The 139,117-nt window shown below is 49.6% G+C and overlaps 7 protein-coding genes across 10 annotated transcripts; 4 read left to right on the top strand and 3 right to left on the bottom strand.

The window, feature by feature from the left end:
- Positions 1-4,540: 4,540 nt before the first annotated feature.
- TOMM5 (translocase of outer mitochondrial membrane 5) lies at positions 4,541-5,855 on the bottom strand. Its single transcript, XM_075726970.1, has 2 exons — positions 5,727-5,855; positions 4,541-5,032 (listed from the first exon to the last, which is right to left on the bottom strand). Exons 1-2 carry the CDS (start codon positions 5,845-5,847, stop codon positions 4,998-5,000), a joined length of 156 nt encoding a protein of 51 aa, XP_075583085.1. The 5' UTR covers positions 5,848-5,855; the 3' UTR covers positions 4,541-4,997.
- Positions 5,856-36,391: 30,536 nt separating this feature from the next.
- On the top strand, positions 36,392-60,107 carry FRMPD1 (FERM and PDZ domain containing 1). Its single transcript, XM_075726890.1, has 15 exons — positions 36,392-36,492; positions 37,295-37,452; positions 39,553-39,655; positions 40,056-40,101; positions 42,636-42,743; positions 46,885-46,980; positions 49,275-49,400; positions 50,540-50,659; positions 50,970-51,106; positions 52,336-52,462; positions 52,859-52,954; positions 54,199-54,381; positions 54,832-54,979; positions 55,677-56,492; positions 57,766-60,107. The coding sequence occupies exons 1-15, from the start codon at positions 36,392-36,394 to the stop codon at positions 60,105-60,107; spliced, it is 4,707 nt and encodes a 1,568-aa protein (XP_075583005.1).
- A 2,255-nt stretch (positions 60,108-62,362) lies between these two features.
- On the bottom strand, positions 62,363-68,334 carry TRMT10B (tRNA methyltransferase 10B). Of its 2 annotated transcripts, none has more exons than XM_075726158.1 (8): positions 68,185-68,334; positions 67,966-68,074; positions 67,727-67,851; positions 66,977-67,129; positions 66,114-66,192; positions 65,204-65,271; positions 64,795-64,918; positions 62,363-63,088 (listed from the first exon to the last, which is right to left on the bottom strand). In XM_075726158.1, exons 1-8 carry the CDS (start codon positions 68,332-68,334, stop codon positions 62,859-62,861), a joined length of 1,038 nt encoding a protein of 345 aa, XP_075582273.1. In that variant the 3' UTR covers positions 62,363-62,858. The 2 variants fall into 2 exon arrangements, with proteins under 2 accessions (XP_075582273.1, XP_075582274.1); XM_075726159.1 differs by having other exon boundaries at positions 68,197-68,334.
- An 824-nt stretch (positions 68,335-69,158) lies between these two features.
- Positions 69,159-76,765, top strand: LOC104025297 (uncharacterized). The gene is made up of 6 exons (XM_075727120.1): positions 69,159-69,213; positions 69,486-69,640; positions 71,126-71,287; positions 73,022-73,121; positions 75,650-75,780; positions 76,432-76,765. Exons 1-6 carry the CDS (start codon positions 69,159-69,161, stop codon positions 76,708-76,710), a joined length of 882 nt encoding a protein of 293 aa, XP_075583235.1. The 3' UTR covers positions 76,711-76,765.
- Positions 76,766-77,267: 502 nt separating this feature from the next.
- DCAF10 (DDB1 and CUL4 associated factor 10) lies at positions 77,268-93,907 on the top strand. Its single transcript, XM_075726301.1, has 7 exons — positions 77,268-77,572; positions 81,900-82,013; positions 87,347-87,544; positions 87,982-88,184; positions 88,997-89,107; positions 90,285-90,430; positions 92,661-93,907. The coding sequence occupies exons 1-7, from the start codon at positions 77,268-77,270 to the stop codon at positions 93,027-93,029; spliced, it is 1,446 nt and encodes a 481-aa protein (XP_075582416.1). The 3' UTR covers positions 93,030-93,907.
- A 7,628-nt stretch (positions 93,908-101,535) lies between these two features.
- On the bottom strand, positions 101,536-106,989 carry SLC25A51 (solute carrier family 25 member 51). 3 transcript variants are annotated; one of them, XM_075726763.1, is made up of 2 exons: positions 106,938-106,989; positions 101,536-103,700 (listed from the first exon to the last, which is right to left on the bottom strand). In XM_075726763.1, exon 2 carries the CDS (start codon positions 103,659-103,661, stop codon positions 102,786-102,788), a length of 876 nt encoding a protein of 291 aa, XP_075582878.1. In that variant the 5' UTR covers positions 103,662-103,700; positions 106,938-106,989; the 3' UTR covers positions 101,536-102,785. The 3 variants fall into 3 exon arrangements, with proteins under 3 accessions (XP_075582878.1, XP_075582877.1, XP_075582876.1); XM_075726762.1 differs by lacking the exon at positions 106,938-106,989 and adding an exon at positions 106,819-106,925; XM_075726761.1 differs by lacking the exon at positions 106,938-106,989 and adding an exon at positions 104,012-106,680.
- A 4,721-nt stretch (positions 106,990-111,710) lies between these two features.
- FBXO10 (F-box protein 10) lies at positions 111,711-135,360 on the top strand. The gene is made up of 10 exons (XM_009486281.1): positions 111,711-112,295; positions 119,218-120,063; positions 122,527-122,676; positions 124,115-124,251; positions 127,881-127,951; positions 128,550-128,702; positions 130,109-130,384; positions 130,691-131,001; positions 133,566-133,747; positions 135,195-135,360. The coding sequence occupies exons 1-10, from the start codon at positions 111,711-111,713 to the stop codon at positions 135,358-135,360; spliced, it is 2,877 nt and encodes a 958-aa protein (XP_009484556.1).
- Positions 135,361-139,117: the final 3,757 nt, after the last annotated feature.

Genomic DNA, 139,117 nt, shown 5'->3' with positions numbered 1-139,117 from the left:
CTAGTGCGATGTCAAGGCTGTGAACAAAAAGGCTGCGTGTATTTAATGCTGATCTAGAGAAAAGCTGCGCTGCTTTTCAGTGCTTACACATCACAGAAGTTTTGCAGATGTGCTTTTATACACTTTCCAGTCCCGTATTTTTATGTAAAACGAGCTGCATGCTAAACACTCTTCTGTGCTAATTCTCCATGCTAAGTGCTTCACAATTTCCTCATTATGTTTTTAGTGTCTTTGACATGCTGCTCAACCATGGAATCATAGAATCATAGAATGGTTTGAGTTGGAAGGGACCTTAAAGATCATCTAGTTCCAACCCCCCTGCCATGTGCAGGGTACCTTCCACTAGATCACGTTTCAGTACACTGTGCTTCCTGTCTATAGATGGCTCTTTGCCAGTTGAGTGCTTGTCTTCCCTCACTAAATGCAGAGATGATTAATCTTTCCCAGAGTCATGCTTATTCTTACTGTCTGAACTCATGTACCTGCAGTCACGGGCATACAGTTTCGGCAAATAGTATTTTTTCCATTTCCTCACTGATGATCATTTCCAGTCTCAAGAGTCAGTTTGGAAGGCATCTTCATCAAACGAGTCACTGAAATCAGCTCCACAGTTGAAGGGATAGGCTGCTCTCCTTCACAAGTCCTTGGTGTGTAGCTGCCCATACAACCCAAGGGAAGGAAATCACTGCTTGTTGGTCAGATAACAGTTCTATGTCATGGAGATGACAGAACTCTGCTTCATTTTCATAGAATAGGATAATTCAGGCTGGAAGAGACCTTCAGAAGTCTGTAGTCCACCCTCCTGCTCCAGGCAGGGTCAGCTAAGAGTCAGACCACGTTATTCAGGGTTTTATGCAGCCTCGTCTTGAAAACCGACAAGGATGGGGACTGCCCCGCCTCTGTGGACAACCTCTTCCACTGCTTGACTGTCCTCATGTGGAAGAAGTTGTCCTTGCAGTTGTCCTTAAGTTGTTTCCTTACACCCAGTCAAAATCTCTCTTTTCAATTTATGCTTGCTGTCTCCCATCCTCCTGCCATGCACCACTGTGAGAAGCCCGATTCCATCTTCTTGATAATCTCCTTGTAGTTACTAGAAGGCTGCTATTAGGTGCGCCAAGCATGATAGCAGGGACAGGAGGCTGGTGCAGGGGAGTAGCAGCCCTTCCCATCTGGAGACACCCCAGAACATGCAGACATTCATCCCAGGATTTCATCCCAGGATTTCACACGGTCTGTACTGCAGAAGCTACCAGTTTTAAACAGCACTACCATGTGCTGCTCTTGCTCTTCCTGGTAGCTGTGAGCCAAGCCCAGCTGAGGAGGCTGCCTGATTCAACCATGTCTTCCTCGGGATACTGCATACTAATGGCATTAAGAGGTTTTCCTTGCCCCTATGCATGACCTTTTCCCTAAAGTTTTAGCAAGGCACACACTCCTCAACTTTGAGCTCTAGTGCTGTTGAGCATCTGAGCATGGTGTTGTCACAGAGCTGCTGAGCAGGACAATGTGAAAGAGGGCCTCTGGAAAATGGAAGACAGATCCCACACTGGGAAGAGCACCCCATTAGCAAAACAAATACCCTGTAAGATGAGGAGTAGGAGACCCAAACTTGAGATAAGCCTGGGAGGAATTTGTGAGTAGAAGCCTGGTTAGTGCTGGCAAACCATACAGAGCTTCTGTATTTTAGGTCCAAAAATATTATGATGGTAAGGTTATTTTAGAAAATGCCAAGATATTGAAATAGCTGCTCTGAGGAGCATGAGTGCATGGAAATATCATGTTGATACGGTCACATGCTGGACTTAGGAACATCTTTGTTTTCAGTCTTATGTCCTTTGCCTAAGGTAAGCCTGCAACCTGCTTGCATCAAGTTAACTGTAGTCAAACAGATGAGGACTCCACACTGAGAGTTTTGACACAGGCCTGGACTGTCCCCAACACTAGGACTTGCATTGTGGGCGGATGATGGAGGTCCCTGAGACAGAGCAGAAAGAAAATTCTGTTACTAAGAGCCTAGAATGTGAGGGGGGAAAGAATGTCTTCCTCCTCCTCCCAATAGTCATAAAGTCACCTGAGAAAAGGTACCTACAGGATAACCTGAGCTTCACAAGGATTTATGCTCTACTTGTCTTGCTGTCCTGACCCTACACTTGACATAGGCACTCTGGTTCTGCTTGGAAGATGAGTAGCTGTTTCTCTGGGACCACACAGCAGCACATCTTGTACTTTAGCAGGACAGGCCATAGAAGTGAAGAGGCAACAGATGGGGGTCATCGGCCAGACTGCAGTCTGACGTCCCCCTCGCCCTCCTGCTGCATATCTCTCTCCTCCTTGGAGGAGGAATATGCAATTGCCCAGTATATCAGAGACTGCAGAAAACCACAGTCACAAGAAAAACACCAACCATTTATTTCCTTCTATTTTAATACAGAGAAGGCTTCATCTCTCAGTGTGCCTGAAAGCAGCTTCTGGGAAGAGTCTTTAACAGCTCCTAACAGCCAGTTTGAACCCACTCTCGAGCAAGCACATTTCTTCAGTACACAGAACCGCTGACAGGTTAGCTGTGTTAAGCCTTGAAACGTGCTTCCAAGTGGACAAAAATGGCTGCCTTATACATGATTGTAAAGATACAGTAAAGTGAAATTGGCTTGCTAGAAACCTTCACATCCCTGTACTTCCTGAGGACTCTACTGCTCTAACTCTGACCCTGCACAAAGGCCCAAGACCAAAAGGGATACCAGTGTCCCATTCTCCATAGCCGGGCAGACGGTAGGATGGATGAGGATGCTGGCTGGCACAGGCAGAGCCAAACTCTTTATCGTATCTCATTACTCCCACCAGCAACATTGTAACTTCAGTGCAGTTACCTGCTGCATTAATTTGTCAACTGGATAATATAATCGCACAATTTATTCAACTGCACTTGTTCCATTTTGCAAAGATATCAGAGTACATGAGCTCAGGAACATCCTCATGTTCATTTCTTAGTAAAATCCAGAGAATTAAATAGGACTGGGTTATTTCATTTGACTGCAGTGGGCATCCAAGGCTCCAGGGCCACGCGTCAGCTCTCGTAAGAAGTCTCCCAATTACTTGGTTATGCTTCCAAATTAATACCCAGTTTCCAAGCTTGCCATTCATGAACTGCACTTTCAACCCTTGCCTGTCTTGGGGATGGGTACTCGGGGGACCTTTTTACAATACATCAGGCCTGAATGATGAAGCTAAGAGGCAATATACAGTCCTCCGTGTTTGTCCCCTCTCCTCCTGTATCTGTCCCTCTTCCAGCATTCAAACCTACATATGCTCCAAGAACAGCTTTCTGCAGGTGAGCTCAAGCTCTGGCCAAAATGGAAGGGTTGAAATTTCCAAGGGTCGGTTTCTCCATTGTTCCTAATTCCTCTCTTCTCTGATGCCAGCCGACAGTCTGCCCTTCTGTCTGACCTGACCTAACAATCTTTTCCCCCGTGCTTTTCATAGAAGGCTTTGCAATCACAAGATTTGGGCAAGCACAACAAATACTCCACCATGCTTCCTACCCGTTCTGTGCTCTCAGCCAAGGCCATAGTGAACTGGAGGAACAGATTTTTCCTTCAGCCGAGCAAGCAAGCAATAGAAAAGAGCAAGCAGTGCCTTTGCTGCAAGTGGCTCTGCAGGCACTCCCCTAACACCAGGGGGAAATGATTTCAAGGAGTTTAGTACAAGTCTGAGAAACATTTAAGTCCCTCTGGAGATCTGGTGTGCAGCTGATCTAACAATATCAAGTCAAATCCTAAATACATTTTTTAAGGCCTAGGCAAACAGAGTAATAACACAAAATGGCTGAAAATCCAGCTCCTGCTTTGGCAACTCAGTTCAGGGTCATCTTAAACCCATACATACTAGTAAGCATCAGCCCCAGAGCTTATGAAATCCCTTTCAGAGAGGACAGTCACAAGCCTCTTCACAAAGCAAGCTGCTTCTCTAAGGAAATACCCCCTATTTTGACATCAGCATAAGCAGTACAAGGTAAGAACATTGCAGGCGGCCTCTGAGTAAAGTAATGCTCCTGAACTACTAGAATACAGCAATTTGTGATGGTAAAAAGAGGTCAATTCAAGATATGACAAAACACTGCAAGTGCTGGCACGAGGCAGTCAGTCATTGTAAAAAGTCTGCTGTGACTAAAATTTAGTTACTGGCTCACAGAAGAAATATGGCCTTGTTCCTGCTTTACTTTGCGTAAATTCAAGATCCACGAGGTTCTAATTGAAGGGGAAACTGGCATAGGTGTGCTGGATAAAGCTGAGCTGCCCTCCCCCTTTTCTTTCTCTGAGTCTTGACTACATGTTCATGTTTCACAGCCAAGTTGGTACACGTTTAGCAACCTGAAAAACACATCATTGCCTTGTCTTTTTCACTCTCCTTCGCTTTTCCTCAATACAAGTTGATTTTAAAGGTGGAGGAGAGAGTGAACTTAAGACAAGAGCCAGCAAAGTAATAGCAGATGACCTCTTTAAGTGGTGATTATTAAAAATTAATCACTACCAGAATGAAGTGACACAACTGTTCTTCCATTTATTTAAAATCAAACTGTTTGTGAACTGGATTCATTAAAGACTTGATTTTTCATACAGACAGGTTCAGTACGGTTGATAGCCATAGCATGTGGCAGTTCAGAGGTAGCTGCATAACAAAGCAACTTGCTAGCGCTTAACACTTTGAACAAAATGGAGATGGACTTTTTTTTTTTAAACAGTACAAGAAATGTTCCATCGCAAGTCATTGCTTGATGGTAGTAGGGAGTATTCTGCGACCCGAATTCACCTGCAGGGACAACAGACATCTTCCCCATACTCCCAACTAGGCTATCATTCTCAAGTCAGATACACTGAAGTGAAACATTTTGGAAGCATTTACTATTGGATGTCTGCCTCTGGCACAATGTTTAATTAACAAACAGGCAAAAGCAGCTACAGTCCATTTTATGTTTTCAGATACTCAGTCTTCTTAAGTCTTCATATACTGTCCAGCTTCTTCAGGATGAAAGGAGCTGAAAGGAGAAAATAAAGCAGCATGAACTTAACTCAGCTGAAGAAAAGAAGAAGTCTGCAGCGAGTCTGTGATGAAACTGCAGCACATTTATGTGGCATCTAAAATATTCAGATGCTGGGTGAGACACCACCGTCCGCCCCCCAGGTAGTCCCTTCTCTCCCTGCGTGATTGCCTTAACAGGTGAGGCAGCACGGTTCAAGGGGGGGAGTGGGGTATGCCTGCTCATGCTGCAGGTCACAGCCTTGGGCCTGTCCTCGACACCACCGGGGGCGGGGGGGAAGAATCGCCCTAACGCGGCTTTTTGTTTGCTAAACGGAAGGGCACCCCGAAAGTTGGAAGCCTCTGATGCAACACACTAAATCACTGCCTGCAGGACAGATGTCACAGCCCTGTTCTTCCACGCTCTAGAAGAGCACAGCGGCACTGTTGTTTGCCCAGGCCCAGCACTTCAGGCGCCTCAGGCCCCCGCCGGTGCTCTGGACACGCCGCTGAGACACCCGAGCCTCTCCCGGCCACCGGGACACGAGCGGAGGCTCCCCCCACGGCGCAGCGGCGGTCGCAAGGCTGCCAGAAGCAAAGGTGCCCCTGCGGGAGGCGCACAGGCGGCCAGGCCGCGCCGATCGCCCGCTCCCGGGGCGCAGGCCCCGGTCCTGCCCCGGCCGCCGCCCCGCCGGCCCCCGCCGCACGCTTACTGATCCGCAGCAGCGCCACGTAGATGAGGAAGTTGCGGACGGAGGTGAGGACGTCGCGGCGCATCTTCCTCTTCAGCTCCTCCGGGTCCATCTTAGGCCCCAGGCCCTCGATGCGGAACATGCCGCCGGCCCCCGCGCGCCCCCGCCGCTACGGCTCGCCAGGAGGGACACGCGCGGCGGCGGGGAGGCGGCGCACGTGACCGGGGGGGCGGGGCGGGCCGCGGCGGCGGCGCATGCGCAAGGGGTCGCGGCCCTCAGTGGGGCCCGGTGGGTACCAGGCGCCGGGACGAGCCCCGGGTGCTCGGCTCCTCCGGGCATCCTCGGGAGGGGAGCGGCCTGCCGGGGCGGGAGGGCTCCGCCAGCCCGCAGGCCTAGGGAGTGGGCTGCAAACGCACCCACAGCGGCCTCCCGCCGGGGCTCTGGAGGGGCCTGCTGCGGTGGCGGCGGCCTCGCAGGAATGCGGCCCCCGCCGGGGCTCCTTCCTCCGTCCGGAGGGGACGCGGCGGCGGCGGCCTTACCCGCCGGCAGCAGGGCTGACCCGGGCAGAGCTGTGGCACGGGCCCGCGGTTCGCAGCGTGCCTCTTGCGAGGGGTGCTGGCAGGGGGGCTGGCTGTGTTTGCACCTGCTTGTGCCAGGCCAAAAGCGCAGACACGGGGTCTGACTGGGGGATGGTTGCACCTGCTTGTGCCAGGCCAAAAGCACAGACACAGGGTCTGACTGGGGGATGGGGAGTTCAGGGGGTCCGTGCAGACAGAGTTTCTCTGGTCCTGCCACCAGGCGGGGTGTGCCTCTTTTGCTCCTGCAAGGGGTTGCAGACAGCAGTGCGCTGTTGCTCATGGCGAAGAGGGCAGAGATGGGTCTGTGACGGGGAGCTGTGCCACCTGAGCCTCCACTCCTGCAGAGCTGGATGGCAGCTCTCAACCCTGGGGTTAAGACTATAGCAGACCAGCCTAGAAGCTGCCTGGTCCGGTTGCCCAGTGGGTGTGAAATCCAGGAGCCTTTGTGCAGGCAGCACACTAACTAGCACAAGTGCATGGAACAGGACTTCTGGTTAGGCATAGCTGTCATGGAGGGGAGTCATGCAGACTGCCAGGAACCTCTCTCCTCAGCCCTGTCCCTTCCTACAGAAGGCAGAGAGTAGGGAGCAGATATAGAGCAGCCCTATATAGTAAGGCACAGAGAGACTGTGCTATGCCTGTCAACTCCGTTGCAGGTAATAGTGCTTGGAATTTCTGTTACTGACAAGGTCTCTGACTAACGGTGGTCCTGAGAAGCTGGAGTTACGTCTGAACAATGGGTACCAGATGCTTGTCTTGGGGGTGGGAATGCATCATATCGCTCTGTCTAGGGGAGATGGACACAGATGAAGCAGAGCCTGCTTTTGTGGATTACACCTCACAACACTTCAAAGCATGTCACAGCATAACAGCCTCAAACTCAGCAGCCCTGGCCGTGTCACCGCATCCCCTGCTGCAAACCCCACTGGCTTCCTAGTCTGTGGTACTACTGTGTGAGGTGTGCATGAGAATACAGTCCTGAAGAGCAAACTAATCTCTATGTGCTTGATCAGTGGGGAGAATTATAGTTACACCAGACAGGAGCAGAGGTTGCCTTGCTGGCCCCTCTGAACTCTTCCAAGTGCCTTCATTCTGGGTCATCTATTTACAATGGGACTTGTAGATATCTGATTTTCTCTAATTGCAGTAAAGAATTCATGTGACACTGAGTCACTGTGCATCTGGCTCTGCTAGCTTTCCTGAATCATGCACTGTCTCCTGAGTTATGCACCATTGTCTTTGGTACCACTGCTGATCTGCAGAGTTTGTTATGCTTCGGCTAGTCAGTTAGACTTACTGTGCTGCTTCGTTTCATACACAGGAGCCTTCACCCCAACACAGAACCCTGTCGTGCAAGATCTTGTACAAAGGCAACCCCCGTTCCCAAACAAGCTCAGGGAGACCGTTGGAGGCCAGTAATTAACACGTACAAAGAGACTGAGAAGGCCAGGGATCTTGGCTTTGGAGAGGCCTCTTGCCAACCGCAAAGCCTCCTCTCTGGGAGTTGGAGGTCACAGGAAGCTGGGCTGTGGGTGACTTGCGGTCAGGATAATGGATGGCTGTGAATGCTGACTTGAATTGTGCCTTTTTTTAGGGATAGGAGCTGGTTCAGGCCTGAGACCAGGCTCACCCAGAGAACTGTGCACACAGCCCTCAATCCTCACTCTTGAGCTCCGTCTGCACCATACAGGCTTCAGCCAGCCAAGCCGTACATTTCCTGCCTGTGGCAGGCAGCCAGCAATGCTTTCAGAAGCACTCAAATGCCGGAAATGCTGTCAGAGATGGACACAGGTGCTACTGATGCCTGGAGAAGATCGAGCAAGCAGGCAGTGTCTTGTGGCTCTCCCCACCACCCCTACAAGATGTCTGGGTTCCGCAGCCCACCCTGCTCTGCCTATGCCCCTTGGAATCAGGCAGTGCACAGTAGGCAGATAATGAAAAGAAACAGATTTCTCTCAGCTAAGCTGCCTATGACCTGAGGCAAAGGCAATTACAGAGCAGCTGCTTTCATGGTGCCAACGATTAATGGGGCTAATTGCATCTCCCACTGGCTGGGGGAGCTTTCCTGCCTTTCTGTGCTACCTCAAGGGCCCTTCCTGGTTTTACAAAGGATGGCCAAGGAAGAGTTCCCAAACCACCCTACTCCCAGCATGTTTGCAAGATGTTCAATCCCAATCCCCAGTGCAAATGAAGGGGCAACCTCTTCTGGTCACAGAATTTGTAAGACTGCCCTCCTGAGAGCTTTACAGCAAGGCCCTGGCAGAAAATACAACAGAGCCGCCCAGATCTCCAGCTGACATAAACTATCCTTGTTCTGATGACTTCCAGAAAATCTCGTTGATTTACTTGAGGTTGCATTCTGAATGGTGGGTTTCTTTGGTCTTGGCTAGCAGAAACAGATTGGCAGGTCCCAAGCCCATCTTGGCAGAAAAGCAAGGAGTCTCATCCTACATTTCAAGACTGTTGGTCCTCCCAGTCTTCGTTTGTATTTGAAAAGCAGAAGTGATGCTGTTTTCCCAAGCATTGCTTTGGAGAAGATAAAGGAACTTGGGCAAAGCTGAATCAAACATGACACAGTATTGAAAAGAGACTGGAGCAAGGAGAACACACAAAAAAATTGCTGTTAAGGAGCAACGTGAGCAAGGACTCTGCCAGGACGTTGACTGGAAAGTTGTTGCCACAGTTGTTTCACTGGAGCCACCCATTCTCCTTGTCCTTTTGTGAGATGCGGGGATGAGAAATACTTCCTTTGGGAGACATCCACATTGGATAAGCAGGAGACTTCAGGTGTGGAAGTGACTGGCAAGGAACAGAGGGCATTGGCTTTGGGTTTTGACAGCAGCGTGAACAACTTCCTGAGCTGTCCTTGAAATGTTTGTGGCAATTTTCCAGAATTCCCTCAAATGTCTGAACTGCGCAGTTTTGACAGCTCATGCCATGTTCTTAGTTTTACTCAGTCCTGTAGTTGCATGAGAATTTTACCTTTCATTTCTTGGGGCTACGGCCAGATTAGTAGCCACTGACTAGGCACTGGCTTGAGGTTAAGGTCTCTGAACAGAACATGGACAAGTGCATGACATGGTATGTGAAATGACTGCATATGGCAGGTAATAGCGTGAAAAGCTGACAAAAGCTGCAGATAATGCCACAAGGGACAGCTGGATCTCCCAAGTGGTTATGGAGCAGTAACGTGAGGAAAGGCCAAACTTCACAGATAACTGGAGAGACGCACAGGGGTCCTTCAGGGGCAAAGGCAGCAGTTCCTCAGTAACTGTGTCCGTAATAGCACATAATGCCAAGATTACCTAGGTAACAGTATCAGAAATATGCAACTGGACACAGATGTTAAAAAAAACCCCATGATACCAATGGGGAAAATAGTTAGAAGCCAGTTGTTCCTTTGGGAGGAGACTGGGACAGACAAAGGAAGTACAGGGTTGCGAAAAGGAGGGTCAAGAAACAGGAAAAGGGAGTACCAAGGTACACAAATGTTGTGACCAGTGCTGCATGGAGGAAGCAGCCAAGGAGCCCTGTGTGTGATCACCATTGCTGGAGCAGAATCTTAAACGAAACCTGTTGGTTTTGGCCATAGCATGCAAACCAAACCTACTGTCCTGGTCAGGAGGATGAAGGGGAAGGCACGTTGCTTTCCCTAACAGTCTTGAGAACACCCAGGTGAATGGATTGAACTTCCTGGTATTACCATGTAGATGCATCTTCTAGGTATGATGACTTTGGCAGCTACATATCACTTCCGAACATTGTTTAAAAACAGGCTCAGCTTTTTCTAGCCTTGCTGAGAAGAGACTGGCAAGGTGGCATAGAATGTGAATTCAGATTGGTTTACATACCAACATAGCAAGGAAACTAGTTCACTCTGCATGTCAACCAGGTAAGGTCCACATAAGCCAAGCTGCATTTCACATACCGAGGATAGGCATGGTCTGGCTGCCTCTTTACTCCAATGGCAAAATCACCAAGAAGCAGGCCCAGGTCCAGACATCCCCCTGCATGCATAATAAAGCAAGCAACATTTCCTTGGGCCTGTGATTTGGAAGACTTCTTTGTGCCTGAGTGAGGAGCTCTGGTTCTGGCTTCTTCTTGCCGTTGCTGTGGGTGCGTGGAAGCTATCTGGAAAACTGCAGGATCTAGGTGCAAGCAAGCCCTACAGGCCAAAGAACAGGGACTCCAGGTGAAAGTGGTAGGGCTGTATGCTGGGTGGGAATGCAGATTAAAGGGGCTGCCTGGGGACCTAAGCTAGGACATGCTAGTGAAAACTCAGACTTCTTGCACCAGGGGTTCTTCCCCTCCCATGGAGGGCTGGCACTGGCGCTGGGGCAAGACACAGCTAGTGCAGAGGGCGGGCAAGAAATAGGGCTCAAATTAAATCTGCCCTCATCGCCCTTTCTGAGACCTCAGGCAGGTTTGTGGGGGAAGGGAACTCCCCAAGAGGGCTTGATCCTCCTCAGTGAAGATGTTTTGTGAAGTGGCCTTCCATACACTGTTCTGGAGTGTTTCTCCAGGGCTGCATCCTGGAGATGGCTTATCAGCCAGCTGAAAGGACAGCATGCCTTCTCCTTAGGCAAGGCAGCATTAGCCTGCCCTGGCCCCTTGAGCATCTACCAGTAAGATTCAGAGAAGTGCCAGAAACCTCCACTTCTAGAGCTGGATCAGGACGTTTATCACTGATGCATATTAAAGACATTTTAGAGTCCCAGGGGAAGCCTTGCAGAAGCACTAGGGGTAGGCAAAGTAGAGAGTGCTGGAGTCTTGGTGCTACCTACCATATTGACCCTTTCACCCCATCAAAAGAATCAATATTGATACATACACTAATGGCAGCATTTGCCTTTGTGCACACAAAAAGACTTTCTCTTCGGCCAATAAAATTCAGCTTGCCGTTCTGTAGTCTCTCCCTACGGGCTGCACACAGTCGGTCAGGCTGTGCAAAGATACATTTTCTGGGCTTCATCAAACCAGCCCAAAAAAACAAATTAAAGCTGAAGGGACAATTCCCACCCACCCCACTGATGCCTCCCAGCTTCACAGGCCTGGTATAGAGGGCGATGCCATTTATCCTAGTGCATGGATGCAGAAATAATGTGCCTGGCCCTTGCTGCTGGAGTCTGGTGCTCCATGCATTGGCTCCCCAGTGCCTTGCAACTGGAGCGGCCATACTCACTGCTTTCAGTTCAGCTGATCTAAACCCAAATGTGGCTAAAGACCAGATGTATGCTGAGTCTAGGACTGACATATCTACTGAAGGCAGTGCTGCACAGGCACATGAGAAGATACAGGTATCTAATCCAGGCTTAACCAGGGCAAAGAGTGTCCGAATTAGGCTGGTTCATTTAATGCAAGGCAGGTCTCCCTCATAAAGGAGAATGCTCTGGCAGACCCTCCCAAGCAGGACTTCCCTGGCACTATTGCCTGTGAAGCTTGGTCTGCCATTTCAGTCCACAGGCTATTTTCTTTTGGGACAGTCACTAGTGAACAGCTTTCCTCTTTATTTCCTGTGTTTTCCAGCCTGGATCTGCAGCCTCTGGTGTGAAGGTCAGGAAAGAAGACAAGGGCTGTTACATAGGATTCTGCAAGTTTCCAGCAAGTTTGTCTACTCAGATGGTGCACAGCTAAATGCAGCTGTTGTACCTGGTGTCTGGGGCAGCTGTACAGCAAGATCAGTGCCCATTGCTCACTCAGTAGTCATGCTGTCCAGGGCTACAGTAACAGACACCCAGAGATGGCATGGTTTTCCATGCATTCATCCCCTCTCCTCAGTTCTGAGGCAGGTAACATTACCCCCAGCTCACTGGAGAGAAAAAGTCTGCAAGATAGGCACCTGTCTATACACAGTTAGAGCTCTGCCTCTGACTTCACCAGGCCTGAAGTCTTTTTATTTCAACTAATTCGAGGAGAAGCTCTGGCATGGATCGCCGCTAATGGCAGCTACTTAGGGCCAGGGAAGTAAGCAGTGCCAATCACAGCTTTTCAGCAGGACTCTTGCTGACTGCACAAGGGGGAAGACTCTGGCACAGATAACTTAATTGAATGGCAGACTGCAAAATGGAAACCGCATCTACTCCTTCTAATACTGTGCTGTAGCAGAGCTGTCAGCTGGATAGCTCATCCAAAGGGGAAGAAGAATGGCAAGGAGCTTAAGCAGAGAAAGATTTTTAAAAATACATTGCACTGACTTCTAGGAACAAGGTAGGATACTGTGTAGATTCTCATGCAGGAGTACATTCATCATAGTACAGTTGGGGAGAGTGACATCCTTAGCTGACACTAGGACTGTGGGAGAGATGTTATTTTTCTGCAGAGCAAGTAACAAGAAATAAGGCAGCGTTCGGACCCACAGTGTGTCCTGGGGGTTATATAAACTGGGTAATAAAAAGGGGCAAAACCACACCAGAGCAGACACTCCAGCAATGTAAATCCACATAGTGCTGTTAAAACGCAGCAGAACAACTCCAGGGCAGGAATACTCATGCCCTCATCTGACCTGTGCATTGCTCTGGGCACAGTGAAAAGGCACAGTGAGGCCCCGAGAGGCGCAGTGTGAAGAGATGGTGCCAGCCGCATGAATGGCTGAGTCCTTAGGGCACCTTGGGCTGGAAGTCTCTCACTTCACAGCAGTGTCATGCTTCTGGCCAGCTCCCTGATCCCCTTTGCCATGGGTCGTATCTCTCCAGCAGCCTCACCTGTTACATCCTGCTTGCTGGGGACCTGGGACAGGAGGACAGTCCCTGATGTGCAGCAGGAAGAGAAGGAGCAGCAGGACAGTGCTCACTCAGAGCACTCTACTGGCCTCTGCCCTGGGACCCTTGCATGCTCGCCACATGTCAGGACACCTGGGGCTCTGCACCTCAGGAGCCGAACTGTGACACAGAAAACCACAGGCTGTTTTTCTGTGACAGGATTTCCTTTACCATCAGAGGTCACCATCCCACCATGCATCCCTGGGCCAGCAGCCTGCCAGCCCTGTCCCAGTGATGGCAGCTCGGTGTATGACAACGTGGCTTTAGTCCACCCCTTTCCTCACTGCCTGCATTGGCAGACAGGTTAGCACTCAGGCAGCAGAGCCGAGTTTGCTCCTCCCAGAGGGAGCACACCTCCGACAAGGGGTTCTGCTTCTCCTGTCACCTCCATATGCAGCACTCAGGCTACCTCTGCCTCTTCTGTGAAAGCCTGAAGCTGTACCTCTGGTGGTTGCTCCCCAGAGCTGGAAGGAGACCGGCACAGCAGCCTCAAGCTGCAGCATGGAGGGGGCTAGTGGCGATGCTCTAGCCTCCCCTATCTGCTTCTGCCAGACTGCTGGAACTGGCTCGCCAGCAAAGAAATCATCTTTGACTGCTCCCTGTCAGGGGAGGCAGGATCCGGCAGCCCAAGAGAGGTGAGGTGGCTACACCCAGGCCCAGCCAGGAGTGAGGGTGAGCAGGTATTACCAGAAAGCACATGCACACACATGCACACCCTTACAGTACACAGGTACACATATATACATGGCCGGCCATGCACATCAACGCAGATAGACACCCTAAGCACTCATTCAAATGCAGACAGCACAAGCAGCCTCAACCGGTTCCCCTTTCTGCTTTGAGACCCCAGGGCTCTGTTTTGGGGCCAGCCTTGTTCAATATCTTTATCGATGATCTGGATGAGGGGATTGAGTGCACCCTCAGTAAGTTTGCAGATGACACCAAGTTGGGTGGGAGTGTCGATCTGCTGGAGGGTAGGATGGCCCTGCAGAGGGACCTGGACAGGCTGGATCGATGAGCTGAGGCCGACTGTATGAGGTTCAACCAAGCTAAGTGCCAGGTCCTGCACTTGGGTCACAACAACCCCATGCAACGCTACAGGCTTGGGGAAGAGTGGCTGGAAAGCTGCCTGGTGGAAAAGGACCTGGGGGTGTTGGTTGACAGCTGGCTGAACATGAGCCAGCAGTGTGCCCAGGTGGCCAAGAAGGCCAACAGCATCCTGGCTTGTACCAGGAATAGTGTGGCCAGCAGGAGCAGGGAGGTGATTGTTCCCCTGTACTCGGCGCTGGTGAGGCTGCACCTGGAATGCTGTGTCCAGTTTTGGGCCCCTCACTACAAGAAAGACATTGAGGTGCTGGAGCGTGTCCAGAGAAGGGCAACGAAGCTGGTGAAGGGTCTGGAGCACAGGTCTTATGAGGAGCGGCTGAGGGAGCTGGGGTTGTTCAGCCTGGAGAAGAGGAGGCTGAGGGGAGACCTTATCGCTCTCTACAACTACCTGAAAGGAGGGTGTAGTGAGGTGGGTGTTGGGCTCTTCTCCCAAGTAGTTAGCGATAGGACGAGAGGAAATGGGCTCAAGCTGCGCCAGGGGAGGTTTAGGTTGGATATTAGGAAAAATTTCTTTACAGAAAGGGTGGTCAAGCATTGGAACAGGCTGCTCAGAGAGGTGGTGGAGTCACCATCCCTGGAAGTGTTCAAAAAACGTGTAGACGTGGCACTTGGGGACATGGTTTAGTCTAGTCTACCCTTGATTGGTTTAGTGTGGACTTGGTAGTGTAGGTTAATGGTTGGACTGGATGATCTTAAAGGTCTTTTCCAACCTAAACGATTCTATGAAAACACATGCACGCTGTAGAGAGTCCTTCACGAAAACTGCCAGAAGTGGAGTTGAATAAGGCAGCAGGACAGACTGTGCTGACCCAGCGCAGGGCATGGCCAGACAAACATCCTGACCAGAAAAACGTTTATATGCTGCCAGCCCTTTTGATCCCCTTATCCCTTGGGTTTCGCATGTTTGTTCTCCTCAGACCATGTTGATGCCTGCATTTCCCCACTTTTGGCTCCTCCCCGGGCGTCCTGCAATAAGCCTTGTGCAATCCTGGGATGCCCTTCCTCTGCACCCCATAGCCTGTCCCATAGCCCGGCAGTGCCCCCGGGGTCTGTGAGGTGCTCGGGAGAGGGTGGGTGTCCTCCAGCCCACGGGCTGAGCTCCCCTGGGACTGGGAGGAGCTGGGCAGGGGCTCATGGCTCTGAGGGTGTCACTGGGGGTCTCCTGTGTCTCAGGGCTCTTCTTGTGTGTGCAGACGAGCTTTTTGTCACCAAAGTTAGCATTCCTGAGCTGTCATCCTTCTTCTCTGAGAGACAATACTGAAAGCAGTGTTATTTGACCAGTCATATTGGAATCTGCCTCAGCCCATGTGAGGCCAGATAGTTTGAAATCACCCATCAGTTCTCAATTCAGGCATCCCAGGGATGTCCCCAAGACTCCAGGTCTGGCTTACCACCCTTCGGCCAGTCCTATCATTCTGCTGTGGCCTGGGACTACAGCACAAAGGGCTCAGGGTACCCTGGCACTCCTGGCACTCCAAGGGAAGATTTCTCTTCCTGCTGCTTCCCCTTAACCTTGGGAGGAGCAGTACACAGCCCTGCCAACAAGTGGCCCTGCTGCTTGTGGAACTGCACAAGCTGCTGCCTGACCCCCTGTGCTGCTTTGTACACTCAGGTGGTGAAGCCAGCCCTGAAAGTTTCAGTCAGAAGTGAAAAAAAATGCTAAAAAGCAACGCCAGGGCCTCAAGGCAAATATTTCAGACTTGCCATCCATTTACCTGTGATTTGGGACAGGGAGAGACAGAGCTAACAGGAAATGTGATCCCCCCAAAAACTGTGACACATAACCACAGCATGTTCTGCCCATGCACCGGGTGGTTGAACATGATTTCTGATGTCTTCAAAACATTTAATGCACTGACCTTTCTGCTGAAGGAAACCAGAAAGGGGATATTGTTTGTATCATTTGTCTGTATTACTTTAAGAAGTAATTGCTACTCTAAGTAGAATTAGAGCATGTAGCAGAATATTATGCTACCTGTCTGCATAGTTTTAGTGAATTTGAACCTTCAGGAGAAATGTTTTCTGGTCACTTACATCATTAACAGAAGTGTTTCTCTTGTCACACTCTCCTTTTTGCCTTCTAGCACAGCTAAAAAATTGTGGGCTCCTTTTTGAGCTCTCTGTCATTGAAACACTTTGTCAAAGGAGTAAGAAGGAAGACAGAAGTTTCAAGGGCAAATTGTGGACTGTACAATTTGGCTCTCACATATCTGAACTTTTCTGCTTCATGGGTTCATTTGTCCATTCCTTGCCAAGGGATCTGAAAGTGTTTTGTTAAAAACAGTTTGGTGAGGGGTGCCTGCAGAGCAGGCTTTGGAGCTTCTCAGCGCTGTCTCTTGGCCTGGTTTGCTGTCCACACTTAAGAAGCCAGCTGTTAGCAAGAGCATCAGGGTGAGCTGTGAACAGGCAGGACATGCTCTTCTTAAGCGCACAGAGGCAGGCACTCTACAGGAGAGATTCAGAGAGATGCCCTGGCTCAACCTACAGCCTGGCCTCCCAGACAGGTCTTCCCACTGGGAAGTGGCAAGTGGAAAGTGGGAGTGCTGGTGCACACAGAAAGGCTGGGATGGACACAGGCCCTCCTCACGAGTGCCATTTCTCTGGATGGACTCCATGGACTCCACCTCTGAAACAGGTCTATCTCACCTATTTTGTCTTCTGAGCTTTTGTCTTCTGTCTTCCTCTGGTCACACATGCCATGTTGTATTTTAAGAAGGTATCCTGGGCTGCATCCCCAGCAGCGTGGCCAGCAGGTCAAGGGAGGGGATTCTGCCCCTCTGCTCTGCTCTGCTGAGACCTCACCTGGGGCACTGCGTCCAGCTCTGGGGCCCTCAGCACAAGGACATGGACCTGCTGGAGCGGGTCCAGAGGAGGCCACCAAAATGATCCGAGGGCTGGAGCCCCTCTGCTGTGAGGCCAGGCTGAGAGAGTTGGGGTTGTTCAGCCTGGAGAAGAGAAGGCTGTGGGGAGACCTTAGTGCGGCCTTTCAGTGCTTAAAGGGGGCCTACAGGAAAGATGGGGACAGACTTTTTTAGCAGGGCCTGTAGCGATAGGACAAGGAGTAATGGTTTTAAACTAAAGAAGGGTAGATTCAGACTAGATATAAGGAAGAAATTTTGTACAATGAGGGTGGTGCAACACTGGCACAGGTTGCCCAGAGAGGCCATGGATGTCCCATCCCTGGAAATATTCAAGGTTAAGTTGGATGGGTCTCTGAGCAGCCTGATCTAGTTGAAGCTGTCCCTGCTCACTACATGGGGCTTGGGCTAGGTGACCTCTAAAGGTCCGTTCCAACCCAAAGTGTTCTATGATTCTATGAGTCTATGATTCTAAGGTAATTTGGGCCACCCACATAACGCTCAATGACCTTTGATGAGTCAAACATCATCAGACAGCTGGGCTGGGTGGCAGCAGCAGAATGGCATGGCCAACCTCACAGAGGGGGCTGAAGGATAGAGGTTTGCCTTGTCTGCAGCTTTATCCTACAGAAGGGCACGCAGAATGTCAGGGAACTTGAGCTGTTCTTGCACAGCTTGTGGAACCAAAAACCTGCAGCACACAGGCACTCAAACATGGCTGGGCAGCCCTGCCACATCCAGACTAAGGAACTCTGACAGAGGGGCTGACTAATGCACTAAGTTAAATTTTTCAGCTATGTGAAATGTGAGGGTTTTTTTCTCCTTCACGAAATCTTAGTCATTCTTCTTCAGCAGATGCAGCTTTCTGGATCCTTAAGCCCAGCAATTCCAGAGCAATTATCTGGATCACGGGACATGGAGATGGGTTCACAGGTTCAGTTTATGACTAGGATGAGCTCCCAGAGGTTTGATATTCTTGCATTCTTCATAAAAACAGCTTGGCAGGCAAGCAGCACTAAGTTGGAAGCTTCCAAATAGTTTTTAAATGTTTCCCCAGACAGAAGGCTTTTATAGGTCAGTTGCGACTATCAAAACATGGGCAATGAAGAATGCTATTTAGAGACAAAATGTCTCATAACTTTCTAGAGAAACGTTCCCCAGGCTTCTGAAACTTAGAATAATCAGAGAGAAGAAAACCACGTGCTCAGTTCCACCACACACAGGTACAAATCTAATACATTTGGTAGGCTGGCATAAGCTCTGATTTCTCTTGGTAGTGAATACCACTTTTCATCCCCAGGAAAGAGAACTATGGCTTAATTTCTTTTTAAAATTCAGCTTCTGCTTCCTGTGTGGATTGTTTTGAAAACACCATCCAGGGGCACTCATAGGAAGAGAAATGTGATGCAGATTGTCCAGGAAAGCTGCATGAATCAGCAGTTGATGCAAAACCTTTTCCTGGGCACTGTTTAATGTTATATTAACTACAGATGTCAGGCCCCAGCCCCATTTTGGTTAAGTTCAGTGACCACAAAGTAGTACTGATCATGAAAGGTGCCAGACAAACTCAGCTTTTACATCAGCAGAAAAGAAAAATAAGTTTCTCTGGGTGAGTTGATTTGGGAGAAGAGCAGTCCCTGAAAAAAGAGCAGAAAGAGCAGCAAAGGTAAAGGCAGAACCTGCAGTGCAGAAACACTCTGGCTAATTAGGGAGTATGAAAGAGCAAAACCAGAAAGGCACAAAACAGAAAAAATCAATACCTTTCAGTAGGTGAGTCTTTGTTTTCTGACCAGCCCTGTGCTAAATAAAGAGCTGCAGACAGTCGCAGAGGAGTGTAAACACAGAGCAGGGCATTTTTACAGCAAAGGCTGAGTGTCAGAGGAGGAAAGGAAGAGCTGACACAGTGAATGTGGGTTCCTGTGTCCCCATTTGTGCAGTGCCTAATGAAAGTCACACAATGCCAGGCAATCTCCAAGCAGCCTTGCACCCACTTTCTTTGTCCTTAGCACCACCGAGCCCTTTATGCCCAGAGTACCAGGAGCATTGCACACTGTCTTATGTGACAAAAGTGGCCCTGCACACCCACAGAGGAGCACAGAGAGGCAACGGCAGGGTGGGAAACCCAAGTAATAACCCTGCCCTGTCTACTCCCAGACCCATACAGGAGTCATCAGCCCACAAGCCCGGAGGAGCAGAGGGGCACAAAGGCAGTTTGGAGCACAAATTAGGGACTCAGAGGAAGGGAAGTCCTGTCCAGGGCCTTCCCAGGCCTGTCCCAGGAAGGGCGCAGCCCCACAGTCCAGGCATTGAAACCTATCAAAAAGAGTAAGTGTCTGAGTACCCTCAGGACTGAGGAAGGTCCCTGCCATCCATGGGACATGCTACGGGGTGCAGGGGAAGAGCATTCTAGGATTGCACAAGGCTTATTGCAGGATGCCCAGGGGAGGAACCAAACGTGGGGAAATGCAGGCATCAACATGGTTTGAGGAGAACAAACATGCGAAGCCCAAGGGATAAGGGGATCAAAAGGGCTGGCAGCATATAAATGTTTTTCTGGCCAAGGATGCTTGTCTGGCCATGCCCTGCGCTGGGTCAGCGCAGTCTGTCCTGCTGCCTTTTTCAGCTCCACTTTGAGTGGCTTTCCTGTGTGAGGGAGTCTGTCTGGTGTGCGCATGTGTGTCAGAGCGGCCCGTGTGTCAGTGTTGCCGCACCTAGAGTAGTGCGGCTGTGCAAGCGAGTGTGCGTGTGCTGCTGACAATCCAGCCGGGCGAGTGGCCAGGAGGTGATGTGGCCAGGGAGTCGGGGGGTGTGCATCTCTAGGGGCGAGACCACCAGAGGGGCTGGCTACTGGGGGGACCAGGGCAGTCCTGGGCAGCTCTGTATGTCTGTGCTGGTGTGTGCAAGAGGGTCTGATCCAGCAGCTGGAGTAGGGCCATGGCCTCAGAGACTTTTATGTGCTTCGAGGTGCCAGCAACCAGGGAGACTGGGACCCAGGGACAGCTACCAGGCTGACAGTATCTGTGCCTGCTTGCTGGAGAGACCCACGTTGTGCACACACACGCATGCGCGCACGTTTTCCATTAAGGGACCTGTATGCTGATCAGAGAGGAGAACAAGTTGAGGCTCCCGGTGCTGTTTCTGTTTGCGTGGTCGCTGAGTGCACGTGAGTGCTGCTCTGTGCGGACGGCCATGTGGGTACGTGCTGTAGGTGTTTTTGTATGTGCCTTTGGGGAATACGCGCTCAGTCTCACCGGCTGGACCTGGGGGCAAGGAGATGGCAGCAGCTTTGTGTCTGTCTATGAGGCTGCCGGATTTGGCCTCTCCAAAACATTGCAGAGGCTGGGAAAACCTGCGACTTCCTTGGAAATGCGGTGTGGGGTCAGAGGGAGCCGCTCAACGCCAGCGCAGGTGCAGCGGGTGGTGTAAGACCTGCGGGGCGAGGGCGGGCAGGGGGGCTGCAGCCGCAGGCAAGGGTGGCACCGCCCGGCCGCCCCATTTTCTGCGCGAACGGCGCCGCCTTCGTTCTCTTCATCGGCGGGGTGGCGGTGGGTCCGAGCGGGGGTTCTCTCTGGGGACGTGCCCGCCGCGACGGGGCCCCGAAAGAGGGGCGAGGAGGGGGCTCGCAGCGCGCGGAGGGGGCTTGCCCGGCGGGGCGGGGCGGGGCGGGGAGGGCGCGGCCCCGGGGGGGCGGGGGGGGGCGCGGCCCCGGGGGGGCGGTACGCCGCACCCCGCTGCCCCCGCCCCGCCTTCCCGGGCAGAGGCCGCACCTGCCCCGCCGCCACAGCGGCTCCGCGCTCCGCTGCCGGCAGCAGGTAACGGGGGAGCCTCTCCCTGCGGCGGCGGCGGGCTTGGACGTGGGTTCCCTCCTGTCCCGGGACCCCCGGAGCCGCGGGACCCCCGGCCCCGTGTGCGGGCGGGGCAGGCGGCCCCTGACGGCGCGGGGTCGGCCCCGCTCCCGGCTCGGCCCCGGCCGGGCTCCGCCCTGCGACCCTTGCAGCGGCCGCGGCTGCCCCTCGGGGCTCCCCGGGGCGGGTCCCCCCCGCCCGCGGTCCTGCCGGGGCGGGGGGGGGGCGCGGGTCCGGCCCGCTGCAGCCCCCGCCGAGGAGCGGGGCGGCCGCGGGGCTCCCGGGCTGCGCTCCCCGCCCCTTCTCGGTCCCCCGGTCAGAACCGGCGTGTTTCGGCGGAGAGAGGTGTTGCAGTAAGTAGTACCGCTGTTTTTTTCACTCCGCAGCGGCTGTTTCTCACAAGCCACGTGGAAAGCTGCTTTGCTGCTGGAGTTTATAGCCAGCTGCAGGGGTGTCCGCCCCGAAACTGGCTGCCGTCGAAGAAAGGAGTGTCGCCGCACTGGCTTAGCTGGCGGTGGCCAGGCTGATGTAGTGGGAGAGGTTGTGCCGTGCTCACCCAGGGGTCTAGCAGAACGCTGGTGGCTCTGAGGTTTTCTCGGGTGTCCTGCTGTTATCTTTTATCCAGAAATAGCTGCCTCGCTGGGTGGCAGCTGCTTCTGCTATGTCTCTCTGGATGAAATGTTCATGACCTTGAATTTTGTGTGCCTCTCTTCATTTAGGTGACTCGTTCAGTGGTTTCTGGCCTGATCTTGCACCAAACGCTGTGAGCTAATTTTCATGGGAGGAAGCTATATGCCCCCCCAAAAAACCACAAAACAAGCCAACAAAAAAAACCCAACACCTCTCTGTTGTGGAATTCACAGTCAATGATTTTGGCTTTTTAACCACAATGGGAAAATATTGTGAGAGAAATTTCATCTGAGCTTGAGGGAGCAGCAGTCAGAGTGGCTTTAACATGCAAGCATCAGGTGCAGCACTGTGGAGAGCTACTTCATCACTAAGGGCGGTGGTCTTGCTGGGCAAGGGCAGGATCTCTGCGGGGCAGCTGGCGCATTGAGATCAGAACTCTGTGAAGGACAGTGGATAAGGTCAGGGCGGTAGTACATGTTCATCTGGTAGATGTTACAGGTTTGTGTTGCTGGCCAAAGTGATGGGATTTGCTCCATTTCTGTGTGCTCACGATGATTATCTAACCACTGAAAACACACCTGCCAGCTTCTGCCTGGGTAACCTGTTCTGGATGTGCATGCTGATCTCCACCTCTTGAACATTCTGTGTTTTTGCTAACTCTCTGCAACAAGCTTGTCTGTGGCTCTCTTGTTGAAGGTGTGTTTACTACAGTCGTGGGAAGCTATCTGAAGTTTCTTTTTCCTGGCAGATTTGACTGAGAGTTAACCCACCAGTGAGATGTGGGAGATAAGGCTGAATGGTCTAAAGGGGCTATAAGATGAGAAATGTTAGGAAGCCCATTAGTCATAGGGGTCTTGTCCCAGAGGAGCAGTTCTGCTGGCCCAGAGTGAATCTGCAGAATTGGAGATGGAAATGATAGTCATGTTAGATAGGAAGCCTCCAGTGAACCATTTCCTCCTCATTCTCTCTATCTGTGGTGCTGTTCCCACTCCTATATGGGGTTCTCAGGGAGAGAAATGTTCACAGGGCTATCATACAACCTGATAAAAATCCAAGCTGGAAAAGAAAAACAATTCTGGAAGCCCGCAAGGCAGCATTTCATTCTCCCTGCATAAATTCCAGCTGACATCAGCTAGAGAGGCAGCTAACCCTTGCTCCATCCCTCCATTTGTGGATCAGCCTGTGCAGCTCTGGCAAGACTGATGAGTAAGCCCTGGAACCAAAGTGAGTGGGAAGGCCAAAAGCAAGGGTGCACTGGAATGATTGCAAGGATGCAGCACAACTCAAAGGAAGAGGCTGGCCCTCCGTCCAACCCCATGATACTAAAGAGGTAACGGAGATGTTGATGTGGAGGCGGGTCTTTCTCAGACATGAATAGAGGGGTAGGAGGGCTCTGGATTGACGGGGGCTTGAAAGAAGACAGTGAAGCCTTCCAGGAAATGGCAGGTGAAGTTCTTTTCCACCAAAGCTGCTTGGTCATGTCCTGTACCAACTGCAACTGCCATGGGAAAGAGTGGCTCGGCAGCAGAAATGGCAGCGTTTGGGAGAAGCTGGGCTTGGCGCCAAGTGTGGAGCTTGCTGTGGTGGACTCCTTTGCTTGTCTAATTTAGCCACTGGTAAGCAGGCATATGGCACACGTTTCCAAGCATGTCTAATTTATCCTGGGTTTCGCTCCTCTAAATTTTAGTAAATTACCCTCTAAATTCTTGCTAAGCAAGCTGCTAGCAAACAGAGCAGTGTGTTTAATGCTATTTAGTTATCTGGGCCCTAATGCTTGCAAAGAGCCTGGCATTTTTAAAGCTGAAGAGAAGCTCTTGGCTTTTGTTGAAATGGCTCTGTATATAGCATGTACATACATTTTCCCTTTCTTTATTCTTCCTTTCTTGGCATTTGCCAAAAGGCTGTGCTGAAATTGTTTCCCAGTACATAGTCTTCATGCTCGGTGAAATCCGAGGCGCACATATATACCAATAGGTATGGAGGAACCTGTTGCGCTGCCTGTCCTGAACTTCAGTATGCTGAGGTGAGTTTTATTCTGTGTGAACAATCCCAGGAAGACACTGGAAATACTCCAGAGTGCTTTACAGGCATGTTTGTTGGTTCGAGGTCTGCACCAGGAGGTGGAGATCAGTGCCAGTATGTGGAGTTAGGCACAGAATCTTTTTTTTTTTCTTTTTTTCCCCTGTTGTGCAAATTGCACATGGCGTGAAAGTGGTGCTAATGGGTTGAGCTGCTTGATTTCATGGTATTGTGCATACAGGGGCTGGGGAAGAAGGTCTGACTACATACTCGGAGGCACTTCTTTTCCTCCCTGTGAAAAGAAGTTACTCTTGGAAAGCTAAGTCAGGAAATTGAGGGGAACATTCGTTCTGTGCTGGCCGTTCTTGTCCAGAGAGATATATCTGAAGGGATGAAAGTCTTCACACGCTTCCACACAAGTCTATTTTTAGAAGTGAAAGCTATTCAGGAGGGGAAATATTGATTTTTCTCCTTTCCACCTTGAACATTCTGTTTATCATTTTCTTCCGTTTGTGTGTAATGGACCATACACAAAGCTATTCTTACTTCTTTCCTTCTGCTCTAAATATATGAGCCAGGCAAGGATGTAGGACCTTTGCTAAAATGATGTTTATTTGGTGCCTGAAGTCTTTGCGTGCTATATCCAGACCTCATATTTTAAAACTAATTCAGATGTGAAACCTCTTATGTCTGCAGGAAACCAGAGCACAATGAGGGTGTAATCGTACAGGCCAGACTTGCAGATGACTTCAGAAAGAAGGCTGACAGCTGGCACTGACCTGCAGATTGGCTGGGGAGAGCAGCAGTGAGCAGCTAACTTGTGCTTGTTCATGGTCACTAATGACTTCTGGCCATCAGTAGTATGTCTGGTCAACCTAAAAGAGAGAAAGGGACCATCTTCATGAGTGTCTGGCAGTAATAGGCGTGATCTGGCAGCACTGCCCAGCCTGCTCCTCTGAGTTTGTGTCTGTTCTCAGGCTAACTACAAGATGTGCTCCTGGCTCCCCGTGTCTGGCCAGGCGTTACTTGACTTTTCGTTAAAAGATGCCACACGGTGGATACCTCTGGGCCTCTTGGAAGATGGCTGTGGTAGGTGATTACTGTGGAGGGTGTAGCTCATTTGGAGCTTCAGGTTCATCCTTCAGCTGGCCAGCAGCCACTGGTCTCTTCCTCTGTTGTTCTGCTGCATTAGGGCATGGAGCCACCTTGCCAGCAGTGCTGGCACCAGCTCCCAGCAGTGCTGAGTCTGTACACCCACCAGTAAACCGTGTGCCCGCAGGTTGCATGGGGTCTTATGCCATTTGTCTTCTCTGTGGGCACCTCGACCCCAGGGCATGCCAGTCCAGGGGCGCAATCTGCTGCACAGCAGGTTCCCCTGTGAAGAGCTCCTGAATGGTGTGGCTGGGGCTCTGAGAAGCTTTGTCCCGAGTGACATGCACCTGTGAAGATACTGTGGTCTTTCGGAGCCACAGTGTGTCTGTGTAAAACCTGACCAGTGCTGTGGGAAAGAGGAAGGTTGGAGGACTCAGGTAGTCAGAATGTGCAAGTACAGGCAGCACAGGTCATGTCTCTGGAGGTGCCTCTGCTGTTCCTGGGAAGCCTCATCTGCGTGCAGCAATTGCATCAGGCAGGGTTCAGCAGCACCATGGCCTGAAGCAGAATGTCTCCTGTCTTCCTTGGGTTGCCAAGTGCTCAAAATTCTCCTGATGACTGTTTTTGACTTACGGCAAGTGGAAAGTTTCTTTTTTTTTTTTTTTTTTCTTTTTCTCCTTCCTGGCAGCAACTCTTTGTAGATAAAAACCTGGGTTTCCAATAACATTACAAGCAACAGTGCTTTTTTTAAAAATTTTTTTGGAGGGGTGGTGGTAGCAGTGATAATTCTTTCCCCAATATTACAAAGAAGTGCTGAACATCAAAGGTTTTTCCATTTTGGATGAGAAGGAAATAATGCTATGACTTGGCAGCACGTTGTGGGATCTGTGGCTCGGGCACATGATGTTTCTGACATGGATTGCACCTCCTGAAACACTTAATGGCTTTCTTACCACATGATGTGCTACTCTCCTCCTTTAAGACTGGAGGATATAGTGTGTCATGGGAGGAGTCCAGTCAAGGACTGTGACTTCTTAAGTAGCTGCAGGAGGAGTCAGAAATGACACTCCCTCAGGCTGTTGCAGTCTGTCTGGTTCACACAGTGTGGGTCCATTTTCCTGGGGTCAGAAGCTGCCCTGGCTCTGAGGATGGGCTGATGAGTGGGCATGGTGGTGGTGGCTGTCACTTTGTTGCTTGAGCTGTGATGAGCCACCCAAGTGCAAAGTATTTTCATTCTGTAGAAACAAAAGCCTAAAACCCAAGATATGTTGATGGCTTGATGAAAACTTCATTAAGTCGTATTGGTGCCTTTGCCTACAGTGGTGGGCAATAACAGCTGACAAGCCAGAACTTGCTCACCTGCTCACTGAAAGCGTGGCGGTCCAAAGTGGTGACTGCTTGCTTGAATGGCTGGAGAAGGCTTGTGCGCAGTGGCAATGTAATCGGATGGTTGCTGGACTTGCCTGGTCGTGCTTGGCAGACAAGGTCATGTGTTTCTGGCACAGCACAGGCTCTCTTTCTGGCTGCCAGTGGCAGCAGATGGACCAGAGAATGTACGGAAGAGCAGGGTTGTGCTGGTGTGCTGTCTCCTGACTGACCCAGAGAGATGTGGCCCATACTTCTGCAGAGAGCTGGGTCACGAGCTTGCTGACCCACTGGCTGGTGCTGCAGGGCTCCTTCCCCTTTTAACCAAGTCAACGCTGCTCATTTTCCTGGTCCCAGCTCGGCTTGCCTAACGCAGAGAGGCCAGGCTGAAGAGCTCAGGACTGTCACATGGTCAGAGGACATCAGCTCAGCTGTGAAGTCCTTGCTAAGAGAGCAGGCCACCCTGCGGTACCAAAGCAATTATAACCAGGGCCCCAGAGGTGATCAGACAAACAGCTGACATGACGGTGTGGAGGATGAACTCTGCTGAACAGACCCCAGTCCTGTTAGGCAATAGGATCTGGCAATATTGAGCGGTGTCACAGGGGTGTTTTCCTTGTGAGGAGAAGCAGCGCTGCTGTAATGGGCGAGGGGGCTGACATCACGACACATGAGGATGTTTGTGGCCATGGGGAGGATCCTGCTCTGGTCTCTCCTCCATGGGCAGCAGGATGAGCCCCAGATGGGCCCATGACTCTCGTATGGCAGAAACTTGTGTGGGGACAATTCAGGCTGGCCTTTGATCTGGGCAAGCCCTGTGTGAATGCAACTTGTCTCCGCAAAAGCCAGGGAAACATCACAGATTTGTCCAGGGAGAACTTCTGCTTATATTGTATTAATTTACAAGACAGGATGAACACAGTGATTTTTTTCTTTTTCTTTTTTTTTTCCTTTTTTTTTTTTTTTCAGTTGTTATGTTATTTAATTGTGTGATTGTGGAAACTAACAGCAGCAGCTCAATCACAGCCAAATAATGACAGCAGCATGGCTCACCCCAGCCCACGTGCTCGTGTTCATTTTTCCTTAACTGTTCACCTGCCTCACCACAGGGGCTGGAATTGGGAGCCATGACAGGGGCCTGTAAGAATCCTTGATTTCTGTAAAAAAAAAAATTTGGTTGTTGGAAGAGAAAGGAGGCCCGCCCTGTCAGCGTCTGCTGTGTTTGCACGGAGATGAGCCTGGGGAGAGTCCCAGGGGATGTGGAAGCTAGGAGATAATGTGTGAGTGCTGGCTGCTGGGCTATGCTTGTGGATGCGTGCTCTGCCTCTGTGACCATGTGCCATCCAGCTGCTCCTGCTTCCAGGCAGAACTCAAATCATGAGTCTGAGCATCTCAGTAGCATTTCAGGGTTGGGGTTGTGGGTAAAATGTCTCCTAAGAAGAGGAGAGCCCTTGGGGGCCAGGTGCTACACAGGCAGAAACGATCTTGGAGGGGTTTTGAGTATCATTTTCCTCGCTGGAGTTTGCTCGCATTCTGGTGGGAGTGCAGGTTGCCATGGAAGCTTTAATCCTGGTCCTCTGGCCCAGCTCTCTCTCCTCACCATTATTTCAGAGAACATCTTTAGAAGCTACTATGTGGAAAATTTGTAAATTACTGTTCCATCCCAGTGTCTTGTCAGAGTTGGCTGACCTTCAAAGGCTTTGCTGCAGAGATGCCCAGTCCTGCCAAAAGTGTCTTCTGATGCAGCCCAGGCTCACAATGAACTATGTTCGTCCAGAATGAGCTTAGTTTTCTGCTGCCTGCCTAGGAAGCAAAGAATATGCTTATCCTCTGGTGGTACTTGGACAAGAGCAGCAGCTGAAGGAGCAGACATCACCAGTTGTATCAATACCTCCCTACCCTGCAGCTGACCCATTACATGACTCAGATCCCCTGGATAGTCAGCAGAGATGTGTGTTCAGCTGTGTGAGAACCTGCCTGTTCTCCTGAACCTGCATCTGCCTGACCCAAGCAGCTCCACGTCCAATTATGCTGTTGAGGGTGAAGACTCCTTCCTTGCCTAAGGGACCACAGACTGCGTCTTTTGTCCCACAGGAACCCAGGCTTTCTCTGGAGTCAGGGATGTTCATTGGCTGGGGAGAACTTCAACAAGAACCTGGGCTGAACCTTTATTTTGCTGTCCCTGTGATCTCTGGAAGCAGCTGTTAAAAAATGTGGCTTTCTGACAGCAGAGAGGTTGAGTGTGACCTGAAGGGCTTCTCTGTACTGTTCTCCAAACCAAGGAGATTGGCCACGTGGTGAAAGAGGATGCCCTGTTGCTGCAGTTTCTACTTTTCAGAGCTTGTGAGGGCAGCACGTAGCAGATAACTGGTCTCCAGGGAAGACCATGCCTGATGAGTTGGGGTAGCCTGAGCAGGGACCAGCCCCGCTTTGTCTCTGAACTGCAGAGTATGAGGATGTGTCACCTCCTGTGAAGCTGCACAGGAGGTAAAATCATAGAATGGTTTGGGTTGAAAGGGACCTTTAGAGGTCACCTAGTCCAACTCCCCTGCAGTGAGCAGGGACATCTTCAACTAGATCAGGCTGCTCAGAGCACCGTCCAACCTGACCTTGAATATTTCCAGGGATGGGGCATCCACGGCCTCTCTGGGCAACCTGTGCCAGTGTTGCACCACCCTCATTGTACAAAATTTCTTCCTTGTATCTAGTCTGAATCTACCCTTCTTTAGTTTAAAACCATTACTCCTTGTCCTATCGCTACAGGCCCTGCTAAAAAGTCTGTCCCCATCTTTCTTAGAAGCCCCTTTAAGTATGGAAAGGCGACAAGAAGGTCTGCCCAGAGCCTTCTCTTCTCCAGGCTGAACAACCCCAACTCTCTCAGCCTGGCCTCACAGGAGAGGTGCTCCAGCCCTCGGATCATTTTGGTGGCCTCCTCTGGACCCGCTCCAGCAGGTCCATGTCCTTGTGCTGAGGGCCCCAGAGCTGGACGCAGTGCTCCAGGTGAGGTCTCAGCAGAGCAGAGCAGAGGGGCAGAATCCCCTCCCTCGACCTGCTGGCCATGCTGCTGGGGATGCAGCCCAGGATGGGGTTGGCTTTCTGGGCTGCAAGCGCACATTGCCGGCTCATGTCCAGCTTTTCATCCACCAGTACCCCCAAGTCCTTCTCGGCAGGGCTGCTCTCAATCCCTTCATACCCCAGTCTGTATTGCTACCAGGGGTTGCCCGAACCCAGGTGCAAGACCTTGCACTTGGCCTTGTTGAACCTCACAAGGTTCACACGGGTCCACTTCTCAAGCTTGTCCAGGTCCCTCTGAATGGCATCCCATCCCTCAGGCGTGTCAACCACATCACTCAGGTTGGTGTCATCTGCAAACTTGCTGAGGATGCGTCAATCCTACTGTCTATATCATTGATGAAGATGCTAAACAGTACTTGTCCCACTATAGACCCCTGAAGGACACCACTCCTCACTCATCTCCATCCGGATATTGAGCCATTGACCACTACTCTCTGAATGTGACCATCTGGCCAATTCCTTATGCACCAAATAGTCCATCCATCAAATCCACCTCTCTCCAATTTAGAAAGAAGGATGTTCTGGGGAACCATGTCAAAGGCCTTACAGAAGTCCAGATAGATGACATCAGTAGCTCTTCCCTTGTCCACTGATGTAGTCACTCCATTGTAGAAGGCCACTAGGTTGGTTGGGCAAGAATTGCCCTTGGTGCAGCCAGGCTGGCTGTCTCAAATCACCTCCCTGTCCTCCATGTGCCTTAAGATAGCTTCTAGGAAGGTCTGTTCCATGATCTTCCCAGGCACAGAGGTGAGGCACAGAGGTGAGGCTGACAGGTCGGTAGTTCCCAGGGTCCTCCTTTCTACCCTTTTTAAAAATGGGTGCAGTGTTTCCCTTTTTCCATTCACTGGTGACTTCACCTGGCTGCCATGACTTTTCAAATATGAGGGAGAGTGGCTTGGCAACTGCATCAGCCAATTCCCTCAGGACTCTGGGATGCACCTCATCAGGTCCCATAGGCTTATATATGTTCAGGTTCCTCAGGGGGTCTCGAACCTGATCTTCCCTTACAGTGCTCCCCCAGTCCCTGATATGAGGTCTATCCACTCGAGAGGTATGGGAAGAGATTGCTAGTGAAGGCTGAGGCAAAAAAGTTGTTGAGTGCCTCAGCTTTCTCCTTGTCCGTTGTTACCTGTTTGACAGTCGTGCTCATCAGGGGGCTACCCTTTCTTTGACCTTCCTTTTCTGGCTGACATACCTGTAGAAGCCCTTCTTATTACTCTTTGCATCCCTTGCCAAGTTTAGTTCCAGCTGCACCTTGGCCTTCCTGAACCCATCCCTACACAACAGGGCAGCATCCGTATGCTCTTCCTAGGATACCTGTCCCCGCTTCCACTGCCTGTTCATTTCCTTCTTGCCCTTTAGTTTGACCAGCAGGTATAGATCCACCATCGTCCGCATTATCAATTGACTGACCTTCCAAATCCAGAGCCTCATACCTGTTGTATAGAGGCACCTGGGAAGGCAAGGTAGGCAAGGAGGGGGTTTGCCTGCCACCCAAGAGTAGACCTGCCTCTATTCACCTCTCTTCACTCCTTTCCTTTAAGTTACTGCCTTCTGCCTAGTAGTGTAAGGATTGCTTTGATCTTGTGCTTTTTCTGGCGGATGTTTCCGTCTCAGGGAGGGCAGAGCATGGTTTCACCAGCACCTTCAGCCTTTTTGTCAAGAATAGCTACAGTTTGGATACTGGCAGGACTGTGGACTTACTCTACTCTGCCATGAAAAGGCAAAGGGGAGGGAAGACGTGACGAAATGCATAACCCTGTCATGTTTATTTTTCACAGCTTGTTCTGGAAGGTGACTTTCATAGCTGTAGTGCACAGCATCCTCATAGCACTGCATGCATGGCACAGATACCTCTGCTTTTTCTCCAGGGGAACTGCTGAAGTTCAGCATCGCTGTGATGGCTTTGAAGCCCAAGAGCTCTGGTCTGGAACTAGCCATATGTCAAAGGATGAGAGGAAAGATAAGACACTGAGGCTGCATTAGCAGCAATGAATGGTGTTAGTGTCAGCAGTCTTGCTGGTTTTGGGGGACTCATCAGCCCCATAAAGGAGCATTTGGAAGAGGACAAGAAGCCATTTTTGGAGCTGGGAGCCCCTCCTGAGGAACAGCAGATGGCTTTTTAAAGATCTAACCCAGTGCACAGGTTTTGACCATGCATCAAAAGAGAGATTTGGTTGCGCTGAAAAGCAGATGGGACCAGTACAAAGCCGTGTATTTACCCTTCAGGCCATGGCACTCACTGCCATTGAATCTTACTGCCTGTATTTTCAAGAACACAAATTTTGACTGCGAGCCCTAAGGCTTTTCCAGTTAAGGGAAACAGATGTTTAGAACTTGTAGACACATCTGCAAAAGGAATGGTCTCCCCCACAGCTGCTGCAGAGGTTGCTGCTAGTGTCGGGGTCCCTGGCATGTTAGGGTGGACAGATGCAGGGTTTGGGTCTTCCATGATCAGACAACCTTGTTGCACATGGCAAGGCTTCCTGTCAGGGCTGCATAGGATTATCTGGAGCTTAGAGGCTGGAGCTGGCTGCTCTCCTGAGCATCTCTGCTGTAAGCATTACTGCAGAGTGGCTGTGGGGCTGACCTGAAGATGGGAGGTGGAGGAAGCCTTAAAGGCCCTTTACTCCCTTAGTAAATTCACATGCGAGGCAGGAGTACTGCATTAATCTTTGCATAGCTGCACAGGCTCCTGATATGTGCTCCTTAAACCCCACAGAGAGCAAGTTACAGTAATTGGGTACCTGCTGCGAAGTCTGGCTTCATCTTCCACTGGCACCATCAGCAGGGCTGGCAGCAACAGTGGTAAGGCAAATGCTGATCATCTGCTTTTCAGGTGCAAAAGTGGATTTTCTAAAGAAGAAAATGTAGTTGTTCTGCATCTGCTATAAATACACGTATTCTCACAGTACTATTTGTGTGATAGCTGCTGATGCCCGGTATTTAGAACAAATCAGGCCCCAAACTTCAGGAGATTTTGGGGAAATCTGTCTCTGGCAGAATCAAAAAGCTGTGTAAGAAAAGCCACCATGCTGGATATCCTGAAGAGAGCCAGAGGTCATTTAACCTAGGTTATCCTTGTTCTCTCTGCTGGTTACTCTGAGGAAGTCTGGATTTTGGCCTGGTGCTGCCTCAGCAATGTGTGCTTTTGCAAGGCGTCAATGAGGAAAAAGTTGCAGCAGAAGAGCAAGGATTGTGTTCCCACAAACAGTTACACTCTTATAGGGCTGCTTGCACATGCACAGTGGTCTGTACGTTGAAGACTTGCTGCACAGGCAGTGAGCAAGGGAATCACGAGTAGCGGACCTCTTTTCACCCAGAGGAGCACTGAAGTGTCATGGTTCTTTGTCAGTACCCATTTTTGTGCTGTGCTTTGGGGGTGGGGGAGGACAGGGCATGTTATACACTATTTGGATTTTATTACTGCCTTCCTTGAGATTGCACACTACTGACTGGCATCCGTTACAAGAAGTACTTAGAAAGATGCTTCCAAAAACCCACATGAGTGAAGATATGGGTGGACCACATCCAGAGCTGGTTTATGACAGCTTTTTACAACTATTTCTCTTCATGCAGTTCTCTGCCATCAGTGAGTGGAGGAGACCTGCTGATTCTGACTACTGCTCTTGCTGCTACATTTTGATGGTAGTGAACACTTTAAAAAAAGATGTAATTTCAAGAACACCAGTAAAACTTTTGTCCATCAGAAAATTTCACTTTGATGAATTAATACTTCCCATGTAAGGACATGAGAAAAATTGAAATATTCTCCTTGAAAGTTGGTTTGGGTTTTTTTTTCTGCCAGTCAAATCTGGGCTAGCTGGCTGAATGCTCCTCCATACTCCGTCTGCCTGATTGCGCAGTCAGCACACATTTCTTCACAGCTTCCTCTCCTCGTATGGCGGGCTGCCACCAACTTCCCACTCTACTTTGGAGCAGACAAGAACCAAGTGATGTAAGATCAGATATATGTTGTCCTTGTTTGTAGCAGGGATGGAATATATGAACCTGCTGTGCCACTGCAGAGGCTGGAAGGGAGGCTGTGGAAAAGGAGGCTGGTGGGGAAGTAGTGTTCTTGCTGCTGTGGCAGGGGTGCGTGATGTACAGATAATGAAGGCTGGCAGTTCTCCTTGTGTCCTCTGTTCCTCCACACAGAAGACAATGCACTTCCTGACACTGCTGTCTGTTGTACCACCCTGTGGCTGCACACTCTGGGGTTTGCCAAAGCCCTGATCTTCAAGTCAGTGTTGTTCCTGAAGAGCCAGAATCACCCACTCAGATTTCCTCTGAGACACCAAGCAATGGCTGTCTGGATGGGTCAGTTAGCCATGCAAATACCTAGCAAGTCTTAGTTTCCTCTGACAGTGTTTAAGGATCTTTGTGTATTAGAATCCTAGCCCACTCAAGCTGCTTAGTGATGTGCTCAAGGGCTTGGCTCAAAAATATTTGCAAAAGGGCAGGTGGGAGAAGGACTCAGGTCAGGGTTTTCGCAGGACATCTTTGAAGCAAGGAGGAGGTGCCAACTGCATGTGCGTGATGGTCTGTGCAAAAGGCTGGGTAATCATTCCCACTCAGCACATGTGCAGGTGCCTGTGTGCCCTGGGGACACCATGAGAAAGCAAGCTGCTACCTTGAGTTTTGCACTATTATAGGGAAATATCTGCCAAAACCGCCTCTTCTAAGACACCTATTGTTTTGCTCAAACATTCTGGTTTACTGAAAGGACAATGTTGGGTTTTTTTTCTCTTTTAGTATTCTGTCTGGGTTTTTTAAGCATTTATGTTTGTTCTTCAAGCTTTTCCTCCTTGTCCTGCAGGTTAAGAGACTCTCCAGAAATTCTGTTTTGTGAAGCACAGCAGAAGCATAGAAAGGAAGTGCTGTCCTTTCTGCAAAGAAGTAAAAGATATGGGGCAGGGCTAGACGGTGGCACTGCACATGGAGGTCATGAGAAAGCAGCAGAGAACAATTGATCTCAGTGCATCAGTAGCTGAAGCAGGTGACTTCTAGGCATCCAAACAGAGAGCCTCTTGGGAGGAAGGACCAGTTGCAAGCAGGACTTTCCCCATGGCTCAGAGGGGAATGTTAGAGCATTTGAAGGGATGTGGGAAAGCCAAAGCACTTCATGCTCCTGAGAAGAGACATTAAGTCAAAGTCAGAAGATGGTTGCAGCCACACTGTTGCATGAGTGTTACAGTGTCTACAGAGCTGACTGTCAGAAATAGTGAAATACTGAGGCTGAAAGGGAACATGCTAAGCATAGATGATGAATGCTCAGGCCTTGGTTTGACATGTCCTGTGTGTGTCTTTCAGTTCGTCCAGAACTGCAATGCTTCTATTTGTTCTGTGGTTACTTCCCAGTCACCCTCTGGAAAGGGAGCAGATTTCCCATCCTACAAGCTCTAGTTTCCTTCAGAAAACACTGCTTCATTGCAAGGGTACTCATTTTTGGTTCAGAGATGCTGCTCAGAGGCAGATAGAGGAGCAGTATGGCTGAAGGAGCAGTTCTGAGCTGTGTTGCATAAGAAAGAGCAGCTAAGAGAATGCTCAGTGAAAGAACTCCTGAAGGGCTGAATTTTATGGCCCTCTTTTCTGTCCATTGTTACCCAGGCAGGTAGTGAAATGGGCAAGAATGGCTTCCTGGGAGGGAAAGAGACATCAACAAACGTTTGTCCTGCCCTCTCATCTCTGTTAGAAAAGATGAGTTATGAGGAATGTTGTGAGGTGGGAGAGTGCTGAGGGGAAGATGTCCAGTTTGTGTTGCGACAAAATGTTTTGTGCCTCATTTCTGTCAGCTTCCAACCATCTCTTTTAGATCTTGTTATTCTGAAGTTAGCTTACTAATATTTCTGCTACAGCAGAGCTCCTGCTATGGACCAGCAGCCCCCTGTCCTGTGCACTGTCCCAGCATGACAGACAATGTCCCCTATGCACAGAACTTACTGTCTGAGCAGAAGACAAGAGAGAGGAGCTCCGGACATACAAATCTTGCAAGCTGACCAGAAGACACAGTGTGAAAGGCAGCTATAATAATTCTGTTTCCTTGCTGAAATACAATTGAAATACACAGAGCTGATACTCTTCATGACTTCTTGTAGATGCAGATGTATTTTCTGTTTCATTTTTGTGTTTGGTTTACTTGCAGCCCACAGCTCTTTCCAGTGTTTGAATGAGTAACAAAAATGGTATGTGGCTACAGGCTTTCTGTATCCTGGAAGGTACAATGTTAAAGTGGCAAATTATGTGGTTTTCTAGAGGAGTTGTGGACTGGCAGGTTTAGTCTGGGGTCTGAAAGCTGACCTGGCCTTTGCATCTTCAAAAGAAGGCACATTTTTAGGTGCAATTAAAGTCACAATGAATGAACCAGATCTGAGCCAAACCCTTCTAATGCCACAGTTCTTCAGTTCAGTAGGACTAAAAACATCCTATCAACAGCAGAGGGTACAAACACAAGGAGGAGCTTGGGTGAGTTACCATTTTCATATTGTTGAGCTAGAGCTTTTAAATGGAAGATCCAGGATGAGCCACTCACTTTACTGATTTCTGGAACCCCCTATGTTCACAGAGCTCCAGGACTAGTAGGCGTCAGTATGCTGGACCAGTTTTATCAGAGACGAATTTGGGCTTATGACCTTGGTTTAGAGATTGCTTCTTATAGTGCAAACAGCAGTGTGTAGCGGCTTGCACTGGCCCCTCAAGTTTCTTCCTTCATTATTGCTCTCAGTAGAATTTCTGTGGCTGTATTAATCCAAGAGGAAATCTGTCACAGGGAGGGAATACACCAACTCTCTGCCTCCCCAAGGCAGCCAGGAGTTGGCTGTAAACCTCACTGTTGTGAGGTGTCCTGCAGTGTTTGGCCACTGAGGCTGAAGGCTGTGTACTTGTCCGTGAAATAATGGTCAGTGGAAGAAGCGTGTCTAGTTTGGATCAATGTACAGGTGGGTGTTACCAAACTTACCGTTCAGTGATCCCAGACTAAAATACAGAAGGACTTTCCTATGACTAGGTATGGCAGCCTTCTCTTGTGGAGAAAACAGATCACTGGATCCAGAAATCATGAAAAAGGAATACAGAGGTTACTGGGTCATTCTCTGCCATGAGAAGCTAATGCACTATGACCACCAACATGGACTAGCCAGAAGTACCAGGCAGGGGAGATTGGATGGACAGGAAGAAGCACAGTAATGGTTACAGATGTTAACATCCTCTGTTAAATCACATAGTCTTCCCAAGGTGTCAATGGATCTCTTTTTTACGAAAGAGTTGTAAATTGGTGTTGGTAACTCTGAACAGTGTCTAGAAGATTTTCTCAATCTTTTATCATTCTGTTTTCCTGTGATTTCTGTCACTTTCAGGTAAATGGAAGATTTGGAGACTAACTTAATCCAGACACGCAAAGCATGTAGAATAGAGCAAATGGTGGCAAAATGGCTTCATCGCTCTCGGGATGGTGCATCCAGGTAAACATCGTTTTTGTGAAAGGAATATCTTTTGATCACCTTTGATCAGAGACAGCACAAGCTTGTTCCCAACAAACAGGGGCAGCCACAGGTTGCAGATGTTACTCATTGTTTCGGTTGTTCTTGGGAAATATGCATACAGTAGTTGCTAGAAAAAACAGTGGTTTTAAGCATCCTCCTTGGTTTCCAGGCACAGATGTTCCTGCTTTCACCCATTCAGGTTTTGCGAGCCATATCTGCAGAAATACAATACTGCTCAATGTGAAATGTGCTTTTCTTAAAGATGGGGTTGTACTTTTCTTTGTGTCTTGCCATTGGCCCATGTTTTTAGGGCAAGACTGTGTTGCATTTACAAGGGATCCTGGCCTACAGCTGCGTTACTTTCCTAAGGTCTGTGAATCAAAATTAAACTGGGCTGGATCCTGGCAGAAGCAGAGAGCTGTAAATTCTCTCACTGCCTTGCTGGGTGAAGGTGTTGCTGTGATATGTGGAGGTCAGGGGCTTGGTGCGGGGCACACCTGGAGTTCTCCCTCCATGTGACCACTGGGCTGGGGTGGCTGAAAGAGTTGTGGTTATAACCAGCTGGTGCCATTGGTCTGATGTCTTCAGCTTTCTGCGGAGCCTGGGGGATCGCTGCTGGCCTGCACAGTGCAGAGCCACCCGTGGGTACCCAGAGAAGTGCTGGCCTCTGTGTACTGGTGCAGCCCGCTGAAAGTGGGAGTGTGTATATGTGTGTGGATCTATGCCCCTTTGATAAAGTATCTTCCGACTATGTTTTAATCATTGGCTTCTTGTCTCACAGGGGCAGAGTGTCTGTGACAGACAGCACCAGTGATGGCAGTGGCCAGCCTGCCAGCCGTGTCAAACTTACTGTCACAGTATACAAAGATTTGGTCCTCCATCACTATGGCTTTGAGATTTGTCCAAACCTTCCTCTTACGATTGCATCTGTCACTGCAGGTAAACACCGTTTCCTTCTCCCTACAATCACAGGTGTGAGAAGACTGAACTGTCCCAGATGGTCTTAGTGATAAACTCTTGCCAGGTATTTATGAGTTTCTCAGGTACCTCTGGTTGGCATGTGATCCTTGAGTACTGAGAGCAAAAGCCTGTGTGCCTATGGTGTGCAGAGTGCTTGAACATCTACCTGATTCTGCTGGCATGGAAGAAATATAAGCCAATGGCAGCTTCACTGCTAGTCCTTCGCCTGCATTCAGACACAGCTGACCTTCAGGGATGCAAAGAGCTGCTTCAAGGCAAAGTTCTTTCTGGTATTATATCTGAAATGCAAAGGAAGTATTTAATCAAATCTTAGAGTTCTTATTCTGCAGTGGCCCCAGTGATCTGTTGTTGAAAACTGCTAGTTACGGGCAGCCCAGGTGAAATTCTTCTTAAGTCAAGCAGATCAACTCTTCCAGTTATAAAAGAGAGGGATATAATTCTGCTTTTCATGTTGCCTGGGGTTTTGAATCAAAGGCTGTGAATCTGTTTTTTCTTTACCTTTTATTTTTGTAATGGGTGCACAAAAATGCCTGCTTTTTACCTGTCGGTGTGAGTGTGACAGCCAGAGAAAGACTATGCCTGAGCCGGGCAGGTGGGTGCTGTGGGAAGGGTGGCTGGAAGGCTGGCCTAGGCTCTGCCTCTGGCTGCCCACGTGGGCTGTGGCAATCCCCCATCTGCTGGGGGGAAAAGCCTAAGTGCTTTTGTGGGATGTTTAGCCAGGAAACATGAAATTGCTACTCTACCCTTAATTGGTTTAGTGGTGAACTTGGTAATGTTAGGTTAATGGTTGGACTGGATGATCTTAAAGGTCTTTTCCAACCTAAACGATTTGATGATTCTATAAAGGCACTACAGTATGGTTGCTGTCCTTTCATAGTGCTTTTGAGTGAAATAGTCTCTTTATGCCTCTTCCCACATGAAACGTGGCTAAATTAGCTAAGAGTCTTGGGGCCTAAGAAGTGGGGAAGGAGGTTTTCTGTTACACTTTTTTGCTAATCAGAAAGAATCAACATTTTATTAATACTCAGGCAGAAAGAAACCTGTCCTTTTAAGTCCTGTCCTTTGCTGTGGGAGCCCATGGCTAATGTGTGTTTAATTCCAAATTATTGTCCTTGTGTTTTGCCTTTCGTGTATGCTACCTGACGCTGGGGTCTCCCTGAAGGACAGGTGGCAGGTGCTAGGTGGGTTTGTGGGCAAACCTATCTAGCAGAGAAATTCAGTAGTGTGCCTCGGCCAGCAGCCTGGCTGTGGTGGAGCTGGGGGTGCATGCATGTTCCTCCTTCTCAGACCAGAGGTCCACCTGCTCCTTCGCCCCTTGGATCCTGCGGCTGCTACTTTCCTGGAAAGCTCAGCTCAGAAACCATCTTTTTTCTTGCTGTGGGTCCTCCCAGCAGACAGCACAGTTAAGGAGACCTCCTCTGCGTTCTCCTGAGTTGCAGAGGGGAGTCACCATGCTGGGAATCCAGCCCACATCTCCCGGGGGGTGCTGCTGCACCTTGTTCTGCATGGCGGCGTGCTGCGAGCGCCGAACCCTGGCCTGCGCGCCGTAGTGGTCAGCCGCTGGGACACAGCCAGCAGGGCCAGGCCAGGGTGCAGACCCTGCAGAGAGCGAGCCCTGTGCTGCGGCGGCTGCCCAGGCCCCCGGCAGCCTCTCTGGGCCCAGGGCTCGCAGGCGGGCGAAGGGCAAGGAGGTGCTGCTGCTGCTCGCCAGTCCCGTGGTTTGCCAAGAGCCTGTGAGCCCTTCTGCTGCACCCTGGGCAGGTGGTGTCTCAGGACTGCGTGGTGGGCTGTGACAAAGGAAAAGACATGTGCAAGAGTGATTTTCTGTGGTGGAGGGGCAGCTCGTGGGGCCAGAGGACAGCCCAGGTGAGGCAGCATGGACACGGGCAGCGGTACACCATCTGGCATCAGGGTCCGGTGTCCTTTGGCCCCTTTTTATTTTGCCGTCCAGAGGCAGGTGGGTGCCAGATGGGAAGAGGAGCTTGCAGTCAGCGTCCCCAGTGGGAGGAGGTCTGCCGGTGTGCCGCTGTTGTGACTGACTGTGCGGGTTGCCCACAGGGAGCACCGCCGAAGGGAAGCTGCAGCCGGGTGACCAGCTCCTGCTGATAAACTCTACCGCGGTGGACGACGTGTCTGTCGAGCGAGCGGCTGACATCATCAGGTGTGGTCCCGCATGGCCTGTGGGGATGAGGTGGCAGAGGGCTGAGAGGTGCGGGGACCGGGTCTCACCGAGGGTTGCAAAGGTGCACGGGCTGTGTGGGGCCAGCCCCCCCCGCCGAGCAGCACCTGGCCGCCTCCCGGGGTGCTGCGCTCGCTGGGGGACTGCCCCACAGGGACGAGTCCGCCCTGGGGCTGAAGGGCGCAGCAGCCCAGGAGAGGGGGTTCCCCCGCTTTCCTGTACCGTGGCCGTGCTTGGTGGGCTGCACCGTGCCTGGCTGAGAGCCTTCCCTCGGGGTGGGGGGCAGAGGAGCCAGAGGCCTCGGTGACGCTGTCTGCCGCGGTACTGGGGAGGAAGGCGCAGGCAGCTGCTGACCCTCGCTGACTGCATGTCTCTGTTACAGGGAGGCCGGTGACGAGCTCCTCCTAACCGTCCTGCGCTGCACGTCGGTAAATGGCCTTTCTTCAGCACTCTCAGCACTCCCAGCGGCACTGCCCCAGATGGCCCATGGCCGGCGGTGCAGCTGGCAGGGAAGGTGGGGCGGCTGGGGCTGGCACGCAGGACGCAAGGGCCCGACTGAAGCCATGAGGGAGCTGCGAGGGTCCTCTGCTTTCACGCATGCCCTTTGAGGAGGTTTTGGGGAGAATCGGTGGTAACTCCTCACAGCTCCCCTGGGTGCAGGGCCAGGGCGGGCTGCAGAGCCTGTCACACAGAGAGGCTTGCTGAGCGGTTTGAGCCCGTGGTCCCTGGAGCTGGAGGCTTGCTCCATCAGGAGCTGTGAAGGCCCAGTGGGCTCCACAGAGGCCAGGAGGCCACAACGACTAGGATGCAGAAGGTCTCCTCAGCAAGCTGTGGCCAGCCCACCAAGAACAGCCTGCAGTGCTCCCCATGTGCTGGGGCTGTCTGGGCCATGGGGACCCCCTGGACACGAAAGGCAGATGCAGAGGCTGCAGGCCCAGCATCCGCCCCAGATGCTCCTTGGAAGCTCTTGAGGTTTTCCTTCCTGAGTGCTGGAAGAATTTGTCCCTTTTTCTCTAGGCTCTGTCTGGTTAAGGGCTGGGACCTGGGTGTGGATCATACTCTGGCAATAGAAGCAAAGCTTTAGTACGAAACTTTGGTGTTGATTGCCCATTTCTGTAGCATAAAATTCCCCAGAGGGCATGTACTGCTGCCACGATGTGTTTATCCACATGGATTTCAATGTGTGTAAAAGCTGAGCTGCAAAGCAAGGACAAAATTGGGTTTGTGTGCTTTTTGGCTTCTTGTGATGTATGAAAGTGGCCTGAGGGGGATTTCCCCCCCGACCCTGCCCCAGAAAGCATTTTGGGAGTGTTTTTTGTTTGTGTGGAGGTTTTTTAATTCTGATTTATTCTTAGAAAGAAGAATGATGGTTCCTTCAGAAGAGTTGCTAAAGCTCTCAGGCTTAAGATCATGAGGTTTCTTGGCCATTCAGTAAAGGTACATTAGAGAGAAAATCTCTTAAATACATTTCTCCTGCCCGAAGTTTCCCAGGTCTTGGCATTCAACGGATGCGCACAAAGCCAAAGTAATGAGAAAAACTTTAAGCAAACCCACTGAATAGTGGCTTCCCTCTTTTGTTAACCTGATCTCCCTTGCCTAGTACGTTGGTTGTCAGTCTTACCAGTGCTTGATTTTGCTCCGGAGATCAAGGAAAAAATGAGAGTTAGTTATGCAAGACCTGAATGCCTGCCAAAAGGGGGAAAACGCAATGGCTTTTCAGAGAGAAAAGGATTTGGAAAACTCTTCACAGGGTTTGGAACACCCTTCACAGGCCTTCATGCATTGTTGAGAAGCAAATGGGGCACGAACCCATTTTTGTTTTTTCCTTTGCAGGTCACTTTAAGGACACCTCCAAATACAGCCAAGGCTGATCTTGGGTTTGGGGTTGGCTCTTGCCCCACTCTGAAGGCAGCTGTGCTTAGAGCTGAGAGGTAACGCCTCCCATCGATGGATACCAGACCCTCTGCCGGGGCTGCTCTGGCCACACTAGAAGGGATGTGGGAGGCCTTGGCCCTCCTCTGGGTAGCTGTGGGGCATGGTGCTCTCTGTACAGCCTGACAGACTCTGGAAGGGCTTGCTGGCCAGGCACAGAGACTCCTGCCTGCCTCCCTTCCTCCGTCCTGGCCAAATGGCCTTGGGGCAAGATGGGGCTCTGGCAGGTTGGGAGGCACCTGCACCTCTGGCAAGAGTGTAGGAATTGCTCTACCTCAAAGTTGTCTGGGAGGATACTGAGGGATACTGCCTCTGTTCTTCTTAGGGAATCCTGTGCTTTACAAGAGCTGGACATTTGGGCACAAGAACTCAGTGGTTCCTAGGCTCATGTGGTGTCTTGTGAGCTTAGTAGGCCCCTGACACGGTGAAAGCATGGTTATGTGACAACAGTGCAATGAAGTCAAGTTGGCTTTTTAGCCTTGGGCAGTTTTCTTAAACATTTGCAATATGAGAGTATGCTCTAGAAACCCCAGCTGAGCTGGGAAATGCTGCATACATGGCTGTGTTCTTGTGATACAAGGAGGTTTTGTCTATCACTGCAAGGCACTCTGCATGTGTTGGTTTATGGTGCTGTGTAGCCCCACTGCAAGCCAGCTGTTGTTAGATTAACAGTAATTCTGCAGGATCCTGGCTTCATTGCAGGAGTCGGGGAGATGCCTAAACACAGTAACTGGTTAACATGCAGTGAAATTAGGAGTGTGTACAGCATATGTTGCACGTGTGTCCACTTGTTGGACAGCTGGGTTTGGGTTCAGAAGGCAGCAACCGCCCAGATACATCAAAAAGGCCTGTAGGAAGCCTGGAGGCTGTGGGACTCCTAATGACACCTGGTCCTGTAAGTGTGAGGCAGTGTGGTGTGAGCAGCTTCATCATGGGCTGTGATCGCACCCTTGCAGGTACTGTGGGCCTCTGCCTCTCGTACATAACTGCAACAGGCCGAGCTGCCAACCGAGTGCTGTTGTTTTTTCAGGGTGGGCCTAAGTCATCGTTTCTTACTGCAGAGAAGAGGGCAAGGCTAAAAACAAACCCAGTGAAAGTACGGTTTGCAGAGGAAGTGCTGGTGAATGGACACACACAGGTCAGTGGGGAATGGCTGCAGCTGGGTGCCATGGGCACTGCATGCTGGGAAGAAATGGGTCACTCCTGCGGACAGATGCCGGGCTGGGTTAGCGTGCACAGGACCTACAGAGTGGCTGCACCCTCACTGTGCTAGCCTGCCCTGGGTATGCATCTGGTCCCAACTTGTTTCCTAGGCTCACTGGTGACTGGGGGGAAGCGCTGGCATCTCCAGGGGGTTTTATCTTTGATTTGCTTACTTAGACTAACAGAAAATCCCTGCATGTACTATTTCTGTCCTTTTACTATCAGGTAAACTTTAAACCAGCATTACACAGCTGTGGGATGTAGTAGTCATCTCTTGAGGTGCTAATCTCTCCGTAGTAAACCTAGACTGAAGTTTGGGCACGACAGATCCTAACCCTAAAGATGAGAGGTGAATCTGACTGTCCATGCCATGTTTATTTGCTGCCAAAGTAGCTGAGGTATCTCTTCCTGGTCTTCAGCAGTGTTCAGGTAGGATTGTGTTCAGAGAGTTTGGTACTGGTGACTTTGCTGGTAAATTTGACATATGTTCTCTAGCTGATAGGGTGACAGCTTGTCGTGTTTCATATCCTTGCAGAGGGTTTCCACAGAGCTTTCACAGCTGCCTCCATAATAGACCGTCTATAAACTGAGCCAATCTGTTCTTACATGAAACAAGATCACGTCTCACTGGAGGAATGCTGCAAATTTATCACAGGGTTTCTAGAACTGATAACAAATGAGTTGGATAGGTATGGGTCTGGCTGTAGTAGAAAAGGACAAGCAGTGAGAACACTTGTAGCTTCCTTGATGTGAGAACAGCTCTTACATGTTTCCTTTTTCTTTCTGTGTAACTTAATAAGCTCAACGTGGTTGGGATGGACTGGGGTGAGTTGGGAGTCTTTAACTCTGTTGAGTTTTCCTTTTTCCCTTTGGAATGAAAAATTTCAGTGGTCAAAATCCCCCACTCCTGTTTCTTACTTGTTAGTGCTGTTTGGTGGTTCAGGTCTGACCAGATCTGGCTTCTTTGCACTTTACAGTGATGATCAGCCAGCCACTAGGCCCTCTTCTTTTTCTCTTCGAGGCTCTGTCTTGTTTCCCATCTCTGGTGGCAGGGAGCTCTCCTGACCCAGCTCAGGCAGAGCCTTCCCTGTGGTAGGTGTTTCCTCTTCTCCCCCTGCACCAGGGCAGAGGTGCAGCCAGAGATGCCATGGATATCACCAGCCTATTTGACAGGCACAGTGCAAATGCTTTGGCAACTGTGTCTGACTCCAGGCATGTCGGGACTCCTTCTCCTTCTCTGGCCTGTTCTTCAGAGCAGGAGGGGGTCAGGTATGACTCCTGGCATGTTTGCCAGTAAGTCTCTCTAGACTCTGGGATCCTTTCCTTCCTGCCAAGTTGTTCCCAGATGTGCTGGAGCTGCTGCAAGGCTCTTCTCTGCTCTACCTAGGGCTGTCTTCACATCCCTCAGATCTTAATGATGGGTCTGTCGAGGATCCTGCCTGAGCATTACGGCAGCTGGGCCGCCCTTCCTGACATAGAAGCCAGGCGCTGGACCCCTGATGTGGTTGGGGGACATGACACACAGGCCACAGAGCTCAGAAGGCAAGGAATAGGGAAGAGGAGGGTGTGCTCTGGAAGTGGTCTCAGGCAGAGATGACTGAGAGGCCTTGGGCAAGGCTGGTTGTAGGATACAGCCAGACCGGAAAATGCCAGCAGTCTGTGCTTTTTCTTATAGTTCACACTAGCATCTGCTTGGGAGCTTCCATGGAGCTGTTTCAGTCAGAGGTTGGGCACTGGTGTTGCAGTGCCTGGAGGTCTCAGATCTGTGCCATTCACTTACTGATTGCAAGGTAGGTCTTGAGGAGCCCGAAGAAGGCACTTCCAGAGGGAACGCTGTACTCTGTACTTCCTACAAAGCCTCTATCAGTTTTCTCCTGAGCTAAGTTAATCGTACCTTTGCAAGTACAGAGGAGGGACGCAATCAATATATAGTTTGCCATTCATTTAATGAGAACATAAAGGTAAGAGAAATTCATTCGGGTGTTGGGGTCCCACTGGTGTTAGTTTCCCTTTTCACCAGTTGGATATGGACCCTGTTTTGAACAGTAAAATATTAGCACAAATGAAGAGTAAATAAATTTGTTGCATATTTATGAGTTCTTTCTGGAAAAACAGTATTCACCATAGACAGCAGCTACTCTGCTTGGGTGTTTTAGAACTACTCTCCTTTCAGCAGACTGATGTATTAAGACAGCCAAAATGGGTATTATGGCCCTGAAAAACTGCAAAGCCTCCTGTTTCCGTAAATATACTACTCTTGTCATCTTAACGGAGCATTGCTAAATGGTCTCTGTGGCAACTGGAAGGAACCCAGAGGCTGCCTTCTGCAGTTGAAACCTGAAACTCCAGTTTGGGAACATAAATTGTTAATAAGCCTCAAAGCTATCCAGCCTCCATTTTCTGTTGTGAACCTATTACGTATTTCCATATAACTGAATGATATGCAAGAGACAGGTCCCTCAGGATCCTCAGGTCAGCATCAGTCAGTGTATTATCAGAAGCTGTGGGCTTAGCTGTAGCATGGAGTAAATCAACCTTGTACCAGACAAAACAGGAGGGGTACAGCTGCTTAAGCCATAGCAGAAGCTTTCACAGTTAATTCTTAGCAGTCTACTAGAGCCTGCACAAAAGGAGAGAAATCCCATCTGGGTGTTCTGGCCAGCTAATTGGATCTGACCAGGAGAGTGGTGATATTTAATTTGTGTAAGAATTTCTGTGTGGATTTCACATTCTGCTGTGTGCTGTCTGTTCAAGGCCCCATTCATACAGTACCCTGCAGCTGCAGGAGCTACCAGACAAAATGTGCAGTTGGTGTGAACCAGCATCACTTTTCTGAAACTGATGGAGGACCCAAAGCCTGTCAAAGATGTGATGTGTTTGTGCTACTTAGCACGAAGGAGTTAGAGCTTAGGCTCAGCAATAGTGGCAATGTTCACTATTTTTTCTCAGTGATGACTGTAGGCAGCTTGAACCCCACAAAACAGGGAGGGGAGGAACAAGGAACAAGATTCAGAAGTGGTTTATGTTTGTTCTGGTAGTACTTCCAGGCGATATAGGCTCTCTGTCAAGAGGGACCAAGGTTGTGAGATTTATAAGGTGTTGCATGGCAAATGAAACATAGGAAAGATCATCTTAGAAATGCCATTCTCAACCTTGAGACTGTCATGACAAGTAGATGAACTCTTTAAGATTGGAGGAACATGCTGGTCCAAAAACATAAGAAAGATATGCTGAATGGGAAGTCCAAGGGTGGAGGAGTAAACCTTCTCAGCACTGAACAACAAGAAGAGTAAGGCTGAAAACAAGAGGGAAGGTGCAAATGGGTTCTACTAAAGCAGTAAGATGGAAGGCTGAAAGGTGTAGCTCTAGACAGCCCGAGAAGGAGAGAGGCCAAGTTCCCAGACCCTTCTCGGGGCACCCAGTGGAGTTGCTTTTGCTGTGGGAGTCATTGCCTTGTCTAATGCATTTGAGACATATCTGGTGAAAACTCTGGTGACATCATCTTGTGTTTGGGAAGCCCCAGAGTCACAAATCTTAGTGGAATGCTCAATAAAAATACCACTGCGTGTTTAGCTGAATCTGACAGCCTTCCCGTGGTGTGCAAGATCTATTCATGGTAGCATGGAGGGTTTGGGTAGCTCCTGAGTTGAAGTCAAGACTGCTGCCAGTGGGAGAGTGGCAGTGTGGGGGTTAGTGCTGGCTGCTGCCCGGTAATGGGAAGATGTCTTTTCTGGGACACATCACTGCTTCTCCGGTAATGAGCAGGGAGGATGGCTCTCAGCTTTCAGGATCTGCCAGATCTTCCTGCGCCATGTGGGAACTGAACAGTGGGCATATCTGGGCCATGTGCAGCTATTGCACTGGCTGGAGTTTTACGGTAAAGACATTTATTACGCTCTCTTTCCCTTGTTCTGTGCCAGAAGCATAATCAGGGAATAAAGCTCGGTGGCATGCAAGAAGACTGCAAAAGCAGAGAAAGATACTAATTTATACCAGGATGTGCTGTGTCAGGCAGAGCAGCCTGGTGCTCGGAGGGCTAACGGCCAAGGATTAGTGCTGTTGCTTTTGTTCTGCAGGGGAATTCTCTTCTTTGTATGCCCAATGTTCTCAAGGTATACTTGGAAAATGGACAGACGAAGGCTTTCAGGTTTGAGACGAGCACTACTGTGAAGGTAATGATGCTTGTTTGCCTGTCTCTGTTCCCACCACGTGAATTAAATCCAGTAGCAAAAGTGCATGCAGTGGGACTTGCAACCTCTTGGTTGTATTGGCCAGCTAGTGGGAGTAGGATTGCTGGCTGATGCTGAGCATGCTGGATTTTCCATGCTGTTCCTGCAGGGGAGGCATTGCTTTGGTTTACCTCTGTTTTCTTCTCAGCAACCAGTTTTCACAGAACTTGCAGGAACTTGGCTATGAGACCACTACAGCTTTGTGAAGTGTGATTGAAGTTGGGCAAGAGTACAGGTGGGTGGGGGACTGGAAAATCAGCAGCTGTCCGCACAAACATTGCTTTCCTTGGAAACCACATGGTAGAATACAGAGGAGGTTGTTTAATATAGCAGTGGTGCATCCCTGAGAGGGACAACAAGTCTCCTGGCTTGGGACCTGGACATTGGAGTGCAGGTTTGGCTATCATGTGAACTCAGCAAGTGCAGATGTGGCAGTTGTTACTTAAAGTGCTTGTCCATGTTCCAGCCTCATTTCTGCACTGGTACAAACATTCCCCTGTGGGGACATGAAAGCTGATTAACCCCTTGAGATGGAAAAGCAGTACCACCTCCCTAGGATCAGTTGTGCTTGGAGGCATTATAGACAAGTTACCATCATTCTCTTCAAAACACAAGATGCTGCTTTCCAGAACCATTAATCTAGCACTTTCCATAATTGCCGTGTTTAGACATAGGCTTACAAACTTTAACTTCTTCTAGCCTGATCTTTAGAGTTGCTCAGTGTTTAGGTTGGAGTTAATAAGATTTGCCTGTGCACAGTGGTTGGAGGCCATAATTTCTTTAAAGGATATATGATGTCCTGCAGCAGTTACTGTGGAAAAGATGCACGATGGACAGACATTCTGGAGTTACTAGGCTGAAAGAATGTTAAGGGGAAAAGCAAGGAGATTTTATTTATAATGCACTGAAAACGTTTCTCAAAAAGGAGGAGTTAATTGTCTGGTTCATCCAAACTTCACAAAACTGTTGTAGTCTCTCATGCAAGTAAGTCTCTGCAAGTCTTGTGACTTGCAGGGTGGAGAAAAAGAAAACAATGAAATAAAGCAAGGACCTGGAACAAATTTTTCCCTACTGGAGTTGAGTGCAACCCTCACCAGCATCCTCACAGAAACACTCAAATGGGTAAAATGCTTCCTAAGTTAGGTGTTTTCAAAAGTTCCTCTGCTGTTTGAGAGATTCTTGCTTAAAACTGAGATGAGTAAAACATTTATGCTTACCTCAAGAGCCTTGAGTGAGTCAAAGGAGTTCTTTTTCAATTTGCACTCAGTCAAGCCTTCTGTAATGTTTTCTGTTTGCCAAAAATAAACCTAGTTATTTCCATGACACTAAGTATTCCAACAGAATTCTCCGTGCAACTAAAACACCAGTTTCAGTCAAATTAGGTAAGATTTTTACAATTATGCTCTCAAATTCTTGTTTATTGGTGGGGAGAAGTGTTTTTCACCAGTTCTTTGTAGTTTCTTCAAAAAGTCTGGTAGAGTTCTAGAAAGCTAGAATGGTTAACAGCAAACATTTGGATCAAGGGTGACAGAAGATGCTCAACACCACCATAAAAACTGTAAGGCCAAAACTTTCAGCATGAAGCAGCCCAGGACATGTAACTCTAGGAAATGGATTTGATGCCTACTATACCTTGAAGTTTGCATCTTACTGCACTCTTACCACAGCAAGCTGCAGTTTCCCTGCCCTGTCCTCCTTTTATCTGTGCTTCCCCTGCAGTTCCCTTGACTCCCTTCCTTACCAACTGGCTGGCATTGGTGGATATGGGTGGCTCTGACCACTGTCCTGCCGACTGCCTGGCTGGCATATTCTTTGTTGCGCAGACATTCAGCTGGGATAGCACAGCAGCTAACTGCCAAGCTTGTGCTTGGTGTCCCAAAGAGGTTGCCATCTCCTGTACCTCCACTTCTGATGAACTTGCAGGCTTTCTCTGACCTTGACACCTCTGTCATTTGTTTAGGTCAATGTGTTCAGAAGCTGTCAGTGAAGAGGGAAAGGCAGTATATCATATAGGCACTGTTTTCCTGTGAAATGGCACTAAAAATTTCCCTCTGTGTTGCAGCACCAAGCATGTTCTTGACTGCAGAGAATTTTGTTTCTGGCCACTGCCATTTCAGTGCTGTCCCACACAGCTGCCAGCCACAGGCTGGAATCATCCACATTCATGTGGTGTGCTAGCAGTGCTCAGCAACTGTGTCTGAATTCTATTTGACCGTCTGTGTGTCTTCCCTTCCCAGGATATTGTTCTTACCTTGAAGAAGAAGCTCTCCATCCGGAGCATCGCACACTTTGCCCTTGCTCTGGAGGAGCAGTACCACGTGGCAAAGATCCACCTTCTGCATGAGGATGAGCTCATCGAGCAGGTGAGTAGAGCCCCTCGCATACCCCCACAGCCGTGTTGGAGCGGGGGCACCGGCACCAATGAATTGTGGCCAGCGAGGTGCAGAGAGAGCTCAGCTCTGCAGGTGTCACAAGAGGGAGTGAGCTTGACCCCATCTCCAGAGGTGCTGTCCTCTTCTCTCTGCCTGTTGCATGTGTTACCACTGCATTAACCAGAACCCTTGGAGAAATGGCACTTTCAGAAGCATCTTGCTCTGTTTAGAGAGCCCACAGAGCAAAACCCATGGGCTGGCATTGCTTGGACCGTGTAGAGCAGTTGGGGATGACCATGCTTTGTGCCACCTGTCAGGTAGACCCATCTACAGAGGACTATTTGAGACAGTCTTAAAATAGCTGTGTACCCAGCTATTTACAGTTCCCTAGGTAGAGTTAACCCAGCCAGGTGCCACTTTGATTAAATTCTAAATCAAAAGTTTGTGTCCTGCAAACATGAGGTTAGCTCTGTTAGTAATTCTGTTGCTCTGCTAGTAATTCTGGGCTAATCTAATTTGTGAGAATGTGCCTTCTTGGGAGTCTCCTCCCCATGCTGTTTACTTTGTTGGTTGGTGATGCAGAGAGGTTCAGTAGCTAACACTAACCACTGAGCACGTGTGCCTCAGAATTTCTGCTTTGTTTTGGTTGGTGAGCGTATATGGGATTTGCCCAGAATAAAATATGCTAATGTATAACCCTGGGGTCTTAACATTGTATTGACATTATGATGATGATCCAAGTGTCTGTTTAGGGCTGCTGTATCTTATGACTGAACTTAAAAGCAGAGGAGCTTGCCCCTTCCTCTGTCATTATCATATGGCCTTGAAGCCTCTGTCCTGGTTCTACTGCAAGTATATGAGATCAATGGATATTTAATGAAGTTTTGCTGTCAAAGGACTTCCAAGCTACCAGAGAGAGAAGCAAAAACTGGAAAAAGAATTGAAGATAAAATTACAAACACTAGCAATGTCTCCTTGTATTTGCTAAGGACAATGGCTAATCTGCCATCCTGCTTGCCAGTAGCTTTAAATGATTTCTTTGAGCTCATACAAGCCAGAGGCTTACTGTGCATTTATGAAGGGAGGGACTACAGCAGTACCTGTGGCATGATGCTGTTTGTCTGTTGCAGGTCGTCCAAAAAAGAGAATCTCATGACTACCGGTGCCTCTTCAGAGTTTGCTTTGTCCCAAAGGATCCCTTAGACCTCCTGCATGAAGACCCAGTTGCCTTCGAATATCTTTACCTGCAGGTGAAATCAAGGCATTCCATGGTTCAGGATCTCTTCTCATCCAGTTCTCATTTCTGCTTTAAACCAAAACATACTTCAGGCCAGTTCAGTTATATGAATGTGAAATGCAGAGCACTTAAGAACAGAGCATTTGGATTCAACTTGCCTTAAATTCTTGAATCAACTTAATACGCTTGGCTTTTTAACAGAATGAGATTGAAATGAGCTGCGTGGCTCCCTTTATTTGATGCACAGTAGTCATATTAGAGGCCCTATCCTGACTTGTTCTTGAGCTCCCATCATCATGCTAACTCAGCTCTGTTTGTTCCAGAGCTGCAGCGATGTGCTTCAGGAAAGGTTTGCTGTGGAAATGAAATGCAGTGTGGCATTACGTCTGGCTGCTCTGCACATACAGGAGAGGATCTATGCTTGTGCTCAGCCACAGAAAGTATCCTTGAAATACATTGAGTAAGTTCCCAAATTTCTGTGTTATGTTGTGACTAAGCCTGGCAAAAGAAGGCACCAACTAAAAGTGGCATCAGTTCTATATTTGCCCAGTGTTTAGCTCTGGATAGAAGACTGTCTGATCCAGAGACTCCAGTCTCTTAGTTGTGCCAGTCATTTTAGGGCAAGGTGGCTTCACAAGCTTCCCTGTCTTTAACCTGCTGAGCTGCTTGAATAACATGGACAGTATGACATCTGGGCATGTCCCTAAGCAGATGGAGATTCTGATCTGTAGCTAGAGCAGGGACATGAAGTTGCAAATCTCTCACATAGTTACGGTTACCCAGGCTGCTCCTGCCAGTGTACTAAGATTTGCATGCTGTAGTTGAGAGAGAGGATAATCATCAACTTTGCACAACCAGTACTTTAAATCTCTTCATCCACCAGAACTATATCAGAAATATCTAATTTCAGTATAAGTGATAGGTCTTGTGAAGTAACGGGATCTGGAAAAAAAAAATGAAAAATTCACAAGCAGCAGGTGTGCTGTGCTGCATGTCAGTGCTGTTAGACCACACTTGCCCTAAAGAACAACCCTGCTTTAAGAACTTGTGATGGACCAATCATTAAATAACAGACATTTGTGTGGTAACTGCACCACTGAGCCTCCGCCAGCCCATGCAAGCACCGCTGATTCCTTGCATATGGCCAGACATGCCCAACCATGTGCAGTGAGTGAGAAGCGACTACAGACAACCACAGCATTCTTAGTTCCTAGATATTTAATGTTTGGGCTGAATAAACTCTTCAGCAGAACAGATGGCCCACATTTTTGGATCTAGGGAACTGGAGATGTTAAAATGTAATAATCTTGTAACCAAAGTAAAGTGAATGTAAAGACAATCTTCATCCTCTGGGTGGCAAGGACAGATTGGGACCATTATGCTGACTAAGCTTGTAGATTGTCTTCTGTATAACCATGGAAAAACAGGCATTCTGCGTGAAAGCGCGTGTTCCTCCAACCCCATCTGCTGACGCAGTAGCAGATACACATAGAAGTGAATTTGAGTGAGGGAGCCATGTTGCATGAGCTGTCCGGACATCTTACAGCACCCTAAGGCTTAGTACATCCTAGACTGGTGTGGTGCCTTTGCCCTTCCTTGCCTCTGGCCAGTGGCCCTTTTGCACATTCCTGTGTTGCTGGGGACAGGACAGCTGGGACCCACTTTGCTCCCTTCCCATCTTTCCGGCAGGAGGGACTGGGGAATCGAAAACTTCATCTCACCAACTTTGCTTCGAAACATGAGTGGGAAGGACATCAAGAAAGCCATCGGCTACCACATGAAGCGGAATCAGGTGCTACTGGACCCTCGGCAGAAGGTAGTGTGCATCCCCTGGGTTCAAGGTCCTCCCAGGATGCCGGCAGCATCTCTCAGGGCCAAAGAGGCAATGTCTTTCCTCTGTAGGTCTCCTCTCTAAGGGACCACTCAGGGCTTTTCCCCTATTTTTGCTCTTGTAACTTCCTCTGCTGCACACGCACCCTAACTTCCCTGCATAGTGTGTCCTGTTGCAGTTTGCTTGTGTGTTGCCAGGTGGCAAATGTGGTAATGTGGAATGGTCCTGTACAGATCTATTGCCGATCAAGACCATGCTAGATGTGTTGGTCAAATACTAAGTCCTGTATGAAAAAAAAAATCTTCTAGCCTACAGGCTACCTGTCAAACCTTATTCGTCTGTCATGTTTCTAAACAGTATTTCTTCTCTTGCAAAACGAAGCATATGCTCGCAGCAGTCCAAGTGCGCCTGAGCTACCTGCAAATACTAGGAGACCTGAAGATGTACAATGGGAAGATCTTTAATGCCACCCTGATGGTACGAGTGCTGTTTATTTATGTAATTGGGTTTTGGCATACTGTCTTATTGCCTTGCTTTGTACATCTCTTATGGCAGTGTACTTGGACAATAACTGCAAAGATAGGGCACAGGAAGCAGTTTTAACCCTTTTTCTTCACCAGTGGATAAGATCATGACTTAACCAAAGCAAACCCTATCTAAAGCAGAAATGTTTAAATATTTTTCTAAACAGGTTGTTGATGTGAGACTACCAGCCTCTGAGTCTCCTTCCCTGTCTTTGCTTTGATGCTCGTAGAAAATGTAACACTAACTCTGGTGATGCTGTTTCAGCCAGCTCCAGTCATACCACTTTTCCCTGTCCTGGGACATCATGATAAACGTTGGTAAGGGACTCTGCTAGGGTAACTTGGCATAGTTCCATTGAAGTGAATAACATACCATCCTACAAAATAATTATGCGTATTTTTCTAATTGAAAGTTGTGACTCTTCAGATGAGCTCTGTCTAGATTTTGTATGTCATGAAGTACTTCAGAGATCTGAGGGAGGGTTCAAAAACTCTTGAAAAGATATTGGCCATGCTTCAACCTTACTGTAAAAAAGAACAGTGCTCTTTTCACAAGAGGTTTCTTGGGTTTTTTTTTGCCTGTCCCCACTTGGTTCTGTACTGAACTGTGAATCACAAGCTGTTTTGTACAGAGAGCTGAGCAGTGTAGGTAGGCCTGTACCAGAGGAGGACCTTACTTATGGGCTGCAGTAATGCCTAGGTTTACACTTGTGCGCAAATTGAAATATTTCTGCCAAATTATATGGGTGTTAATTAGTTTTTTTAAGTGTCTGATCCTAACAGAAAGTGTTGACATTTCTTCCAAAACCAAAAAAGCCTTCCTGAAGTTTCTAGCCAGCTCCAGTAGGTCTCGCTAGGTCCACCTGGCGCAGCCTGCCAGGTGACACTTCTGGTGGCAACCTGCTGCTGACCACCTCTTTGGATCTGCTAGATGGCTGGTGCATCTCTGGGGCCACCTGTCTTGGGGGCACAGGGAAACTGGCGGTCCCCAAGCCAGAGAAGAGAACAGCCGGCAGCAGGTGACCTGAAAGCCTGTAAGTAATGAGGGGCTCCCTTTGCAGCTGGTTACAGCCCAGTTGTAGAGTCCAGTGTTAAAAGATACCACACAAGATTGGGTGGCTGAGGAGTCCCTGCCCAGCACAAGTGAATGGGTTCCTGCTCAGATTTTGGCTACAGATTTAACCTCTCCCCCTACAGCTACAGGACAGAGAATCATACGTTGCCTTGCTGGTGGGTGCCAAGTATGGGGTGAGCCAGATTATCAATAATAAGCTCAACATCATAACAAGTCTGGCAGAGTTTGCAAACATCAGCAGGGTGGAGCTTACAGAGGACTCTGAAAAAGTGAGCATGGTGAAAATCTACCTGCAGGATCTGAAGGTAAGCGGTGCTTTCATGATGGCCAGCATGTAGCTGTGTCAGGGCCAGAGAACAAGGCAGGGGGGGGTCATTCACACCATCTATTCTTTTCAAAATCTGACATTTAGCTGATGGTGTCATCAGCACAAAAGGCTTAGAACAGACTCAGAAGGGAAAGCTTGTAGGAAGAATACAAAATGTCTGAAGAAAAGTGATTTTTCCTGCTGTCCTCCATCGGTGAGACATACCAAAGAAACAAAATGCAAGAAAAACAATTTCTCTTATTTCTCTGTGCCTCATGCAAAACCAGACTGCTCTGCAATGATGGTGGTATGGGAGAGGGGGAACGTCTTTTCAGTGTGTAGCATGTTCCTGCAGATTGTCGTAGAAGCACTATTTGTCTATTCTAACATTTTTTTTTACTGTTTTCTGTGCCCCCCCCCCCCCGCAAAAAAAAAAAAAAAAAAAAAGCTGCTGACTCTGCTGCTGGAATCAAACAGTGCAAAAGATCTTGTCTGCCTCATCATTGGCTATTACAGACTGTTCGTGGATGCAAATGTCTCCATATTTACCTGGGGAGAGAAAAAACAGCAACTGCACCGTGTCTCAGCAGAAGAAGGTTTAAAGAAAGACCAACCTTTTTTTCCAAAGGATGGGGAGGAAGTGGGTGGATCCTTCAGCATTAGAGGTGTTATTCCCTCCTGGGAATAGCATCATGCTAGAAGAGTAGCCCAGGGGTGTGCAGTAGCATCTGCAAATTAATAAGACAGATGGTACAGGCAATGCCAGGTTTCCATCAGCCCAAGACATGTTGGGCAGGAGAAGAGCAGCAGTAATTGTTAGCTTTTCTCAAGAAGTGAAGGCTGAGTGCCTGCCATTGAAATGGCAAACTTGTCACTGAGCACTTGTGCTCCTTTACCAACCTCCTGACAACTTTCCCTCTGCTGGCCTACCTTGGCCAGGAGAGAGAGGATCTGTTTGCCATGCTGTCCTGTCCCTTGTCAGGTTAACTCCAGCCTCACAGGGGTTGCAGACTGAGGCTTTAGGCAGCAAGTTAGCTGGCTGCTCTTCTGTAGCTCCCTCTGGTACTGCTCTGCAGTAAAACCAGGCAAAGCAGGCAGGAGGGACCAAGCCTCCACTGACAGGTTATGGCCGTGCAGGTCAGATTGCATCTTCACCTTGTTTGCTGGTGAGCAAGTGAGGGCAAAGCTGTCTGGGCTTTGAGTCCCTGCTGTGCAGACAAGTTCATAACCTTTGGCTGGCTGTTCCTCCTTGCCACTGCAAAGGACAGGCTGATAGATGTGTTTAAATCCCAGGGTACGAATCTCGAACCTGCAGTGACTCTGAAGACTCCTGGGAGCTGAATTCCTCCTCAGAGCATTGCTCAGACACTCCTATCACATACAGCAGCACCCATCCTGTGTGCAACGAGGAGGAGCTGGGAGAGCTCCACAGCCTGGAAAAGGACAGTACAAGGCCCCAACCTGGAGGGAGTGACCAATGCAATGGGGGTGACAATGCAACAGACAGCACATCCGAGGCTTCAGATTCAGCCAACACTGAGAGCCGAGGGTTTAAGACAAGTGGCTCCAGTGACTCTATGGATGCACTGGAGGAAGATGAGTTGGAAGCTTGCTCTTCCTCCAAGTCGGAGTTCTTCCACTTTTACACACCAACAGTGCAGGAGATGAGCAGCTCAGACATGAGTTTGTTCCCCATTCATGCTGCAGGAGGCTCCGGCAGGGCAGAAACCAGAGACTACTACTGTTTCTTGCAGGTACCACGTGCAGAAGAGTCTGGGTGTGAAGACAGCCCCTCTGAGCAGAGAGGGGAAAACATTGGTGCATCTGTGCTGGAGACCAAGCTGTCTGAGAAAAACACCACAGGCTATTACAGCCTGTGCTATAGCATATCCCCTGCAGGCAGCATGGAGAGGAGCAACATCAGTTCCATCCCTCAAAGAAGTCCTTGGAAAAATGGGTCTGCCCAGGAAGGGGCACCATGTGGAGTAGAGCGGATGGCAGAGGCAAGCAACCTAATTTTGGATCCACCCACAGGCTTTGGTGACACCAGCTCTGAGGAAGAGTTCTATGATGCTGCAGACAGGCTCAGCCCTCCGGATGCCCTGGCAGGTAAACCCTCATCCCCTCACTGCAGGTCACCTTCCTTCCACCCCCTGAGCTAGGGTGTTGCCTGTTTCCCATGTCAGTCTTCCTGGAGGGATCATCTTTCAGCTCTTTATAGTTTTCCCAAGATTTTTGAAGGACCTTTGAACACCCATTCTTCATAAGCCACTCTTCAGCAGAAATACAGTGGATGTGCACGCAGGGGTCAGAGCTGCAACTTTGCAGGGAGATTTGTCATCACATCCAAGCACTGGATGCCAGAAAAAGTCAGTTTTCAAATGAGTTTGGCATTCTGGAAAGTCCCCAGGTTTCTGCAGGAATTCCAGAATACTGATGTATGGCTCTGCCTGATCCTGAAGCTAACATGCTGCATGAGTAAGTTAGTGTGCATCCTTCTATGTAGGCTGAATCTTTGGTAATGAAAAGAGTGATGAGTCCCAGAAACAACACAGAAAAGATGTGTGTCCTTGCACTGACAGCAAGCTTTATGGCAAATACTTGCACTGTTAGGCAGTACCTTCACTCTGCTATCTTCCTTTGAGCTGAGGAGAGCTAAAAGCTGTAAAACATTGTTCCCTGCACCCAAAAGATCAAAACCAGTTTTTGGGTCAGGCGCGTGTTACATAACTGGGTCAAGGAGTCCTGTGGCTGAGCAGCTCCCTGGTAGCTTTTTTTCAGAAAGGAGATTCTTGTTTCTGAAATAATCAGCTCTTTCAGCATTAACTGAACTTCTTAGGAATTTGTTTTGTGTAGTTAGAACAATTTTGGCTTTTGCATTCATGCACAGTAATAATACCATGTTCGGGCACAAAACTGTAATCTCTGGAAATTTTTATCATCTAAATAGCCAGGCTGGGAATTTCTGATAATGTTTCTATTCAATGTTAATAAATCTACAGGTGTAGGCAGTGCTCTCTAGCTGCTGCTAATATCACCAAATTTAACTCAAGAATTATAGCTGTACCTGCTGTCAGATCAGTGACTCCAGTAAACAAGGAGTTTACAAATCTAGCGCCCTTCATCACTAATCCTGGACTTCAGTCTTGATAGCCACAGGCCCAGACTTTTTATTTTTCTTGGATCATAGCTGATTCCAGGTAGGTGCTTGATCGTAACATGAGACAGTTTCCTTTGGCACTGGGGAGCCAGGCTTTGTGGCCAAACATTTATGTCTGCAATTGCAGGACCTGTGTTAAGAGCTTTTTGGCCCTTTGCGTAGATGCATGGATATTCTGCTGCCTGGGGCTATTTCCTGACTTGCATGTTTTTTTCTTGCCAGCAGGCTACAGTATGACGTGCTGGGAGGGTACAGACAACTCCTCCTGCATCCTAAAGAAAGCAAGGTGTTACAGCTTGGGGGAAAACCAGATGACAAGGCAGACAGCAAGGGAGAAACACAGAAAGGAGAAGGAGCTGACATACGCCAAGAGCCTGAGGAAGAGGAGATCTTTCCTGAAAACTAATTACACCTCGCAGGTCACTTTCCCGTTGGCTTTGCCAGGCTCTCTGCAGAGCTGCTGCTCTTGGCCACCCACCCCACCACACCTTGCTCAGCCCCTGGCTCCACCCTCCTCAGAGAACAGCAAGAAAGATGCAGAACTGGGACTTCCTGCTGCCACCCAGGCCCAGAGAGATACTGCTAGTACAAACCCATCCTCTGACCTGATGGAAATGGAACCTGACACCATGGAAACAAAATCAGTGACTGACTCGGTGGTTTCTTCCATTTCAGCTGTTCGCCTGCAGGGTGACCAGCACAGGGAGGAGAGTGCAGGCATTGCCATGCATGTGGATGGTGGCCTCCAACCTGCAAATGCTGTACGTCCACCTTTCCTGTCCCTGGAGGAAGCTGTGCCCCTTCCTGGGGGACAAAGCAGGGCTGCCCAGGAAAGTTCCTCCATGAAGACAAATACTAGGTGGCCGAGTGAGCAGAGCTGTGTGGCCACTGGAGGCTGGCTGGCCCGAGTGACACTGGAAGAGGTGGGTGAGGCAATGGCAGCCCAGCACAAGGCTGGTGATGCACACCCATTCCTGAGCCAAGAGGTGACTTGCCCTGCTAATGAACACACACTGCCACCATCAGCTCATGGCCCCAGCGTGGCCTCTCTCCATGCGGTGGCCCAGGACCAGGAACTGCTCCTCACTGCTGGGAGGGAAGCAGCGTGTGAAGAGCCTGTCCCAGCTCCCTGTGAAGAAAGACAAGCTAATTGTGACAGCTGTGCTGAAAACAGCAGTGACAGTGCCCTGTCACAGGCAAAAAGCAGACAAGTGATAAACAAGGAGGCCTTACAGAAAGTGCACAATAAAAATCACGTGGGTTTTCCAGATGCAACTCAGCTCTTAACAGATTGCAGCAGCACTTCAGGGGTTATAACTCGCCTCTCCTGGCTCTCATCTGGAGTGAGGACAGACCTCATATCACCCAGCCCATCTCAGGAAAGGGTAGATATCCCACTGGAGCTTTTGGCCTCCCAGAAGACTAGTGGGTGCTTGGGGGCTGATGCTGTCAGAAGGGAGATGCAAACATCCCCAGCTGGACCGCCCTTTGAGAAAGAGTTGGTAAGCAGCCAGGGGCTGGATGAAGGAGAGCCCAGAAAAGACACAGGAAATGTGGCTCAGAAACAGCCACGGACTGTTCAGACTCCTTTTCCCAGAGAACAGGCTACTGAGGTGGGGAAAGACTCTCCTCCATCTCTAGGGCTTTCCATCTCCTCAGGCCCAATTCCATTGGGCTCATTGGAGAAAAGAGCAGGAGACCATGGGACTCCAAAACACTCCTTCCTCTGCTTTAACCACAAGAAGGATGAGCAGACTCCTCCTGACCCCATCATGAGCAGGTCCTTGGGGTTTTCCACGATGAATAAGACATCTCCGCCACAGCTTGAGATGGACAAGTGCAGCTGTCAGCTGTCCTATATCAGCTGCTTCCACAGGCCTGATGACAATGGGGAACATGAAACCACCATCCCCATGTGCAGCATGTTGCTGGGGCCCCTCACCACCCCACCATCCAGCAGCCGCAGTCTTCCTGGGACCCCTGTGGGCAGTTACCCAGTCTCTATTGCTAGGGACATGGCATGGTGGGATCCTCATGTCCAAGCCCTCAGCCAGCTGAAGGACCAAGCACGGATGAGCCCTGCAGATTTCTCCTGCTTCCTAGCCTACACCACAGAGCTTCAGGAGGTTGTGGGGAAGCTCTCTGGGAACCAAGCAACCCACCTGCAAGATCAATGTGCAGAGCAGGGTGCTGAGAGCAAGGGTGCCCTTGGCTTAGCCTCCCGGGACCTGCTGTCCAGTTGCCAAGAGCTCCTGAAAACAGAGCAGCCCCTCAAAGAGCTGCAGGGTACGCTGAGGGTGACATTCGACCACCTGGTTCAGCTGGCAGTGGCCTGCTTCCAGGTGACACACTGCCAGCTGTGCAGGCAGAGGCAGCAGGAGCTCGGGGCCGCGCTTGTGGATGTGGTGGGCACCTACCACCAGCTTGTGCAGGCTGTTCACCAGCAGCTTTGCAGGCAAGGTTGCCCAGATCTGGGTGCCAAGCTCCTCGCCCGCCAACACACGGCCCTTACAGCTGCCATGTTTTGTCTCCTGCAGCAGTTCAGGGTACCCCCGTTGTTGTGATGGGGCTGTTCAGTGGCACATGGGTGCACTGGGTAGGGAAGAGCCCAGCCATGTTCCCTCTGTCCACTACCAGGCTCTCCCCCACGGGATGTTTAGCCCCACAGCTCGAGAATGGTCACAGAAGGATGTGTCCATGCATATCAGCTAAGCTCCACCAAGAGCCGCTCTGTCTGGGGGGTGGTCATGGGGCAGGGCATACGGCCCTCCAGCCTAGTTTTGTGTAATTCTGTGTACACAATCCGTATGTAATATGCAAACTTGTAGGGTACTGCAGTGGCTTATGTATCTTGCCTGAGGCTTGTCCCTCACCTCCCACAGGTCTTGAAGGTGGCCAGTCTCAAGGTGGTGTCTTAGCCACCTTCTGTCGCCTGTGAAGGAAGGCAGGGGCCTTTTGGCCTGCCCTTCCTCCTGCTTCTTACTCTGCAGGCAGACTGTGAAGTAGAGTGATGTCAAATCCCACCCTGGCCCAATGTGAAGGAACCCAGGCTTCTTTGTCCCCCTTCTGTGGCTGAGGCTGTGTCTGGACTTGTACTGGAAACCTCTTTGGGAACAAAGCTATGTTTCATTTAATTGCTTTTCCTTGCAAGGGCTGAAGAGAGGGTTGTCCCAGGCGAGGGAGACACCATCATATGCTGCTCTTCTGATAAGTTTATGTGTGTCAGCCAGCTCTTCTGTTTGCTGATGCTTGAGAAAGTCCCTGATTAATCACCCATGCTACTTATGGATCCACATCTTCCAGAAGGAACGAGTATGCCCTAAGACTGAAATGCCACTTTCACAGCTGCGGAGATGATCCATTATGCTGGCCTCCCTAGGCAAAAGCAAGCCCCTTTCCCCAATCTTGTCAGCAGCTCTTCTTCCGTCATGTGCAGTATATCGCTAGCTAGGTATGAGCTGTTTGCCCTTAAAGGTCATCTAGCTGTGCATCCCTAGCGATTCAGCACTCCAGTGCTGGAGGCATGACCTCGGCACCCTCTGATGAAGAGAACAGAGGCAGGTCCCTGATTGCTGGTGTCTAACTTAGGGGCTTGTTTGGGGGCCCTGGCTTTCTCTGAGGGATGGCTGCAGCAGGTGGCTGTGTGCTGAGCTGTCACTGCAGCAGGTCGGTTGCCAAAACCCAAGTGTCCTCAGGATGGAGGGGTCTGCACCAGGCAGCAGAGGAGCATGGGGAGGTCACAAGAGGTGGCCAGCTCTGCCCGTGCACACCACATCTCCCCAAGCACTAGGGCAGCGTGGGGACAGGATTGTCCTGTGGCTCTGTAACATCTGAGGGAGGCCATCCCTACTTTTTGCTCATTCTTTGATGCTTCCGAAGGGAGTAGAGGGCAAGTCTTTGCAGCTGAAGCCTGGTGCGGAAGAGGATGGAAACTGGGGCAGAAGGGAGTGCTGCAGCACCCCTAAGGGACCTCCCTAACCAGGCAGACTCTAACAGCCAGGTAAGCAAACACCCACAGGAATTCAGCAACCTTTAGCAGCCAAACCCCCTTACAGCTGCTGCTCTCAGTGTGCCTGCAGGCAGCAAGCTGGCTAACCAAGGGCAGTCCGCTTTCCTGCCGCACAGGGACAGGATGACCTTCAGCCACTGGGGAGGGTAGCACTGCCACGTGGTTTGGGTTAGCGTATGCTGCTGCCTAGCAAACTCAGGGGCTCAATTAGAAAGTTAAAATTTCTTACACTGAAGCCCAAGTGCAGACTTCTAGCTACACACCAACAGCTGATGAGCAGGAAGACATGAAAAGAGCTGGAAGAGACCATGGGACACCAAAAGAGCCCATAGGGCACAGCAAAGCAACAGGCACCAGCAAACACAAATTCAGCCCATGTGGGGAGCAACACCCTCTGTCCACCAACCGCTTCTGCTGCAGCAGGCCTTACTGACACTGTCTCATGGGCACAATACCAGGTGTTGTAAAAGGCTCTTGATGTGAAGGAGAAATGAAAACACATAAGCATGTGAGATAGTAATTTACCTCAGAAGACCTTCAAGCCCTTCCACTGGTGGTTAAGCATAGTCATTGACTGAGAGTTTGTTTTGTTTTTTTTATTGTAGCAACAATGGCTGAGGTAACGTATCAACTTAGATGCATCAGAAGTGCTTTCTGCTGTGGCTGTGAAATATGTCACTGCTCTTTGTACAGGCCACAGTCAAATCCCAGGTACCTTTCCAGGAGGAACATTGGGGTTAGTGAACTTCACGTGTCAGTGTGTGATGATGTACCATGCATGCATCAGTAACTGTAAGAATGCAATGGGAGTTTAAGAGTAAACATTTTATTTTAGATTAGATGCACAGGATTAGCGATAGGCTTCAACAACTCGCCAGATCTTCAATTCAACTGGTTTAAAGTTGTTAGGACATGGCACACCTGGGAACTGTTTCTCCACTGGGGAGTTGCTTCCCATCTTGTGTTCCCCAACTGGAACAGCACTGTCCTTTTCCATGGGAAGGAATTTTCCTTGCCAGTGAGCTTTGCAATTCTGACTTCACCTTACTTACTGTTTAATCAAGATTAAATACCTTAAAAGCTGTCCTCCCTGTCCCAGCACAAGTGTAGATGCAAGAGTCAGAAACACTCTAACAAGCATCTGCAAAGAGCCAAAACTGAATTCCTGCCAGTTTTTACTTGATCCCAGGGTTCCATCAGCTTTTGTTTTCTGTTCAAGGGGAAAAGTAATTTCTAGCATTGTACTGCTGAGGTAGAATGTGTCACTCTTCACAACGTCCTTAAGATTTAAGCAGAGCTGTTTTCTTTATGCACATTCATGCTGATGCCTCTGCTTGACATTTGGAGTTTGCCTCTCTTGTCTGCACAGCTCCTTAACATCACAAAATAAAGAGTTTTCTTGTGCATTGTCATGCTGAGGTATTTCCACTTCTTTCACTGCATCTGGTAGCACATAGCCTTTTCCAGAAGAAACTCCAGCTTTCAAGGCTGCTGGCCAGCTTCGGGTCTCATAGTAAGTTGATAAGATGTCAAAGACTGTCAGGAACAGAGAGATGTACCATGCTGTGACACCAGTATCAATAGCAAGCTCTATAATACGCACCACACTGGCTGCACATCAGGAAATGACAATAGCTGATGCCAGAGAAAGTTAGCACGGGGTTTGCATTCCCTCTCATTTAAAATCTGATGAGCAAGTGTTTAAGGCAGCTCACCTAGGAGCAGATGACTATTCTCAAGATGACTTTGGGGAGCTCTAGCTAGGAAAAGCAGAGGCTGTGTCAACTAAAGCAAGGTGCCCCAGTCACCATTTTGACTAACCTGTACTGCCAGTCTGTGCTGCTGATGACAGAACACCCATTGTGGGTCATACCTACTGTGCTTCCACCATTGCTTCTCAGATGCTGTGTCATCACGGCTCCCTTGGGACACACAGTGGTCTCTAGCAGTTAGGCTGGTTGCTCTGCAGAGCCCTCTGCTACCTCCTCTGCCTTGTGCTGACAGAGATGGCAACAAAGTCCTCGTGCCAGAGGTAACAACTTACCAGAGCTGGCCTAGGACATGAGCCCCTCCATAGTCCCTCGCAGAGAGGCGTTCATATTACAAAGCCCCAGACTGCCACCAGAGGTGGAGGAGCATGGGCACATGCACCGATGTGACCCGGTGGCCCAGCCCATGGTCATGACATGGGGCCATCACAGTGGTATAGCACACAAACATCCCACCCTGGTGTTTTTAGCCTTGTCTTTGTTGAGCCTGACACAGGCCTGACAACTTAGACTCACAGAATCGTTTAGGTTGGAAAAGACCTTTAAGATCATCCAGTCCAACCATTAACCTACACTACCAAGTCCGCCACTAAACTAATTAAGGGTAGAGTAATAATTTCATGTTTCCTGGCTTGGTGGCTCGATTATTTTTTAATGAAAGTAAAAACTAGGAATCATTAAGGTTGGAAAGGATCTCTAAGATCATCAGTCCAACCATCAACCCACCACCACCATGCCCACTAAACCATGTCCCAAAGTGCCACATCTACCTGGTTTTTGAACACTTCCAGGGATGGTGACTCTACCCCTCTCTGGACAGCCAGTTCCAATGCTTGACCACTCTTTTGGTGAAGAAATTTTTCCTAATATCCAATCTAACCCCCCCTGACGCAGCTTGAGGCCATTTCCCCTCATCCTATCGCTTGTTCCTTGGGAGAAGAGCCCAACACCCACCTCACTACACCCTCCTTCCAGGTAGTTGTAGAGAGCGATAAGGTCTCCCCTCAGCCTCCTCTTCTGCAGGCTAAACAACCCCAGTTCCCTCAGCCGCTCCTCATAAAACTTGTGCTCCAGACCCTTCACCAGCTTCATTGCCCTTCTCTGGACATGCTCCAGCAACTCAATATTCTTCTTGTACTGAGGAGCCCAAAACTTCTGGTCTTCGCCCTTGCCCGGGACCTTGTGTGACTTCCAGCAACAGCAGCCTCCTCCCATCACGCCACACTAACTGTTCACTGCTTTGTGCAAAGCAGGAGTGATGCAAGTCCTGTTCCTCTGAGAACAGGCTGATGCAGAGAAGCACACAAGACCTTAAAATGAGGGCACTAGGGATAAAACCTAGTAAGAGAAACCGCTGCTTCCAGTGTTTCCTGCATTAGTTAGCACCAGGCTTCCATTTTGAAAACCTGCTGCTTGATAGCCTCCCGCCTCCTCCAGCCCAGGCAAGTGACAGGACATGGCTCAGCCTCTCACCTTGATTAATTGCCAGTGTCTCCGAATGGTAGTTCTTGGTGTTAACGGTTTTCACCATGTACTCACGAATGGGGAGGCGTGCTGTTTGCAAGGACTGCTCTTGCGCCCTTTGTAGAGTCAGCTTCTGCAAGGGAAACAAGAACAAGGTGTCCAAACTTGCACATCCATAGCATGTGCAGCATTTTGGGTACAAGCAGCTATGAAGCCGAAAACCGTCCTGGGGCTCATTTCACCCAGACTGCTGCAGTCTCTCTCAGCCTGGTACTGGATCCAGGTAGAATCGAGGAAAAATGGATGGTGGCACAACAGTGTTGTGTCAAATCAAGGCAGCAGCAGCACAGGGATTTATCTGCTTTCATGAGAAAATGAGGTAGCCAGCACTTTCAGGTTCCGACAGGCTACTACCCACCTTGTGAATACTTTCATCCACCAGGCCTCCGAGGACATACACTTTATTTGGATCAATATCTTCAAGAACTAGAAACAAGACAAGCACTTGCTCACCACCATAAAACAGTAAATTCCTGTCCTACACCATTCCCCAAGCAAAACCCCACTTCCATGAGAAAGCTGTGGCCAGAGTCACCCTTAACCCTGGAACCTCAGACCGTGAAGGAGGCTGAGGCTTCAGAGACAGAAGCATCTGCCTGAACCCACGGGCAGACTGAAAGAGGGAAATCAGATGTAGGCTGAAAGCACGGAGTGCCAGAGATACCATACATTGCTCCCTTTAAGCACTGTCTGTTCTGAGATGTGGCTGATCTGGTCAGTCTGACCCCAATCTGCTCCGGAGATGCCTCCCCCCTGTCAAGATCACCTACTAGAACCTTCCCCCACCCTTACCAGATTCTTTATCAGAGTAAGGCACTTCCATAAAACAAGAAAGGGACCTACATTCCCAGGAACATGTGGCTGGTTAGAAATGTAGGAAGAGGATAAAATAAACACAGCAGCAAATTAAGCAATAAAGGGAACATTGTAGCTCCTGCATTCTTTCAGAGAAAGATGTCATTTAGACTGTATTCAAAACTGCCACAGCATCTCCACTTCACCACTTTGTAGTACTACAAACTGCAGGGGGTCTACACACAGGTTTTAAGTTAAGTCTGCTGCAAATCACATACAGCCCTGACTCACAATCTCATTCCCTGTCAAAACAGATTGAGATATTAATAGATTTAGCATCGGACCTAAGTACACAGTGCATCTCATGCAATTTGAGACAGCGAATGCTTGGAATTCAGTATGAATAGTCTCAAAAAGAAAAGCTTAAAAATCAACCTTTTGCGCTGGTTCCCCTGTGCAAGTAAAATGTTTACCATTCTCAGAGTCAGGAGTGAGATAAACAATTGTATCTAAAGGAAACAGGTCCAGGTAACTTTCTTGAGTTGTATCCATCTGAAAAAGAGAAGCAGCCCATTAGCCACAGAAGCAGCTCCATCTGCCAGAGCAAAACCCACTCTCAGAAACACACTGGAACTGACACTACTGCCTTAAGTGTTTAAACTGCTACAGATAGAGTGTTGTTTTTTTTAATTTGGAAAATGCTTCTATGTGGGCACTGAACAATACATATCTGAAAAATCCATTAAATTCTCTTCTCATCAAAATCCCTAGATGTTGTTTGAGGAAGGGAGATCAGCAACAATAGCCTAATTTTAAATGAGATTTGAATTCTTGAGAGATTCAGGAATCTCCACTTCAGGTGGTTTTCTCCCCTCACTGTTACCAGGTGCAGCCCCACAAACGCTGTAGAACACACGGCTCAGTGTCACTGCCATAACCTGTATGTGTGGGTCTCGTGCTCAAGTCAGAACAAGCTCGGTACAAAAAAACAGGACAGGAATGCGTGACCTGCCTGCCCAAAGCCTGCCCAAGCTTATGTGTCTTCCTGTCCCCAGTACCACAGGTGTCTTTGCAGAAGTAGCATCTGGAGAAGGAATTCTCCTCCTGCAGGCAGGAAGGACATGAGCTCTAACCAGAAGGCCTTGCTCATCACCCCATTATCTGTCAGTTCTTGTCTCCTGCCAAAGGGCAAGAAGATCTGACCTTACCCACTGTCACTGAACTGCACTCCCACCATCCGAGCCCACCTCAGGCTGTCTTGGGTCAACACTGAGGGCCAGCACTGTGACTGTGGAGTGCTATGAGTCTTGAAAGCACAGTGGTCAGAGACCCTTACCAAATAATTGGAGAAGCCGTCGTTCATGCGAAAACACTCCTCATAGATCAACGAGCCCACCACAAACTCCGTCAGACAGAGCCAAAACGGCTTCTCAGCCCGCCTGTTTGCCCCGTAGAGTCTCCTGATCTGGGAGGCAAGGCGGCTTGTTTCCTTCCAACAAATAACAAGCACAGTGACCCACAAGTCTAGGGGCAGGAGGTAACACAGCTCAATTCAGGACCTACGGACATGCATCGTGCCCCTGTCACCGGCTGGTTGTTCAGGCTCTGGCGAGGCTGTTCCTGGGGAGCACAGCTCAGCTGCCTCTGGGTCTCAAGGAAACCCAGCGAGCTGGGTGTGCAGCCAGCAGTGCTGGAGACCAGGCAGCCAGGGGCAGGCCCGGGGATGGAGGGACAGGCATGGATGGCGGGGGGCCAGCATCTCCCCAGAGGCTGAGCTCAGGAGAGCGGCTGCGTGTGCACCCTCACACATCCCGGCTCTAGCTGAGCAGGAGGGTTTCTTAAGAGTTCCCCAGCACAGCTAGAACAAACCTGTGACCTGCCCCAGCCTCCCCGCAAACAGCGCCTTCCAAAAGCAGCACAGAGCAGGCCACTTTCCAGAGCACAAGCAGAGAAGAGCAGCCACCAGGCCGTGCCGAGGCCATGACGGGGCACATCCCCGGGATCTCCGAGAAGTTTCCAGACCCTGGAGAGGGACTGCGCGGGCAGGCAGGAGCAGCACCGCTGCAGCAGGCAGGGGCTCCGGTACCTTCTGCGTCATGCGGTCAGCCACACCGAGGTCCACGCAGAGCCGGGGCCCTGAGGCCCTGGCCTCCAGAAGGCGTTCCTTCGCCAGGGCGGCCGGGGCCCTCCCGCCGCCCCGGCTGGCAGCCCCTGGGAAGCAGAGCAGAGAGATGTCAGCCCAGGCCCCGGCGGGGCCTCACCGGGCCCCCGCCACCCCGGCCAGGAGCCCCTCGGGGGGCCGCTCCGCGCCGCCCCGCCCTTCACCTGGGCCCGCGGCCCGCCGGGCCCTGCTCCTCTCCCGCTCCTGCCGCCGCTTCCTCCTCTTGGCCGCCAGGACCCGCTCCCAGCGCCTCCGCTTCCGCAGCGCGTTCCTCTGTGGGAGCAGCGGGGCCTCAGGCCTGCGGGCCGCCTGCCGCCCAGCCCGCCCCGCCGGCGGAGCCGGGCCCGGCCCGGCCCGGCCGCCCCCCACCCCCCGGCACCTACCGAGCACCGCGCCGCGCCGCCCGCCCGCCCCGCGCCGGGGCCGACGACTGAGGGCTCGATCCGCAGCAGACGGAGGGCCTCGCAGGCTACCGCCGCCTCCCCCTCGGACTCCGCCGACGGGCAGCCGCCACCGGCGCCGCCGCCCGCCATCGGCGCCGCTTTCCCCGCCGGGGTGGGGCCGCCCGGGAGCGGGGCGGGCGGGGGGCGGGACCCTGGCGCGGAAGGGGCGGAGCGGGGCGGACCCAGGGCCGGTGTCCGGCGCGGAGGCGGCGGGTGGTGCCTGGGGGCAGGAGCCGAGGGGGAGGCCGCGGCGGGCGGCTCAGCCCCGGGCACGGCTGGCGGGCGGCCGCGGAGCGGGAAGGCGGGGGCGGAGCAGCGAGGGGGGGCAGCCTCGGGCCCGGAGCGCCCCCCGCTCCCCCCCCGACCCCACAGGGCCTCGGGCCCGGAGCGCTCCCCCGACCCCACAGGGCCTCGGGCGCTCGGAGCGCCCCCCGCTCCCCCTCGACCCCACAGGGCCTCGGGCCCGGAGCGCCCCCCGCTCCCCCCCGACCCCACAGGGCCTCGGGCCCGGAGCGCCCCCCGCTCCCCCCCCGACCCCACAGGGCCTCCGGGCGCTCGGAGCGCCCCCCGCTCCCCCCCGACCCCACAGGGCCTCGGGCCCGGAGCGCCCCCCGACCCCACAGGGCCTCGGGCGCCCGGCGCGTCCCCGCGCTCGCCTCCCCCGCGGCGTCTCCGCGCCGTGGCGGTTTCCCAGCGCTGAGTGCGCCGAGCCGCGGCCTTGGGGGCCTCGGCGCCCCCCGGCTCCCCGCCGGGCCGCGGGTGAGGCCGGCAGCGCCCGCCTGCTGCGGCGCGGCGCGGGGAGGCCGTGCCCGGGCGCGGAGGCCGTGCCGGGGGAAGGCGGGCCAGGCCGTGCCCCGCCCGCCTGCGCCGGCCCCGCCGCCCCTGCCCTGCGGCCCGCGAAGGGAGGACGGGCCATGAGCGGCTGCCTGCTCCGCGGCCTGCGGCTGCTCCCCGCCCGCCCGCCCGTGAGTAGGGGCTCGGCCCGGGGCCCCGCCGGGGGTCGGGGGGGAGCGGGGGGCGCTCCGGGCCGGAGGAGCCGCCCCGCGGGGCCGGGGCAGCGGGCGACCGCAGGCCGCTGCGGGGCGGTGAGGGCGGCTCCGGGCCGGAGGCGGCGGGCGGGGGCGGCCATCGCCTGCCCGGCGGCCCCCGGGCGCTGCCGCCTCCTGCCCCGTCCCCTCGGGCGTCCGCCGAGCGCGGCCCGCAGCACCCCGCGCCGGGGGCTGGCCTCCGTGCCCGCTGAGGCCGGCCGCTCTGCGGGAGCAGCCGTGGAGCGGAAGAGGCTCGCTGGCCGTGGTGGCCTCCACGGAGCCGTCGGGTCCCGTCCAGGCCACCGGCTCCCAGCCCTCGACGGTTTCTCCTTTTCACTCGGGGCGTCGCACACCATTGCAAACAGAGGGTAAATCTGTCAGGCGCTTGGAACCGTCCCTCCGTGAAGCTGCTGCTCTGTGTCACGCACCCTGCGTCCTCCAGTCCGAACGCTTTTTCTTCCAGCAATAGAGAAGAAAACCCACCAGGTCTTTGTGCTGATGTATACAGGTTTGCTCTGGTTTTGAACCAGGTGCACACCTGACCTTTACGTGATAGGAATCCTCGCTTTCAATGGCCCTAAAGCTACTTGTTGCACCCTGGTGTATTTTTGCACTTAGTAGTTTCATTTCTGAGATGCTTTTCCTGTTTATACTTGCTTTAGTGTTTTTCTCCTAGTTTTCTTAGCATACGTTCTGGTACAGCATGTACAGCTGTTTCAGCATCATCCTTCCTCATAGCAGCAAGCCGAGATGTCTCTGCTCCAGTTATCATTGTTAACTCATTTACGCTGCAGTAGTGTGTTGGCATTTCAGGCCAGAACTCAAGTATATGCTAAGCAAGAACACTTGGAGAATGTGTGATCCAACAGGTTTCATTTTCACCCCAAAATTGTGGGGGATGCCATGCGGTAGTGGAGGTAGCTGGGGATCATGCAGTGTTCCTGGGAATGTTCAGAACTGCTATGGTGCATGCTGGAGAGCTGGGAAGATGCTCGAGGCGCCCTCCAAGCAGGGCGCTGGGACACCCAGGCTGCGCTCCAATGCCTGCAATGACTGCCCAGCGCCGAGTCACTCCACTCTCCGGCCCAGCCCACCCACCTGTAAGATGCAGCTGCTTTTGTAAAGCCCTTTGCGACACAGCTGAAGAGCTAACAAGGCCATTAGCCTACATACTGCAAGACCACAACTTCTTAGAGTAATGGAGCGTTACAAAGGGTGATACAGTCTTGGCAGTACGAAACCCTTTGTAGTGGTTCCAGCATAACAATGCTGTTTGCTTCAGGCCTCCAGAAGGCCTGACTCTGGTGCCACTGATTGTTCCACAGGCGGGAAGGTGGCTTTGCCTGGTGGAAGGCTGATTGGCATCAAAAAAAAAAAAGGCCTTGAATTTATTCTCCGTGCTCCTTTGTTGAAGAAGAACTGTTTAGGGCCGCTGCTGGATGTCCATGTGATGTTGCTGTGTGCAGGTTGGCGGGAAACACCTTTTAAGCTTGGGAGATGCTGCAGGTCCAGCGTTGATGCAGATGGACCGATCCATGGCTGGTGAGGACTGTAAGAAGCAGCAGCCATGGCCTGCAGCTGAGGTGGTGCAAAGGAGTGGGGCAAGAAGATGTGATGCTTGCTGGATGCCCACACAGCAGCTTAGGGCTACAGCCAGGAACGGGGCTTGGGTTTCCTTTCCCAGAGCACTGACTGCCCTGCTAATGGAGCAGTGAGTGGCTTACAGCAACAGACGTGACCCTGAGTCCTGTCGGAAAAGCAGGAGTAGCTGAGGAAAAGTCCTCCCTCCCCAGGCTGCCGAGATGATACATGTCTTTCCAAATAACAAACTTTCCTCCCTCCTTTCTTCCCAGCTTCTGCCTTTCCTAGCCTCAGGGGGACTCCGAAGGCGGCCCCAGGTGGCATACAGCACCAAGGAGGAGAGTGCTGCAAGACCTATTGGGCGGTACCCGGTACCCAATAAGAAGGACATGCCGTATGACATTGTGGAGCTCATGGAGGAAGTGGAAATGAAGGTAAAGGAGTTCTGCTGCAAAACTCTTGTCAGTGGAAAGGGTCCAAAGCCGAGTAGGTCATACACCCTATGAGAGCAGTTCTGGTCCAGTTAGGTCTAACACAAACCTGACAGGAGACTGAAGTGAGCAGCACCTCTTGCAAAACTCCTTCCAATCTACAGGATGGGGATTTTACTAGAAATCCTGCAGTGTGTTGGCAGGATTCTAAGTCTCCCTGGTTCCATGAGACTAGTGGGTTGTTTCAGATGGTATCTTGTGCACAGGGTTGGATGGAACACTAACATGTTACTTGTTTTTGGAGAGCATCTGTGTTTACTGGAGACGCTATTAGGAGTGTTTTAAACATTTTTAATGGAGAAAAAATGGGAGGAGCTGCTTTTACAGTATTAAAAGGCTCAGGGAGTACTTCTGCTTTTGAGCTTTGACTTTTTTCTCCAAAGCTAAATGGGCTGTGCAGTGGCATAACAGTAAGCCTAATGCAGAACTGTGTACAAGGGGAAAAGGAGGGAAGTGGACAAGAGTTACCTTCCCTGCTGCTGCAGAGAAGGAATGCCACACAGTCCTTCCTGATGGCTAAAACACTCCACCAGCCACAGCTCTGTGGACTTCTCTCTTCCAAGAGCTTCCTCTCAGCAGAGTGCCAGTCCATCCATCCCTATCCTTCCTGCCAGGCTGTTGAGTCTGTGCTCTGCTACTGTTACAGTGGCCCTGGTGAAGTTTGCGTAATAATGAAAGGAGTCAGCAGACTTGAGGGTAAATATGATGTACAGAGGAAGTCTCAGGCTCAAATTTCATGTGCTGTGATGCAAACCCCTGTCAGTGCACTGAAGGGGTCAGCAAAGACCTATGTATAGGATCCAATCAACCTAGCAGACTTGGATATCCAAACAGTGCTGCCAACCTCTGTTGCCAGAAGTTCCTACTTAAACTAATGGGTTGTGAATGAAGAGGGAACAGCTTCCCCTTGGTTAACTAACAGTAAATAGGTGGGTGAGACAGGAGGAAGCACAGGCAATTGTGTGGCAGTGGAGGGAGGCTGCCAGAGGGGTCTGTGACACCTGGGCTAAACTCCTTCAGCCAGGCACTGAGGGTGCTGATAAATGCTGACTGCTGGCAGCCAGCCATGGGTGGGTGCTGCATCAGCTGATCTGGCATGTGAGAGGCAGCAAGCAATTATCTGGGAAAGGCAGCCCTGCACACCATCATGGAGATGGACTGGGCTTTGGCATTTATTGGGGGCAGAAGAGGGAGAGAAGCAGAGCATCAGTGTTGTGCCAGCATATATATCCACTGTGTCCTGGCACTTCAAATGGCTTGTTTGGATTGGGCTGGCCCTGTCTCGCGTCCTGTAAGCTCAGAGGGAGAAGAGGAGAGTTATAGAAGGCTTAGGATAGTCAAATCAGTGTAGCAGCATCTGTGCAGGGAGATGAAGTGGAGACAGCCTCTCAGTTTGGAAAGGAGCTTGCTGATGTGACTGTGGTCATTACTGCTGTGGCTGAAGTGAGCAGGGCAATCAGTCATGCTATGAAATTGCAGCAACACCTAATTAAGAACCACATCATTACATCTTCAGTCATATATATAAATGGGCTCAAAGGGCAAGAGAATGGGTCTGCAGAGATTCCCCAGCACTGCTGTGCTAACAAACTATTCTCTAAGCCTAGTGCATTAATGTCACCCTCTGTGCTCTGTGTTGTTACAGTTCTTGACTTGTTTTTCTTTTTCCTTGAACAGATTGGATTTCTGCCCAATGTGTTCAAAGCCATGTCTCACCGACCTGCTGAATTCAGAGCTTTTTTTGCTTATTACAATGCCATTATGAACAAAGACACAGGTAAACCGTACAACCACCTCAAAACTGCCCTTTGTAGATGTGAAAAGTTGCTAGAAGTGACATTTCTGACATCCTCAGATGTATTGCCTCACTGTACCTTCTCCCAGCCCATAATAACAGCTGGCAGAGGCTGTTAGCCTTGCTCATGTTGCATACACATTCATACTCTTTAGCTTTTGGTTAAAAAGCAGCTCTTAAGTTGAATTCTGCTGCCTCGCTGCACTGTGATCTGTGTCACAACAAAGAAAGGACAGGATGTTGCCTAAGGGAAGACGAGCTGGGAGCTGAGTGTGCTGAAAGGGTGCAGGCAGAGACAGTGGTTTCATGGGAAGGGCTACAGCCCCACACTATTGGAGCAAGGTGCACATGGTAGGTCTGGCAGCCAGACCTACCCATGGTAGGGCCAGCCAAAAGTCTAGATTTCCCAGGCAAGTCCATGGGGATGAGGCAGATCCAAGATCAAGCCAGAAAGTTGGCCTGCGGGTCAGTCAGGTTCCAGACCAGCAGGGTTACGCAGCCAGGCACTGCAGCCGCAGTGGGGCTCAGGTGGGGTCACAGCCAAGGGCCCAACATAAAACAGCTCCCAAGGGAGGGGCAGGTCCTCTGTGAGCCTGCCTGCAGCAATTCCTTCACACAACAGTTCTTGGCAATGAGCTGCCCACAAGCAATGCACAAAATTTGTGTGAGGGAGGCTGTGCCCTCTGGGCCCTGACGCTCTGCGCCAGGGACTTTGAACCTGGGGCTGTCCGTACCCTGCAGCAGCAGGGAGAGGACTGAGGTGGTTGCTGCGTGCTGGGATGCCTGTGCAGCGGGTGGTCTCTGGGTGCCCTGGCATGGAGATGAGGGAGGGCTGGCTGCAGCAGTGCTGCTAGGCAGGGCTGTAGGGAACTCTGCACAGCTCTCCACCCTTTAAGGAAATGCAGTTTGAGGACTGCCTGTTCCTTCCTCATACTTCCCACGGTACAGGGCACTGAGGGTCCTGTTCTCATTGCTTTTGCTCTGAAGGTACATTAGTAAAACCAGGATTTTGTAAAATAAGCTGGCGCGTGTAGACTGCCCCTCCTGCTTATGGGCGATGAGGGCTCAGGAGGAGTGTCTTGGCAAGATCTGGAGGCAGTGAGGAGTGCAGCCTTGTGCCTCTCCCACGTGGATGGTATGTACATGCAGTCTCTCTGTGAAGCTTTCTGCTCTGCTTGTGCTGCTGGAGTGAAGCCATACCCCTAGCTGTACGAGGGTCCGCTTTTCCCTTCTCATTCCTATGCTTCCTTTTTGACTTGAGGAGTAGGACTATTTTGGATTCCACCCTTTTCAGCATCTCTTGTGCTGTATCACAGCGTTGCCACCTTCTGGCACTGAACCAGAGCAAGAAGGCCTCTTCTCCTGATTCCTGTTCTCCCAGGAGGTTTTAGTAGTGTCTTTCATGCTCTTAGAAGACACTGGTTTTATGGAAATATTTTCAAAGTCCAGTAAAGCAGTAGCTTTTGCAGGGACAAGGAGGGACCCTGACCTTCCCTGTGAAGTGTAGTTTTGGAAAAACTGTGCTGCTGATTATCTTAAAAAAGGCAAAGAGCATGACTGCTGATACGCAGCCAGGTAAGTTCTTCAGATTCTGATTAGGATTGATTCTCAGTATAACAAAGCACAGCCTTTTCCACAGATTCTTTAGAGCAGTCGCAGGACTAGACACTTTGTAGAAGTTGTGGTTTATCTGTGTGGTGGTCACTAGAAGGTCTCAAAGCCCCAGTCCTAGGGTACCTCATTGTTACTTTTGTTTTCTTCTTTCTGCCTTCAAAAGCTGCCAATAATGTTTACTTGCTGAAACCTGCTTAGTGGGTTTTAGAATACTGCGCTTTTCTGTAAAAGCAGCAATAAAGCAATCAGAGGCGGAACAGACAACACCCTCCCTAGCCATTTGTCTCCGAGATGTACATGGAGAAGTACCAACCAAGCTTCCTACTGCATGAGCAAGTAATTTTGCTCTGAGTTTTCCTGTTATGTAGAACTGTTGTTTTCCTGTTGACCAAATGTCATGTCCCTCGTCCTAATTGGGTGCCTCACAAGCAACTATTCAGGTAAATTGGTTGCGTGGATGATCACAGAATCACAGAATGGTTTGGGTTGGAAGGGATCTTTAAAGATCATTTAGTCCAACACCCGCCCCTGCAATGGGCAGGGACATCTTTCAGTAGATCAGGGTGCTCAAAGCTGCGTCCAACGTGACCTTGAACACTTCAGGGGTGGGACATCCACAACTTCTCTGGACAACCTGTCCCAGTGTCTTGTAAAACTTTCTCTTTATGTCCAATCTAAACCTACTGTCTTTCAGTTTAAAACTGTTGCCCCTTGCTTTGTCATCTAGGAGCTTTGGTTGCAGTGTCTCCCTGCATGCTCTCTGGAGCTCTGTCTCCTGGGCTGTGTTGCAGGCAGCCTGTAACCCAAAGTCCTCCCCTCCCTGTTTCCCCAGGGATACTTGGCGTGGTGGACATTTTTAACAGAAAAGTGTGCCAAATCTTTTGCTGTCCCTGTAGGGCGACTCAGCAAGGCAGACAAAGAGCTCATAATTGTGGCTACAAGTGCTGTGAATAGATGTCCCTACTGCGTGGTTGCACATGGAGCGCTTCATCGGATATATTCCAAGCAGCCAGCGCTGGCTGACCAGGTCAGTGGGGTTACAATAGTGTGCGTTCCACCTCCTTCGCATGGTCCCTTGGGAGGTGGGAATGTCCCTCTCATGTGGTTGCTTTCTCACCTGAATTTTTGATCCTTAAGCTATATTTTGAACCTTTGATCTATGTGGTTCCCAGCAATCTTGGCAATTTTGACATGTCTGGGGCCCTAACTCAATACCTGGCTTACTGGAGTTATTGGTGAGAAGTCAGACCAGTAGCTAGTGGGGGTAGGACCCTGAGGTGAGGGTCTGTGTATCCTCATCCACCTTCCAAGCAAGATGTGGGGAGGGATGGTTTGCCTGCAGAGCATTCATCCTGCTGCCCATATTCTCTGCTGGTTTAATCTGGTCTGTGGAGGAACTTGCTACCAACAGGGAGCTGCGGCATCCTGGCGGTGTTGGGTCCTGTTTCAAGAACTCCTCCATAGCCTGGTCAGTAAAACCGCCACAGTCCCTGAGATGAGAAGGGCGGTAAAATAGATGAGTCTCCTGTCTGATGGTAGCCAGGACGTGTGGTTCAGGTGCTGAGTAAGAGCCTGTGTACTGCCGTCTCCTTGGTTTGCAGACCAAAGAAGGTGGTCAAGCCAGTTAGACTGCTTGCTGGGTCCATCTGTGCTACCTGTCGTTTCTGCCTTCTCACAGGTCATTGTGAACTGGAAACTGGCTGACCTGAGTGACCGGGACCTAGCAATGCTGGAGTTTGCTCTTGCAGTCTGTCGAGCTGATAACATTACTGAAGAGCATTTCCAGAAGCTGGAGAGGCATGGTTTTGACCGCGAAGATGCCTGGGACATAGGCATGATTTCTGCTTTTTTTGCCATGTCTAATCGCATAGCTCATTACATTGACCTGCGCCCAAACAAGGAGTTCTACACCATGGGCAGGACGCCCCGTGGAGGGGAGGAAGCCGAGCATGCCTGACGGGGCTCTGCGATGCCTACGCATCCGAAAGATTGATCAAGCTCTTAACTCTCAAGCTCGTGTGGCTCGTTTCTGAATGTGTGGAAGGGTTAAAAGGTTTAATGCCGGATTGTAGCCGTGAGGGATGGTGAGCTTCCCTCTCCCTCAGCGCCGGGGCTGGCTGCAGCGCTTCCGCGCTCCTGGAAGACGCTAGCCTTAGCCGCGCGGGAGCGAGCGGCCGGGGTCACGGCGTGACTTCGCGCCAGCTGCCGCACGGCGTTTCGCCGGCCCCGCGGGCTGCGAGCCACGGCGCCGCGGCCGGGCGCCCTGTCCGTGCTGCGGGCGGCTCCCCGGGCCGGAGGGCGAGGGGACAGGCTCCGCGCGCGCCTCCCGCTAGCCGCTCGCGGCGGGGGGGGGGGGGTCACGTGGGCCGCGCTGCGCCGGCGGGGGCGCTCACGCGAGAGGGCGGTGACGCGCGCGGGGGGGGGGGGGGCGGGGCGGCGGGCGCGCAGGCGCGGTGTCGCCGGCGGAGGGGGCTGAGGGAGGCGCGGCGCGGCCATGCCCGCGCCCGGCGAGCGATGAGCGCGGAGGAGGAGGAGGCGGCCCCCCGGGCGGGCACCGGCGGCCCCGCGGTCCCGGGGCCAGGCTCGCCTGCCGGCATGGAGCCGGCGCTGCCGCCCGCCTCCCCGCGGGCCGTGCCGGGGGGCGGCCTGTTCGGCTGGCTGCGCGGGCGCTGCCTGGGCCGCAGCGCCGCCGTGGACCCGGCGCGGGACACCTTTCGCGCCATGACCGGGCTGTACGGCTCCATCCAGCCCGCCGACTCCGTGTACCTCAGCACCCGCACGCACGGCGCCGTCTTCAACCTCGAGTACTCGCCCGACGGGTAGGGGCCGCGCCGGGCTCCCCGCTCCCCTTCGCCGCCGCCGCTCCCGCCGGCGCCGCGCCGCGCTGGCCCGCCCGGGCGGGCAGAGCGGAGCCCGCGGTGCCTGCGCCGGGACGGCGGCCTGCTGCCCGTCGCGGAGCACCTACCTCGGCCGCGGGAGGCGCGGGGTGCCCCGGCCTGCAGCGAGCCGGGCCGGGCCCCGCCGGCAGCGCGGCCGTGCGCGCCGCGGAACTCCCCCCGCGGCTGCTGGGCAAGGCTGGCGACCCCCCCCCCCCGCCCCGTCGGTCTGTGCTGGGGGGGGAGGGCCGCTTTTGTAATGACCCGGTGTGCCCGGGGCGGGGGGGACGACACCGTGAGGTCTGAGGGGGCTCAGCTGCGATCGAGACTCAGCACGGGGCTTGGCTCGTCAGGCGCAGGCGGGAGGCCCCGGTGCTGCGCGGGGACCGCACCGCTCCGCGGCTCCTGCCAGCTGACGACTGCACGGCCGTCACGCCGCGAACCCGTCACGTTGTGAGCCGCCTGGCTGGTGTTTCGCTCCAGGCTGGCAGCTGCGTTGCAGGCAGCAGGCAGAGAACAGCGCGGGCGGAGCAGGAGGGCGGTAACAGAGAGGGCTCCCCTGGGCCAGGTGCGCTTCCCCCTGCCCGGCGGTGCTCCCCGCTCCTCTCCGTTCTTCCTGCGGGAGAAGGGGAGACCACAAACCGAGGCACGAGGTTGAGAAGAGAGTGGTGGGACCGTTTCTTTAACTCACAAAAGCATTCATATCAGGCATCCTCAGAGAGCTAAGATTCTGTTTGAAATGCAGTGCCTATTTATTCATTTAGGGTTCCGTGAATTTTGTGGGTCTGCAATGACAAATGAGTTTAGAGGTGTCCTGCTGGACAGTTGTGTAACAGTGTGGACAAAAGCAAGTGACAGTGGGACTTGTTCAGATTAAAAGAAGTCCTGGTACACTGGCTCAAAGCAGAGTGCATTCAATTCAGAGATATCTGCCTATTTGTATCTTGCAGTGCCTGTATGGGAAGGTTTCTTGGCAGAAAGACCTTGCAAGCTAGGGTGGTCTCAGCAGTGTTTTCAGTTTGGATAGTGAGAATTTAAATCTTTGTCACCCTTGATGGCTAGTCAGCTTTTCTATTTTCAGTGAGTTTTCCAGAGTTCTGGTTTCCATAAACATCTGAACTCATGATGTTTTTGCCATGGTTGTTCTGTAGAGCCAAGTTTCAACTCCTTATTTGTCCCTCCATTTTTTGAAGAGGACAAAGTTAAGCTCCAGAAACTATCAAAACCATTCACAGGTGACTTGCTGGAAAATAATTTCTGTTGTAGATCCCCAGCCAGGTGTGCTTAAGGTTCCTGAGGCACGGGATCCTCTCTGCTGTACGTGGTGCAAAGAGGTCAGGTGGGATCACTCTACTGGCTTAGCCACAGTGACTAAATTGGAAAAATACCCACACATGGATGTTCTGCGCCCATGTAGAAAATGTCGACTGCAGTAGCAGTACAACTGGGCTGTTTTAATATATTTGTGCAAGTTTCTGGCAAAAGGTGTAGTTTTACATTCCTCCCTTGTGCCTGACGCTTGTGAGGCTGACATGGTGAGCTAAACCAGGGACCTTCCCTCTCCAAACACAAACCCAGCAAAAAGGTTCTCGCGTCAAAAGGATGCGTCTGTGGTCCTGACGTGTCGTGTGGCTGCAGTGCTTGGCCCCGCGCACCGCAAGTGGGTGTAGGTTAGGACCATGGCACTGAACCTCAGTTGCCTTAATACCAAATGAAACAGCCCAAACCTTGCTCACTTCTGCATGATTCTCTGCTGGTTAGGCTCAGCTTAGAGCAGTCACAGACCTGCCCAGACCCATCCTGTGCGGTGGAAACTTCTGGTCTCTCTCTACCCTCTCTCAAGGAAACCGACTGCGGTCAGGGATGCTGTGTCCCTGTTCCTTGCCCTTTCTGTCAGGTTCTGGCTCCTCAAAGCACTGTTCTGGTGATGCGGCAGGGATCTTGCCTTTGGGCTGTGTGTGTGCTGCTGGTTAGGATCGGCCTGCCTGTGGGGAACTGGTCCTCAAGGGCTGACTTTGCGGACCGGGGGGCCCCTGGGGTGCGCTGCCCTCTTGCTATATAACACTGCTGTACTGGTCAGAGTTGTTGCAGTCTTGGGGGAACTTCTGAGCTTTCCTGGAGGTCAGCTTCACTCATTTAGCAGGCCAAACTTCACTGTCACTGTTGCATCATTGTACTTAGTCAGACCTTTTCAACATATATGAACCCAGTAAATACCAGTACCCTAGGAGAGGCTGGTGCAGAGCTAGCCAGCCTGCCCAAGCTGTGGACAGCTGATGTTTTCTGTGCCTGTTGGGACCCCTGTGACCTCTCTGCAGACGTCTCTCTGGTCTCATTCACAAAGAATGTGTATCCTGGACAAGATCTTTGATCCCCCCCCCAAGAAAAGCTGTAAATGGATACATGGAGGTCTTCATGTTGGGAGGAAAAGGTGCTTTTTTTAAAAGGAGGTAAAGTCCTTTAAATTGTAGTTCCTGGAAGTTGTTGTGATTTTGGCAAGTGAATTAGGTGATACAGTAAGATACTATTATCTCGCTCCAGACTTTCCTGTGTCCTCAGCATAGCAATGATATTGTGGTTTAATGTCTGTTGTGAAATTAATCTCAAAAAACATGGATAACAATTAGCCATGTTCCCAGCCTGAGTCTCTGATAATGGCAAATTTAGACTGGTGGCAGCGCCTTGTTATTGCTCCCTTTGACCATTACTTCCATAACAACACTACTGTATTTAGAAAACAACACCTTTCATCAGAGAACTCTTTTTCTTTGTAGTTAATAGCATGTGTCTGGTAGCAATCCCCTGACTTCTTGCTATTATAAAAAGTAAAACTTAAACCTAAACTTTATAGTATAAGCTCTTAGTGAAAAAATTATTCAGTTGCAGAAAGGCTAGATATTTTAAATAAACCTTTGAATCAGTCTTACTTCCGCCTTTAGCATTTTCTGGCCTGATCCTGTTCTGATGTAGAAAAATGCAGGCAGTCAGCAAAGCTGCTTGAGTAGTCAGAATATTGGGGAAGGATGCTATCCTTTAGAGTTTGGTTTAAAAATTCTGCTCCTAGTACGCAGTCTGAATGTCATCTTTATGCTGCTTTTGGGTGGATGCCAAACTAAATAGCCATCGAAGTCAGTGTTTCGGAAGGAGATAAGGAAACAGTACGTCCTTACCCTGAAGAAGTTGGTGGTTGCACTTCAGGACTGGTTGCCTGTTACGAAGTGGTGGTGTAGCTGGGGTAACATTGGTAGAGGTCTTAGGGGAATATCGTAGTTGATAAGAGAGGGGTGCTGTTACCGTATATTGCCCTCTTTAATGAGGGTTAATGCAGTGACAGGGTGTAGAAGGTGGCTCGCAGCTGGTTGGCTCACATGTGTGAGCAGGCTGCCAGCGCTCGATGCGGGCTGCGATTCCTTTCTCAGTACAGCCTCTGTCAGACCCTTGCATTTTACAGTGGATCATCTGACCCCCTGAAAAGCAAACTATGGTGCCTCAGAACCCCCCGAGAAGTGTTGCCAGTGAATGGACAGAGGGAGAGCATGACGCAGGCACAGTCATATGGGAAATCTGCAGTAGAATTTCAGAGTAGATGCCTTTCCACTTACTCTGTGGGTTTTGTTTTTTTTTTTTCCCCCTCTTTCCTGCAACATTAAGCAAATACCCTCACATGAACAAAGCAGTGGGGTTTCATGTCAGAGCTTGATTCTTCTTTTTTCCCCAGACAGGAGCCACTGAGTTTGTGCACTGCACTGCAGTGATGGGACAGATCACCCTCAAGTAACTTCTAAAAAAACCCCACTGATGTAAATACGCTTAACTGTGTGATTTAAATAATGCTGTCATTGGTTCTATGGAGTACATAGCCATTATAAAACAACCACCTTGCATGTTAAAAAAAAAAAGAGTGAGTTAAAAGATCATGTGGTCTGTCCAGCAAATGCACCAGCAGCACATTAATTATGCCAACAGCCAGGCAGGAGAAGAGTACTGGTCTCTCGAAAAGGAGGTAGAGAAGTTAACTTCTCCAGAATAAAACAACATGCTATATTCTTCTGCATTTTTTCTGTATTAGGTGCTTGAGAATACGCATCTGCAAGAAGGCAATAAAACAATATAAACACTGCTGCAGATTCTACGCAGTGTAAACAGCCAAGCTAAGTAATGGTGAAGCTGTGCTTCTGTGAGGATAGGGAATGGAGGTTAGCTGGATGTGCACAGGTGTAATTTATTTTACCAAATACAAATGTTTCCGCTTTGCTCTACTCCCCTGCAGGTCAGTATTGACTGTTGCTTGTGAACAGACTGAAGTACTGCTTTTTGACCCAATATCTTCAAAGCACATCAAAACACTCTCTGAAGCTCATGAAGACTGTGTAAATAATATCAGGTAGGTCAGAAGGAATAAAAGACCTCATATTTTGTCTTAGCATAGATGCTTTTCTTACAACAGCATGATAAGTTTCTGTTATGCACTTTCTTGGGGAGAGTGGGTTTTGTGAAGCCATTAGGCTGCAGTTTGCTTTGTGCCATTTTCCTTCTCTTCAGTATGGGAGGTGGGGAAAGGCTGGAAAGGGCAAGAGGAGGAATCTGAAGGTGGTGGTATATAATGCTGGCAGGTGGTTTTGTTGATGGAGGAGCTGCAGTTTATGGGAGAGGACAAGTGTTAAGGCATTATCACCTGTTTTAACTGGCCTTTGGAATGCCCTGAAGGAACACAGTAAATCAGAGTGTAGCAAGTAGTATGTGATTTATGTTTGAACTGTAAGTCTGAGACTGTAGCAAGATCAGATATTGATGTGAATATGGCTGGTATTTTGAATCATAAGAGTAATTGCCATAGTTGCATAGAAATTTCCAAACAAAGACTGGCTGCTTTAAATACAGGTATGATATAGAAGAGCTGGGAAAGTGAAATGTCTTCCGCAATTCAACTTAAACTCAGTCTTTATGGTTTAAAGGATTCATCCTGTGTTTCACAGGATGAGGTAGGAAACAGCAAGCACAGGAACCTAAATCATCAGTATTTTTGTCATGTAATGTTTTTCCTTTAAAATGCTATCATTTTTAGCTGTTCTGGGTCTGAGGATAGACTTTTCACACATTAACTTAAGACACTTTTTAACCTTGTGGACAATATTGCAGCCTCTCTTCACTCAGATTCTCAAAGCAAAAAAACACAACCCAAAACCCAAACCAAAAAACCCCCAAGAAAACTAGACGCAATCTGAGCATTTCCCCTCAAAAGAGCTGAATAAAATGTGGGGTGCCAATGTCTTTATGCATTCTTCAGATAAATTGATGTTTTTCACAAGCTGCCTGTCCTTTTTAGAAGAGACTGAAGTCTTACACCAGTTGGATGTCTTTCAGAAAAGCTAAAGTAAAAAAATGGGGCTAGCTGACACAAATAGAAGAGGAGATGTTGAGAACATGCTTTTCTAAAGAAATACAGGTTTTCACGTGTCTTGCATGCCAGTGTTTGTCCTTTAAATGTGCTTATTTTTTAGATAAAGCTAGGTGAGCAATAAAGCCAAGATATCGGAAGGCAAAGGCAAACTGGATTTATTTTGATTTTTATATGTCCCTGATTCAGTATGTGATCCTTACATTCAAACTGCTCTTGTTAGGGTTTCAAGTGAGTTAGTCTGGATCATGTTTTACAAAGAGTCTTCTGTTGCAGGCTCCTTGACTGATTGGCTGCCTCTTGCAGTCAGCTGTGCTGGTCTTGAAAATTTAGCTCATTCCTTGGTTGAGAACAGCACTGAAACTTCCTGCCACTCTCTTCTCTTATTCAAAGGATCTCCTTTCTTTCCCCTTTGGCTGTCTGTGAGGCTTTGTAAGTCTGTTCTTGGTCCTTAAATGTCTTTTCTCTGTGTAGTTTGATTTACATAAAAATACCAGTACTACCTCCAAGCAGATAACTCTCAGCTCTAGTCTTAAGCACCAGACTAAAGTCTTTCCTAGGAACGTGTAATAAACTTTCTGCTTTCCTTCAAAATGCTTCTTAAAGCTTTATTTTGCCTCTGTAGGATAGTGGCATCTTTTTCTGTGTTTTCCTGCATGTCCCCATTTGTTTGTTGTTATAAACTTAGTTACAAGGAACTTAACTATATTCTGTAATACCTGGTTAGTACAGCATTACCTGGAGTATTGTTTCTGCTTCATGAGCAGAACTCCAGGCACTATATGACTACGGAAATTCCTTGTAATAAGCACCAAAAATAAATACCATTACTGCTGTGCCCTATAGCAGGTGCCTCAGACATACGTATGAACAGGAAGGAATGTAGTGGTCCTCTTCCAGTAGTCTCCCAGTTGCTGGGGATTTGTGTGTAATCATCTGAAGCAGACATTTTTTTCCACCAAAACTTGGTCAGGTTTTGAGCTTACTTAAAACTCTCCCATGGCAGAGCTCCATGGTACAAATGTGTTTCAAGGAGTATTTAGTAGTGTTTTTAAAACTTGCTAGCTTATTTTGAGGCCCTCTAGTTTTTTTGTTTCCTTTTCTTAAGTAGGAAGACAAGGAACGACTAATCTCTACTTTCTTCCTCTGTGTCAGTCAGTTTTATATGCTTGAGTCATATACACCTCCAATAACCTGTTTTTAATTAGCTGTTTTTCAAGTGAATCCTAGTCTACTCAGTTGCTCCCTGTATGAAAACTGTTCAGTACTATTTGTATCTCCCTGTGTATTTCTTATGAAACCTGTTTGTGGTGGGTGAAGCAGGGTTGCCTGTAACATCCAAGATAAAGGCAAATGATGGATTTATACAGGCAAGAGGGGTACTCTGTTTTACTTTTGCCCTGAAATTCTGAAATGGTGGATTTTTCCCATTGTAGTTTGTTATGTTTCATGGCAGTTGTTGCTATTTTTGCATGATGTAGCCTGGTTCTAAGTCCAAAAGATAAAATGCTGTTTCTAGGGGTAACTTAACACGTCTCTGTGTAGATCGTTCCTGTCTTAGTATTCATGTGCGTGTTTTTTGGATAGGTTTTATTTTCCCTTTTATGTCAGGTACAGCTTTTTTTTTCCAAATGCCTTCATCAGGCATGAATTCCAAACATAAAACAGTATGCTTTGCCCTTCTAAAAGTAAGGCCATGCATAAATTGCAGTGGGAATGGGGTATGATAAACTTTGATCTGTGTGAGGCAACTAAGTGACTTTACCCAGTGATTTTCTCAGTGAACCAACTAACTTGTATAAGTACACTTTCAAACAAAGTCTTGTCTTCACTTGGTGTTTTTGAAAAGTCTTGCATTTGCTTCAGTAGCCTCTAGACTTAATTTATTCAACTTATTACCTAGCTATGCCTGATTCCAGTGCTGATTGCAGTCCTTCTATCCTCTTCTGTTTGGTGGAATGTTTTTATATCAGGTATTCTTTCCTTCAGTAATCATTTGAAGGTGCTCAAGCTGCCTCATACTACTTCAGGCAGGAGTGATACATATACTGAATTTTGGCTGAAGAACAGAAATTATCATTATAAAGAATTACCACCTGAACAGGCTAAGTACCTGACCTGATCAGTGTAGTAATCCAATTAGTATGACCCATATTCTTTTCCACTTTCTCATCTTCTCCCAATATGACATTAATGATGAGCCTGTCATCTGTTAAGAAGGCAGGAACTCAAGATGTCCTAAGTGCAGAACATACACAGTGCGTATAGGGCACTGTGCATGTGATATAAATTCACTGCTGCATGAAAATCTTCAGGTCTGTAAATACCTTGTGAAATACAGAGCAGCAGGGTTGCTCTTCTTGCAGTAGTTGGCGTTACACAGAATTTCATGTTATATTGTGATTCAAACTCAAACCACTCAAATCTTCAAATGCCCATCTGTATTGAAGGAATCCATAAATTTGGGTAGCCTGTGCCACTTGTGCAGCTGCTACTTCCAAAGATGATCTGAAATTCTCATCCTAAACGGTGCTCTGCACTTGCACTTTGACATGCATACCTGCTTTTGTGCATTTGAAAAGCCCAGCTTCATGTGCCTGCTTCAAACACATGAACTGTACTGTAGGGAAAGGAAAGGCAGAAACGTGGGAGCAAAAGCCCTTTGCTTTTTGATGGAGTCTGTTGAGACTTTCCAGGTGCTACAAAAGTTTCCTGGATACAGGAGGTCTGCATGGCTCCTCCTGGCTCCACAGCTGCAGCGAGCAGTGCTCCTGGGGCATTGTGGAGCTGGACGGGCTCCAAAGCAAAAGATGGGCAAAGGTGGAATGAAATTAAGGGTCTAGGGAAATGTGCAAACAGTGGCAGCATTCAGATTTAAATCTACTACATGTTTCTAAGATAGCAGTACTGTGTGTAGTGTAAGCCATGTGGTTAGTAAAGCAGGCCACATACATTGGACAGTTAATCCACTGGATTAAATCTCTCAGGAAAGCACTGTTGTACGTCCCGTGTAAAACCATGGGGCCAGCTTTTCGGTGTGCTTGCTGCAGGCATGTGGTGTGCCTCCGGCGTCTGTGCAGCGCTGTGGCCATGTCACGGAGTGGTAGGAGGTCTGGCTGGAAAGCGCCTCTGGAGATCCGTCATGTGTAACAGCCTCCTGGTAAGAGCAGGGCTTGGGCTTGCCTCACCATCATCCTGATAAGCCTGGCACTGAGCGTTCCCAGCATGGGCAGTTCCACCGCTGTCTGTGCTGGGCTGGCTAGGCAGGGCGTTTCTGAAAGCGGGTCCCCGTTGATCGACTCCTGTCACAGGCTTTGCGACGAGCACGGTGTTCTGCCTGTGCCAGTGGGGTCAAGATCTGGTGAGAGCTTTTGCTTGGGACTGACTGCATTGGGTGCTGAGTGACCGTGTGTGGCAGAGAGCAGCATCAGGCCTTGCGGAGGGGGAGGCATTCAGGCGTTAGGTAACGGAGGCTCGGACACCACGTGTTTCGGCTGAGCTGGTGGGATGTGTGCCGTACAGAGCAGCAAGGCTTAAAAGCAGTAGGGGGCTTCCAGTAGGAATAACAAAAAGTGATCTTTATTTTAAAAACCTCCTTTGAGTGTAGGGAGCTTATGTCTGCAGTGCGGAAGAGAGGAAGATTTACAGAGTAGTAGGGGGAGAAGGAGGGTGGATATGTGGGTAGAAATGAAGAGAGTAGAGCATGGGTTTAATTAATTATGAGCTGATAGGATCTTGAGTAGTCTGAAATGAAGGTAGAATTGCTGTGTCTTCTGGTGCTGCCTGTAGTAGCGAAAGGATCTGGCAAAAATGGGGGAGGTGAAAGGCATAAATTACAAACAGTCTAGGCTAGCAGACCTCTGTTGCAGAGCCTGCCAAAACAGTCAGTGGGAATATCTTGCCAGTGGTCTAAAAGCTGACCAGCCCTAGGATGTTTGTGTCTTAAAAAGATTTGGTAAATTTAAAGCTGAGTATTGTCCAGATGGGTAACTGATTTAGTTACCTCAGGGATTCTGTGTGAGCATTTGTTCCACTGGTGGTTTCGTGGTTGTGTGATCTTTATGTGATTCATTTAAAAAAGAAAAAAAAAAAATTATGCTATGCTTCTGCGGGTTTATTAGTTTGCTACTACAGATGTGCTACTGGTTCATAACAATACTGTTTTTTAATGGAGCTGTTTTATTGGCAAATACTCTGCTGTGTGTTAATTCTTTTGTGTGGCCACTCTATTTATTTTTGTGTTAGCTTAAATTCCTGCTTAAGAATATTTAAATTAGAAAAGGCACTAAGCAACCACAGTATTTCTCTCCCATTTTCAGGTTTCTAGATAATCGATTGTTTGCAACTTGCTCTGATGACACTACAATAGCACTTTGGGATTTGAGAAAGCTGAACACAAAAGTGTGCACTTTACATGGTCACACCAGCTGGGTTAAGAACATCGAGTACGATACCAATACTAGATTGCTAGTAACATCAGGGTTTGATGGAAATGTGATCATCTGGGACACAAACAGGTATGTGGCTGTATTCATGCTGTTAACGTTTCGAGAACACACAAGGATAGGGTTCTGTACAAGACAGAAAATCTGCTTCCTTGAATGGTGCTGTAATGCATACTTAAATGCTGTGATTAGTTTATAGCCTTTATCAATACCTTGCATCACCTTTATATGGTAATAGTCCAGTAGCTAAAAAGAGAGCTTTTCTTGCTGACATGCCAAAATGTAGTTCTTCCTTTTTGAAAAAGTGCTCTCTTCATTGTTGTGGTAGTATGAAAATGTGACTTCTGCCATTTTGTTAAAATCTGATTAAAGTAGGATAAAGACAGTACTCAAAAAAATTTTTCATATGAACAAGGATGCTTAGCACATCTTGGACTCTTCTGGACATTATTAGAGACTTGAGTCAAAGCTAATTGCAGCCATTTCTTGTACTTTTTTCCGCTGCCCAGGTGCACAGAAGATGGATGTCCCCACAAGAAGTTTTTTCACACCCGTTTTCTTATGCGAATGAGGCTGACCCCAGACTGTTCCAAAATGTTGATCTCGACCTCCTCTGGATATCTTCTGATTTTGCATGACCTTGACTTAAACAAATCTTTAGAGGTTGGCAGCTACCCAATTTTAAGAGCTAGGAGGACTACATCAAGTTCAGGTGAATGCTTGTGGAAGGGTCTGTGGCAGCTTCTGTGTTAGAGGTGTTTTATGGGATACTCAGCCTAGCAAAAGAAGGCAGAGGTGGAGCTGGAAGGATTCTGCCCAGCAGCTCTTCGGCACAGTAGCTGCTCTGTTGTTCAGGGGTCACACACATCTGTACTGTTGAGTAGTATGTTCTGACTCAGGTAAAGTTTCTAGGGTGATTTTTGGTACCAAGACTTCAGCACTACAGGATATAGCACCTGTGGAATTTTGTCACCTTGAGCTGGCAGTCTCTAGCTTAATTTATCTACTGTCCCTGGTCCTGTAATAAAAGAAACTTAACCCATGCTGAGTGGACTGACTGTGTGCAAGCTCCAGCAACTACTGATGGCTGTTGTGTAGTGGTATGGTTGCTCTTGACAGTAGACATGGAAGAATCACATGCTCTGAAATTTTACTGCTTGCTTCCTCCTGCTTTGTGGCAGTAACAGAGCAAAATACTGACAGAAACTCTGCCATTTGGGGCATGTAAGGGAGTGGCCTGGGGAAAAATTCATACCCCAGCTTCTAGTAGCGACAGTGCATAAGAAGGAAGGAATGCAGCTCACCTCTATTCACAGTAGAGCTTGTTGTGCTGGCAGTTTATTTGTGTGAGGCACAAACAGGATGGTACTTTTAGACTATAAACTGAGCTTTGAAAAGTTTTCTTAACAAGATGCCTTACTCTTACCCTTTACTTAGCATTTCTAAGGAGGGTTAAGTGAGGGACATGCATAGTAAGTGGGCTGTGCTTAGCTGTTTTGTTCACATGGCTGATGCTGTTTGCAGACATAACCTCATCAGGTTCCTCTGGTCCTCGAGCTGTTGGTTCACCGTGTCACCAGAATGATTCAGGTCCACTATCTGAGAAACACATGTCACGGTCCTCCCAACGAGAAGGTAGGAAAAGATGTAAAAAAATTAAAAAATCATGGACTATGACTCATTCTATCCAGAAGAGGCCAGAGTATAATAGTGGAAAACTGTGATTTTATCTCTGTGACTTTTAGAAGAATAGTGTTGCTATGAATTCTATTAAACCAATAAAATACCATTGCACACTGAAGTCTGGGTATCTCATCAGTTTTTCCAAGAAATCTGATAACAGCAATGATCCTTATTTTATATTAGTACATTATTGTTGCTATGTAGAGGTGCTCCCTTTTCCTTGTGTCTTTTTCCTTGAACGAAGTTGGTGTGAATGACCTTTAAGGGAAAAAAGAAAAAAAAAAAAAAAACCACCATAGCAGAACATAGCTATGTTTTGCTTTTTGTTTTCCTTAATGATGGTAGTATGTATCTGCAGTTTCTGCATGCGGTGTCAATAGCATGGAAAGAGTATGCAAACAGGTCTTATTGTGGACAGAATGTTTTTTGAAGTTCTGATTACAAACCAAGTCCTACCTAGCTACAGAGCTATGAAGACTGATGATCCTGTGATTAGTAGGCTTCCTCTGAATTCTAGGATACACTTTCAGAGAGTTAGTGTGAACTTGGCAAATTGGTAAATACTTTGTGAATCTCATGCAATTTAAAATAAGTATAACATTAAGTTTTAACTGCTTGTGGTTGTGAGATCCTCAGACATAGAGGACTTATCTGGGTGCCAGGGCATGATTTACCTGTGAAAAGCTTTCTAGGGGTGAGGGGGAGAAGGGAGGCAAGCTGCGTACAGCTGAGCAAACTTTGGAAGGAATTTGGAAAGGACATCATACAAGTTTGAGAACCAGTAGTTCTTACAAAAAAACCCACTCTGTAGACTTCGTTTTAATGATAGTGAAGAGCATATGTGTGGAAAGTTAACTCTTGACTTAGTTCACAATATGAGGTGACGTAATGCAGGTCTTGGATGGCAAATTTCAAAAAATAAGCTATTTGAAATTGGGACTGAGCCCACTGGTATTAGCTTCAGTTGTTTGTATAACTCTCTTTTGATTTATCGTTTCATAAAGGTGCAGTCTTTTCTAGCAGACAGATGCAAGTGTCACATGTTGGGCATAGTTTCAGCAGTAGACCGAGAGAGGTGAAAGTCAATGTACAGACTTCATTGAGACTTACAGTTGACTCCCCCTTCTAGGTGGATCACCTAGAAATAGTTTGGAGGTCTTAACACCAGAAGTTCCTGGAGAAAGAGATCGAGGCAATTGCATTACATCACTACAACTACATCCGAAAGGGTGGGCTACGCTTCTTCGGTGCTCAAGTAATACAGATGACCAGGAGGTAAAACAAATATGTCTTTTTTTAAAGAATACATTGGGTAAGATTTATCAATCATACAACTATATTGAAATTTCCTTGGTTTGGGGTAAATTTGCATTTGAATAAATTAGTTATATCTGCTTACAAATGCATTAATTTTACACCAACGTCACTAGATTTTTTTCTTTTTTTTTTAATGATCACATATGACACTGCATCCTGCATTCAGTACTCCTGTTGCCCAGCTCTTTCACAGAATATGTTTTATAGTTCACAGTTCTGTTAAAAGTTTTCAAACAGTAGTTGTGCTGTCAAATACATGACTTAAAAATATGTACCTGCCAAAATACAGGGGGCGTGAACTTGGAAAAGACAGATGATTAGAGACTTGTGTACTGGTGAACATGGTTTAAGTTGAGCAGAGAAGTTCCTGTGAATTCCTAAAGTGCCTTTGGAATCTTTTCTGCCTCCATTGGTGCACCAAGGATGAAGTGCTCCTGCTGTGCTAGTGAATGCTTTCCAGAGACTGCTCCTACACTGCTGTGAAAAAAAACTGAGGGCATGTTTCTGCATCTACTTAAAACTGCCACACCATAGGTCTGAATATGATGAGCTCCAGTGATATTTATGTCAAAGTGCCTTGGTCTCAACTCTAATCCTAAAACTCTGCAACTTAAATATAAAGGGGGTATAAATGATCTTCATGGCAGAATCCATTTCAAGCCTTTACTTGAAGTACTAAGTCATAAAACCAGCTACAGCTCATCTGCAACTTGCAGATTTCACTCCCCTAAATACTGCTTTAAAGAAGTAATGGCAGACTTTAAGGCCAGTGTTGGATTATGTTTCCCCAAATTCTGTTTGTGAAGTGTCACATAATAGCTGCTATACTGCACTGGGACCCTGTCTTAAGACAAAAAAGCAGTCTGTAATGCACTAAGAAATAATGAAAAAACTTCTTCATGGACTGTATGCAAAAAGCAAGAGCCAGCAGATTGTGTTTGGGAGCACCTGCTTTTAAAGAAGTAACTTCGAGGTTAACTCAAGTTGACTTATAACTTAAAGCCCAGCCAGAGCGTTCAGAACACCTGAATTCCACCAGATGGTCCTCTTGCAAACACCTTTTTTCCCCTACAGTTATTTCAAAAATATTATTCTGTTTTTAAGACACAGGTGTTTTATATTTTCTAAAACCACAAAGAATTCTTTGAATACCTGACCAATAATAAACAGTGTAGTTAATTTTATAGCTGATGTAAATTGGGGTTGGTTTGGTTTTGGGTTTGTTTGTTTGTGGGTGGGTTTGTTTGTGGGTTTTTTTTTTGTTGTTTTTGGTTTTTTTTTTAAGGAAGCCACTCTTTGTAATGGTAACCTCTTACAGAAGTGTAGAGGACTGAATGGAAGCTTAGCAGATTTGTTATAATTTTTAATGGTGGTTCTGTAAACTTGTAATCAAACCGCTATATAACACAATTTTTTGAAAATGCAAATATTATACTGGGTTAGTTGATACTGACAATTGACCTGGTTATAATTTCCTGTAGTCCTAGTGTTTGCCTTACTCTCTTCTATTAATATTCATTAGTATTATTCCCTTTGTGTTTATTTCAGTAGAATACATGGAACAGAAGTAAGAACACTTCTTTGTCTTGTGGCTGAAATTGAATCTTTCAACACGATACAAACTTTGTCATAGAGCTGGTTTTGTGTTTGGTTTGAGATTAGGTAATTAGATTACACATTAAAATCCCTGGCTGTCTTACAAGTAACAAGCTGTCTATAGAGCTACTTCATAACATTCCTTCAAAAATCGATATTTCCCTCATTTCAAGATTTCTTTCCTTTTTAAGTTAAGGGCGCAAAATGGCAATGGTCAATTTTAAATTACAGTAGGCTGAGTTCTGCTTCATTGTAGATTTCATTTAAATGTTTACTAAATTAGAACAGATGCCTGGCCAAAGGATTAGGCTTTGCTCTTTCCAGATTAAAACTAGATTTAAAAGATTATATCTAGTATCCATTTAATTAAAAAAGCAGCTTTGCTAGACAGCTGTTTTGCTTAGACAGTTCAAAGTGGAAGACATGCCAAGGAACCGGCCTGTTCAGTGTTTCATAGTAGATGGTTATCAAAGAGTAGATAGGCAACAGCATTTGTCATTCCTGTTACTCACTCAACATGCAGCGGGAGGGAATGAATATTTGCAGTACTTTGCTTTTCTTTCAATGTTTCTTTCTCTGTCTCTCCCTTTAGTGGACTTGTGTCTATGAATTCCAGGAAGGAGCCCCGGTGCGCCCCGTCTCACCTCGTTGTTCCCTGCGATTGACTCATTGCATTGAAGAAGCCAATGTGGGCCGGGGTTATATCAAAGAACTTTGTTTCAGTCCCGATGGCCGGATGATTTCATCCCCGCATGGCTTTGGGATCCGCTTGTTGGGGTTTGATGCACACTGCAGTGAACTTGTCGACTGTTTGCCCAAAGAAGCCAGTCCCCTGAAAGAAATCCGTTCCCTCTACTCTCACAATGATGTGGTACTGACAACCAAGTTTTCTCCAACACATTGTCAGATTGCCTCGGGGTGCCTTAGTGGACGTGTTTCTCTGTATCAGCCAAAGTTCTAGGCCCATCTTGCATCAACAGGACCTTCAGATGTTTGTGGTTTTTACTTCAGTTTAGTTGAAGTGTGTTCTTTCTGAAATATCTAAATGCAGATAAGATCATAGTTACTATGATCTCTGAACACAACAGTGGAACGAGTTTCCAGCCCAGCACTGTATGCATCCTCATACTGCGTCCACAAGTCCGCTTCCATGCACTGTGTTTTCAGCCTTCCAAGCAGACCTCTGCTCCTGCTGATCCTGTGCCATTGAGTCATTGTTCTGGTTTGTGCGTACCATAATCCTTCTTGATAATTTCCTTCAATGCAACTTGAAGTGGGCTATTTGAAACAAATGTAGAGGGGGCAAGGGTGGCAGTTCAGCCAGAACTCGCCCAGGCTCCCCAGGTGTGACACCTCCTTGTTCCAAAGGAGCTGGACTTCCTCACATATGCTTCCTTGGCCTTTTCTGTTGCTGAAACTACTATACGGTGATTATTAGAAAATGAGCTGCTTTTCTACATAACTAACAATCACTTACTGTCACAAAAAGAAAAGAAAATTTTGTTTTCGTTTGTATATTAATTTGGTTGTTTGTGATTGGCTAGAAAAATGAGTCGACTTTCTGTAATGTTTTGCTGCAGTTAAAACATTTGGTTTTCTGTGATTGCATACATTGTGTTTATTGCCAGAAGGAAGAGGTTCTGGATGGAGATGTAGGTGCATTTTTTCCTCAGAGAATTTAGCAGGAAGAGACTGGGGCAGGGAAGCAGGAGTTGAATGGGTGAAGACCCTACTCTGCAACCACTGCAGATGAACTGTTTGGATGTTTAGTACAATGGGGGTGTCTTTGGTTGGCCTCTCGACTCCTCAGCCAACAGGGTTTCTGTTGTAGGAGCTTTCCACACCAGTAACATAACTTTCATCCCATGTTTGAAACTTAACACTGCACAATTTTCTGCTGATGTTAAGGCTGTGTCCCACCTGACTGTTCTTCCACACCTTGCCTGCACCATTGCTGTGAGAGGAATTTGTCTAGGATGTGTCCATAGTATCACCAGATAAGCCTTTCTTCACATGTACCATCAGTTTGGGAACAGATTAAAAGCATGCCTGTCTACAGTAAGATCTATTTGGATGTAACCGGGCTTATCATAAAATGTGAAAAACAATAATGTTCACCATTAAATCACGTATTAAGTATGAACGCCAAGTTTTAGCCCTCAAGTTAATACAGCTAACCTTGTAAATGCACAGTTATGTCAGTCTCATACGCCCATATCAGTTTATAGTATTCTCATCACTTACATGTTCCAAGATCTTTTATGTCAGTATTTCACTAAGGTTTTGCTGACCAATCACACACTGGATTCAGCAGGAAACTTCACCTAAAAAGGACTGTCATATTTTGGTGTTCAGATTCACTATCTCTGGCTTGACAGAGCATGCTTTTTAAAAGTTGACTCTTAAAAAGACTTTTGCAAAATATGTGTTTGGGAAAAAGAAGACGTCTATGAAGATGAGATAGCTGGAAATATGTAAGCCTGACGATCCTCTTGTAGTTTTGATTTTGTGTAGGTAGCATACTCTGGGTGTTGGTGGGAAAGTCATTGAAACTTAAGGCTCCCCTGCATTATGAGGAAAAAAAAAATCTTAAATTTCCTCTTTTGGAGAATTTCTTTAGTAATACAAAGACTTCAATATTGGGTATTTTGTAACCTGAGGACTAGTTAATTACTCCTGCATTGGGTTTTCATCATCTCTAGCAACTGACTGCTAAAGGACTACATTTAAGTAGTCAAGTATGTGCAGCTGATGGGCTCCCTACTGTTTGGTAAAAGTCCTAAACTTTCTAGTCTCATGGGTTTTTAACAGAATTATTTGGTGATGGTGTTTCAGTAGAATATCATCCCATCTGGAGAAGGAAGCATAATTGTTTAAGTAAATATACTTAGTTAACTTAAAATGCAAATAAATGCCCATAGTCTTCTGAGATAGTAACTCATAGGTTGAAATGTTCCATAGCGTTATCTTCTGAGCAATTCTGTTGTGGCTGAAACTATTGTCTTGAACTCAAAGGTAGACTGATGAAATTGTAAATGAAGAGAGATGCACTGATTTCTAAAACACAGTTCTAACACTTGTACCTTTTGAATGCTTTTGGAACTGTGTGCAAGGAACACAATTCATAAAAAGGTATTTTTCACTTTAAGTTAATTGGCCAACCCATGAAAAATGGGGCCTAGTGTCTGAATGAATAAAATATGTAAGTGTATCTGAGACCAGTTAGAAATACATCACTTCCATTTGCACCCAGCTCCTTTCGCATGCGTCTAACAGCCTGAGAACTTCAACCTACATCTGGGGCAGCTTGGATTTGTTGGTCTGTTCGAAACAGTTCAGGGGGACCTCCCTCATTTGTGACTTAAAGCAATGGAAGCAGAGCATGCAAGAAACTTGAGGACAGTTGTGGAATATAGGATTTTTATGCGAAGGAGGAGCTAAGCTACAAGGGGTTTTTAATTGGCTGATCTGTTTGGGGTGGGGAAACAGAACAAAAAAAATGAAAAAAACCAACCCATAGTAGCATGTGGCAAAACTTCTGGATACTGTGATCTTGATGTTAGTCCAGTGGAAGTGCTAAGCTTCCTGTTCCTGAAGTATTTTGAAACAGAATGCAGTGTGACTGTATGAACACTTGAATTTCTCTGCATTCCACTCCATTAGAAGTTGTGGCCTGTTAGTAATAAAGAAACAGGTTCTCCCCCCTGTCCCTGCACTGGACCATGATGGCTTTTTCCCTAAGCACTTGCTCTCCCTGCTTCTAGGCTGCTGTTTTCTCATCTTATTTAATGTTTTACTAAACATCATTAAAGGGACTACAGGTAACATTTTGAAGAAATCTTAAGTACTGTTCTCACAGGCTTAAACTGTGTTTGTTTTGAAGGTGAAGAAGCACCCATGAAATCAAAGCAGTTTTTGGGTCTGTCTGTCTGTTTGTTTTCATAGCTGGTTTTGGGTTTTCCTATCAGAAATTCCTTGAACTGGTAGATTGCTTGCGACTTTAATTCTATGCCTGTTAATATGCACTGAGTGTTACTTTTTTAATTCTACCTCATGATATGCTGTTTTTTTACAAGAGTATTGTGCTGAAACATGGGACACTAACTTTTCTGTATAAAGAACTGTTACTCCAAAGTGACACATGTCATCACATCTAGATACTACCTGCAATGCACAGCACCAGGAGTGGTGGGTTGACCAGCCCTGCCCAGCTCTGGAAACCGGGGCCACTGAGCAGGAGTGTAGGACTGATGCTAAAAGTTGGCCTGGTTAAGGGGTTTGATGATAACGTTGATGCTTTTGTAGCGTGTCCAGCAGATGCGTATTAAGATGGATTCTGTCCATGTATGCTGTAGAAATGTTACCTAGTTCTTCTGATTACATTTGTAATGAGTCTGAATTAGAATAAGTAGGTAATCTTAGATTTTGATCATTTGATTACTCCTTTTCAACAATACTTGGAAATTTTCAATGAAAGTTCATCTATTTTACCTATGAAGTTCACGTAACACTTATTGAAACACTATTCAGTAATTCATAACTGATACGCCTTGCAGTTGCATCTTGGTGGAAGGAGTGATTTTCAGTTGTCTTTCTGAATATTACCTTGCCTTATTGAATTAATGAAGTAATTTGTTGGTGAGCTTTGGATTATTTCTAGATAGTAAAAAAAAAATATTTATCTTACTGTTATGTTTCAAAAGATGAATTCTTAACCTTCCCGAACTATATAAAAGCATTCTGTGATTCTATATAAAACTGTCTGAAACAAAAGAAAATGTTTCAAACAGTAGAGGAAAGACTGCACTAACAGCGAAGTATGGTAGTGGCTTATACCGGAGGTTTCTTTGAACTGGTTTACTTCCGACTACTCAAGTGTTACATCACTTGATAAATTTTACAGTATTTCTACTGAAGATAGAGCTCCCTGTTTGATTGTAAAGCATGCAGTATGTTTTTTAAATGCATGATTTCATATTCATTAACTTCTGTAGTAAAAGAATTCCTCCATTCATAGCATGGCTGATCAGCAGAAGCAGATAAACTGCGTAATTAAGATCTCTATAGGAATGTCAACGTATAGCAGCATCTACAGGAACCAAACTAGTGTTTGAAGCTGGTAATCCTTTTGTAATAGTCCAGTGACTGTCTGTTGTGGGAGTAAATGCATTTTCTGAGTATTGGATTAGAGGTCAGTCTTTAATCACTGCAGCACTGTTAGACATTTGTGGGGAGGGGGAGAGAAACTATTAATAGGACTATACAGTGACATTCATGTATATGTACTTGCTCTGTATGAGGGGGTGTGTGTGGGGGGGTGTGTGTGTATTTCAGTACATATACAGCCACAGGGCATCAGTCCACTTGTCAAACATGGGTAGTTCAGGGAAAAATGTAACCTCCAAATAAAACTATTGGGGATAGAAAGAAAAGCACAGTGATATAGACAGACACACACACACGTTTGTTTGCACTCTTGGACAGTTTGATTGCCTACTACCAGAATTAGAATGTAAACATCAGGTTTTTCTGGGGTTGGGGGGATTGGTTGATTTTGGTGGGGGGTTTTTGTTTTTTGCTGTTGTTTTGTTGTTTTTTTTTTTAATTTGGGTAACACTGATATGGAGAAGGGCCTGATACTGTAAAACATGGGCCTTTTGCTCTGTGAAATGTGAACTCTTAGAAAAAAGAAATACACTTGCCAAATGAAAGCGTTTAAAAAATCTATTTTACAAGATTCTAAAAAGTTGAAGTAAAAGGAAAAAGTCAACAGCCCATAATATTTTTGTCCTGCGGGAAAAAGAAACTTCTCATTTCCTGATCTTAGTCAAAGGTGCATTTTCTTAAGCACTAAGTATCTTCAGTTAAGTGTAAGGTTTTTTAATACAAGAACAAATTGTGCATGTAAAATATTTTGAAATACCTGAGATTTCATAGTAAAAATTGTAGCCTTTTAATACATATAGAAAGTATCCGAACTGCTCTGAAAATATTGTATACAGCCGTACAGTAACTTAATTATTTGTGGACAGTTTCTCTTGCTTGCATAATAAATTAAAAAATTTAATAATTCAATGAATTAAAATCTATTTTAATGTATTTATCTTACACTGAGCTCTGTTCTGTAATGCTCACTGGTTCTTGTCTACTCCCTACAACTAAGAGGAAAAAACCAGTGCTTAGAGCAAAACAACCTCTATACATAGGTCTCTCTCTCTCCCTCCATGGGTTTCTTTGCTACTGTCCTTGCTGTCAAGCACGCTTGTGAGAAGCAGCAACTCGCTCATGAAGCCTAGAAAGCCGGACATATGTTGGGACTAGTATGATAATTACAAACTAAGTGTAATTAACCATTCCATTGCCTGAGGCAGTACCTATGGGGTAGAGAGCTCCTTTTGTTCAAACAGCAAACCCTTGAAGGCAGTATTGCTGTTCTTGTAAAATTTTGCTGAAGGAGTCTTGCAGTGGTGAGCAAGCAACTGTCTGCCCACAGGGAACAACCTCAAATCGAAAAACTGTCCTGCCTGCTCTGCCATCGATAGCTGTGTCCAAGGCAGGGGGTTGACACTCTGCCATTACACTTCCACTTGAAAAGGTTTGGGCTCCAGTGAAGCCACTAGGCACAGTGAAAACGGCATCTGCACAAAACTGAATTCTGCCTCAGCATCGCCTGAGGAGCAGGTGAATGTCAGAGTGTCATATGGGGTACCACATGCTCAGGGCATGTTGTGCATGTCACTTGGTTACCTACTGTTGTGTTTCCTGTGAATGAGGCAACATGAAATTCGCGTTTAAATCAGAAGGTGGATTTCAGTTGGGGCAAATGAATACAAGCTAAGCAGCGAGGAAATGAGTGCACTGTTGCCCTGGCTTTGCTATAAAGGTGGTAACACTAAGCTGCTGCTGCAGTTCTCAAGCTTGTGCATCACAGACCCAGCTGTAGTGCTTTTCCATCAAGTTTTCCTGAAAATGATATAAGAGGTTTCAAAATTTGACTCTGAACCTCTTATCCATACAACAGCCCTGTTTGATGCAGACCACCAGAGCAGGCAATGGTAAACAGTCTGTACCCTGCCTACAATAATATGCTATATCCAGTTTAACCTACCCTGATGCTGCAGAAATTCTGTTTGGGCTTGTCAGTGCTTGTGGCTTTCTCCTGCCCCCTCATTATGCATTGCATAATAAATGAGGGGAAAGCTGTCTCTCTAGTTGTGAGGGATATGATGGCATTAGTTTCTATGAATCATAGAATTGTTTAGGTTGGAAAAGACCTTTAAGATCATCCAGTCCAACCATTAACCTACACTACCAAGTCCACACTGAACCAATCAAGGGTAGACCAAGACTAAACCATGTCCCAGAGTGCCACATCTACCCACTTTTTGAATGCTTCCAGGGATGGTGACTCCACCAGCTCTCTGGGCAGCCTGTTCCAATGCTTGACTACCCTTTCTGTGAAGAATTTTTTCCTAATTTCCAACCTAAACCTCCCCAGCGCAGCTTGAGCCCATTTCCTCTCGTCCTATCACTAGCTACTTGGGAGAAGAGACCAACACCCACCTCACTGGTGTGAGAAAAACGAAACTGGATTATCACAGCCTGACACATGGTGTTTGTTTCTCATACTTGTTACTGGATCCTCTTGCCTTTCCAGCTTTGCTGCCATTTCAGAACTGCTCAGCTGTTGCCTTCATATTAGTTTACTTTCCCATGCAAAAGCCTGTGTTGTTCCCTCTCTGTGCCCCCCCCCCCCCCCCCCGCCCCAAACCAGCTAAGAACTGGCCAAACTTGATTACCTGACTAGCATAAAATAGGTATACAAAGTCTTTGGAATAGAACTATGCCTCAAAGGGACAGAGCAGTATTTTGCAATATCGCCCTCCTTTGCTCAAAGTCATTACTACCCAAAGTCTAGGTCTATTAGTCTTTCTCTCTGCAATATTCCTGTTATCTTTGTTAGTGGAATTCCCCTTCCCTTCTTTAGCCAGAAAGGATTGTTGTCATCCACCAAGAAAAGCAATTGAGGCACCAGCAATCATTTTTTTAAAATTCTGCTTTAGAGATTGGTCAAACCTTACTGTGAGTCCCAGCTGCCTGTTTTTAGAGAAGGCAGCAACAGAGGCCTGGTGCCTCTAGCTGTTCAGGCAGCATCCTGGTTTAGTTCCCCTTGCACCTGTAGCAATGCAGTGATGAGGCAAGGCACCAAAAGACTGAGGATCCCACTCCTGAGCTGTCCCATGGTGCTAACCCACTAGGGACGATAACCAAGGTCAAGGCCACTTCTCTCCAATACACCTTCTCCTTCACACTACCTGCAAGTAAGCCTGCCCTGCACACAAGACAACACATAGAAACACTGCCAGCTAGGCTGGGTTTGAAGATCTACTCTTTCCTGATCCTTGCAAGTATCACTTGTATTCTTCAATTGCAACTGTATTAAGTATGGAGTTGAGGCAGCCTGGTTATAGTCAGTTTGTTAAGACTGGAAACAATCTTGAAACTTACCCGAACAGAGTTTTCTCATGTTAGTTGAAGCATCGCAACTCCTGTACTCTCTTCCCAGACTGGCAACACATTCCATTTAGTAAACCACGTGTGCCAAAACTCACTGGTCCCCTCTCTTCACTGAGTATGAGTATCTGTCCTCTGACACATAAAACATCTGTAATTTTTTAAGCATACAATTCTTTGAATGTGTTGTAAAACTGTCAGTGGTTATAAAGCAAAGCAAAGCGGATACTAGAGCATAGTTCTGTCATGACAGACCTGCAGTGCGCTCCATCTCTGCCACATAAGCAGAGACTGCAACAGGACTGTACTTTTTTCTTTTTGCTATAGTAATGCCAATCACCAATTAGTGGTGTCCATATGTTAAACTCTTACCCTCAGTGCTTCAGACCTCCCAACATTACAGAAGTATATAATATCTTCCACACAGAAACAGGATTTTTTTTTTTTTTATTCCATCAAGGAGTGATTACAAAAACCAGTACACTGGTAAAATCAGATTCTGCCAGCAACAAACATTCAGTAAACATTTTATTTAAATGCAAATAGTCACAACATTTGGATACAAGAATGCTCACTTGTGCCTGGCCACTTTTGACTGTGAAGCTAGGGACTACGGTATGATTATAGCACACTGATTAGAATCAATATTTGAGGACAGTTTAACAAACGGAAAACTCAAATTAAAAAAAGTAATAGTCACTCCAAAAACTTATGAAAAGTCCCATTCAAACCAGTTTCTGAAAGCTTTCCTGCCCCAAATCATCCCAAATATTTTGTTTTATACATATGGTTTCATAAAATAAATTCCCCCCCAGGAAAATAAAATGCTTTTTGTTAACAGCCTCACCTGGTTTATGGTCATGCCTGCTCTTCTGTCCCTTTCTCTAAGGCTTCAAGTTTTATATCTCTCAACGCCCAAGTCGGTAAGACACACATAACTTCCTATTTCTGTTTCAACACTCACCTACCGAAGTCCACATCTCCAAATGCTGTATCTTTCCTACCTAGCTGCTTCTAAGGTTATCTTTGGCTGTCATCTCTGCTACTCTTACAGACCTCCACTGAAGCGGGTAATACCCAGCAACCCCATCTCATCAGTGCTGCTGTACAATTCTGTCTTACACAACTGTTAAGAGTACACATCAAGTAGGCAGAACTCCAAGTTTCAGGTAAAAATATCTTGTTGTGATCCATTATTCTACAGCCCAAACGAAACAGAAGTAATTTGCAAAAGACAAGATACCTCAGTACAAAAGAGCTGTGTTTGTGAACTACTTTCACAACTGTGGGAAGCTGAACTATTTCATGAGCATTACAGAAAGTGCCATCTTCTTTCTGGCCCCATAGCTGTAAGCAACAGAAAAAGCAGCAATGCAAAAAAAAAAAGGCAGAACAAACTCCATGTTTACAAGTAGGTTTTTTAACAAGGAAGGACACTTTAAAGCTTTAGTAAATTTGCTGTTTCATTCCTTCCACTTTTCCCTTTTTCACATGAAGGCACACATGTACATACACACACACAGAGATCCCACTTTGAACTGGAGTCAACTTTCACTGAAGTTAAACATTGAGTAACCACTCTTACACTGCTGAATGAAATGTTCATCTTAAAGCCAAGCATCAAAATGGCTGGCAGCAGAGTTTGCGTAGGCTTAGTTTAAGCTTGAAGTTCTAAACCTCAGTCATCCTCATCAGGACCTGTTTTTTTAGTTTTAAACAATAAGGAGTACTTAGGACCCTAAACATTTGAAAATGCAGTTCTTAAATCAAGATTTTGAAGTTTATCAGGCAAGGGAATCAATTTTCATCAGCCCCTTCTTGATTTTCATGTTCTACAATGTGGACAATGGAGCACATTCCATCATGGAGCATTAAGAAATTGCAGGAGTGATACAGAATAAGCCGCTGGACTAATATAAGTTTGGGGGTTTTTTGGTTGTTGTTGTTGTTTACGGTGGGGTTTTTTAAACCTTGTATTCATCTAGTAGCTCCATTATAGGTAACTCACCTGCCAGCAAATAAATACTTTAAAAAGTTCATCTTAATTGCACCAAGGTTTAGATGCATCACCATTCACTCCATAAATATTGAAGGCCAAGACTAATTACCTTTCACACTACGCAGGCACTGTTCCCTGCAATTAAGTGACATCATATGTGCCAATACCCAAATGAACAGAAAAGCTGAAGGAAGATAGTGGTTTTCACAACAGCTTTAGCAAGAATTCGTAGGTTGCATTGATTATGCCCCAGGACAGGAGAGAACGATGGTAATTCAAATGGGCTCCTCTGAAAAGGTGCATCAGTTTTCTGTCACGTTCCAGCCAGATCTTCACAAAGACTTGTGAGAAGGACTGAAATTCACCACCAATTTGAGCTTGCATGCGAGTTTTTACAACATTCACTGGGAAAAACAAGAATCCCAGCATGGCACCCAGCAGCCCTCCACAGATAAAGTCATTGACCAAATGAGCGCTGTAAGAAGTTGCTTCAGGCAGACACTGTTTGATAGGTCCCCGCAGGCCAAAGAAGAGTGCATTACTGGGCCCATTTCGGAGCAGAATAGGCACCAATCCCCGATAATATTCTCTCATCCCATAGACTTTCAGTACCTTGAAAGCTTGGTAAGTGTTTGTAAATTTATCATGGTGTTTGTAGTCCTGAAGCAAAGTTTGAACTCGCTCAAAAGGTGTAAGAACAGCTTCCGTGGTCCCTGCAAGCACTGCTGCCATGCTGCGAGTGAAGAGTTCAGGAGCACTCGTGTGGCTATGGAGCAGGGAGGAGAAATCTTCATACAAGCCAAACATTAGAGCCAGCGTTGTCGTTTTCTGCATTAATGGAGGAAGGATGCCACGATAGAGATTTCGAATTCCGTCCTTCTGCAGCTGATGTACTGCATCCTTTGTTTTCAGACCATATAACTGCTGTCGAAAGAGGACCTTGTGGATGGGAAAAGTGATTGCTATATTTGTGAAGGCCGCACAGTAGCCACAAAGATAATGTTTACCAGAGGTAGCTTTTATGTCATTGCTTAGATATTCCTTTGAATTCCTTGGGGCAGAACCTTCTGAATCCATCATACTGTTTTTCTTACTGTAGTGTATCTCAGTTCTCTTTCCCTACATCAAAAAGAAAAGAATGAACATGAGCAGAGCTGCAGGTAAGCCTGCAGCTTTTTTCACACTAGTGGATCATTCAAACAGCAGCTGGTGTCTTAGATCTGAGGAAACCCCATAAAATTTGGAGGAGAAAAAGCAACAAATGCCAGATCTGACGGATGTTGCATTGTTTTCTACTCAAGTCTGAGAGACCTGAAAGAGCATGTTTTTCTTTTCTGTACACTTTCAAATTAAAATAGAAATAAATTGGGAAGGAAATTGAGATATGAACTCCTCAAGTGTTATATTACAGCTGACAAGAGGAAGCTTACACATCAGATTTCCCCATTCACTGTGCCAAGGATTCCAACAGTGAAAGGTCTACTCTCACACTAATAAAATACACATCACCGGGACAGTGATGGTGGGGACAGAAGAGAGCCTAAGAAAAAAAGAAATAAATACATCCAGTGGCATTACAAATTCTGATCATTTGACTCTGCCTTTCCCTGTGGCAGAAAACAACAGATAATTAAATAACAATTTGTCATTGTTTAACCCAGCCAAAAACTAAGCACCACACAGCCACTCGCTCACTCTCCTCCCTGCCCCAGTGGGATGGTGGGGAGAACTGGAAGGGTGAATGCGAGAAGGAAACTCGTGAGTTGAGATAAAAACAGTTTCATAATTTTTTTTTTTTTTAATATTTTGTAAGGGGAAAAAAAACACCAAAGAGAGAGAGGAAAATAAAACCCAAGAAAAGCAAGCAATGCAAATGAAAACGATTGCTGACCACCAACTGACTGATGCCCAGCCAGTGCCTGAGCAGTGGCCCTCCCTGCCAACCTCCCCCAAAGTTTTATTGCTGAGCACAATGTCATAAAATATGGAATATCCCTTTGGTCAGTTGGGGTCAGCTGTCCCAACTGTGTCCCCTCTCAACTCCTGGTGCATCCCCAGCCTGCTCGCTGGCACGGCAGGGTGAGGAGCAGAAAAGCCCTTGACGCTGTGTAAGCACTGCTCAGCAGTAACTAAAAACTCCCTGTTATGAACACTGTTTGCATCACAAATCCAAAAGGTAGCCCCATATAAGCTACTACAAAGAAAATTAACTCTATCCCAGCCAAAACTAGTACACAATTGTAATCACAGGCTTAAACTAAACTACAAGAACACTTCTAACACAGTTTTGAAAACTTGTGGAAGTTCCAGTTAATTAACTTGCAGCTTCATCTGCAGAGAAAGACAGCATCTTGAACCCACACTTGATTTTCATGTTCTGCTGAGAAGTTAAGACCTTGAACTTGGCTAGATCTGAGGTCCTGAAGGACACCTAAACAGAGACAGTTCTACCAAATAAAGCAGATAGGTACTGAAGTAATCATTACCAGGCAACGCTTATTCATCATTTAAAATGGGATGACTTATTCGACAATTATAAAAAGCTGTTTTTGCAGCTGATCCAAACCCTAACTTCCATTACAGCACAGCTTAAGTTAAGTCAGTAACAAGCAGGTGAGGCTAGTGGTGGTTTGTGAACTTCAGATACTCCCTGCCAGCAACATGCATGAGATTTCCACGATTTCAAAATGGTGTTTGGGGCTAACACTACGGCTTGGCATGAGGAACTGTTTCTCAAGCTGCAGCCACTACAGGCTGTTATGTGAAGGACACGTGACAGAGGCTACACAAAAACAACCTAGATTGCTCAAAGCAACCTGACAGATTATTTTGACCAAATACACAATTTATTTTTAAAAGAAAACACATATATACCTGGACTTGCTTTTCCCCTACAGTTACATGTTATTTAATCCTTTAAGGTCTGGCAAGTGAAAATGCCACCTCAATAACTGACAAAAATGAAGTGTTTCTGTCAATACGAGAAGTAACATCGGAGACAGGGATTCCTATTAGATGGCTTACATACCACTTTATACATGCACCAGTTTATTCAGATTACTGCAGTTCTACTTGCATATACTAAAAAAGCCACATCTGCAGCTATGCTAGTCTTAGGGGACAGTGGGTCATACTAATTCAACTGTGTGGAAGTGTCTCACCAGAAACAACACTGTTAATGAGATGATTCAAAAGGCCTTTGACAACTAGTCATTTATATGGTTGGCAGCTGTCTGTGGCCAAAATGTATTTTCCCCTCAAAAGAAACTTGTAATAAATAAAATTAAAAAAAAAAAAAAAAGACCTTTACTTTAGTTTCAGAACCTACATGATCCTTTTGGCATAACCGCTGAATCTGTCCAGTAGGGAAGCATTGAAGACTGCAGCAATCCTCACATAAGGAAGTCATCACACTTCTGTTGGGAACTTGCAAGAACCAGGCACAGCAAGTCGCCCCAGAAGTGTTTATGACAGAACCCTTGCTTTCACACATAATTTGTAAGGCCTGTGCCACCCACAAGTACTAGAGCACAGCAGCCACTTTGTTAGAATTCAACAAAAAAGAAACAGTTCTCAAAAAAAGAATAGACGTTCTGGATGAACAGCATTGCCTATACATACAAACCCCTGAAGCTGCTGCAACATCCCATTTACACATAGATCCCCCTCAGCCCAGGAGCAGATTTGAGTGCTCTGAGCAAGGGGGCACACACAATCCTTTTTGACATCACGTTCCCTGATCCAAGGTCCGTATGTCAGGCGCCTGCCACCGTCACCATTTTGTGGTATGCACATCTAGTGCTTCTAAAGAAGGATTTCAATCCATCTACCTGCCTAAACAACTATGGCCTTCAAAATGCTGGCATGTGACCTGCTAGGTCAGAAAAACACAAGGGAAAGAATAAAGAAAGGACATTTGTTATCTGATATTGCATTTTATCTCTGTATTTGTAATAATGGTAAGAGATCATAGTGTTTCCTGTCATCCTGACTGCTATGGAATGAATGTGCTACCTAGAAGTCCTCCTGGCCCAGTCACACTTTAAGATTACTCTGGGAACTAACCGCTCATTCAATCAGTAAATCAGAGTATTACAACGAACTCACACCCTTTCGCCATCCACCGTGAGAAATATTCACCCTAACCAATTAGCCAAATCCTGAAGACATGCAGCTATGTCAGTTAACACGGACGGCTTACGGATTCGTTCATTTGTTTCTCCAGCCGGTCACCTACCGCTATAACATACACCGGATGACCAGCTCGGGGCTCGCCAGCCCAGGGCTCCTCGCCACCGCCAGCCCACTGGAAGCACCGAGCACTTCCCGAAGCACACAGCACGCTTCCAGACTCACTGCATTCTCGGTGCGGGGCTTCCCGCGGTGCAGCTGCCCGGGCAAACCCGCCGCTCGGGTGCCGCTGAGGCGACCTCAGTGCTCCCAATGGCGCTGACAGAGCCGCCCGGCCGCGGTGCCGGTGTGTCGGGGACGCTCGGCAGCGATCGCAGCCCCTCCGGGGAGCGGCACCGGGCAACCTGAAAGCAAACAGGCAAGCACGAGTCAGGGACGCGGGACGGCGCGGTCGGGCAGACAACACCCGCCCCTCCCGGGCGGGCGGCCGAGCGGCCAGCAGCGCGGGGCCCGAGCCCGCAGCGGCACCGGCAGCGCTGCCCCGCTCCCCGGCGGCCCTCGGCCCCAGCAGGCGGCCGAGCGCCCGCGGGCCGGGCTTTCGCTCAAGGTCAGGCCGGCGGCGCAGCGCGGGGCGGCGGCTGCGGCCCGCTCCCCGCGGAACCGCGCTCTCCCGCCCCCGCCGCGCCGCGCCTGCGCGGCCGCCGCACCCAGCCGGGCCGAGCCTGGCTGAGCCTCGCCGGGCCCCGCCGAACGCAGCCGAGCCGAGCCGAGCCGAGCCGAGCGGAGCGGAGCCGGGCCGGGCCGGGCCCCGCCGAGCCGGGCCGGGCCGGGCCGAAGCGCGGAGGGCGGGCCCCGCCCCGGGGCGCACCTGCGGCCGTTGCCATGGCGGCGGCGGGGCGGGAGGGGACGGGAGCCTCCGCCGGCGGCCCGGCCCCGCGGCCTTCGCCGTGCGCGCGCCGGCGTGTGACGCAGCCGCGCCGCCTGACGCAGGGAGGGCATGAGGGGAGGGCGAAGAAACCCGCTGCATCTCCACTTCACGTGACCCAGGGGAAGAGCGGTGACGGCGCCGCCTCGTTCCCCCTCCCACCTCCCCCGGCCAATCAGGCAGCGGCGCGGGACACGCGCGCAAGCCGGGGGCGGGGCTGGGCTGTCTCCACGCCCCGCCCCGAGCCCCGCCCCCGGCGCGCCGCGCGGGTCCGGCTCGGGGCGCAGCGGGTGCCGCCGGGGCGGGGCGGGGCGGAGGTGAGCGCCGGACGCGGGGGCGGAGGGCAGGGCAGGGCAGGGCAGGGCCGGGCCGCGCCGCGCCGCGCCGCCCGCGGGCGCGGGGACCCGAGCGGCAGCAGGGCAGCCTGCGGGCTCTGCCGCGGGGCTGGAGCGCCGCCTCCCGCCGGCGCTGCCCGGTGCCTCGGCGGGAAAAGCGGCAGCGTCTCGCTTGGGTCCGTGTCCCCCGCGCCCCGCCGGCCGGGGGTGGGTGGCAGCGCTGGGCGAGGCCGCTCTGCGCAGCCCCCGGCGCCTCGTCGGGCAGGGTGCCGGGCCGCAGCCCATGCCGGCAGCGCTCCCGGGCAGCCCGGCAGGTCCGGCAGGGCGGGGGGCGGTGGGGCCGGGCCCTGCCGCCCTGGGCAGGGCTGCCCCCGGCTGCGGGAGCCCGGCAGCTCTCGGGGAAAGCCGCCGTGCGCGGCGGGCGGGCAGAGGGAGGGCGTCCACCGCCGGCGGGAGGCTCGGCAGAACTTCTACCCCGGTTTCTTCTTTCTCCAGCTTCCCGGCTGCCCGCACTGCCCCGGGTTTGTGCCGACCCCTCGGCCCCGTTCGTAGGGACGCGAGGAGCTGCTTTAGGATCGGGTACCGCTTCCCGAAGGGCTTTTTGCGGCAGAACGTCGTCAGGAGAACAGCTGGCTGATCTCGGGCTGCCTGCAGGCGCTGCGCTGGGCAGCTCCCAGGCTCTCGGGGACTTGGGGCTCGGTCCCCGACGGCTGCAAGGCTGGTGTGAAGCCGTCAGCCAGGCCTCCTCCATGTCCTTTGAGAAAGGCGGCATCTTCTCCTCTTGGCTGGGCTTGATGTCGGTATCGCCTCTCGCTGGGGAGGTGCTGGAAGACACAAAGCACTGACAGTGCATAGTTTTATTGGGTTTTTTTGTTATGGCGTTTGATTAATTTTAGTAGTTTGGTAGTAAATAACAGTGGCTCATTTTTACTTTAGTATTTGTATTGCTGCCACAAAGTTTAATGGTAAAGCTTATTACCGTTTACCGTAATGATAAGCCTGCAAAAGGGAGAAGAACAGCAAAGAGAAAATGCTGAGCTGTTTGCCTGCTTGAAAGGGTGTGAGACTAACTCATCCCCCCAAGTTCTGCTCAAAACTCTCCCTCTTCCAGTGTCTGTGTCTGGTTTCCATGGCATCGCGATGCCCAAGCTGGGGATGTCATGCCAGGGGAGAGGCTCAGAGCTGCTGAGCCCTGCAGACTGTAGTCGTGAGGGATGTGGCACTGCTGTCACGAGACCTTCGTTCCCAGCAGACTGCGTGAGGCTGCTGCTGCTGCTGTGGGCGTGCAAGACCGTGCCCCTCTGCTCCAGCGCATGGCACCACCTGCCCACTGTCATTCTCCATGTCCTGACCTAAGAAACAGTAGTTGCCGACAGCATGATGCCCCTCCTGATCAGAGGACTTCAGTCCTGATCAGAGGACTTCAGCTGAGTGTGGCAGCAAATCTGTATTTCTTGCAGTGAAGTCGGGGATTCCCCACTGGGTACCCAGGTGTTGTGTAGGACCCTACGACAAACTTGAAGCTTACTTTTAAGGCAAGTCTGCTTTCTTGAGCAGATTCCCTCATGATAGTTGCAGGATAGCTGGAAGTCAAGATGTCTGCAAGGAGAAGTACAATTCCCCGCGTTTGGGCAAAGAGAATCATTCAAGGCATGCTTGCCTGCCATGCCAGCCTGCATCCATGAGAGAAGAAGGGAGCCTGGTTCCTGATTGCTTTTAACAGCATCATGTGTGAGATGAACTCTGGCATTAGAGGGTAGCCACAGTCCTTGTTTGAGCATGTTTGCTGGTGCGTGAGTGGGCATGAGCTGGCAGTGGTGGGGATAGGCAGGGGCAAAGCCAGAACCGCTCCTGCCAGCAAAGGCTGTTCCTGGGTGCTCAGCTGACCTGAAGCTGCCCCACAGATGTGCACGCTTTCTTGTGCTGTTTGTAGGGCTCCTATCACACCAGAGCACTGATCTCTGGCTGCTGCGCACTGCGTAACATGCACAAAGTGGGCTGCCTCGGGGAGTGCTGATGGATGGTGCAGCTCCCTGTTTTGCATTAGTGTTTCTTCTGGTCACTGATAATAACACTTCTACTCTGAAATACCAAGTGGCAAATTTTGTGAGGTATCTCCCCATTTAGTGAAGCCGCTTGTCCAGTGCTTTGTGGAGACCGGTGGGAGGTTGCCAAGTACATGGGGCACTGGGAGGCTTGCCCGCCGCTGCATGCGCCAGGTGGGGGGCCAGCGTGGGAAGCGGTGGCTGAAGTCCTGTGATCAGGAGGGGCATTGTGCTGTCAGCAGCCACCATTTCTCAGGGCAGGACATGGAGAATGACAGTGGGCAGGTGGTGGCATGAGCTGGAGCAGAGGGGCATGGTCTTGCACGCCCTCAGCAGCAGTAGCCTCACACTGGGGTGGGATCAGGTGCCTGAGGTCCATTATGAGCCATGCCTGCTTTGCTGGCAGTGTATTGCCAGCAGTCATGAATGCTTTCTTCTTCTCGATCCCTCTTCTGCTTGGAGGGTCCCACTGGTGTCACTGGGCACTGGGCCACAGGATGAACTTGGCCTCTGGAGAAAGTTTCACACCTTTCCTAACAAGCCCTGCACCCCAGACAGGACTGTCAGGCTGGCGTTGGGCACTGGCAGCCCTCTCTCCCCTGCAGCGTGGTCCTTCAAGCCTCCCTATTGCCAGCAGCAGCTGGGCAGGCTGTGCCTCCCCCTCCCCACAGTGCGACCCATCCAAACTTGTGGCGGCTCTGCATTGTGCAGCAAGTGCTCCCAGCTGTGCCTTTCACACACCCAGAGGTGCATCTGGCCTTGCACCCATCCCGCCTCGGCAGCCCCTTGCTCCCAGGGCTTTACTTCGTGCCACCAGCTGGGTTGGGACCCTCCAGCGGCCCCTCCAAAGAGGCCCGCATACTGCTGAGCGGTTGCCCTCAGCTCCGCCAAGACATGTGCTCTCCTGGGATGCTTTAGCCTCACCTTCACCCTTCCTGGCTGCCCGCTGGGATTTGTCCGGAGCTGCACTGCAGCCTGCCACGCTGGCAGCACATTTCCACTGCTGCGCTCGCTGCACGCAGCCGCCCGTTCCTTCTGCCTCTCTGAGTGCCGGGGGAGTACTGCTGGGGCTAGGAGGGCAGGGCCATTGGCTTCCCCCTGCCGCCGCCTTGCCCAGCGGTCTCCGTGCAGCGCTGGAGGGAAGCGTCACGCCTGCTGGGGCGGCTGGCGAGACCTGCGGAGGGCTGGCTGTCTGCCGAGGACTGACAGAGTGGTGGGGGTTGGAAACCGCGGGAGGGAACACAATGCCACAGCTTGCTGGGGGTAGACAGATGTGCTTGTTCATGCACTGTCTTTCAGCCCCAGGGTTAAGCAACAACGTCTTAACCACCCCGAAAGAGCAGCTTGTTTGGACATTGTTGGCCTGTGAGCGGGGCTAGCAGGAGAGGGAGGGAGGGAGGGAAGGAAGAAAGGAGAGAGGCCAGCCTGTGGGCAGTGGTGGAGGGAGTGTGTTGTACGATGAGTGGCGAACCCCGGCTTGGTCAGAGCCCATGTCTCTGCCTTAGGCATGCTGGCCTGCTGCTCTGGACCTGCTTCTGTACAGTTCTGTCCCTGGAGAGATATGTCCAGCGAGGACCTGCATGTCTCTGTCAACACGGGGTCCCTGCCCTGGCTGAACCTCACCTTCCCCTCTGTGCCCCACAAGCTCTCAGGGCTCAGCTCTGACTCTGTGTCCCGTCCTTTGCAGGTGCTGATGGAGGTCGGTGGCCTGCCTGTGGAGCTGTGGCAGCTCATCTTATCCTACCTGTGCCTCCCTGACCTGGGCCGCTGCACCTTGGTCTGCAGGGCCTGGTACGAGCTCATCCTCAGCCTGGACAAAACGCGCTGGCGGCAGCTCTGCCTGGGCTGCCTCAAGCACAGACACCCCAACTGGCCCAACAAGCCCGGCGTGGAGCCGTGGTCCTGGAGAGAGGCCTTCAAACAGCACTACCTGGCCTCCAAAACCTGGACCAAAAACACACAGGACCTGGAGTCCTCCAACTGCCTCTCCCTCTTCCGGAGGAGGAAGGGCCAGCGCCGGCTCTGTGTCGGTGCAGGGGGTGAGTTCGGCAGCCTCCGGGCCGCCCTGGCCGCTGCCAGCCCCTATGACCGCATTGTGCTGCTGCCCGGTGTGCACGAGGAGCAGGGTGAGGTGCTGCTGAAGGTGCCCGTGGAGGTTGTGGGGCAGGGCAAGCTGGGGGACGTGGCGCTGCTGGCGAGCATCGATCAGCACTGCCCCACTGCCCGGCTCTGCAACATGGTCTTCATGCCAGCCCGCTTCACCTCGGTGCTCTACAAGGTGAGGCTCGGCGGAGTTGGGGTGGTGGGGATGGCGAGGCCGCCAAGGTGTCGCAACTGAGGGGGTTCCCAAGTCTGCGCGTGTCTGAAGGGCACGACCTGGGGTTTGTGGGACTCCCTGACTCATGGGGGCTCAGTGGCTTTGTCCTCTGAATGTCTCTACTTCATTACAGATCACCACAAATGCCACACAAATCGCCACTAGCAAGTCTGCCTTTGATTAATAAAGCAAATATGTATATATATCAGGCTATTACGAGTTACTATCAGCAATCAATAATACAGTATCAGTCAATAGTATGGCAGCAATCAGTAATAGAGACAATCAGTTGTATAACAACAACCAATATTGTACCAACAACCAGTAACAGCAACAAACAAGTAGGTATATAGTATTACAGCTTACTGCAAACTTATCACCAATACAACAGCAGATATGCTTATGATAGATTACTTATATGGTTATATAATATGCTATATGATTGATTGTCTCTATTACTGATTGCTGCCATACTATTGTCTGATACTGTATTATTGATTGCTGATAGTAACTTGTAATAGCTCCAGCTCTGGCAATGGGCACTGTGGCTACTCCAACTCCCGTAGCAGGCACTGCGGATGAAACAGAGAACCAACCCATGCTGGTATCAGTCGCCCCTATACACAAGAAGAAATACTGGAAGCAGAAGTCAGCTCATTTAGTAAGGGATGAAGAAGCTTCTTCTAAGAGGGGTCAGGAGGAAGAAGTGGACAAGGCAGACTGCTCCGAAGCAGGACCATCACAAGAACAGGAGGAAGAGAGGGGGCTGCTGCTTGGGGAAGAGGAAGAACTCATAAGGCAGTAACCACCTGATCCCTATCCCTGATTGAGCTGTGAGATATATGAAATGATTTCAGCCATTTTCCAGGCAAGCATATTGTCACCTGGCTGCTCCAGTGCTGAGATAATGGGGCCAGTAGCCTGGAACTAGAGGGTAGGGAAGCCAAGTAGTTGGGATCCCTTTCTAGGGAAGGGGGCATTGACAAAGCAATTGGAAAAGGGGCACAAGTCCTCAGCCTCTAGAGGCAACTTCCGTCAGGTGTGAACGAAAGGTATCCCTTCAAAGAAGATGTGGTATGTCACCCAGGCAAGTGGACGACTATGGAGAGAGCTGTCCAATACCTGAAGGAATTGGCTGTGCTGGAAGTCATTTATGATGACCTGGACAACAAGCAGCTATCCAAAGGTCCAGATGAAGTAAAGTGCAGGTGACCCATGTGGCGGAAGTTTGTACAGAGTACACCATCATCATATGCCAACTCATTGGCCGTAATGACCTCAAAAGATGGAGAGGGACAAATGGTGGATGAACTGCCTGGCCAACTCTGGCAATACAAAGTCTTTCTTCCTCCCTTGTCTCGTCTGTGGAGAAACTGGTCCAGCAACTCGAAGAGGGTAGATCCTACTCCCCACCTGTACAGACCAGTATCTCAGCCATTAGGAGTAAGCATTCCTCTGCTCAAGAGGGAGGGTATGGGGGGTACACACCATGAGCCACCCTGTGGTTTTACCTGTGTGACCATGGAGAGGACATGAGGAAGTGGGATGGAAAATACCTTGACCCTAGAGGCACAAATACATGAGTTACAAGGAAAAACAATCACAAAAGGGGGTTCTTCCAGGAAAATTGCTGCTCCAGTGTCCAGTGGGCAGTTCCCCAGGCAAAGTAGAAGGGCTGATCTTACTCCTGATCTTAATGAAGGGACTTCTGATTTGTACTTACAAGAAGTGAGTGGTGAATACTATGACTGGCACTAGAGGGGCCCTGCCTCCAGCCAGGTGGAGGAAAGGGACAACCGGGTTTACTGGACTGTGTGGATTCGATGGCCTGGCACATCGGACCCACAGGAGTATAAGGCTCTAGTGGACACTGGTGCACAGTGTACCCTAATGCCATCAAGCTATAGAGGGGCAGAACCCATCTGTATTTCTGGAGTGATGGGGGGATCCCAACAGCTAACTGTACTGGAGGCTGAAGTGAGCCTAACTGGGAATGAGTGGCAAAAGCACACCGTCGTGACTGGTCCAGAGGTTCTGTGCATCCTTGGCATAGACGACCTCAGCAAGAGGGTATTTCAAGGACCCAAAAGGGTACTGGTGGGCTTTTGGTATAGCTGCCTTGGAGACAGAGGAAATTAAACAGCTGCCCACCTTGCCCGGTCTCTCGAAGGACCCTTCTGTTGTGGGGTTGCTGAGAGTCAAAGAACAACAGTGCTGATTGCTACCACAACAGTGCACTGGTGGCAATATCGCACTGAGACTCTCATCCATAAGCTGATTCGTCAACTGGAGAGCCAAGGAGTGATCAGCAAGACTTGCTCACCCTTTAACAGTCCCATATGGCCAGTGCGAAAGTCTAATGGAGAATGGAGACTAACAGTGGACTATCGTGGCCTGAATGAAGTTATGCCACTGCTGAGCGCTGCCATGCTGGACATGCTAGAACTTCAATACGAACTGGAGTCAAAGGCAGCCAAATGGAATGCTACAAGTGATATTGCTAACGTGTTCTACTCAATCCCTTCGGCAGCAGAGTGCAGGCCACAGTTTGCTTTCACTTGGAGGGGCATCCAGTACGCTTGGAATCAACTGCCCCAGGGGTGGAAACACAGTCCTACCATTTGCCATGGACTGATCTAGATGGCACTGGAACAGGGTGAAGCTCTGGAACATCTGCAGTATATTGATGACATCATTGTGTGGGGCAATACAGCAGAATCATAGACATTTTTGAGAAAGGAAAGAAAATAGTCCAAATCCTTCGAGGCCAGTTTTGCCATAAAACAAAGTAAGGTCAAGGGACCTACACAGGAGATCCAGTTTTTAGGAATAAAATGGCAAGATGGACAGTGTCAGATCCCAATGGATGTGATCAACAAAATAACAGCTATGTCCCCACCAACTAGCAAAAAGGAAACACAAGCTTTCTTATATGTTGTGGGTTTTTGGAGAATGCATATTCCAAATTGCAGTCGGGTCATAAGCCCTCTCTGTCAAGTGACCTGGAAGAAGAACGATTTCAAATGGGGCCCTGAGCAACAACAAGCCTTTGAACAAATTAAACAGGAGATAGTTCATGCAGTAGCCCTTGGGCCAGTCCAGGCAGGACAAGATGTAAATATGTGCTCTACCCCGCAGCTGGGGAGAATGTCCCTACTGGAGCCTCTGGCAGAAAGCACCAGGGGAGGCTTGAGGTCAACTCCTAGGATTTTGGAGTTGGGGATACAGAGGATATGGGGTTTTATTAATGGTTAAATGATCATCAAATGATAATTAATTGATGATTGAATAATAATTAAATTGTAATCAAATGGTGATTAAGCAATAATTGAATGGTAATGAAACACTGATTTAACAATGATTTAACTGATGATTTAAAGTATAATTTAGACAGTGGTCAAACACTCTACTACTTACTACTCTTCTAATACTTAAGCTACAGCTGTATATATATATAAAAATGTCGCTAGCATACAATATACCTTTAGGCCTAATGTCCCTTACCTCATTGTAGATATCAGATGTCAGCTAAAAGGTGTCTCAGCCTTGAGGAGTAGCCTTGAGAGCTGTCCCTGCTCAAGGGAGATCCCCACCGTGCAGCCTGCTACTGCACAGGAGAGCTCAATGGGCTTGGTGGGCTACAAATATTTATAACATAAAGTGATGGACTCGTAGTCAACCCCCTCCTTTGGTGTTTGTGCAGGTGCACAGCTGTAGCTGTTTTAGTTTTGTCTAGTCCCAGGTTGGCTGGCACTGTTAGCTCCTGATAAGACATGACGAGAGGAAATGGGCTTAAGCTGCGCCAGGGGAGGTTTAGGTTGGAAATTAGGAAAAATTTCTTTACGGAAAGGGTGGTCAAGAATTGGAACAGGCTGCCCAGAGAGGTGTTGGAGTCCCCATCCCTGGAAGTGTTCAAAAAACGTGTAGACGTGGCACTTCAGGACATGGTTTAGTCTAGTCTACCCTTGATTGGTTTAGAGTAGACTTGGTAGTGTAGGTTAATGGTTGGACTGGATGATCTTAAAGGTCTTTTCCAACCTAAACGATTCTATGATGCTATGATTCTATGATTCTATGATGTAGACTCCTTAATCCCTGAGAAGGTCTAGCCTGCCACCATTCTCATGGTTTGCACAGCAGGGCTGACTTCAGTCAGGGCTACTTGTTGGTGATGCCTGAACCAAGGCACTGTTTAGTCGGTCAGAGTGGGGGCATCCGTCACACCATCCCAAGGGGCACCCAACTGCCCCAGAGGTGGGAGGGCAAACCGAACTAATCCCAAAAGTGGGGCCAAAGGGGGAGCAGTGAGGTAACAGAGTCTCACATCAAAAATGCTCCATGTCATAGTCTGACGTCAGCCAGGCATCCCTGGCCAGGGTCTGACATCTCATTGCAGGTTTGTGCAGAGAGTTCAGCCCGTTTAGGAAAGGAAAAGTACATGCAGGACAGGATGTTCTCAGAGAGAGAGGCTCCATTTTGGACAAAAATTAAGTCTGTTTTAAGAGGGTGTAGCACACCACCACTTTGGGCAACCAATAGATGCTGTTAATTTCCATTCTTCACCTGGAACAGCCAATAGGTGATGATATTTTGTTCTTTCAGAGCAATTTTATTTTTCTAGACTGTTCCCACTTTTTGAGATGGTAAGTTGCCATTACAGTCCCTTGTTTTTTGCATTTATTGGTGGTATGTCAGGATGCCTCTGGTTTCTCAGTACCCAGATGCACCTCAGAGATGCAGCTGTGCTTCTCAAGGATGTTTCTGGCTCCCGGCTCCCAAGCTGCCAGGTGTTTTCCTTTGTTCAGTGATTTCCCCCTTCTTACCAGCTGCCTTTCTGACTGCCCACAGTGAGTTGAGCGACCCGAGAGGCTGGGCATGCAAGAGGCACCCCTGGGAGCTGGCACTCCCCACGGTGCACCCTGCACCAGCTCCACTGCCCCAAAAAACAGTTGCCGTGATGTGTGGTCTGCCCTCAGCCTGCGCTGGGAGCCCTCAGCCGGGATGCCCAGGGTTGTCTCCAGACCTAAGCCAGGATACGGGATCATGGGCCCAGCCCCACTGCTGTGGTCCACCCCAACCACACTTTGGTCCCCAAGGAAAACTGCTGACTGGTCCAGAGTGGGATGTGCCCAGTGCAAATGCTGCGCCTGTGGGCTATGCCTCCAAAAACAAGACCTTCCTCATGATGAGTCAGCCCATCATTAGTTATAATTTACAATTTCATTTCCTTTTCACCATTTTATCATGTGACATATTTAACTTAATCAGTCTGAAAGTCCCCAGGAGAAAGATAATTCACTGGCATGTGGTGGGAAAACTGAGTTGCAAATCTGCTGAGAAAGTCCCTCTTTGTGGCCACATGCTGGGTTGCTGAAGTGGACACGTGGTGTCTCCTGCATTTGGCTGGTCAGCATGGCTGCATTTTGCCTTTCAGGCTGTTGCTCTGGTCTCTGCATACAGCGGGGTGATAGTACAGCCCTTCAGCTGCTGTCAGTGGAACGAGAGCGTTTCCTCCCAAATCCATCAATGAAAAACAAATTAAAAAAGCAAACTTACGCCAATCCTACTGGCAGTCATTAAAACCCTGCAAGTTGCAATTTCAGAAGGGCTTTCACAAGCAGCCTCTCAGAAGCTGATTTGATTGTGTCCGTTTTAATTAGCTTTTTTTAATTAAAAACAGGGAAGGTATGATTCAGTCTGGAGCAGGCTAGTGGTCTGAAAGGGTTTCTGTGAGGTTGTCTTTGGGTACAAAGAAATGCATTTCAAAACCTGTTTGTAGTATGACCACTTCTGAGAGTGCTCAAGGCTGAAAACAAATGTTGCGACGGTGTGTTGGCTGCAAGCTCCAGAAGTCTCTGTAAAATTGCTCCGGCTCACCTGTCACAAGCTATTGATCTGTCTGCTTTGATCTGTGGTGCACTAGGCAATTGAGGGATAACCTGGGAAGAGAAAATATTGATTTAGGAGATTCCTAGTCAAATTAGGAGCACAGTGAAATTCCAAGCAGACTACTTGGCTTTTCTGACCTGGCCCCTCTGTATCTTGTTGCGTTTCTGTTGGCCTTTTCTGTAAATAAGCAGAGACTTGCCCTGCATGTGCAGGAGAGAGATACTTGGCCATGCACGATCATCCTGGTGGTTTGCCAGCACCCATAAATTGCTACATGCATTGCCTAGCAAAGCAAGAAGTCCATGGTAGGGATGGCTCACAGTTCTGCAAGTACCAGCAAGTCAGATGGGAATCCACAGCCAGGGAGCAAGGAATTGATGGTGTCTCCCCTACCGTAGTGTCACAATGTAATGCCTGTGCAGCATTATGGCACAATTTTTTACCTGTTTTGCTTTATGCTTGACACATCGTGGGTGCAGCATCCTTCCACCAAGTATGCTAACAGCTCCAGAGAAAATTGTAGCTCTCCAGGCCAACCAGGTGATGTTTGATGTTGTCCTGCCTGCTGCTTCACCCAGTAAACCTCTGAGTCCATTAACAATGCCAGCTGGCAGATACACATCTCTGAAGGCTACAAACTCTTCTCTGTAGGGAGCGTTGCTAAGTTTAGTGATCTTGGCACATCTAGGCTCACTCTGCTCCCGCACATGACTGCTGGGCCTTGCTGAGACTGCAAAGCTGTATCTTGGCAGGGAAGTTAAGGAAATGTTGCTAGCAGGGAAAAAGTCAGTAGGTGTCACTTGTTGCAAGATACTTGCTAACTTAGCTTGCGGCACTGCATCTGTGCCTATGTGAGCTTGTTGCATCTGTGACACCTGAATGCATTATCGTGTTTGTGAGCATGAGCTTGTTTGCTGTGGAAGGACTTCACGGTATTTTCAGGACTGCTTTTTCTTGCTTTGTGCAATGATCTCACCTTGTGCTTGCTCTCCAGACAACCTCAGGCTACGTCCAGTTCGACAATTGCAACTTTGAAAGTGGGCAGCTGCAGATCCACGCTCCAGGCACGTGCCAGGTGAAGTTCTGCACCTTCAGACAGTCCAGCATCCACCTCCGCAGCGTGGCCCTCTGTGTCCTGGAGAACTGTGAGTTCACCGGCAGTGAGAATGCCTCTGTGACTGTGGAAGGCTGCCCAAGCTCTGACCGTAACTGGGCCTGCAAGCACCTGGCTGTGCTGGCCAAGTCATGTGCAGCGTCCATGCAGGAGCCCGATGCAGCCGGCTGCCCCGTGGCCAAGCAGGATGGCTGGGGGGAATCGCTGCTGGGGCCAGTGAGAACATGTGAGATTGTTGTAGGGGAAGAACAAAGCAGCTTCCTCTCTGCTGCGGGTGCTCAAGCCCTGCTTGGCTCAGCCCAGGAGGATATTGAATTCAGAGAGAACCTGCCTGCAGTAAAGGAGGAGGAATCAGCCCTCGACTCAAATTCTAGTGACAGTGACTCACACAGTGACGATGAAGAGGATGCTCAGGCTGCATACAAACTGCCATACCAAGCCCACAGCCTGAGTCACACGCTTGCTGATGTTACACACAGCAGACTTCAAAGTAACAGACTGCATGCCCTTCAGAGGGACCTTAAGCTCAAGTCTCTGCAGCAGGAGCTGCAGCAGGACAAGGAGGCCCAGTCTTTGGCCAACTCTCTGCAAGGCTGCATCATCCGACAGTGCCTTTTCAGGGACGGGAAGGGAGGAATATTCATTTATTCACGAGGGCAAGCAAAACTGGAAGAAAGCATCTTCAGGGATCTGACCTATGCAGTGCGCTGCATACAAAACAGTAAGGTGCTGTGAATACTGCTGCGAACACTCTTCCCTCTCTCTCCTGCTCCACCAGCTCCTTTCCTATGCATAGCTTGGGTTAACCAGCCCAAATGAAAGTCAGGTCACTTGCAGCCACCTGGTTTCTGCATGCAGTAACATCGTAATTGCAACTGGAGGCGTTAACTTGGTGGTATGTTGGGGTCATGTAGTGAGGCCCGCTCTACCTGTAAATGAAATTCTCACCCTGTAAAAGTGCTGCTGGTTATCATCACCTTTGCTGCTCCCGGAACAGCCCATACCACAGACGCAGGGACTTGGGGACTGTGGTGTCAAACCCTGGTCTTGCCCCTCACCATGGCCAGTCCTGACTGCTTTAGGAGAGCCTGCAGGGGTGGGTGCCAGTCGCAGGCAGAGATGAGGTGTAAGGAGGGATTTTGGCCAGGGACATGTGCTGGAGGCTGAACTGAGGTTTTCCCTCAGCACAGCAGCATCTAACCCTGCGCTCGCCCAGAGCTCTCTGCCTCTGTGCCTGTGCTCCTCTTCAGACAGGACAGTGGCAGCAAGGACCGGGGGGAGAATCACACTGCCAAAATCCCCAGTGCTGGTGGTACTGGGGAGGCTCAGGAGGCCCCTCTCCAGCCACCAGCCCAGAGCAAGACCATCCCCACCACTTGCTTGGGGCAGCCCAGGATTTGGGCCCATTTTTCAGTCTATCGCTTTTGAAAGACTGCAAATAAAAGTTTTGTGCAGGGAGAGGAAGGGGGATGCTTTTCTACCTGGTTCTGGGAAAGGCCTTTGGTGTGATGGTGCTAGCTTCCCATCTGCAGTCCCCACAGAAAGGACTGCAGAGCGCTGTTGCCTGTGCCCTGCAGAAATGCTTTGCTTCTTGGCAGTGAAGCACAGCTCCTTTCTTTCCAAGGGATACCTGTACCAGAGGTGCCCTCCCAAAGACCTCCCCACGGACACAGAGCGGTGGCAGGAGGGAGCAGAGGTACCTCATGCAGCTCTGCTGTGCTGCTCGGGTCCTCTGAGCTTCTCAGGGGCTGTTTTCATGAGAGTTAGGCTGGCAATAAATGGAGGTCCAGCAGTTTGGACCATGTTCTGTTTTTATTCCCCTTGGTTTGCTTCCAGTTCGCTCAGCAGCCTGGTTTTCACTGGTAGCACGTGGGAGGGAGATGAGGCCAGCCCAGCTGCTGCTCTCAGTGAGAATTTGGTCAGCTAGGAATTAGCCCAGAGGGTCTTGTCAAGAGGTGGATGTTAGAGCATCAGGCAATGGGTGACAGTGAAATGCTTGGCTGTGAGATGGGGTCAAGGTGCAACGTGAAGTGGGAGCACGACAGATCTGGCAAGGGCTTGGTGTCCTAGCACAGCCAGGACTCTCTGGCACAGGGTCTGGACCAGGGTCTGGTGTGTGGAACCCAGCTGGAGCAGGTGCCTGCGATTCTCGCCTCCTGTAGCTCCCTCCCCAGGCAGCCAAGCATGACTGATGAAGACAGGCGGCCGTCAAGCCCTGCTGAGCTCCCATTTAGTTGAGAGATTGAATGAAGCACCTTTCTGGAATGAGCAAATGAAAGGAAGTATAATTTAATTACCTTCTGATCTGTGTTGCTCATTAAAGTGGGATATGCAAAGGCAATTTGTAGATTATTTCTTAGCACTCGTAAGACATGGATTTAAGACATGATTTTGTATGGCTGGAAAATATTAAAGATTGCTGCTGCGTAAATATTTAACTACTTATTTGTGTACAGGAAACTAGGTTGCTAGGAGTGGTGTCAGTGATTTCATTTTGGTGGCTGGGCCATTTCTGCCCCCAAATGGCAGGATCTTTGCTCTGAAGGTGCAAGGCGATGGACAGGTCACATGCTGAGCATGTGTGCTGTAGTGCACTGGCCCAGTCAGCTTTATTGGATACTGATAGGAGGCTCCATGGCATTTGACATGTCGCCTCTGAGCAGCTCTGTGCAGCAGGGAGTCAGGAGGCAGCCTGTTGCTGACTGTGTAGAGACAGGATGCCAATGCAAATGGGGACTGCCTGAGCTGGGAGGAGGCAGGTCTGTTGTACCACAACCAGTGTGGAGATGAGATAGGGAATGGTCACTCGCTGTTGCTGACGGTGTGCAAGCGCAATGCAGTGAATGAAGCCATTGGTCACACCTGAACACGAGCTTTGTCAAGTGGAGGAACATGCCAGGCCAAGAGGATATCTTTCCTCTGGCTGTGCAGCACCAAGCACTGTGGGTCCCCATCCCCAAGCAGACCCATGCCAGTGGGTAGTGTCCAAGAGGCTTAACCATAGCACTTGTCCGCCTGCACTGATCTTCCTTTTAGCTGGTCTGTGTGCCTGGGACACCCTGGGTTGCAGGAGAGGCAGAGAGGTTGTAGATGCACAGAGGTTGCAGAAGGGAGTGATATACCCTTTGGTCATGTCCTCTTCCTCATCCTTCTAACTACAATTACAAGTGCTTCTCCTCTTCCCTGCAGGTTATCATGCTGAGGAATGACATTCACCATTGCAAAGCATCGGGGATATTCCTGCGCCTGTCGGCAGGAGGCCTGATTGCAGACAACAACATCCATTCAAACTGTGAGGCTGGAGTGGACATTCGTAAGGGAGCCAACCCCCTTGTTCTGGTATGTACCCCTCCAAGCCATGCTGGAGGGCAGTGCAGTCTGTCTCTCATGCGCTGTTTCTCTCCGAGGGGCAGCAATGATGCATATCCCAGTATAGAAAACACTGATCTTTCTGTTAGCTTTGTCCTTCAGACTGTTTCTTAGGTTTTTGTTGTTGAATTAGACTACAACTAACCCCAAGGGCAAGGCCCAGAGAAGTGCTGCCTGATGATACATGCATGCTTTCCTGCTCTATTTGATGGTATGTGTCTTAAAATTGCTGCACGTAGAGAGGAGGGCAGGTGGATGTTCCCCTATCAAACAGTGTAATGAGTGAACTTGTGCAAGCAAAGTATCAAATTGGCACTGTACTGTAAATTGTTTCTCCCACACTGGGAATCGTGTTGTCTACCCTGGGAGTTGGTGGAGGGTCTCAGCTCTCTGCTCAGCCTCAGGCAGGGCAGCAGCCGCCTACTCTCTAGCAGCATGGCTTTTCCTCCAAATCAGTAGTGTCTCCAGCTGTTCAGCGGGTGATCTTGTCCCTGTTTACTGAACGCTGTATCTGTAGTTATCTTTGGAGGAACTGGGGCCTCACTGTGTGGGGAGAGGCAGAAAGGTAGATACAAACTACCATCTGAATGACCCTGTGGCTGCATCGAGCTCTTCATGTGAGCTCTGCACAGGAGATGGAGCAGGCAGAGCTGTGGCCCCATGGAAGAGGAGGTGGCAGCTCAGCCATGGAGCCGCGGGCTGTGTCTGGCCTCAGTTGCAGCTTTGAGCTGCTGTTTGTTGCTTTGCCTTGTTTGACAATTCCTACCCTGCCACTCTGTGAGATACCAGGCTGGGACTACTGTCCTGCTCAGGGGGTCCCAGCGTACTCCTGTCCTCATGGGAAATGCTGGCCCCTGTCATGGAGAGAAACAGCTGTGTGGCTGTTGACAGCGGTCATTCAGGATGTGCAAAGCGCTGTGCAGCAGCTTGAGAAAAGGTATCATGCTGTAATGCCAAGCCCCCTGCTTGGACTTCTGCTTCCAGCTCCTGTGGGGTACCACCAAGGGTCTTTTCCTCTTGGTGGCTGTGGGGAAGTGTTGGACTTGCAGCCCCACCAGCCTGGCCCAGTGTCAGATGGGCTGTGGGGAATGAAGCATCACTGGGTCCAGGGCAGCCCTTCGAGATGGCAGCAGGAGCTGCTGGAGGAAGAAGAGGCTGCAGGCATGATGGGAAGGGAAATTTGGCATTGTGTACTAGAAACCCAAAGAAAGGTAAAAGTTAAGTGTGCTTTGACTGTTTGAGAGTGATTTCTTGGCAGCTAGATTAATTACCCTTCTGCCCTTTTCCCCTGCAGGGTTGGGAGCTGTTGCTTTTCTCTGTGGTTGCTGTCTCCTCTTGCTCACTTTTATGAGTGACCTTCCTTCCTTTTGCTTTTATTCTCTCTACATGTGCAAAAATAAAACCGTAGTGCAATAAGATACACAGTGGCCTTCGCTCAGGCATTGTCGTCGTTGGCAACGGAAAAGGCATCATCCGTAGCAATCAGATCTATGGGAATAAAGAAGCTGGCATTTATATTCTGTATAATGGAAACCCTGCTGTGAGGTATGTCAGCTAGCACTGACCTCTCCCTCTCCTCCTTCGTCTGTTAAGAATTATTCCTCCCACTGTGTACTTTTGTTCTCTTTTTTTCTATCCCCACCGTAGAGCAGAAATATGACCATAGTGCACTAGTGCCTTTCTGTGACTTCCCTCTATCTGCCTGCTGCACCCAGGTCTTTGCCAAGTGCCAGTCTGGGTTTTCCCCCTGGATCTGAGGATGACAGAGGATGTATTCAAGATGAACAACTCACACATGTCATGGTGCTTTTTGCAGGAAAGGGAGTAATGGACCTCGGCATTCCAATTCACCTTTCTGCTTTAAACACCTGGAGCGACTGACTTGTGTGTGTTTAATACCATTCGGTTTAGATGTTAGTATTGCTGTCTGGCAGGCTTTCTTCAGGTCAGTGCCATCAGCTTTACCCGGTGGTATCAACTGGTAGCAATGAACCCAGAAAAGAGACAGCAGCTGGAGCACAGTATTGGTTGTAGATGTGAGGGGCATCTCATCTGTACTGCCACACCTTCCTGCCTCTGACCATGCCTGTGGGTGCTAAGAAACAGGCGTGTGACAACTCACCGTGGTGCTACAGAGCAGGGTAGGGCACAAAAGGAAGAAAACGCTTGCCCTGGATCAGCCCCATAGCTAGGATGTGAGTATTCATGCTGGAATTGTTGATAATTAACAGTGCTTCAGTGCTAATGAAAGCAACTTCTTGCAGGTTCATGATCTGTGTGCAGAGCTGGTGAGGTTTAGACAGCCTGCCTGTATGGACACTTAAGAAAAGGTTACCGAGGCACTTAGTCTAGGTAGAGACCTGGAGAGGAAAAGTCCGCACCAGACGTACCAGCCCTGAAAACACAGGCGTCAGGGCTGGGCTTTCCAATAAGGGATTATGAAAGTGCTCTCTCAGGTACTAATTTCTGAGAAAAGATGTGTTGTCATGGCAGGGCCCAGCAGTGCAGAGGAAACACGCTGCAGGATGGAGAGATTCACTAGATATCTTTCCTTCCGTACTGTCTCACAACATTGTTTGCAAACACAGCTTGCACCTCATGACTGATGTATGACCGTCTGTGCTTGCTGGCACATGGGAGATGACAGGAGGGAGGAAGCTCAGTGGGAAGACACCTTTGTTCTCCTGACTGGCTGCCTGTTTTGGAGGAGCTCCCCTGCTCCGCTTGTGTGTGCCACTCTGTGCTGCCTTTTGGCTGCACTGCCTTGAGCCGGGCTCCGGTGCTGGCTGAGGCTGTGTGCACCGGCGCTGTCCCGGTGGTGCCACGTACAGCTGTGTTGAGCGTGGGGCTCAACAGGGGCTGTTGGCACGGCTGGGTCTCACTGATGGGATGGAGTGTGCAGCTCCGGGCAGGCAGGCCTGGCAGAAGGGTGAGGTTTATGGTAGGAGTAATGTCCTTTGCTGGGTGCCTTTTGCACAGCTGGAAACAGAATAATGCTTTGTGCATCCCTAAGAGCTGCAAGCGCAGTTCCATCCTGTGTCACTGCCTCCAGCTGCCTGGCTGGGGGTCAGGTTTCGGTGGGGCGTTGTGAGGGGCTCCGTGCAGAAAGCAGGCAGGTGTTCTGAGAAGTGTGCCAGCGACGTGGGTGCTGAGTACCATTTTTAAGCATGATACAGGCCTCTGGGCGTGTACATCTTCCAGTCAGAGGTACCCTCTGCAGCAGCTAAAAGCAGTTTGGGTAAGACTGTGCAAAGGCTGGGAGGTGCAACGCTACTGCCTGCTCCCCTAAGCTGGTGAGAGCAGCACTGGAGGGCACTGCCCAGCAGTGGTGGGACTTGGACAGCTGAGAGCCCCTACCTTGTGTTCCTGGGGGATTGCCTCTGGGATGGCTTCACAGCTTCTCTTCCTCCTTACCCTGCAGCTGTTGGTGCAAGCGTGGATTTCAAGTACAGGCACCTTGTGCACTCTCCTCACCTAGTCCTTCTTTCTACAGGCAGGTGCGTGTGTCACACCCAGGCCCTGCAGCCCACAAGCAGCTTTCCATTCTCTGAGCACCACTGATGAGCTGTGTTGTTGTGGCAGGGTGGCCAGGGCTTCCCTCAGCTGCTGGACCAAGCAACCCTGCCTGAGCAGGCAGCCACAGCCGCTGCCCCGAAGCAGGCAGCTGCGAGTGGAGGGGCAGCTGTGCTGGGTCAGCCATGCCAGGGCAGCCGAGAACAGCAGAGGCACTAGCTGCCCGGCAAGGCAGGGGTGGCCCCTGCTCTGCCTGCACTTGTCCCTGGGAGCAGGACAGCAGCGTGAAGCATGGTGTCCACCCCCTCCACTCCCAGCCAGCGCTGGTGATCACACATTGCTGGTGATCGCATGTCACAGGCGCTGCTTTCCCACCCTGGCTCGCTGCCTTAGAAGCTTCTCCACTCCCTTCGCAGCCCGGGGGGAGTGGAGCCATCTCCAGTGAGTGCTCCTCAGTGGATGCTGGGGCAGAGTTGGTGCCAGGCACTGCACTTGCTTCGTGTTTTTTCTTCATAATCAGCTTGATTGCTCTCCTGCTCTGAACCTCAGCAGCAAGCCAAAGATTTGGGGTCATGTTGTGGAGGAGGAGCTGGTGGTGGGCTCAAGGTTACTGGGCTTTGTTTCTCCTGACAGGCAGTAGGTGAGAGGCCAGGGGACAGCAGGTGACGTCTCTACTCAGGCACTGCGGAGCCCACGCACGCTCTTCAGGCCATCATTCCCAGCACAGTGCTGCCTCTGCTCCTGCCACTGTGTTTTAACGTTTCCCACCATCAACCACAATTGCTGTCTGCCCGCTGGCTTCGGGGCTTTTCTCAGAGCAGCAGTCCTGTGGCTGATAAAGCATCTCACCTCCTCCCTGGGTTGGGGAGGATGGGGGAAATGGGTTAAAGCCCTCACAGACTCCTCTGCGATGTCCACCTGTGTGGGCTCTGGCCGCTACATGGTGTGTCTCCCACACTCTTCCATGGGGGCACAGGGGTCTGCAGGTCGGAGCCCCCTGCTCCGCGCTGCCCATGGGGGTAGGGAGGCCATGGCAGCCACTGGCGGGTGGCCTGCCTCCCTGTGGGGTGTGCTGCGTGGTGCTGGGAGAGCCGAGTGTGCAGGGTGGTTTGCAGAGGAGCAAGTTCAATCCTGAGGAGAAGGAAAGTCCATCTCAAGGGTGGAGGTAACTGTGGGTGCAGGCAGCCAGTGGGGCAGGGAGGCTGGGGTGCGGGAGGCAGCACTTTGTTCTCCCTGTCTGTATGTTCCCTGTGGCTGCAGCTGTGGCTGGCCACTCCTGGAGATGGCACCTTGGCTGGACAGACAGCTGGTCTGACATAGTGGCCATCTGGATGTTCATGAGTACTTCCTGCTCTTCAAATTCTCTTACTGACATGTGTTTCTCCATGCCTCTTGTGCTTTCACCTCCTTGAAAGTGATTCAGCTGCCGGTAGCTCCGCTCTGCTTTGCATGTACCCTCCCCACTGTGCTTCTCTCTCACTGCACTTCGCTGTGCGGCTGCCCCATGCCCAGCTCTCACTGCTGGGCACAGGCAACAGGCTGTGATGGGTAGCCAGCCAGGGAGACTGGTGCCTGTGCAGAGACCCACTGTGCTGGCATCAGTGCAAACCATGAGCAGGCAACACTGCTGCTGGTAACTTTCTTTTCTTCTCCTACCTCAGTGGGAACCATATTTTCCAGGGACTGGCTGCTGGAATAGCAGTGAATGAGAATGGAAGAGGCCAAATCACAGGTATGGGAATGAAAATGGCATTGTTATGCCCAGTTTGTCTCTCTCTCTCTAAGCTCTGTCTGTTTGTTTGATTGCAAAAATTATCTTGTTATGGTTCTTTGCTGACTTTAGGTGCAATAATGCCCTGGTTTGCATTTTCTAGTTGGCATTTCTGCCCTTGATGGAGGGAGCATGTCTTTCTGCAGTGGTGTCCTCCGAGTTATTGTTCCCTTCATCTCTGGCCCAGCTGGGATGTGGAACTGTGCTCCACAGCAATCTGCCACATGGACTGCATTTTTTCCCTCCTGTGCCATCCAGTTTATAAGCTAAAGCTGTCAATGATGTTTTCCTACTGTCATGGCAGCTCTGAGTGGTTTTCCACTCTGCCCTACACCTCGGAGGACAGGGAGGTGGTGGTTACTGGAACTGCTAATGACCGGTGTCCTGTGTGGGAGAGCATTGCCAGGGGAATGGGGGAATCGGGAAGCTCCTGAGGCTTGGGCTCTGCTGCAGTGATGGGATCTTTTCGGTGGGGCCAGCTCTTGGCTTGCCAGGTCTCCTTGCTCCTCCATGGGCAGGAGGCTCGTGTGCTCACCTTGTCCTCCCTGCCTGTCCCTAGGGAACATCATCTGCGAAAACCAGTGGGGCGGGGCGGACATCCGCCATGGGGGTGACCCCGTCCTCAGAAACAACCTCATCTCCTGCGGCTACTCAGACGGTGTGGTGGTGGGCGAGCGTGGGAAGGGCCTCATCGAAGGAAACACCATCTATGGTAAGGAAGCAAGCTTGGTTGGAGAACAATTCTTGCCTTCTCCCCCGCCCCCCCGTCCTCTTGGGCTTGCTGGGTGCCCAGGAGGTTTGGCTGGGAAGCGGCTCCAGGCCCGGCCCGGCACAAGCACTCCAGAGGTTGTGCTGCCAGTGCTGCCAGGCTGTGGCTTACAGGGGCCCTCTCCCTACTGAGGAGACCACCTCTTTGTCTCCAGCGGAGGGCAGGAGCTTCCCTCTGAGCCTTGAGAGGCAAACTGGCCTTGCACAGTCACCCTCATGCAGGACAGGGTTGCAGGAGAGGATGCGTGGTGCCCATGGGATAAGGGGAGCTGTGTCTGCTGCTGTCCTGCACCCAGCTAACTCTGAGCCGGAGGAGACTGGCAGGGTCTGTAATCTAACAACTGGGCTTATGTCTGACAGGAGGTAAACTCCCCAGGTGATTTTCTTAGAAAGCTGGAAATAGCTTTTTGAAGGGGTTTTAAAGCAGCTGGAGAGAGACAAGTGCTGCAGAGAGCCCACTGTTGCTACGGCGTGGGTCCAAGTCCTGGAGGGGGCTGTGCTCCTCTCTGGCCCTGTTTAGGACAGAGATGGGACGCAGGCAGTCATGTAGCATGGCTTTGTGTGCATCTGTCTGTCCATCTGTCCTGCTAGTAATGCTGGAGGCAGTGGTGACCAGTAGTGCTGGCAGCCAGTGTCAGTCCCTTGCAGCAAGGGTAAGGTAAACAGATAGGGGGTTCCCAGGGGTTTCTGGAACAGCAGTGGCCAGGGTAGGAGGAGAGTGGTCAGAGGGCTCAGCTATCCTAGGGGTGGTGAAAGTGCAGCTCAGCCTGCATTAGACACTGGAGAATACACCTGGGCACCTGAGGCCAAGCCTTGGAGAAACCTGCCTTAGTGCTCCCAGAGCTGTTTACTCCCTGTCCCCGGAGACTCCCAGTCCTGGAGGAGGAGAGACTAGGGCATGCCTAATCCTGGGAGGGGGTGCTGGCGGCACATGGGCTTCCAGCACTGTGGCTGCCTGTCTGCAGTGAAGCCACCTGCCTGTGGAGCTGGTGGGACAGGGCTGTGCCTGGCCATCCCACAGAGCCCCAGGGCGGTGGGGGCTTATCTCCTGGTTGCATGAGTTAATCCAGGGACCTGAGCTGGGATCAGAGCATGGACAGTGCCAGGAGAGGGTGGAGGTGGGGAAATGAAGGCACTGAGCTCACAGACCCAAGTTGGCCCAGCGGGACCAAGTCAGGGCCAAAGGATCGCTGTGAGCCCCTGACATGCAGGGTTAGCCTTCATGTCTACTCAAAGAGGAGGATCACCTCTAATCCCATCTGCACTGCATGGACTGCTAGCCACTTTGGAGCAGGGCTGGAGGTCTCCAAGCACTGCTGAGTTGGTGGGCTATGCTGCCCTGCACTGCAGGCAACAAGGGCTGCGGTGTGTGGATGATGTCCTCCAGCCTCCCGCACCTCATCAACAACCAGATCAGCCACAACAGCATCTATGGGGTGGCGGTGTTCTGCTGCAAGGACAACACTGGTGACTACCCCCCCAGTCAGGGGGGCAGCGAGAGCTTCCAGGAGGAGAGGGAGGGTGCCGGCGGGGAGAATGACCCTGACAGCGAGGAGGAGTACCCGGCTGCCCGGCATCCCATCAGCGTGGCACTGGTGGAGTTGAACAGCATCAACCACAATGGAGGTGAGCTCAGGGCCCAGGGCTCTTCCTGGGCTCCAGGAGGAGGGGTGGCATGCAGAACAGTGTGTTGTCCTGGCCCACCAGCACTGGGGTCTACCAGGGTCTTCCTCAGCTGCCACCAGGCCAGAAGCACCCTGGAGAAATGGTGGGCCAAAACCTGAGCGTAGGTGGGTTTTTGTCCTTAAGCTCCCAATCAGAAAGTCATATTGTGACAGAAGAAACTGAGTAGCTTTTAGAAATAGAAATACATTTGTGGTCATCGTGACATGCTGCAAGTTCTTAACCGATAGCCCTTCTTCTTGTTGGCAGCTGCTGGGTTGCACATCAAGAGCAGCGAAGCGCTCAACATCATTGCCAATGTAATTCATGCCAACCGCGATGGCGGAGTGGCAGTGCTGCAGAGCAGCCAGCTGACGCGCATTGCAGACAACAGCATTTCCTGCAACAGCCGGGGAGGCGTGCTGATCGAGGCCGAGTGCCAGGTGGAGCTGCGTGGCAACGGCATCTATGACAACAGCAGCCATGGCATCATCTCCAAGGGGGAGGGCGTCATCGCAGAGAACGACATCATTGGCAACCACAGGTGTGGCCTTCAGCTGCTCCAAGCAGCAGACATGAAGGTGCGTCTTGCAGAGAGCTGAGGGGCCACTGACTTTTGCGTCCCTGTGGCCAGGGGCAGCAGCAAGACAGATCCTGCTGCTGCTGCCCTCCCTCCCTGGGTGAGGGGGGAACCAGCAGGCTCCTGGCTGGCAAGCAGAACAGGAGGGACTACCCTGACATTGCCAGCAGGAGGAGCAGACAATCAGGTGATCCTTGACCCTGTGATTAGAGGGGCTGTAATTTCCAGGCTACATTAGAAGTGTGTCCAGCCAATCGAGGAAAGTTGTCACCCATCTCCTTTGCCATTGGAAGGCTGCATGTTGTGTCCAGTTTGGGACCTCAAGGTCAAGAGGGAGGTGTAGAAAAGGGAGAGGGTCCAGTGCAGAGCTACCAGGATGGGCAAGTGCCAGGACTGATGAGATGAGGCAGAGGGAGCTAGGCTTGGTTAGTCTGGCAAAGAGGAGGCCAAGGGAGATCTAACAGCAGCCCACAACTACCTGAATGGCAGTCAGAGCCAAGCCCTTCTCAGCAGTGCCAGGCAGTACAATAAGGGTCAACGGCACAAGTTGCAGTGGTCCCTGGACCTTGGGAAGTCCACGTGGAAGACTGGGGGGGGTCTCTTGCCTTGGAGGGTATTGCAACCCTGGAACACGTCACAGAGCAGTGTGGAGTCACCATCCTTGGGGGTTTCCAAGCCTTGGCAGGACAAAGCCAGGGCTGCCCTGATCTAGTGCTGTTGACAGTCCTACTCCAGAGATCCCTTCCACCAGCACTCCTTAACTCCACATCTTTTGTGGGCAGTCATTGGGAATAGGCTGGAGGAAAGTCAGCAGAAATTGTCTGAGGGAAGATGTAGGTGGGAATTAAGTAAGCATTTGTTTTTAATCAGGCCAGCAGTGCAAAACTAGAGTGCACTGCTCAGAAGAATGTGAGATTCCCATCCCTAGTGGCTTTGAAGCGTGTCACATCCTAACATCTGTCAAGAGGGGGTTAGAAGTGCTCCCTAGGGCCCAGAGGGAGGAGGTGAGATCTTCCTTAGCCTCAGCGTTGTTGGGTCCATGCTTATTATTGCTCACATGCAGCAGGAAAGCACACATGTACCAGCAGAGCTGGCTGTGTTGCCCCATGTGAATATGAAAGGAGGTCTGTGAGCAGCAGCAGCTTTTCAGGTGGGCAAATGCATGGAGGAAGGGCTTCTGCAAGCTCCTGCCATTGCTCAGTGGCAAAGAAAAGAGTAAATTTTGCAAGTCCTATCTCAAGGCTGTATCTTTGTTGACAGTGATCCACAGGTGGCTTGTCACATCTGTCTGATGTTTAAGCTTTGGTAGAGGACAGCTCAGTCATCATTTCCCACATGTGGATTCACAGATGGCTTGTAGGAGAGACCTCTCTTCCCTCAGAGCAGCAAAGGGAATCCTGTGCATTTTTGGTGCAATGACATTCAACAAAGTCCATCTTCTCCCAGGCTTGTCCTCTGTATTTAACTGAGTGGCACAGTCAAGTGGGTGATCCCACAGGCCTCTGTTGGAGATTTTCAGGCTGTGTGAGCTGTGCTGAAGAACTGGGGTAGCTGGCATCTGAACTAGATTTTTTGGAAGTTAGATGCAGTGTTCCAGCATCTCGCCAGTTCTGAAGGTTAGTACCTGGCTCAAGGTTACCTCCATTCTGTTCTTTGTTGAGATGAAGCCATTGTGCATCAAAATGATAAACAAATGGAGTTTAATTCATTGTGAAGGACCCCTAAAATGAATATACAGAAAGCCCTGCCAAATGCTCTGCATGAGTCCTGCAGGGGCTGCATCCTTCTTTTGAAAACTATGCCCATAGAAAAACATTGTCCTCTGGACCAGAAGCTAAAAAATACTGCATTTTTCATGGTCCCAGCTGTCCAGTCTCCTGGAGCACACAGGCAGGATTCATGTTGCAGGGTTCATTTGGGGAACAGAGCCGGTGGCACAGTCCTTGTTCAAGTACTGGCCATGTTGTGGTGCTGTTGTTTCTCATCTGCCCACTGGCAGAGCTCACGAGGTGCCTGAGAGCAGGTGAGATGGTGTGCAGTGCTGGGTGGGGAGGAGTGCTGGGCAAGGAGTGTCACAGCAGCTGTTGCTGTGGAGTCAAGGAGGAGAAGGGACCGAACTGATCTTCCAGATGATGGCACAGTGAGAGCTGTGGCCTTGTCTTTCTTGGGAAGAAGAGACTCCTAAGTGCTTTTTTTTTCATATACAAAAATGTGACAGCCTGTAGTACAGGCGTTTGAAACCTGGAGGGCAAGGAACAGCATCAGGTTCATGTTCAGCAGCATCTGTGCTTGTGTTTCACCAGCAGGTTGGGTACCAGCTGCAGTGAAGCTTGTGTGAAGCTGAGCTGCCAGCTGGGGCCACCAATAACGTGTAAAAGGCTTTGGGAAAGCTTGTGTGTGCATGACTATGGCGTGTCCAATCTGAACCCTTGGTATGCTCCAAAACTGCCAGGGAGTGGTAGTGAGCCTGCGGAAGAGCGTCGGGGTTTGGTTTTGTGTTGATCAACGAGCCGTACAAACAATGTCCTTCTGCTTGGGCAGTCCTGTCTAAAGCTTATTTTGCAGGTGACCAAGAACAGGATCCAGTCCTTTCGGGACTATGGGATTGCTCTCTTTGACGAAGCCAAAGGCCTGGTGCAGGAAAACCTCATTTTCCAAGGGAGATCCAAGAAATCCATTTTGCGACCAATGTCAAATGCAGAGGATTGCGTCATCCAAAACAACATGCTTCTCGCCTTCAAGAAAAGGTGAGGCCCCTGGCACCATGGGGTGCAGTTGTGAGCTTGGAGCCACCATTGAGCTCCTGTGTTAGGTGAGCACTGGAGGGTTCTGCTTTGTAGCTCCTCTTCCCAGCTTCCTACACCTGCTGACCCACAGCACCAACCCCACGTGTGCAGTGAACCACTGCAAATGAGGACTGCAGATCAAGCACAGCCAAGAGGTTCCTCACGGGATACCTCTAAAGCCAAGTGAGCGGCTTGGATTATTCCTTGACAGGCCAATGTGGGTCTTCATGATGTCTCTGAGCACAGGGACATGTTCCCTGTGCCCTGGCCAGCTCATTCTTCTGCACAGTGCTGCCTTTGAAGTTTGGCTGTTGTTTTTGCATACTGCACTGCTGTCCCTGCAGCACAGACAGCCCCAGGGTGTTTGTAGGGCTGAAACAGTCAAAGGAAGGAGGGCTGGCCAGAGCCACCCCCAGTCTGCATTGTGCTACTGTGCTGGTAAGGAGAAGGGTGGCTTCAGGCACCAGATTCCACCTCCAGGCTTTTGCTACCAGAGCAATGTGAATGGTGAATTGGAAAATGGATCTTGGAGTACTTGTTTTTCCCAGGTGTGATTTAGCTACCCTGGTCTTTGTGCCAGTGTGAGAACCTGTCTTCTGGTGGTCTTCAGAGGTACCTCTGTAGCTGCAGACCTCTAATGGGTATTGCAAAGCTTTCCTTAGCTACCAGCTGTCACCCAGATCTCAGTGACTCTCATCATTATAGGCCTTGTTCAGAACAGAGCACTCAAAACCAGGACTCTGCAGCAGATGCCTGAGGAGGGAAAGCTGGAGCCCCCTCAGCCATACAAGGGCTGCGTATTCAGTGGATTGTTCTTAGCTAGAAATTTGACGTTGACTCTTCTCTCTGGGTCACAAATCTTGGTCCGGGGTGTGGGAGAGGACACAGTGAAACTGGAAGACATGGATTACTGGAGGGAGGTTAGGCCATGGGGTCTCCCAGGCTGATGAAGCTCTCACCTGGTCCTCCCATAGCATGAAAGTCAAGTGCACTGGGCAGGACTCTCAGCACTTCCTCCAGTGCCCTTAGCCCCAGTATTGCTCCATTAGGTTTTCAAATCTTTTCAAACCTCTTTAAGCAATTCTTGGGAGGTCCCAGCATTGACTCTCCCTCTGCAGGCTCTTGCCCCTATCCCCCAGAACTTGCAGTCACTTAGAAGTGTTGGCTGTGAGATCACAGGAAATAGTTTTGTAGTAAAGTAAGATGCTCTGACTCAATTCTTCAACGATTTCTGCCCGACTTGGGTTTTGGAACAGATGTCGCATGGTGAGCATTGTGTGCCTGCTAGCACTGCTCTGCCCCTTTCCGCCTTGAAGGGTGAACCTCAAGGGAGTGTTTGTAAGGCTGCTCTGGAAGTGCCATTCCACCCCACTCATGGCCACATGTGGGGTGTCTCTCCTTTTCCCAGGTTTGATATGGAGTGCATGCTGATCAACCCCCCAGCACGGCCTCACATCGAAGGAGGTGCTCCTGGGTCCTGCATGGCGGATGGTGGTCAGATGGTTTCCAGCATAACCACCAGGGTGGATGGAGGCTGCCACAACCATGGGAGCATCTTCTGCACCATTCTTTGACCAGGGAGGAGGTTTCTTCACTGGTCTCTCTGCCTGTCTTTTCTCCAGAGCTGCTGCCAGGAAGCTCTCACAGCTCAGGGATGGGGAACCATATTGGACTGTACTCCTTTTTTCATGAAGGATTTTGCAACTTCAGTGGCACCTCACTAAATAAAAAATAGCTGGGAAAATAGCTGTTAATTTCTTCCTCTTTGCCCACTGAGATTGCTGCTGGGGTAATTTACGAGTGAGCAGTTCCTTAGATGAAATGCGCTCCTGGCACGACCACAGGTGCACCTGGCTGGGCCTCCCCAGCCTGAGCTCCAGACAAACCTCTCTTCCTGTGGGGCCTGCGGCATTATTTATTTGGGAATCACTTGCTTTGAAGCTGCTTTGTCAGTGACCATCTGCATTTGTGCCAGAAGATTCAGAGGCTGACAACATATCCTGTGTGGTCTCGCTCAATTTCTGTTTGTGCTGATTCTGACCCAGAAGGGGCACACAGATGGACATACGCACAGACTTACGTATGTGCAGTGCAGGTCCCGCAACGGGGCTCAGATGCTTTCTGCCCAGTACCTGCCCCTGGGTCCCAGTCTCCCCACTTTCTGACATCAGGACATATGAGCCCCCAGAGTCTGCAGGACCCCCTCCACAGACAGGCAGACAGACACAGACAGACAGAGTACCTGGGCTCCCAAACCACTTCACCTCCTTGTTGGCAGCAGCCCCACACAGACGCAGATCCCCACCCACCACTGATGCTGGCACCCACACTGAAGGGAGAGCACTCACCCTTGGAAGAGTTAGAAACAGCGTTTGGTGAGTGGACAGGACAGACTGTGCTTGTCAGGCACAGTATGGCAAGACCAGCCTCTGCTTGTGGCCACCAGCCACCTGTCTACACACAATGGGCCACTTTTTATCCCTGTTTTCCCACGTTTGTTCTCCTCAGACCATGTTGATGCCTGCATTTCCCCACTTTTGGCTCCTCCCCGGGCGTCCTGCAATAAGCCTTGTGCAATCCTGGGATGCCCTTCCTCTGCACCCCATAGCCTGTCCCATAGCCCGGCAGTGCCCCCGGGGTCTGTGAGGTGCTCGGGAGAGGGTGGGTGTCCTCCAGCCCACGGGCTGAGCTCCCCTGGGACTGGGAGGAGCTGGGCAGGGGCTCATGGCTCTGAGGGTGTCACTGGGGATCCCCTGCTGTCTCCTGGGGCACTGTTCTTGCTGCAGGGAGACGGAGGCTTGCACGCCATAACCTCGCACGACCAGCTAGCAGTTTCTGCCTTGTCGTCCCCCTGCCTGAAACTGGTAATCAGTTCCCTGGATTTTCTGTCTCATTCACATACAAGCTGTCCAGACAGGTTTCTCCTCTGGTACAAGCTGGCGTAGCTGTGTTGCACAGTCTGATGTTGTCTGATGCTTGTCTGCAAATCAATGCTGTAAGAAGAGCCAATCCACTTTTTTTTTTAAAAGAAGTACTATTTTCTATAATTTCAGGAAAACTGTCTGCCACAAATAAATGCTATATTTTAAAAGTTGTCTACACTCAGTAACTGAATTGATTTCCCAACTGAGTGACATTTTCCAGAGCGGCTTTTAGGGCAACACTTTCAGAAGAGGCTCATTGCACTGCAAGGCTGTGTGCTGCACTGCACCCAGCAGGGACAGGCACTTGGCAAGCACACAGTGTGTGCTAAACCTGGAGGGTTTCATATGCTCAGGAGTAAGTTTAAAACCAGAGACGAGCAACAACATTATAAATTGGCAAACCTCTGCCCCTAGTTGTATACATAGACATATTACTTCTGGGTGTATAGTCTGGAGTCGTCTTGAACCACCACCAAAGAAAACTTTTTGCCATTCAAAGACTGCCTGTTTTATTTTGGTACTGTATGGTCAGTGAGTTGGTCAAAGGCCTGGTCTGCCTCAGGATAAAGGCAAAGCTGACCTAGCACAAGCCTTCAGAGACAGAGCATCCAAAGCATGAACTGCTGGTTGCCGTTCCCTGGGCAGAGAGGGAGGAGACGCACACAGCATAAGGAGAGCCAAGCATGGGGGGGGGGGGGGGGGGGGGGGGGGGGGAGGAGGAGGTTGTCTCCTGAAATAAGTGTGGCTGAGCTGAAGTAGACTTAGAGAAATGGGAAGATGAGACCAGCCGGGGCATTGCAGGGCAGTCCCTGGCATGGTGGTGCTACTCAGGAGGAGACAAACTTCAGGGAAGGAAAGCTTGTAACTCCTGACTGAGACCCACCCTCCAGCTGGTAACAGGTTTGGTTTGCTTGACAGGTGGTCCTGGAGCAGGGGTAGAGTCAAGCGGTAGAAGAAGCCAGCAGTGGTAGTGGGAGAGAGGCCAATACACTACATGCCTATATAAGTCACTTGGTAGGCAGCAGGAGAGGAATGAATGCACAGGTTGGTAGCAGGGATAGGCATGTGGGAAGGATGCAAGAACCCAAATTCATGCTGCAGGGCAGGAATCTGAAGTCCCAGACTCCATGTACTGCCTGCCTCACGTACAAAGGCATGGATCCACAGCCTTGCTGGGAGGGGTGTGACCTTAGGGAACCTTTAGAGATGGGAGAACTGGGAGAGGAGGGGTGGGCTGTACATGAGTCAGGACAGAGCCAGGCTGCTGGCACAGACAGAAAGATCATGGTGGTGTGTTTAAACTGGAAGTTGCCAGGAGGCTGACATGCCTGCAGAAGCACCTGGAAATGTTCAGTACTCTGAAAATGCCTGTAGGGAAATAAGTATCACAATTGCAATAGATCTGGAGGCTCAGACTGTTCACAGTGGTGGTTACTGGCACACAGAAGCTGGAGTGCGCTAACTTCCATCTACTGCTAAGCCAATGCTGAGAATCCCAAAAATAAGATGGGGAACCTTTAATGCCTGGGGCTGCCTGCAGTGGCCTGAACCCTCGGGTTTAGGAGAACATCTCTGTGTTCAGGCACTTCACAGAGGCTTCTGTATCCCATCAGCCAGACCCAAAAAACCCAAACAAATACCAGTGAGATCTGGGATCTTTACAGTAGCTTGATTATCCCTTTCATTCTGTGCTTTTTGCACTTTGGGGCAGCAAAATGCACCATGGAGGATCCACATGCTGTCAAGCAGGCATACAGAAAATTGTTCACAAAATACATGTAGTTTAACTCACTTCACAGAGCAGAATATGAGCAAGCAGTTAATTTCAATATATGGAGTAAGAAGTGGAAGAGGTCATGTGATCAAGTACCCTTAAACTTTCAACAGGTTGAGCTGGAAGTACTGAGTTCAAATATTGTTTTCAAATGTCAATATTTATACTATCAATCACTGTGGAAAAAGCCAAATATTCATACTGACTTCATCTTTACAAGGAAAGCAAAAATAAAGTTTGTTTTCCCCAATTAATCCTTCAATTTTATACTAAATACACATGAGACCCTGACTGGTTAGTACAGTTAGGACTTTCAGACACAAAGGCAGAAAATAGTATTCTCTCCTTGTATGAAGAGAATTCAGTGGACATTCATTCATTAATTTTCAGTGGCATTCACTAATCATAAAATGTTTTATGCTCTTGTGTTACAGTGGGTAGCTCATAGAGCATACTGGAAACAGCGTGAGGTGCTGCTGTATTTGTGCAAACCCCTAATTCAAGTGCTTATTGTGACACAGTGGGTAACAGTCCCCAGCCGCCCCAACCCAGTAGCTTGCGGAGGGCACAATCTGGGGCTCTGCTGGCTTTTTCACCACCTGGCCATTGTGCAAAGCTAATGCACAGACATGA

Source organism: Pelecanus crispus, chromosome Z (genome assembly GCF_030463565.1).
Source record: "Pelecanus crispus isolate bPelCri1 chromosome Z, bPelCri1.pri, whole genome shotgun sequence".
Taxonomy (NCBI): Eukaryota; Metazoa; Chordata; class Aves; order Pelecaniformes; family Pelecanidae; genus Pelecanus; species Pelecanus crispus.
The sequence above is the reverse complement of the archived record's forward strand: the minus strand, read 5'-3'. Positions and strand labels throughout refer to the sequence as shown.

Coding starts and splice junctions, on each gene's coding strand:
- TOMM5 (XM_075726970.1), bottom strand. CDS start 5,847: ATGTTCCGCATCGAGGGCCTGGGGCCTAAGATGGACCCGGAGGAGCTG. Junction 5,033..5,726: donor CGTGGCGCTGCTGCGGATCA/GTAAGCGTGCGG, acceptor TTCTCCTTTCAG/CTCCTTTCATCCTGAAGAAG.
- FRMPD1 (XM_075726890.1), top strand. CDS start 36,392: ATGGAAGATTTGGAGACTAACTTAATCCAGACACGCAAAGCATGTAGA. Junction 51,107..52,335: donor GTATCCTTGAAATACATTGA/GTAAGTTCCCAA, acceptor TCTTTCCGGCAG/GAGGGACTGGGGAATCGAAA. Junction 54,382..54,831: donor TCTACCTGCAGGATCTGAAG/GTAAGCGGTGCT, acceptor AAAAAAAAAAAG/CTGCTGACTCTGCTGCTGGA.
- TRMT10B (XM_075726158.1), bottom strand. CDS start 68,334: ATGGCGGGCGGCGGCGCCGGTGGCGGCTGCCCGTCGGCGGAGTCCGAG. Junction 65,272..66,113: donor CACTCCTGACTCTGAGAATG/GTAAACATTTTA, acceptor TCTTGTTTCTAG/TTCTTGAAGATATTGATCCA. Junction 63,089..64,794: donor GACACTGGCAATTAATCAAG/GTGAGAGGCTGA, acceptor TGTTCCTGACAG/TCTTTGACATCTTATCAACT.
- LOC104025297 (XM_075727120.1), top strand. CDS start 69,159: ATGAGCGGCTGCCTGCTCCGCGGCCTGCGGCTGCTCCCCGCCCGCCCG. Junction 69,641..71,125: donor CACACCATTGCAAACAGAGG/GTAAATCTGTCA, acceptor CTTTCTTCCCAG/CTTCTGCCTTTCCTAGCCTC. Junction 75,781..76,431: donor AGCCAGCGCTGGCTGACCAG/GTCAGTGGGGTT, acceptor GCCTTCTCACAG/GTCATTGTGAACTGGAAACT.
- DCAF10 (XM_075726301.1), top strand. CDS start 77,268: ATGAGCGCGGAGGAGGAGGAGGCGGCCCCCCGGGCGGGCACCGGCGGC. Junction 82,014..87,346: donor GACTGTGTAAATAATATCAG/GTAGGTCAGAAG, acceptor TCCCATTTTCAG/GTTTCTAGATAATCGATTGT. Junction 90,431..92,660: donor GTAATACAGATGACCAGGAG/GTAAAACAAATA, acceptor CTCTCCCTTTAG/TGGACTTGTGTCTATGAATT.
- SLC25A51 (XM_075726763.1), bottom strand. CDS start 103,661: ATGATGGATTCAGAAGGTTCTGCCCCAAGGAATTCAAAGGAATATCTA.
- FBXO10 (XM_009486281.1), top strand. CDS start 111,711: ATGGAGGTCGGTGGCCTGCCTGTGGAGCTGTGGCAGCTCATCTTATCC. Junction 120,064..122,526: donor GCTGCATACAAAACAGTAAG/GTGCTGTGAATA, acceptor TCTTCCCTGCAG/GTTATCATGCTGAGGAATGA. Junction 124,252..127,880: donor AATGGAAACCCTGCTGTGAG/GTATGTCAGCTA, acceptor CTCCTACCTCAG/TGGGAACCATATTTTCCAGG.